This window comes from Pomacea canaliculata, linkage group LG4 (assembly GCF_003073045.1).
Source record: "Pomacea canaliculata isolate SZHN2017 linkage group LG4, ASM307304v1, whole genome shotgun sequence".
NCBI lineage: Eukaryota > Metazoa > Mollusca > Gastropoda > Architaenioglossa > Ampullariidae > Pomacea > Pomacea canaliculata.
Genome location: NC_037593.1, coordinates 21,482,922 through 21,585,634, shown reverse-complemented (window position 1 = coordinate 21,585,634; position 102,713 = coordinate 21,482,922). Strand labels below are relative to the sequence as shown.

Here is a 102,713-nt window from a genome sequence, read left to right as displayed (position 1 = left end):
GATGAGCAGGCGGGACAAGAGGTCAAAAGCGGGACTGTCCCGCCTAATGCGGGACGTCTGGTCACCTTAGTCTTGAGTATACTATATATGCTTAGCCTAATTTAATTTAGAGTACGATCGAAATATCTAAAATATCGATCCGTATCTATCACCCGGTTTGCTTAGATCAGCGCATATCTCCACGCTCCACTTCCTTCAGTTTAATCTGCTCAGCTCCACTTCCCTCTGTTCAATGTGATGGATCCAGATATCATAATCCTGAGCAAGATCCATCGAGTACGTGTACCGAAAAATGTCCAAAACTTATATACAGTCAAATCTCCCTACTATGCCACCTACCGGGACCGAGCAAAAGTGGCATATAGTAGGGAGAGTGGCATAGTAGAGAGTGTTCGTAAAAACGGCTTTATTTGCTCAAGTTACCCGTCAGTCCAAAGCAGGGGTGGGCAATTAATTTTCCCAAGGGACCGCATGAGACATTGGGATGGTTTTAGAGGGCCGGACTAATATAGTTAACTCAGTTTTTACCCAATACTGTATATATAGTATATATTACTGGCGGGCGGCCGGTCAGAGACAGGAGTCCTTTGCCCAGGTCTGGTCCAAAGCTCTCAAGAATCGTCGGCTTCGCTAGCTGTCTCCTCTCATTCTCCCCTCACCTCTTCATCCTCCACCCCTCCAACCACATCCGCGCACCTGAATCCTGTCGCTAGTCGACTCCCTCACACCTTCCCTCTGTCACGTGACTGTCACCCGGCTAGCGACCACCCCCCCCCCCAGGGATGGGAGTAGCTGTAGCCTAGCTACAGCTACTGTAGCCGCTACAAATTTGTAGCTTGTAGCTTAGCCGGCTACAAATTTAAAAAAAGTAGCTTTTAGCCGTAGCTACATTTTAGAAAGTAGCTGTAGCTTGGCTACAGGTTGGCTACTTTCACGACTGTAGCACTCTAGTAGTGTACAAAGTATAATGTCTTTGGGTTGTAGATTTGCATCTATATTCCAGAATGTTCAGCACGGCAGCAATGTAAAAGGTAGAATGTCTTTGTGCGAGGGAGGAAATGATGTTCAACAATGTAGCAATGTTCAAAGTAAAAATGTCTTGTCTTTGCGCGAGGGAGGAAATGATGTTCAACAATGTAGCGATGTTCAAAAATGTCTTTATTGCGACGAAATAGAATGTCTGTGCTAGAATGTTCGAGGGGAGGGAGAATAAATAACAGGACTGACAGTGGTGTGGGACCTGATGCATGCGGGAAAAGTGCTGATTCATAAGAGGGCGAAAATAGTTTTGCTGATGCATGCGGGAAAAGTGCTGATGCTTGCGGGAAAAAGTGCTGATTCATAAGAGGGCGAAAATAGTTTTGCTGATGCATGCGGGAAAAGTGCTGATGCTTGCGGGAAAAAGTGCTGATTCATAAGAGGGCGAAAATAGTTTTGCTGATGCATGCGGGAAAAGTGCTGATGCTTGCGAAAAATGCTGATGTATGTGAGATCAAGGTTCGCCACTGCCAGAAATATCGACTGGCGTCGGATTAAAACCATCTAGAACCACGACAGTGTTGTGTTTGGTGTTGTGGAGAGACTGGGGAAGAATCACATCTAACCCTGCTACACGAAGATGGACGTACCCATCAATTTCCAGCCTTATTTGAAATTTTTTACATTTTGCGAAGCCACAAAATGTGGCTATAGTTTCAAATGCAAGAATGGGTGCACGAAAAAGTACTCAACGAACAAGACGTCGGCGTTTAATTTGAGAACGCACTTGCAGGTAAGTTCGTTGAGATTTTCATCGATCTTCATTCTTCATGTTCTTGCTTGTCTGCTTAGAGGAGTGTACATGTTGTAAAGATTGTGGAAAGGTAAGGGGTTGCGTCAACGTGATTACCGCAGGGGCGTCGACTGATCAAACTGCTGTCTTTACCATTTCTGTACTATCTATTTAGTCTTTGTCATAAAGTGTGTGTGTGTGTTTTTTGGTTTGTTTGTATGAAAAGAGCATGGAGGACGTTTGAACAGTATGGTGGCTGGAAGGATTTTATATTTAATGCTAGTAATTTAATATGACAATTAGCTTGGTAGAAACTTGCTGTGATTGTGAATGGACTTCTAAAATTTTGTTTCATTTTCATGTGTTTTATTTTAGAGGAAACATCCACTGCTTGCCAGGCAGTTGACTCAAGACTTGGAAACGTCACGAAAGCGGAAAAGGGAAGACGACGACCAACCCTCTGTCTCGAAGCTCTTCAAAGTGGAACACAAGAGTACCGTCAGCAAAGCAGACGTCAATTCCGCCGTCCTTGATTACCTGTTGGAATGCAACCTGTCCTTCTTCATGCTGGAGAACGAGAAGTTTTCAAAGTTCGTGTCCAGACTCACTGGCCAGGAAACCCAGTTAATGAGCAGGAAAACGGCGAACAGAATGTTGGAGGTAAGTTTTACTATTTTTTTTCTTCCTTTTTTGTTTGTTTTACTAGTTTTATTTTAAGTAGGGTGATGTATCCACAATTAATGTCTTTTGTTCTTGGTCACAGAACTCAAATTTCATCTGCTAAAATTGCATTGTGCATTGTGTTTTCAGGAAAGATGGCTGAGCTGAAGAAGAAATTATCGGTGAACTGGAGAATGTGGAGCATGTATGCATCACTGCAGATTGCTGGACTGCTCATCGAAGGCAAGTTTTTTTATATTTTTTAATTCAATGTTTAATTTCAGTTGGTATTTGTTTTTCATCTATAAAGAATATTTTGATGCCAATGTAAATTAGGGTTAAGTTTTAATGTTACTTTTCCTTTTTGTGTTTCAGGTCATTCTTGGGAGTTACCTGCCATTTTTTGGAAGGCTATGAAAGAAATCCTTTGCATTGGCCTGCAAAAGAGTGAAAGGTTCGCACACCCATGATGTCCTAGCCACGCAGCTCAACTCCATCCTGAGAGAGTACAAGATCCAGAACAAAGTTGTTCGCATTGTGACGGACAACGCATCAAACTTCGTGAAAGCTTTCAGGTGTGTACATGTATTATGATGATTATGTACGTTACTGTACTGCTGTATATATCTAGGATGAGCAAGCAGGCTGTGGGCGAGGTACTTCCAATGTGAAGATTCTTATGTTACCACTTTATTTTTTTTTAAAAACAAAAGTAGTTTGTTCTATGTGGCCAAATGCACTTCAGATTATTTAATGATTTCCGTTGCATTTTGTTTTCCAGGGTGTTTGGTCAGGATCAGTCACCAGAAGACTCAGACAGTGATGAGGAAGAGGAGAACATCACTTCTGTGGAGTTCCTGCCAGGGGAATCAACATCTGTTGTACTGCCCCCTCACCAGCGTTGTGCGGCCCACACGCTTAACCTGGTCGCAAGCAAGGACAGTGAGGCTGCCCTTCAGGACGGTGCATTCCGAACTGCCAGCAGATCCCTGTTTGCAAAAGCTCAAGCTGTCTGGAATAAGCAGTCCAGAGTTGTGTCTGCTGCAGGTAATTCATTTGTTTACTTACAAAATTGTTTCACTTCCCCCTCCACCTCCCACCCACCCCAGTCTTTTTTAGAATTAATTTTGTATGTTTTGAGTGTGTGTGTTTGTAATGTGTGTTTATTTATTTTTTTTTTTTATATGTCCAACAGAGAGCATTCAAGAGGCTACGGGACGGCAGATGATCATTCCAAACCAAACCCGCTGGAATTCTACGTATGATGCCGTCCAATGCCTTCAAGACCTCACGGCTGAGCAGCTGACCAAGTTAGCAGATGCCTTGGCCTCCCAAGGTTTACCCCCAGAGACCAGCTCTTCATGAAAGAGTTTGTTATGGTAAGTTTTTTTATGTATTATTGCAAAATTTTTCCTTGAGCTAAGCTATACTATTTTTCAAATTATTCCCCTTGGTTCAGGTTAGATGTCAACACACACAGGTATGTGGTTGCTTCCCTTTTTTCCCTTTGAAAATGGGGTTCAACATTTGGCTGTTATTTGTTTGTTGCAGGTGATGGGGCCTCTTGCCAGATGCCTCAACTACTTGCAGGGCGAGAAGTGCGTGGGCTTGGGACACTCCTGCCTCAGCTCAACACCCTCAAGATCCGCATCGAGCAACAGAAGTCCAAGCTAGAAATCTGTGGTCCCCTGGCTACTGCTGTCCTGAATGGGTTGGAGACCAGATTTGCTGATGCCTATAAGGACCAAGACACCCTGCTTGCAACTGTGTCGAACCCAAGGTGAGGGAGAGTTTTCGTTATTTCAATGTATTTTTTCTTCATTTATAAGCTACTCTGTGTCACTGTTCTTTTGAGAATGAGAAGAATGTGAAGCGCTTAGAGCTCAGATTAAACGAGAATAAGCGCTATACAAATATCCGTAAATAAATTAAAAAATAAACTTTTGGGGGGGGGGAGGGGGATGTTGATTAAAAAAAAAAACCAACATAATATTCACTGTCACTGGTCTTTTGACACTTGCGTACAAATCAAAATAAGTACATAAAAACCAGTACATTTTAGAAAATTAATTAAAAAACAATAAGAAAAAAATTTTAACCAAATTAAACAAAGCATTAATTATTGTGCATATTATTGTTTCAGCTGCAAGTTGATGTGGACTGGGGACAAACCCTGCGTGAGAAATGCAGATCCCTCTTGACTGCAGAGGCAGCATTGATGGACACGCCAGTCCAATCCCCAACCAAGTGCACAGACGAACAGGCAGACTTCATCATTTATGAAGAAGTTACCGGCACCCCTGAGACAACTACCTTCCTGATGTCTGGATTGTCGCAGAATGTCAGTGAACTGGACAAATATCCCACGGTCAAACAAATTTATTTGCGCACCAACACCGTCTTGCCAAGCAGTGCTGCGGTTGAGAGATTGTTCAGTCTGGCAGGACTTATCATGACAAAGCTGCGCACTAGGGTGACAGACAGCAACTTCGAGCCAAAGTTCTGGTCAAATTCAATTCTATGAAGGACTAAAAGAATGTAGATTTGTTTTAAGGTTACCGGTACACTCCAAAAATTAAAATCCATATTTTAAATATCTTTAAGGGTTTTTAAATATAGAGTAACAAAATAACATAAATATAGCACTTTAAAACTGTTTTGAGTACCTAAAGTGAAAATTGTGACTTTAATCAACGTTTTTGTTTCAAAACGTACAAGCATTTTAAAAACAAATTTACACAATACCATAAGTCATATACCAAAGGTTTTGGATTTTTTGTAAACTAGAGGCACTGATAAGAAAACTGATGCATAAGCCGTTTTGATATCTCAAGATTTCTAGGAGATATAAAAATCAGACATGGTACCCCCCGACTCAGTGTGAATGTGGCAATTAAATATTTAGAAAAAATATTTAGAAAAATGTTAATTTTATTAAAAGTAATGTTTATACCATATTCTCAAATGCATCACTTTGTAGCTTATGCATTTCTAAACAAAATTGCAAAATTTTACTGCTGTAGCACAAGCCAATCTTGAGAAATATGTTTTTTATAGTTTAGGACTGGATGTCAAAAACGACAAACAGAAATTCAAGCTTAAAGATTTAAAATAAATATATCTTGTATCAGATCATTTTTGAAAAATATATATTCAGTGTTTATATGCTACATTTGACATCCTACTATATAATTAAAGTCTATTCTAGTATGCCCAGGACTATACTTTTCACCCTATCAGCTTTTGGAAACATTAGTTTGTGTTCTTTTCTTTGTTTTCAGTGTCAGTGTTAGAAAAAATGCCTTATGATCTGCTTGCCTAAATTAGATTAAGCAGTGTTTTACTTATATTCCATGCAAACTCATTTATTTCAATGGTCTGTTGTTCATTGTCACAGTATTGATAAGAGGTTGACATTTTTCATCACCACATAACCTAACTTATTGAAAATTCCACCAGGTACCTGATACTTAAGCATCTGTTTAGTTTTCATTTCTAAGTAATAGGGAACAAATAGTTATAGAAAACAATGTTTATCGGAAAACTTATATAATTTCTTTTGTCACTAAAACAGGATGAGGAAAAAGATCCAGAAATGTTTAATATAATCGTAAAATATGTGTACTTATTGTGTGAAAAAGGCCGGAGAGGAAGGGGGCAAGGAATGAATGAAAGCATTTATGGATTCACTAAATAAAATTGTCGGTATATCGCAGTTCTCCGTTCATTATTATAATAAAAACTTTGTAAAGCAAGTAATATAGTGTTTAGTGTGTATGTTTGATGTTTGTGCATATTGCTACAGCTAACTTGTTATAACATCACTCTTTTAAAAGTAGCCAAAAGAAGCCAAAAGAAGCTGGCTACATTTTAAAAGTAGCCCAAAGTAGCTGGCTACTTTTTGGAAAATTGTAGCTGTAGTGTAGCCGGCTACATTTTGAAGAAAAGTAGCTGTAGCCTAGCCGGCTACAAATTAAAAGTAGCTTGCCCATCCCTGCCCCCCCCCCCCACATTGCCAGCCTCCACCCTCCCTGTGTGCGTGCTATGTTCCATCCACCTAACTGCGATGTCCCACACTACCGTACAGTTTAGTAATCGAGCACTGCGCGGAATTTTACAACTTGTGTCTTGTAACAGCCACAAAAAAAGTGGCATAGTAGGGAGAGTAGGGGTGGCATAGTAATTTTTTTTTTACATTGAATTTATAGTCGGGACCGAGCAAAAGTGGCATAATACCGAGAGTGGCATAGTAGAGGGGTGGCATAGTAGGGAGATTTGACTGTATGTCGCGTGACCGCTACGAAGCCAGTCGAACTTCAACTGAGCGCAGACCATATACAGAAATCACAAAGACAAAATTCACGTAACAAATCACAACTAATTTATTAGCTACAAAAATAATACTGATAGGAATAAAAAATCAAACATTCCAAACTCTCACATGAACAAATATACATCAGCGCGAGCAATCAAAAAAAAAAAAAAAAAAATTAAAATAAGACAAAACAGTTGCCCTGTGCACAGGCTAATCTCAGTCACCGTATATACAATACATCACCCGTATGCACTGCGGGGTGACAGTTTAATTAGAAGTCCGTTGAAGGTGTCCACAGACAGCAGCCCGCCCTCTGGCCTTGCTTGCCGCTCTAACGACGTATCCCCACCCCTCTGTCTTCTCGTCCAGATGCGATGATGTGGGCCGGCCGCTGGCCACGAAAACTCTTGCTCGAAGGTTCCTGCTATAGGTATTCAGTCGAAGGCCTTTCCGCACACTGGTGCAGCAGGGTCGCGAGTTCACGCGCCGACGAGATGATGATGAGGGTGCAGGGTGGACGCTCGACACGATGACGGACAGCAATGCGAACAAAGGATGTGAAGACACGGTGATACGAAGGAAGAGCGAAAAACGACAACAGGAGGAAGAGTGAAGAAGAACGAAAAATAAGCCTAGCTGTAGATAAAACAATTCTTACAATCAATAGGCGTGTCCTGAAACTGCTCAATTTCTAAAACAATATTTTCACACCGATACATATATCTGACCATCGGACTATTCATGAGATTCGCTCAAATTCTAATGTTAATCTTACACAAATCCATACAACGGGAAACGAGTACGCGCTACAAGCGTCGCGACCCGGCAATCACGAATGTTAACCTAACAAGGTCTTGCATGCAAGCATCTGAATATGGCTTTGAACATAAAAAGATTCTTTCACATGCACTTCCATGTCGTCGGCAAAGTCTAGGTCTTCTAAGTTCGTGGAGAGTGTCCATCTTATGCCCCTTGGTTCATCTTCCGTTGTGCGACGCATTACCCAGTCAATGACAAGGTTGAAGAGCAGGGCAGACATCACGCAGCCTTGTCTCACTCCGGTCCCGACCTCAAAGTAGATGTCACTGTTTCCAACACAGCTGTCACACACCCACCGACACATGCAGGAGAAGACGACCCGCCTGAACACCTTTGCGCAGCAGGTCGGACTGCACATCAGCCGGACAAAGACAGAAGTGATGACCCTGAACACCACCAATACAACACCGATCAGCACAGAGGGAGAAGGCCTGCCGATGGTTGAAAGCTTCACCTACTTGGGCAGCGTGGTCAAGCAAGATGGAGGAGCAGGCCGTGACATCCAGAGCAGACTGAGCAAAGCCAGGGGCATCTTCTGTAGCCTAAGCAATATCTGGAAGTCGACACAGTACAGCATCAATACCAAGCTGAGACTTTACCAGAGTCTGGTCATGTCCACTCTTCTGTATGGCTCGGAATGCTGGCGAACGACTGACAGCGGCCTCAACAAACTGTCAGTCTTCCACACCAAAAGCCTGCGAAGAATCCTGGGCATCTTCTGGCCAAGGACAATCTCCAACGAGGAACTGCTTGCCCAGTGTGGGCAAGAGAGCATGTCCACCATCCTGATGAAGAAGCGATGGCGCTGGATTGGTCACGTCCTCCGAGGCGGGAGCAACTCCATCATAAAAACTGCCTTACACTGGACCCCAGAAGGAAAACGCAAGCGAGGCCGGCCCAAGAACACCTGGCGACGAACTGTGGAGGCAGAGATAAAGACCCTAAACCACAGCTGGGGTACTGTGGGGAAGTTAGCCCAGGATAGACAAAAGTGGAGGACCTTTGTCGCTGCCCTACGTGCCGACCGGCATAATGGGCAGTAACTAACTAACATGCACTTCCACCGCCACCCAAAAGCCCCTTACAGACTAGAATGGTGTGGAACCCGAAAGAATGGATCTCTACTCACCCAAAACGGCTTGTGGCAGATCGGTCGACACAAATGAACAACTCTGACTGTCAGAGCCACGGTCTAGCACCGTCTGTTAGTGGATGACGACTGCCCATGACGTCAAAGAAGGAAAAAGTAAATTGACGCGTCAAAGAAGCTGTGCGCGCGCGCAAGACGTAAGACGATGAGGGGGCAAAAGCGTGAAGAAAACACCTAACGATGGGCCAGCTCAGTATGGGAGGCATACAAGGATGACAGCACAATCGCTGACACGCGACAATATATACTTCAAACATATATATATATGGCTCTCAAAGGTGTCACTATATATGTGTATGTGGGAGAGTGCACACGTTGTACAGTTTGATGTGAGAAAGAGCTCACGGTTAAGTCCTTGACTTAAGTGAACATGAATGAATACAACGTATCATCCTTGGCAGTGAACAATACTGCATTTCCGCCACTATATATATATAGAGTTGATTTCGACCATTTGCTGACCGATCACCAGTGCTACAATATAATACAACTATAATCTATTAATATAATTATAATAATTAATCCGCAAGGTAATAACCTAGCTAACCATGCAGCCACCTAGCAAAGTCATCTAGAATCACATCAATGCAAGCACTCTGTAGAACTGCTACCAAAAGAACAGGCTGGCGTCAGACCAGGTATAGGAGCACAATTAAAAAGAATATTCAACTTTAGTATTCTGATTTAAAAAAAAAATCAACTTCATGGACTTTTGAGAGATACATTTAGATCCCAGATATCTTTCTTCAGCTATTATTGGTAATTTTGGCATATTCTGATTTAGATTGTTTTAAATCAGGATATGCCAAAATTCCTAAAATATCAATAATATCAAATACAGTACATCAAAATAACCCTATAAATGCCAAACAAGTGGATTAATAATAATTGTTTTGCAATAATTACATACATAAGAAGCAGCAAAAAAGTGCACAAAAAAATGCAAAATGTTACAAAAACAAACATGATTTGTCGTTTACTGACGTTTATTGAAGTAGAAATGTCAGCGAAAATAAGGATAAAAAGCAATTAATGTAATTAAAAAAATAATTTAAAATATACAAAAATTTGTAAAGCATTGTCTCATTGATACGCATTTAAATGCATAAAAATGTTTCCTCATGACATGTTAATGCAACATTCGATATTTGATTATTAGTTGTAACATGTATCCATTGACAAAACCATTAAAATTAAGTTGCAGTTTCCTTAACACTTTCCCCCTTTTCTTCCAATATATATATGCTACTATAGGTGTATATATAAGCTGCAGTACGAAAGCTGGCCGGATTTCCAAAACTGTGTTCACTAATAGTTTTTATCCCATCGAGACTGATCCCAGGAAGAATAAAGGTCAAAATCAAGAAACTTCAGAAAGCAAAATCTATAGTACACACACGTACATGCACGTATAGTACATTTATGAACAAATACAAACTTAAAGTGGATAAATCGCATTAGTCGCATGCTTACATTTTCTTCTTTATACTGTCCTAAAATTAACGGAAAATAATGCTGTCATGTTGAGGGGTTTATCAAATTGTCATGATTACTACATAAATAGTTAAAATAAGTGTTCCGTTTTTGTACTGAGATGCAGACGACAATTTTGGTCAGCAGCAGCTGAAATCAATGTGTTCTCTGCTGTGATTCGTCAATTTTAGCCTTAAGCGCATCCTCGCCCGCCATCTTGAATGGCCAGACTACAGTAAAAACGTCGCCATCCCTGCACTTCCTGTCGGGTGTGACTGAGGGAGAAAAATACTTTCTTGTTCATTTAGAGCTGATGAAGCCAAATGATATGACAGACGTTTCCGAACTTATTCGAGAAACATGGGAGGATTTCAAGTCGCCAACAACATCGACGTTTGCGTCAAAGATGGGCCACTGTCGAAACACGATCACATATTTAGAGGAGGTGAGCAAACAAAATAAGTTGACTAGACGAGCTAAGTAAGTAAGAATTTGGAGATACTATTATAACTAACATTTAAGTTTATTTTGGAAACGCTTATTCATTTATTAGTTGTGATTATTCATAAATAGGACGAAGGATGACTCGATCTAGCACTAAATTAGGGACCCTGTTACCATGCGGATGTGTTGTTGGTCGCAAAAGTCGTCTGCTGCGGTGTCATACAACATGGTATAGCAAGATCATTATAGCGATCACAATTAAAATTCAACAAACAATGCTGATAGTAGGCTTTTTCAGATTTGAAATAATACAACATTAAAGGCTTATGCGCCGACTAAATGAATACTTGTTGACCGTGGGCATATTTTGTTCGTGCCTGTGTTACTTGTGTTCGTCGCTTAAAACACTTGAAGCACTCGCGTACAACACACATTCCTCTGATAATGGAAGCTGCTAATTAAGTTACAGTCATCACCAAAGAGAGGGAGAGAGTTCGGCATAATTAAATTACATGCACACATATGTATGCTTGTATGTGTGACATACACTAGAGAGATTGACATGCACATGTAGTAATGGTAAAGTAGGGTTCCAATCTTTAAAAGTAGAGAACAGCATATATCAAAGGTGCACATTATCTTTACATCGCTTAAGTGATTAAAAGAAAGGGGACTAACCAAATTCCGTCAAATTGAGTCAGGGCAGTAGTCAGATTGACACATGATTAAATTGTCTGATGCTCAAATTGACTGATGACTTAAAAAATATGTCAGTAATGTTGTTATCTATCATATTTCTGATTATTCCTGACAACTGTAATTTGTCTTTGATAATTTTTTAAAACTTTATTTTGTCATACTTTTGATCATGCTCTCAAAGTATGTAACATTACATCAGGAATTTTTAAAAAGCTGTAAGTAATTGTTTTCAGCATTGCATTGTAGAAGTCACTAATTCCTACAGCAACCATTTTGTTTAAAGTAGTACACACATTTTTTTCCCCAAGGTAATTGCAACCATTCACTGTTATAATTTCAGTACTGTCCACAGGTGATACCTGACACTAGAAACATGCATTACTGCAGGCTATTTATGGGCATATCTTAAGAAAATTGATGAGGAGTTATGGAAAATGCAAAGGGGAAAAGAGGAGGATATGGGAACTTGGTTTGGTGTCTTGGTTTGATGCAGAATGTAAAAGGAAATGCCCACATGCATAATATAATAGTTTCATTAGCAGTTATATTACTTAAACCAGTTATGTGAATGTCAATTTAAAAAAAAATGTTTTTTATAGTTTTTTTTTAACTTGCTGGCTCCTTCTTTTTTAATCACTCTCCTACTCAGTGTGTCCTTGTCTCTTTCTCTATTCCCTTATATTACATAAGCTTCATTAGAGCATATAAAGGACAACAGTTGAGGACAAATGGATGGAGTGCTTTATTGTAGTTGCTTGTTGTCATAATTTATTTTGGCATAGATTTATCTCTAGTTATAAAACAGCAAGTCAGCTTTTATACTTTTTTTTATCGACCAAGACTTTAAGCTCTTAATGATTGGATTTTAGAGTTTTGTTCACTGAGTTATGCAGTAAAATCTGAAAGCTCCTTACAAATTTTCTTCTCATTCAGCTGACTAGCATCAGGGGCTTCTTATAGGCTTCACAGATACTGTGATAAAATGATTTTCTTACTAAATGATTTACTTACATTAATGAATATATATATATATATATTTTACTAGTGTATTTAACTGTATTATTTTTGTGAATAATGTTTTAAAATATATTTAGTTCTTATTTTGCACAATATATTAAGATCTTTCAAAAATTGCTGGGCAAAATATTCAGCAAAAGTGGCACTTGTTGAGTGCAACAAAGTACTACTAAGTAGGCATTTTCACCTTCACTCTCATTCATAAAGTGCTTGCTTTTTACAAGCCTATAGAGATCTTAGACTTTCTATATTTGTTTTTTTTCAACCCTCACTCTCTTTGTTATTGTTACATCTTGTGTGGATCAGTTTTCTCTGTATTTCCCAATTTCTCCATTTATGGAGGTAACTCAGTGATATTCAGGTTTGGAAGCATACTTTTTGTATTCTTTAAGTTAATTATTTTCTAGCACTAGAACGACAGTTACAATTATTTCATCAAGAAATAAGACACAAGGGACTGTGCACTTACATTAGTGACATCTTCACAACCACAGTTAAAGTGTGTTTGAAGGAGTTGTGAGAATGTGGTGTCAGAGGCAATTTTCCCATTAGTATAGCTTTAGAGGAAATCAGGAGAAGACATAAAATAAGTTAAATTGTTAAGCATAGTCACAATGGAGCTGATTAGTAAAGGGACATGTGTCTGAGCTGCTAATACTGCTATTGGAGCCAGTAATGCATTGGGAAACACAGGGCTTATAGGGAACCATTACATCCGGATCTCTGGCTGAGTACATCTTCCTGTTACATGACCCCATTAGGTTTTCAGCAGGCAATATAATTGCTGGTGCCTTAATGGAAGTAGGTTTTTATAATGTGGTAGTATGTTAGTATCTATATGGCAATGACAAATAAACCATGTAAGGAACAAGGTGTTCTTGCAACATGAATTCCACACAGATTTTATATTTAACTAAACGTTTATGAGCTCAAATATAAATAATAAGCACCATCCATACTACAGAGACCCCCTATCATATAGTGTCTTATATATATATATGTGTTTTTTTTCTTTGTATTATCAAGACCTCATAGTGTCATCTACCTGATGCAAGCAAGTAAACAGTCTGTAGCTTTAACTGCTTGCTCCACAAAACAGTGTTATAAAAGCTTGTGCAGATACCAACATTGTAATGGGAATTCTGTCTTGTTTTTCAATTATAGCATTTTATATTTTATGGTTCTGAATAAAAGATAAGAATACAACATTATTGGTGGTTACTAAATAAGAAAATGGAGTAGAGCAAATAATTGTGGACATACTATGCTGTATAGATACTTGTTTGCTTTTATGCATCTTTCTTTGATACTTCATGAATGATAGTATTAGATAAGGGTGAATTACTGTAATTTGCAATTTCTAACATTTCTTCAGACCCTCGATATGGACCGCAGTGGCCTAACAAAAATGAAAAAATCAGTGAAGGCACTCTACAACACTGGAAACAGTAAGTTGTGCTGCTACTTAAGAATAATTTTCGAACATTTTTCTTGAAGTGATTTTTTGTATACATCACTGTGACTATGATTGAAGATGGCAAAGGATTTTGCAAATCCTGTCAAACATGAGCATCTGACTGTTGTCAGAAGAATAAACTTTTCTTTCAAGCCACAGTAAGTTTTGTGGTTAATTTAATTTGCCATACAGGTATTCAACAAAGTTAAGGCTATAGCCTTTTGAAGCCAGTCCTCTAACCACTCATCTGGCCATTTTCCCCTTTAATTTGTTAAATTTAACCAGAAAACTACTGTGAATATAGGAATTTATACTTTTACTGCTAAGAAAAGTATATAACAAAGGAGTTGATGACTTTTACATTGCAATGAAGTTATAATGACTTATATTTGGAGTAATAGCACATGTGCACTTCAAAGTACTCTACACCCAGAGAGGTTTATTTTTATATGAAGAGAAAGGAGAAGAATGAATGCCACTTCCTTTTTCTAATTTTTTTTCTTTTTGTCTCATTCACCCCTTTTGCAGTTTTGAATATGGGTGTGTGTGTGTGTGTGTAAAAAATGAGAGAGTATGTGGAAGAGATGATGGTTTCAGTGATTCCTACTTTTGAACCGTACTACTTAGACTATATTTTAAAATTAGAGTTATAAAATCAAAATCTTTTACAAAATAAATTACCAGATTTTTGTTGTGTGTAGTGCATGTTAACAACGACATGTTGCTGGCAGAAAATTTGGAGAGGCTTGGAACACTGGCAAAATCTCGTGAACAAGAGGCAGAGCTAAGTATGCAAAAGTCACACTTTGTTGTTTACCATTAAGGAAGAAATTTACATCAGCATGTTTGCACTTCGGCCATGTATTTTTCATCATTACTTATGTGCTTGGTACTGACCATTGTTTTTTCTTTCTAATCTTTTGTCAAAAACTGAAAGTTATGTATTTTAAAGAAATTATTTAAATAAATAAATCATTATTTATATTATTGAAGTTTTTGACTGCTAAGAGCTATTTATGAAATGCTTTTGCCAAATGTTCAGATGTCTAATGAAAGGCCCGACAGGACATTTTTTTTTTTTTATAAATTTTGATTTCAAAACTTAGTTTTGAAAATAAGGCCAAACATCAATCTCTGAACATAAAAGTTCTTCAGGAAGACAAAGTATAGACATAAGCCTGTAAAACATCAACATAATGCATCAAAACATTAACATAGCATTGATGAAACCAACTGATGAATCGTTAAATCATTGTATGACTTATGTGCAGAAAGAAAACCACATAGTGAACTCTTGTTTTATGCAAGATTTAATTGTATAAGACTAAGCATAATTTTTTGGTCATGATTTAATAATAAATGATGGCCACCTTATTTTTATCACATTGTTTACCCTTTGTATGTTTTGCTTTGTTCTGATAACAGAAAACACATGGAAATAAAATTATCCGCTTTGCAGCAACCTGAATGCACCAAATTAAAACAACAGCTTCCACACCAGTTTACCTGCTTGCACATATATATATAAAAATGCTCAGAATTAAAACATATTAGTAATAATACATGCATGGTACATCCTGCAAACAAACTCACAGGCATCAAAAGAAGTAATCGAGTCAAGATTTAATCTCTAGCTCTTGTATATTGTCTAAATGACTAGATGTAGCATCTCTTTATAGGACTGGTTTCTTTGGTAGTTGACTTGGTGGAAAATACGATAAATGAAATTCAGTGTACAGATGTTTGACCTTGAGTACATTTTTTGGTATAACATGCATTAAATTAAAAAATTAACTTTATTTTTAAATGATTACAAGATAATATAATTGGCAGCTAAAGTAAGTTGGCGGATAGGGGGTAGGGGTGGCTGAATAAGGTATTGCTTGTGGGACATTGTACAGTTGATTAGATCATGGGAGGATTGAAGGGCGTGTTTAATTGCTGGACAAATGATTAGTTGGCAGGACTGCCTATTGCACATTGTTTAAAGTCAAAATCATGTTTAAATAATTCGTCTGTTTTGTCATTTTAGTTAACAATGCTGTACTGTCAGAAAAGGAGAGAATGAACATGTTTTTCTCCTGCAGGCCAGGCGTTTATGAAGTTCTCACATGTAACGAAAGAATTGGCATCACTCATGAAAAGCCTGGTGAGAAGTGAATTGTTTTTGTGTGGGGAAATAGAGGACTGTGAGAGAAGTTAAAGTAATGCATATATTTACATGCTTATTATTATTTCCTTTGGTAGTTGGTGTTTACAAATATATTTTACATCTTTCATTGCTTTAATAACCTAGTGCAGTAAAAAACTAATAGTGTAAAATAATATGCTATGCTATTGAAGGAATACTTTTAAAAAATCGCTTTTGTCCTCTTTATTTTTGTTATCTTACACATGTTCTTTTTTTTTTTGCTGTTGGGCTTGTCTGCTTGTAACGTCATTATTTTTATTACGGGTAGTCTAGTTAATCCATCAATCAGCCATTTTATTTTGGTATCATAATTCATATGATGTGTCTTTACATCTGTAAAGTTTTCTTTTTATGTGTTTCTTTCATTTTACATCCAGTTCAGTTTTTTGAATATGTGTGATAATTAGTAAAAATATTTGTTTTGTTACCTTTTGGCATCAAGAAATCACTATTAGAAGATCAATGACATCATTTTACTGTCTCCAGCAGTATGTCTCTGAAATCATACTTTGAGTTACTCATTAGATTCTGCAATGGCAGATAATCTACTTATCCTGTGAGAGTGGTGTTAGTTGTCCATAAAATATCTGTTAGAAACATAGTTTTATTGTCAATGAGCCTTTTGTATCTTGAATCATCATGTGCATTCCAGTTGGATGGCTTGAACAACATGGTGCTGTTCCCATTGGATTCATTGGTGAAAGGGGACCTCAAAGGTGCCAAAGGAGATCTCAAAAAACCTTTTGACAAGGCATGGAAGGACTACGAGACAAAATTGTATGTTAAAATTCAACATATGAAAAAAAATCACAAAAGAAAAAAAAAAACCAGTATAAATTTTTTCCTTTGTCGCATTCTTTCAGCAGAATAGATTGTTTTTTTTTTAAATTGAAGATAATGTTAGACATGGTAGCCAGCTATTGTTATCTGTTTCAGTTCCAAAATTGAGAAAGAAAAGAAACAACAAGCAGAAAAAGCAGGAATGATAAGGACTGAAGTTTCAGGAGCAGAGGTATTACAGAACGTTGTGATGTGCATTAAACATACTGTTAGCACTAACAGATCTTTTAAAAACTAGATTTGAGTATTAATTTTAATCAATTTTTTTCATTATATTTGTGATATTTAATTTGTATATGCTATATTCTGAATGGGTGTAATATTAAATTGAGGAGAAAAGGAATTGCAGGGATTAGTGCTAGTTATTAATGTGTGGGGCAGTTTCAGAACTTGGTCAGAGTAGGAAACTGCCATTGTTAAAAACAGAAGGCAAGGATGTTAAAGATAAGTGGAGCCTGTAACAATGACCAAGGAAGGTGCTTCATTGCTAAGCTTTACATGTCATATTGAAGTACAAAATGTATTGCATAGGTGTTAATGTTATCTGATCTCACAGACAGTCAAAAATGTCATGTACATCACAGCTTTACTATCCTTGCAAATTAAAATTTTCAGCTTTAAAATAAAGAAAATGTAAATGTCAACCGGTGTGGCCTGTTTTGTCTGAAATAACCAAATATATCATTAATTTACTGAAAACAATATGTGACAACTTAAAAAAAAGATATATCATACTACTATATCATTAGCAGCTACAATATCAACGGTAGCAAATGATATTTTCTTTGTTACGGTATTTAGATCAGCAGACACCTCAAGGAGCAATAAAGTGATAATTACAGCTCTTGATTGTATATTATGTTTTGAGTTTTCCCCTTTTTGCTGGCATGGGCTACAAGATTACTATAATGTATTGCTTTTGTTGTTTATAGCCTTGCCACAACCATTCATCCAGAATTGTTGATGCCCTGACAACTATTTCCATTTGCTCATGTTTTGCAGATCTTGTGAAAAAATTTAGTTTTTGATTTTTTAGGGGGAGAAGATGAGATGGGTGAAGTAGTGCAGGGTATGTGGAATCGCTTGCGTTTGTAATGAGTCACACTGCAAGCATTTAAGTTAGGTGTTTTGGTACATTTCTTGCATATATGCTCTTTGTAACAGCTAGATTCTTCGTCTTTTTTTCATTTTTTGGCCCTGCATTCTTTATGATTCAGTGATATTTCAATTTTTTTTTTTATTTTTGACTTGCTGTTTGTCATTGTATTAAATTATATTTCACTGTAAGGGACAGTCATTTTTTTTTCAAAACAATAATTACTAATTTTTCAAATAGATTGCAGATGAAATGGAAAAAGAGAGAAAGATTTTTCAACTTCAGATGTGCGAGGTAAGTGACTTTATCTGATGATTAGCCATAGAAGTGTCACTTCGTCAATTTTTGCTTTTAGGGTACATGATTTAGTCATCCTAATATATGATGTTTTTTCACCAGTGGTGTTAGTAGCATGAGTGGTAGTCTAGGACTTGTGAGTATTCAAAGAAAAGTCGAACATGGATAATTTCCCTCATCCTTAGAATGAATTACATATATGTAAATTTGAATGTCAGAGCTAATGTCAATCCTGTCGCTCTTTCTGCAATCAGTTTTATGCATATTTTTCTAATAATCATCAGCTTTGTAAGCAGCAAGCAGTAACATTACATTTATAAGATTAGTGTAATATTAGTGTTATCATGTCATTTACCTCTGTAACTCATTTTCGATCAACAAAAGTATGATATTTTTTAACCTAAACTTAATAAAGTAATACATTATCTTAGTTTGTTCGTATTTCCTGTGAGAAAAAAAGCTTCTTCATATTCATTACATGAGTAAATAATTAAAAAAGCATATATGCACATTTGTGTGATTGCAGTACTTGATCAAAATTAATGAGATTCGGACGAAAAAAGGGTCAGATTTGCTTCAGTGCCTGGCAGAATACTATAATGCACAGGCCCAGTAAGTAAAATAGATTCAGCACAAGATTGTGTGTTTAAGTGTGTGCATACGTGGTGAATAGGTTTATGAAAATGACTGGATATGTGTGTGCTAAATATAGATTTGTATTTGTGTGTGGGGTGGATATTGAAACATAAAAGAGGATGTGGGTGGATGGGCTTGTAAAGGAGACTGTAACTGTGTGCATGCATGCATTCATTTGTGCACATTCAAGTAAACATTTGCTTATTATTATTTATCTCTGACCACAGGAATTTTCTGCTCACATACACCATTTAAATTATTTTATTGCTTTATCATTTAAATTTTGTTTCTTTCTGTCATCTTATTTAGAAACACCATGCTGTGCCATACATGTTTATTTTATTTTCAGTTTTTTTAAAGATGGCTTGAAGACTCTTGACCACTTTCGTGGTTTTGTAGAGGGTTTGTTTGGACAACTGATCAAGATCAAACAAAAGCAAGAAAGTGAGCGAAAACAGCTCATTGAGCTTCGTGATGCTCTAAAAGGTTCAATGTCTTCATATAAAGAAGTAAGAAGAACTTTTTTTGTAACTTGATTTAAAAATGAATTTCTGATTTAACAATTCTTTTAGCAAGTGTTTTAAATGATGTAATCACTTTTTCTACGGCATAGTGAACACGGTAGTGTGAGTTCTTTCTTGCAAATTGATAGCTTCTTTAAATCTCTATAACAGATGTATCTTGATAAACAGGTGTCAGTGTGTACATTTAAACACTGGCTTCTTTTCTTCTGCTTTAACCTGTTGCTTTTGAAAATCAGTGTCATGGAGACTAATATACATTTGGCAGGACAGTTTATGACAAAAGAATAACCTTTTTTCCTTAGGCAAGTTAGAGTTTACAGAACTCCATTAATATGCTGCTTTTTCTTTTTTTTTTTATAAAAAAAAGGGTTTTTGCTTTCGAAGGTCTACTATTTTACAAATATAAGAAATGGAAAAAGAGTTGGTTGAAAAACACGTGCATCAGGGCTGAAAACTTGCTGTTATTAACAGTATTTTATTATTTCTTCCAATTCCAGCAGAGTAACATGTCATTTTCTGTTTCTCAAGCATGCATTTCCATAGACTCTCTGGAGGAGGATGGGTACTAACAATTATATTTTGTCATGTCTTTATTGGTCTTCTGTCTTGTATTCATGTCATTTATATCTTTTGGGAAGATTAATTTCTGTTGATTGCACAGGTCTTTTGTTGTTCTGTCATTTTCTCATTGGACAAAGGACACAAAATGACACACCTATCATTTTCATGCATGCATTATATGTGAAGTGTATGTGCATGGTACATGAGTACATGACCTTGTATTGTGAAGATGTGCAGGTGTGTTTTGGCATGTATTTATGTGTATATGTCTGTGTCCCTGCTATGTTAATGTGCATGTGTGAGATAGATTTAGCTGATGAGAAATCATTCATGTTTTAAACTGTTGTGACTGAAATTTATTCACAAAAGGATATTTTAATCGTTTATCACTATGCTAGAAGTCTTTTCTTATATATTTTGGATTACTTGTCATCTGCCAGTCAGCAGATACATATGTCATCTCATTATACAATTGATTAAGATATTGTTTAACTTTTGACACACACTGTTACGGGAATGTAAATCAATCCATGGGCACAGGCAGCACAGTAGTGGGGGCTTGCCTGATGAGCAGTAGTCATTCCTATAATGCACTTTACGAGACTGCATAATAAATTTTTCAGAGAGCATTAGTATGGTGTTAGATAATGCATCATTTGATAAAGAAAAACAGAACAAATAAAAAATGTTTCTAATGTAAAAAGGACTCATTCAGCTTTATAAAATATTTGACTTCTCATTGTATACTTTTTAAAAAAATTTCTCTTAATGTGCATGATGCCCCTCTCTTGTTTCTCACCACAGGCTGACTTTTTAACCCTTGTGTCAAGCATTATTCATGTATTGATTAAATTTTTCATTCATCCCATATTTCATTTTGCCATTAAAAAATTTTCTTTTTGTATCTACGTAATGCAAGGAGTGCAAATGTGGTAGAATCCAGAAAATGCTTTGGCAGGGGGAACATCAATCATCACCTTATTTTCAGCACAATCATCTTGTGTTTATATTACCATTTTATGTACCATTATAAACATAGTGAAACACAATAGAAATTGATAAATAAGACAGTTCCTGCTGCTAATAATCCAAGATAAAGGTCATATTATTTAAAAAACATACTTGAAAAATGTTAACAATTTTTTAAAATGTCTTTATTAATTAAATTGATATGGCTTTGGGGTATACATTACATTTATCTCTTGCATGCACAACAACTTGAGGTATGTCATTAGTAAATTTAATAACAATTCACTAGATCATTCAGGTCCTAGAAACTTAGGTCAGAAAATTATCCACTTTTAATGTATTATCTAAAAGGTTTTGTTACATTGATGGACAGGATTAATCATAATGGAAAAGTGATGTGCATATGCATTTTAAAAATGTGTCTTTTGTGCTGAGGATTTTTTATTGGACACAATGGGCTCCTGAGTATGCACATTTAATGACTTTTGTATTTGGAAGAATAATTTATTTGGGGGTTAGGGCTAGGTTCTCCATTGGTTTGTTCTTAGTGGAAAAAGAGGAATCATAAACACATATCTTTTATCAAAAAGTTGGGATAGCTTGAATTCAGAATTAGGTGGTTTGCGTTATATTTTAAAAATTTGTTCAGGATTATGTCTTAGTATAGTAAATGTTTGAGTTATTTTCTCTAAGAAGTAAAGTGTAATTATTAGGCATTTTCTTACAGGCTTGGGCTAGGTAGACATTTGAAATTTTCATATTCAGATTCTGTCAGGCCTGTAATTTTTATCAGATTTTTATCATACTAGACCCATGTTTACTTTTCACCTTTAGAGTTTAAAAAAATCTTTGGTATGGTTTTATATCACTGATTGTGATAAAGGCCTTTTGGGATAGTCATGCGTAAAAGTTTCACTTTTGAAAGGCATAGAATTAGATATTTTCAAATGCAGTAGTGTAAAATCAGACTTTTTGATGTAGAGTTTTCATAGATATCAGTTTAGGATTATTGAAAGATATTTTGTATATCTTTCTAGATGCCAAGATATGTAAGTGCTACATGTAGTAAATCTTTAAGCTTTAAGGACTTGATTTTTTTTTTTTAATTCATTAGCCTGTCCATACTAACTCCATGCCAGCTGGCTACAGTCTACACCAACTTCAAGGCAACAAAGCTCATGGCAATGAAAAGAAGGGATTTCTTCTAAAAAAGAGTGAAGGTCGTATGCGGCGAACATGGCAGAGACGCAGATGTGTTATTGTTGAGGGATCTATGCTTATTTATCATCAGGATGTAAGTCCGTCTTTTTCCAATCTTTATCTTTCTTGATAGCTATTAAAGTATTCTATCCTGCATCAATACAATAATTTTACACTGCAGATAATGAAAAAAACTAAAGTGACGTTATAATTTAATAATTATTCTTACAGACTGCTGCACTTTTTAGTATGTTTTTTTTCATAAATGCAACACTGCAGGGATATTCATTTTATTAAATTAAACCATTGCTTAATGAGGAATTAGTCCAACCTACAAGTATCACTTACAGCAGTTAGGGTTTTGACATTTTCAGCATATATCTGGAAACAGTGATTACAAGCATATTGTTGTATGCTGGAATGCAATGTAAAGAAATTTTTGTAACTGTCAGTGACATATCTCTGCAATAGAAATCACATGGCCAGTAGTTATACATCATACTTTCCACAGTTCTCTGTATATTTTATTCTGCAACATCATTATCAATTTGACAATGGACACCACATGTTTCAGTGCGAGGTGCACCATTCTCTTCTCATCAATACACAGTGGAGCAGATGTATTCTTTCGCACACATGAAGATAACTATCTGCATTGGTCCTAAATTTTACTGCATAGCTTTGTCTTGTCTAACTCATATTAATAGCTACCCACAAATTAAATTCTTTTGATTAACCATTTTCTAATTTTCCAAACTGAATATTCATTCTCTTCCAGTAGGTTGCAGTGACTCCAAACTAAACTTCAGTCTCAATTTCACAAACATTAAATACCACCACACAGAAGTGTAATTCCTCATGAATCACTTTAGAAAATATTTAAATGTATACTTCTGCAAACAGTATCTTTTTCTGAAAAATGTTGATACCTTAGATGAAAAAAAAAGCGTCTTGTGCCGACACTGGTTGATTCATGATTCTATCGTGAATTGCAATCCACAATGTCTTCTTTTGGGGATCATTGAGTTCTTTTCACTTATATTCTAATTATTTTGTGCTCTGCATTGTTACTTTGTTACTTTCAGTTTAAACATCTGTGGGGAAATGACAGATACTTAAACACTTACATTCCAAATGTCTTAACTCAGGGATTATTATGATATCCATCAGGCATGCCTTCACTATTTATAGTTATTCATGTTTTCACAATTCTGTCATTTATCACATTCACACACAATTAATGACAGTGACTTCATGTAAGTAGTTTAGGGAAATTCTGTTACAGCCTTTATTTTTGTGATGTCAAGGCATCCCTAGTCATGTGTGGGTTCACTTTGACTCAGATGATGTTGCTGCATTGTTGTTGCTCAGAAAAAAGTATTTAAGTATCAAAGTAATGATATTAAATATTATTAATATTAAAGTAGCAGTATTTTTCTGTACATGTTGTTCCCTTCTGGTGAAAGACAGATGTGTTGTATTTGTACACCTCTGTATCTCAATACATTCTCTCAGTTCAGACAGTAATCAATTTTTTCCTAACATGACTTAGGTACAGTCTAGATCTGGTGATGCCTTGTGGGTTATTCAGTACCAGCTTGCTTACATGAGTACATTGCTGCTGGCACATGCACTAGACAATGAATCTTCACTGCACTAACAGGTCCCAGTCTCCTATATCTCAGATAGGTTAGAGTGAGAAATACATGATAGTGGCTTTTCCAATCATGAAGAATAAAATGACTCTTCAGGCTGGCCTTAGTACCATACCTGCCATCACTCTTAGCAGTAGTCTTGGATCCTTGGCAACCACATGGCAATAGGTTAAACAGTCCCAACAATTTGTCATCATTGACTTGATTCTTCTTGCACCCTTACATGTGTGTCCATACACTGAACTCTACACAAGGATTCTAGATTTCACATTTTGCTTTCCATTATATCCTAATCTCTAGGTCGATGGAAAAAGGTGTTTGTCCAACTTGTAAGCTGTATTGGACATTGTCTTGATTGTGCTAAGAAAATAAAATAAAGATTTAAATGAGTGGAAAATTTGAAAAGCTTGATATTCTAAGATTTTGATCATTACAACTGCTCACCACAGGAAAGCAAAGACCCAGTAAAGCTTAATCTTCTCACGTGCCAAGTAAAGGTAAGACACTGGAAATTTAATTTTGTTTTAATCAGAAAATAGCAATCTGATTTTGACTTGGGCTTTCTCTGAATGTATACTCCTTGGCTTCTCGGTAAAGTACTTTAAACAATATAATATTTATTAGTTCATTATTCTGAAATGAGTGCTGACTTACAAATCTGTATATGCTCACTGAAAGAGTAGAATTTCTCTCTTTTTTTTTTCACACACACACACACAATGTTGTTTATTGGTTCATAAACTATCATTAGTAGGCATAATGTAGATATGTAGTAAATTTATAAAATTCCTTATACATTATGTGGTCTTTAGGTGACCTCACAACATGATATCTAAACATTTATTCACTGTATATCCTAGTTAACCTTGTAAACATAGCATAAAACAAGTCAAGAAATGTCTCCCTTTTTTACGTTAGTAAATGAGATATTGTAATTAATTGAAGTTCAAGAAAAATATTTGGATGTTATTTGTGAGCTTTGGTTTTTTTTTTTTTCAGTTAGTTCCTGATGAGCCAGGAAAGAAATGCTTTGATCTTGTATCATCATCAAGTAAGATGTTACTCTATATTGTAGAGGGATTAGTAGGAAAGAAGCTCACATTATTTTTGATTGGACATACATCCTCAAGCTAAAATATTCTCCAAATATGCAACACTTATATTATCAAATCAAGCCAGTTGTTTTTGCTAAGCACATTGGCTAGTTATGTACATTTCTATATGCTGTTGATGCAGTTTTCAAGCATGCAAGTGATGTGAATAGGCTACCTGACATTGTAAATAAAAAAGAATTCTGTTCTGCACAAGCAAAAAAGTCACCATTTCTTGAAAAGATTTTATTTACAGAGACAAAGAAAATTTAAAGGGTTTAAATCTAAAGTGGTAATTAGAAACTGGATTATCAATCCTTTTTTGAACCGTAACTGTGTACTTCACACATAGAGCCTAGTGTTAGAATTAAAAGTTTGGAAGAATTGTAGTGTTGACCAGTGGTTCTCAAAGTATTTCAGACTGCCGACCACTTTACTAAAGTTAAAAATACAGCAGACCACACAGGCCTACTGTATCACTCTGTACCATGAATCAGTGGCGTAGGAAGATGTTCGGCGTTGGGGGGGCAAACTCCCTGTTGACAGTAAACGGCGTTCGCAATCGCACATTACGTAAAAAAGGATGGGGGGGGGGTACTGCACGCACGCACGTACACAGTGGTAGCATCACAACACGCTGCTTTATTGTTAAAAGGCAAAGCAGCATTAAATAAGAAAAAAAAATACCAAATTAAAGAATGACTCCCCGGCTACCAAACATTATACCCAAAAAAGAAAACACCAAACCCCCGTGACAGCAACGATCAACATTCCAGCTCTGCACATATACACCAGCGCGCACACACCTATGCACACATGCGCGCATGCACAGGCAGTCACACTCGGTCACACACCGTACACGTCTGCATACTGGGCAGGGTAGCCAAAAACATAAAGATTTGTACTCCCAGAGACGGCACAGGTCTCTCCGCCCCGCCGTCTTCCAGTCCACATATACCTGTGTGGCAGGTTTCTATAGCTTCAAGAAACTTCCAGAACCTTTCCCTACCCACAGGGCCCAGCGTCCGCGAGATAATACACGTCACAAAGAGGCACAGCCTACCCCATCCACCAAAGAGAACCCATCCACCCCCAAGATACCATAATTACCATAAACTGGCCAGACCACCGTGGCCAGGGGACGAAACTAGGGTGGGAATGGCCTCAGGGCCATCCCTTCCTCGCTACCCGACGGTGCTGAGCCAGCGATGCGACACGTTCTATGGCCATCTACCAAAACACGGACACATATATACAAACCAAACAGTATAACACAGATAACTTATGTTGAGTACCAGCCACAGTCGTTGATGATAAAAGAGTGCCCTTGTGTAGTTTTAGAAATGTTACTTATGCACTTCCCCTGAGTCGTAGATAGCAATAATACCAGTCTCTCTGTCTCTAAAGAAAACTACCAATATAGGACTCGGAGTCTTTGCCTTCCTCATGCTTCGCTAGCTTTTCACAAAGGGTTCCTGTCTGATTGGCAAGACTCACTGGGGTATTGCTATGCAACTAATTCGTTACTGGCATTCTGTGTTCCCGATGGCCAGTGCGGCCCCTTCGGTTGTAAGCGATAGCAGATAATTTTAGGGTGACAGCGAGTGGGTGGGGATGTTTGATGTTGGTCAAACGAAAAACCGCCAAAGAAAAGGCGTCGCATTATGGGGGAGGGAGGAGGAGACCAACTCGATTACCGATGTACTGTCCGGCTGCTTTCTTCGCTCAGGCTTCAACACAGCCTGCAATTAGCATGGCAAACAATACCAACGGACTGTCCCGATCTGATCGTCAGAGGTGCTAGAGCCTCCACTTGCCTCAGGGCCCGCTTTTGTGACGGTGATGACCGTCTCCTCTCTACGTTCCCCTACCTTTCTTTGGTTCTTTGCTCTTTGTGAGGAATTACGTCTCAAATATTGGAGGGGCAAAAGGATATTCCTGCCCCCCCTGTATTTTCCTTGGGGGGGCGGCTGCCCCCGCTGCCCCCCTGGTTCCTACGCCACTGTGAATTTCAAATTTAAATTGCCTCATTTGTTTCATTACAATTCAAAACTAAATGTACTTTTGTGACAGTAGTATAGTAATAAGTGTACATAAAATTTACATACTTTAAAGAACACACATAAAAATTAAAAATAGGGAAGTGCACTGCGTTACTAAGGGTAATGGATGATGCGGTTAAAAGACGCTATGCTCGAGCTGTTACATAAAGACTTAGTTGGTAATAGAGTTTTTTATGAGAACGATAAAATTAAAACTCGTGTGAATTCAATACTGGACTAATTAGCGTATCTGGTGATTTGAACATCACTTTGCTGACATATGACTGTCAGACACGGACCACATGACTTATGTGTGTGGCCCATACATTTTGAGAATCACTGGTGTAGAGTGTATGAAACAGTAGCTTTATTAACATCTTTTAATATTTCATAATACATGCTTTCTTTGTTTTTCAGATAATCGAACATATCATTTCCAAGCTGATGATGCTAAGGAAATGGAAGAGTATGTACTAAAATAATTAGCAACAAATTAAACTATAATGCATTCTTTCTTCTTTGGAAAGCCTTAAATAAACATTTAACAAAGAGACAAATATTTTACGTCTGGCATGTAGGTGTTTTACCACGTGTATCTTTGTATATGAAACACAACTGATATAATCGCAAACATCATGTATATTATGGTAAACCCTATTTTAACTCGTACTTAATCACTGTAGGAAGAAAAAGTGGCTTAAGACACTTTAATAAGCAAAATTTTTAACAATATAGACCTTAGTTTAAATGCATTATGTTTAGACGTTAAAGTTTAACAGCTTGTAATAAAGAGCAATCAGCTTTAACGATCACAACCACTCAATTTTCAGTTGATTTAGTATAGTTATAAAATTATCAGTACTTCAGCATCTTTTCAGAATTTTCGGTAAGACATTAACCATATCCTTGTTAAATAAAAGAATTTTCCTCATGGTAAAAATTTGCTGATGAAATGGTACCACTGGAACATTCATTCACCTTTAAAAACTCTTAACATGTATGAATCAATTATAAATTGCTGCTTAAGCAGTTTAAAAAGTTAAATATAGAGAATGACAAAGTGTGTTGATGGTGTTCAGCATTAAGTGAGCAATAAAAGTATGCATTCTGTTTATTCTTAGCGTTTGTTGACTGTGAGGTCGAGAAGGGATACAATTTTAAATGAAAGTCAAATCATTTTTTTGCTTCACAATTTTTTTCAGAGCATTTGCATTTTTATCAAAGTACTTTTTCCAGATTTCTTCCCAATCCAACACTTTTCCTTCTTTATATTGTTTTGAGCAGCTGTACTTACCATCTGATGCAAATACTATTAATATGCAGACTAAACCAATAAAACTTAATATTATTATTATTGTTCAGGATTCAATTAAGGATTAAAAATAATAATCTGTTAATTAATGATGGTTTTTACTGTTTTTACCATAAGTATTTTAAAAGCTTTTAGACTGTCAGAATGTCGGAAAAGGTTCCTGTAAGATTTGACTTTTGCTTCTTCTCCTCCCTCCACAGATGGATATCAGTTTTGAACAATGCTAAAGAAGAAGTTTTATTAAAGGCATTCCGTGACAGCAGTGAATCTCACACAGTCAACCAAAGTGTACGGGAATTGACATCATCCATTGTTGACCGTGTCCGCAAGCTACCGGGAAATAAGTACTGCTGTGACTGCAATGCATCTGGTAGGAGGCAGGGAGATGCATTTGTCAAACCTGTAAATGACAGATGTTTGTTCAAAATAAGCAGGGTTTGAAGATAACAAGTTATATTTTATGTACAAGTTTATCTGCTGTATAATACTAGCAGAGTACTCCATGTTGCCTGAATAATGTCCCTTCACCTGACAGTCTGTCTGTGCTCAGTGCACTCATGGTCAAGGCCAAAAGACAGCAGAAGTGAGGGGATGGAACCACATGATTTCCCATTACGAAATTCATTCCCAAGAATGCACAGATCTCTTGCGCATCTATTTGGAAAGGAATTCTCTTCTGCTACATGTACTTTGCTCATCAAATCAGAAAAATCACAGGATTTTTGAAATATCTCAAAGGCATTGGATTCTTCATTTCGGCTATTGTTGCATCTTTTTCTAAAACATGAAGGATAAAGGTGCAATATAAAAGTTGGTTCTCTTATGGCCTGTAGGGATTTATATGTCCCATAGTAAAAAAATCAAATAATTTATGAAAACCAGCACAACAATCATGAAACAAAAATATTAATACACTACTTTAGTGACATCCCCCAGAAAAACCTGTGGCAGTTTATCCGCTTGACACATTGTTTTGTAAAAAAAGAAAAAAGAAATCAAATTTCACTTTTGCAGGTGGCCTTCAGATAGAAAATTCCCCTCAATCTAACAAACTAATTCATATATATTGAAACCAGCCTTATTTATATAAAGTCAGTGACATACTAAATGGTTTGATACAACTTTGGCTGCGCAATGTTGTTTTAATTGCATTTGGAGTCCATTTAAAAGTATGGGACAAATATCTATTGGTCCTCAAAGGGTTAACAGCAGGTAAACTGTATTTTACATTCTTTATTGGAATGCAGAAATGCATGTGAAACTTTACTTGTTTCTGCAAGGGTGTCAAGATGACATTACATTAATACAAAAAAGTAAATGTTAAAAGAAAAAAAATTGCTAGTTTATTGCTAGAAAAGGGTAGAAATAAATAACAGAAGGCAAAATCATTCTTTGTAATCATCTAAATGTTTTGGTGTAAATGCTTATTTTTGGCCAGTAATAATCAGACTATTGAACTATCACTGATCGTGATGGCTTTTGGTATCATCCTGAGACAGTATTTATAAAACAGCCGTAAGTCATCATTTAAGTCTAAAGTTTCTAATTTCATCCAGAACAAAATCAAAACTAGGAACTCCATGGATGTTGCTTTAACCCTTGGATTATGGTTATAAATCATCGCAAAGATGCCCTATGGTAAAGTAAAATAAAGCAATATCTGCAAGGTCTGGACACCATAAATATAGGCCCCAGGCAAAAGCCATCACTGTTGATGACAAAAAATGATAAGGAGGCAAGGTATTTTTCCATGATTTCTCCATTTACTCACCAGAAACAACTTGCCCTCACTTCATGAATATGACCCTTGCATTAGTTCCTTCACATATAATTTGATTTAATCTGTTGGTCTGATGTGGGTTTGACAGATTTGCCTATAATGGACATTTGTAACATTTTCTCAGATCCTGAATGGTTGTCAACAAACCTTGGAGTGATGATTTGTCTTGAATGTTGTGGCATTCACAGAGAACTTGGTGTTCATATCTCTCGCACACAGAGTGTTGTAATTGATGCACTGGGAACGTCACAACTCTTGGTTTGTATAAGAAATAGATCCTTTAATTGAAAGCCACATAATGGCTAAAATGGTTTGTCCAGCTTTATGAAGTCCTTGAATTTATAGCCTTTTTTCATTATGTTCTGCATTTCACCTAGTTTTATTACATATTTTCTTGGTAATATTTGGGCATTCTACTGGTATTGTTGCCTGTCATGATATTTTATAAAGTGTTTTTTCCATTTCTTATTTCAACATATTACCATATTGCCACCCTATTTCCTCAAGGTGTAACAAGGACTAAAGTTATTATGGGAGTATAATTTTGTTACAGCTGGCAAGAGTTGTTGGAAATTCTTCTTTTAATGACATTATGGAAGCTACACTTGACCACAGAAATAAGCCTAACCCTACCAGCCCCATGTAAGTGCTTATTGTCATTCCCTACAACTTTTAGAAAATTAGAAACCACAAAATAAGCAGTAATGGTTTGAGTCACTTTTTAAAAATTCCTTTCACCAGTTTTATTTTTGTAATTACTTTGTTAAGATATTATCAACAATTTGTATTTTATTAATGTATTGTGCTGCTTGTATGCTATCAGGGAGGAGCGCCGAGATTTCATTCGAGCCAAGTATGAACAGCACAAGTATGCAATTTTAACTTGTACGGATAAGGAGGACCTTAAGCAAGATTTGAAGCAAGCAGTCCTGTCTAAAGACTTATTAGCTCTTCTTCAAGTCTATGCAGAAGGGCTTGACCTGGGTACCAGTCTTCCTGATACAGTGAGACCATAATGTTACTATATGCTATATTTGGACAGATTGAAATCATTGAATAAGCACTAAAGCCAGCATTTCATTTTTTTAATTTTTTTTGTTTGTTTGTTTGTTTGTTTGTTTGTTGTACCTTACATTTACTCACCTGAACCTAAGTTGATTTAGCAGACCAGTATACGTAGAATGTGTTCATCACTTATGATTTTTTGTTTTAACTTTAATTTCTTTGCTGGCACCTGCCCTGATGATTTCTCTGAACTGCTTTTCCCTTACCTCCCAGCTAGACAACTCCGCTCCTCGTCTGATGATGTTACTCTCAGCTCTTGTTCTTGTTATTTGGTTCCTCTTTGTGTTTTCTGTATTTGATTTTATTCTTCGTTTAGTACGGTTGTTGATTCTTTTATAGTTTATATGTTACTTGTTTTCCTGTCCATGTTTTGTTCTTGTTCTTAAGCACTAAGAGCATGCTCCTTAGGATTATGAGTATGAGCTTTACGAATTTTGCATTTATTAGTAGTATTATTATTTTGTCAGATATCCTGCAGTTCATTTGTGATTTTTTTTTTCAGTCATTACAATAAAATCAATGGGGTAAATTTCAAAATCCTAAATGATTTTATCTTAGGTATTATATTTAGGCTTTGGCAAATGCTTGGTGTAGTGGAGTTGTAGGCTGCTTTGCCACTATAATGCTTACCACTATGACAAAAGCAATTGTTGGGAGTAAGACCTTATGGAAAAAACAAGCATATGAAGGCATCAGTTTGTGCTTAACCACTTTCTGTTTATTTCACTTTGAAATTTTGATGGTGCATGCTTTAATACATCATTTAGTAAATTATGAACAGTTATGCTTGCCCCCACACCCACCATAGGACTGGTTATCAGGGAGAACAATTGGATAGATGCAGCAGCTGACAAGGTTTACTATTGGTCTGGAGTAAGCCTAGTTCAAGAGCTAGTTTTCCTCTGTCACCTTGGACTTAAGGATGGTCTTAGACATGTTGTGTCAAGTCACATGGCTGAACCAGACCAGCTTACACCACTTCATTGTTGCAAGAGAAGATTCCAGGTTGCCCGCTAGGGGACCTTATGAAGTCATTGGTTTTGCATTCCATGTAGAAGAATCCAACCACGTCTTCAGGCCTTGTTCTCAGGTGCCCATATTTTCTGTATCAGCAAACAGCATCCATGTCTCCCATCTGTACAACAGGATTGGAACTTAAAGGGAATTTAACAGTTTGTACTTGATAGTAAACCTGATGGTATTGCTGTGCCATATCTTGTCCAGCCTAGCCATTGCTGCTGCCACTGTTGCAGTCTTGATGTAGATGTCTGCCATTGAGCTTTCATATTCAAAAGTGGTGGCTCTCCAAGTACTTCAAGCTGTAGATCTCAAGCTGTACACTGTTCAAATTGATCTCTGATTTCCTGTTGTCATTAACAATAACTTAGTCTTGTCAGTGCTGGTCTTCATTCCAAATGCATTCTCTGTCAGTTTGCTGATGAGATCTTGTATTTCACTTTTGGTATGAATAGAAATGAATGAATAAGTGAATAGAAATATCATTTTTGAATCACAGTAAAGATCAGTTTTGCAAGCATATTTTTCCTTTCCTAGGAGGGTGCTGAGACAGCCCTTCATCTTGCCATATTAGAGGATGATGGTACCTCTCTTCCCCTTGTGGATTTTCTTATCCAGAACAGTTCAATGTGAGTCAGTTACTAGCAGGTTTTTTTTTTATTTTTTAGCTGAGCAGGCTTTGAATCTGATCATGACTGAAAAATGTTATTTTAAGATGTTTAATGTTTAAGACAGTGTTATGGTGAGCTTGGTCAATTCATTGTAACTTTGCTGCAGGGATTTACATATGAACTAAAAAATAAAATATTATGAAAACAGCAAAATTGTCAATAAAGCATAAAAAAGCTAGGGTTTTTTCCTTTACATCAGTTGAAAGTAACTCTAGAGAATTGATTTGTTTTCTGAATGCAACATTTCCTTCTGTTACACAAATAAAGTAGCTTCTTTTATTCATGACTGAAAAAAGGACTAAGAGCTTGGTATTAAAGTTATCCACACAAAGAAATTTAATTTTTGACCTATAATAGCTACAATTTCAATGAAAGAGTGGGAAAGAAGTTCTGAACTCCAAAATGATCTGTTGATGCTTTTTGTAATACAGTTAGAGGCCAAATACGATTTTTGCTAGAAATTCTAATGAAGATGTTTGAATATGACATGTGCTTAGTTTTAGAGATTGCCAACTTTTTTCAAAGCAAAAAACAAAAATATTAATAAGACAGTGTTTGCAGCTCTGAATGCATCTGTCATAAAAGATTTGCTCAAAATTGACTACTTTCCTGAATAGAGGGAGCTTAGACAAAAAGACCCAAGATGGAGATACAGCGCTTCACCTTTGTGCCCATTACAACAAGACAGAATGCATGAAGCTTCTGCTGAGAACAAGACCTGATCTTGCAAACATTCAGAACAAATGTGGAAAGACTCCTCTTGAGATTGCCATGGAATGCAATCACCAGTTGTGTGCAGAGCTTGTGAGTAGAAACAAAGATAATCATGTGAGGGGTGGTCTTGGATGCAGTTCAGGGGAAAAAATTTTGTGTACGGGTATCTTTTTATGTGATCAAAAGATGTCACTAAATGGAAAAGTTTAAGCTATGATATAACAAAAATGGACTTCTGTTGTGTTGAAATTTCTTTTATAATATAAATCTCTTTTCATTTTCCATCATAAAATCTATCACGAAAGCTGAGGTTTTTTTGGGCTATAATTTTTACTTAATCCTTTGGCTGTAATAATAATAATAAACTTGATTTGTATAGTGTTTACACATACTTATCTGCACATACTTTTTATTTTGCTCGATATTAATGAATTATTATTGAAGAACAGATGAAGATTGTAATAGTACAAGAAGTCTTTTTTTCTTAGATCAAAAGTCATTATTGTTTGGTGTTGCATATTAATTATGTTTGCATTTTCTTTTCTTCTTTGAGTGTGACAGACAACATGACTATAGGAGTTTTACTACCATTTACATAGTTGGCTGTATCATTCCCTCCTTGCCTAGCAATGGATGCTAGGTAAGAGGAAGGACTTTGCTAACTTAGCCTGTGAGTTGCCCTGAGAACTGCTGGTCCTTTTATAAGGCCCTACCACCAGCTGACTGCCAGTTTTTCTTCTACAGCTGTTTGTGCAGCTGGATGCATTGCTGTCACATTTGATGTGTAGTTTCAGTACAGTTTCTGTCTACGCTCAGGTTTTTGGTTTTACAAAGATTTTGTTGTTGAGTTTGAGAGCGAGAAGTGCTTACACTTAAAGATGAGTTTGCATTAGGGTGTAGCAGTGGTCGTGACCTGGGATATATGGGGGAAAGAGAGGAAATGGTTGAGAAAGTAAATGAGTTTGAGTCGATATGTAAGGCGGGTTGCTGTTCAGTGGTACAGTGGATTACCTCTTGGGAGAAAACTGGTAGGGCCAAAGGGTGCTCAGGGGAAGTAATTGGCAAGGTTAGCATTGCCATTTCTCTGCTAGTTTAAGGTGACCAGACGTCCCGCATTTGGCTGGACAGTCCGCTTTTGACCTCGAATATCGAATGTGTCCCGGTTGTCTTTAAAAATCACTTTTTTCGGCGTTTTTTGACGTGAAATCATCGGCACGTGTCCGCTTTCGCCCCGAAACGTCTGTCACCTTACTAGTTGCTACTCCTATGTCATCTGATAAGGCTCAAAGAAAGACAAATTTACTTAAAAATTTCATTTCTTTTTGTGTCTTCATAGTAGTGACATAATACATGTCACCTCTCTTATATGATTTCCTTTTGATCAAAATGTAAAGGTCATGTGAACTTTAGGAGCATACTGTGTTCTAAAGACTCTATTAGTACTAATTAATTCCTCATCTCAAAATTGCTAAAATAAAAGTGTGTCTTACAAATGAAGTAAAGAAAATGTAAGCTGTCAAATCTACAAGCATAGGCATCATTGTTGTGGTGTTGCTAAATGCAGACAACATCAGCTTTAATTACTTCCGCAACTAATGTGTATATTTTGTCCATTGCTGAGAAGACAATATTTGTAGTAAACTACCCAATACTCAGTCACATATGATTGACACTATTGCAAAACCTAAAGGGTATTAGGTACTTGTGATGGACAGACTCTTTAGTTAAAGCCTTACCTACACTCTTGACTACTCCATCACTCACACCAACATATACCTGTGAGTGACACACTTTCACTGTATTACTAATGAGCGACTTGAGCCCCTCAGTGCACACTCCCAATAAATGAACACAATGCAATTTGGTGAAAACAAATAAAAAAGGAGAATGTCAAGAGTTTACACAAATCATTAACATAAACAATATAAGAAATGTAAATATGAATGTAAGTTTCCTGTCTTGGCTAGTTATTGAGGGTATCCCATTAATCCTATCTTCCAACCACTAATCCAGGTATCTAGTGAGTCATAAGAACCCAATCATTAACTATGCACACATCATACTCCACACTCATTTATGTATACATCCGCATGCTATGCACGCCACTTAGCCTTGTCTTTTCCACGTGGAATAGAATGGTCTTAGATGGTGTGGCACACAATTGTTCTTTGTTGTTTTGAACAATTGTCCTTGCTACAAGGAGGGCCCTCCAGTTGTGATGCAGAAGAGATAGTGGTCTACTGACCATTGATCTTCCTTGTCTGGAACCTTGCACCACAACACAAAAAGTGATAACACAATACTTGGGTGGGGTAATGAGATGAATTACAGTAGCTTCAAGGCCCTAATCTTAAATTTATAAATGAACAGTGCAAAATGAGGAGGTTTTTTACATCTTGGTGTTTGCAGCAGATTGTTGGAAGATGTCATTAGCTGACTTTTTTACCTTTGGCCTTTCCTTAAGATTCACCTGGTTCTCAGCACAATGCATCTCCAGCTGTGGGATATGGGATTGTACCAGGATTTCTTGGACCTCTGGGTCAACATTTTCAACATTGGGCTGTCTTATTCCCATGTTCCTTTGTGTCCAGTACAGAGTTTCTTATACATTTCTGAACTTTTTATGTGTTTACAATAATGGCTTCCAAGCTATAACAGACTGTGTCCTTTCTCACAAACTGTTACTACATGTAGCTGTATAATGGAGGGTGAAAAGTGAAAACTGATTAAGAATAAGAATGTGTAATTATAATGCGCAGCATCACAACCAAGATAGATCACACTCTCTGTGCAGACCAGTAATGATAAGTGAAAGATAATAGGCAGAAATTACTGCAAGGGAGTTAAGAATAGTAATTCAGAGATACTACTTTGTGAATAAATATGTTATTAAATCTTATGTGGCTAATAGCATCAGCAGCTGGAAGCTCGGGGCACAATATAGTTCTCTTTTCTCACACTTGGACATGCTTTTGTGCTGTGTGCTGATCACATCTACAAAATGCAAACTTTACAAATTGATTGAATATAGGATGCTGAAATTTACAGAGTTTATTTTGCAACTATTGATATTTGTAAAAAAGGTGCAAGTAAAAAGGTATGGTCTTTAACATGCATGTTATGGAACATGCGTTTATCTAGTCTGGTATACCAATTGGATTCAGATGGGACCAGATGCTTTGCATACTTAAGGTGGAATGTACTTGTCATGTCAAATGTTTATTCAGGTGGACTGTGCTTGTCATATGTCATGTCTTGTTTATTAACGCAGTGTGCTCCACATGCATATGTAGTTTTCTTTTTTAAAGCTCTAGAGGTAAGTAGATTATTAAGTGTTTGAAGTGGTTCGTGTTTTGTTTGTTTACACTTATGAATCATTTATTAAGAAGCAGTGTTAAAAAATGAGATTTTAGGCGTTAAAAGAAAGAGAATAGATTATAGGGACAGTCAGTATGTATATCTTAGTAACTACCTTACATGGGGAATCAGCCTTCTAATGAACCAAATTGTCTCTTGAAAAACAGCTTAGGAGTGCAATGGCAGGAAAGAAGGATTTATTTGTCCACGTCAACATAGACTGGGATCTTGTGTCTGTAAGTATCTTTTAGATACCAATGTTTTATTGTGACATAAAATACTCTTATTTTTATGCATATTACATGTTCATTATTTTTCCAGTATGTAGATTTTTGAAGCACAGTCCTGGTTGTTTCTTTTTTTTTGATTGTGTCCAACAAAAACTTCGATTCTGTGAAATCTTGATGTTTTGTTGTAAGCTTATAATTTTCTTTTCTCATTTTTCACAGGAGGAAAGAATATATGACTACAATGATCTCAGTGATGATGAGCTTGAAGTGAGTTTTCTAGTATTTGGGTGTCTGCTCACCTATGTTTATGATTTTTTTTATAAAGAGGCTATTCTAGGCTGTACCCTTGTGGGAAGAGTCAGCATGATTATGTTCCTGCAAAAAAAAAAATACCATAACCAACATGCATTTGAACATGCGATGCAACACTTCAAAAGTAACTTTTTACACTGGTTCGAAAACCGACCATCTAAAATCAGTGCCAATGATTGGATAGTTTTCAAACTTATCAAGTGTTATCCACATAACCAGCTTCAAATTTCATGTTACACTAACAGCATGTATATTATACATAGGAAAGATATAAAATCTGTCAGGATCACTTCAAGACTATGTAAGCAATTACAAATAGGATAGTGAAGAACATTTCAATGATAAGATTCAGCCTCTGAATCAGTTGGGACAGATGTAAAGTGTGTAAACATTAGCTAACAACAGCAGTGAGACAGACAAGAAAATTAATAGGTTTACAAATTTAGAATGCTCAGATCAGATTAGTGATGAAGAAAGATAAGTTATCAATGAAAGACAAAAATATAAATGCTATTAATCTTTAGTTCTTGTTGATAAATATGGTATTTTGGACTGTATTCTGTGGTATATGATATATATATCAGAAAAAGAAGTGAAAATGTCTTCCCTGTTTAAAGAAACCCCTTTTGGTTGAGAGGATTAAACCCTTTATTCTGAAATACTAAAATAATCTTTGAAATAATAAGACAGTAGTTTGTTTTTATGTCGATTTAGTAAAATTAACAAATCACCATTTTTATGATTTTTGAAAAAATTGTGGTGAAAAAAGTAAAAATCTGTATTGTACATGTTTTTGTACATTTTTAATGATGCCTAATATTCTTATATGTATTTAATTAAATGTGTTTCTTGAAGCAGAACAATAAATGCTGAGTAAAAATTTGGTTTAGGGTGTTTAGGATTAGAGTAAAAATTTGATAAATATTACATAACTTAAATATTTTGTTTAGTATGCTCATATTTGTTTGTATATGTGGTTGGGCTTGTGAGCTAAAGAAAAATTTCTGTCTTGGACTTCCTCGGACAGAAAGTAAAGTTTGATTTGATTTTAAAATGCTTTTCAGGGCACACCTGATAAAGCAAGGTCAAGATCACGACCCTCAAGCCTCATTGTCATACCCCCTACAGAATCTCCTGCGCATGTTCAGAAAACAGGTAGTAGAGAAGGAGAGCGCTTAGATGACAATGTGCGATTGCCTCCACAACCTCCTCCCATCACCAGCAAACCAAAAAGTGAGTGTTTTAATATCTATTATGTAAGACTAACTGTTTTGCTAATCTTCATAAACATCCATGCATGTACACACACTGATACATATGCATATCCATTAGTGTCTCCATTCATGCTCACTGTTTCATATGCCATGGTCCACCACATAATCTGAATGGCTCTTGGACTGCATGTCATGTGTGCTAATTGTCATTAGTTTCATAACAACTTTTGTTATCTTTGAAGCTCATGTACAAGTCATTGGTGCAGATGTTTTTGAGTCTATAAAAAATCTGTATGTGTAAATTATGTTCAGCTGGAAATAACTGGCCCTAATTTTGTACAGATCTAAGGGGCTGTGTGCATGTGTCTATGGTCTCACTTATGATGGATATTGTGTGTACCAAATGCCATAGTGACACTTGTTATTTTGTTACCTTGCTGTATGAAGTGTTCAACCACTCCTCTGCTCTTTGTTGTAGAGCACATATCCGTAGGTAGTAAATTCCGACACAGTAGTAACAAGCTGAACAAAACAGGTGAGTTTTTCCCCTTTGCACCTTGATTACTGTTCCCTTCTGCCCATTTGCATCCATGATAACAAATACCCATTCTGCAGAGAGTGACCAGCACAATTCTGAAAGTAAATATACTCAGCACTAAAGGTTCTACATTCGTAGAGCAGTCTGTTGTCAGGATATGTGAGGAATGTACCTTTGCTGTACATGTCAGAACAGGAATGCCTTTTTAGTAGCTAGAATCACTTCCAGTCTTTTCATTCTTATTTTGCATTTACCCTTGCCTACTGTGTTGCCTAGAAGCTTTTCCTTGGTTAATCGTTCTTACTTTCTTATGAGAAACAAGTCTTTGACATAATTAATGGTGTACCACATCTGTTTTGGATATGATTTGCATGTCAGACCTTGAATCCTGTCCCTGTTTGTGGATGTCTGTATCTGAATTCTGATATAAGGTCAGAAGACAAAGATAACTTATTTTTCGTTTTCCCAACCTTTCCACTACTATTCCTACAATCTAATGTCAGGGTACTTGAGTTGTTGGGAAACTGAATCATTTGTGCTGCACTCTGACACTTCGTACCAGCACCTACACCATTCTTGCTTTGTCTGCTGTTGTTGATTCTAGAGAAAGTTTCAAAGATGCATTGCTGGTGTGTAGTATGCTGTGCATAACATTTTGACATTCACTATTGTGAACTCTGCAATCTTTTGTGTACCTTTTTTTTTTTCTTTCTAATATTATTGGAACATGTCCATTAGTAAACATTTCCTTAGCTTTCCTTTGTGCCATCAAAGTTCAGCATGATGTAGATGTGTATTGCATGATGATAGGTCATTTGTATATCTCAGGCATACTGTTTTCTCTGTCATTTTCCTGAGTATGATGTCATACTTGAATGCAGGTTATGTTTTGCATGTTATTCCTTTTACTCAAATGCTTAATGCAACGTTTTTTTCTGTCATGTTACTGTCATTAATCTATAACTGATTAAAATATACTGTATGGTTTTGATTTCGTCTGTTTCATTGGCATTGGAAGTAAGTCACAGTTTTTTGTAAACACTGTTTGTCTTTTACATTATATATTCTAACAGTGCTGCAATGTAATGTGAGGAATCAGTGTCAGATTATTGTTCCCTTTTTCAAACAGCTGTATCATGTACGATGCGATTTAACAGCGTAAGTCCATCTCTATGCGCTATGTAATATATAATGCTTACCCATCATTTTATTTTCACTTGTGCAACATTCTTATAAACAGGCAGTTTGGGGAATTTATATTAAAGAAACGTTACTGAAGTTGAAATGCTAAAGCTATTAATGGAAATACTTAACTGTGAGTAGTAATGTTCATCAGCTTGATAACTGCACATGCACATAATAGTGAAAGTTACCCATGAAAATTGTATTTGTGCGCGTGTGTGTGTGCATGCAGACAATTATGCAGTGCCCATCCTGTGTTGCTGTGGAATATATGATCATTTGAAATAATTATTTTCCAAATTAAAAAAAATTTTTAGATACCAACAATTTTTTAATTTGTTTTCAAAATTGTATATTGTTTTTCTCCTTTAAATATCAAATTTGAGCTACTCTGTCATCTGTGACATTGGTTTACAAGAGGATTCTAAGGATTGTCTATGAAAAGTAGCAATCTGGCTTGAACACAATTTATGAGTACAGTATTTTTGTCTGTGAGCAATTTTTAGGAAATGATTATACACCACCTTGCACGTACACACCAAATTGCCAAGTAGCCATTAAAAGGTTAGCATATGGTATAATGGGAAATACTCCAGTTCATCTGTGTTTTCTGATCCTTACAATACATGCTTGATCTTTTAAGTCTGTGTAATGAAGAACAGGATAGGTATTTGGCTGAAAATGCAAAAGTTAAAGCATTCATCATGTCTTTCTTAGCATGGTAAGGAACTAGGGAACTCATGATCAATTTGTTGTTCATGAGTTGATCTCTGCTTGAAGCAGAACATTTCAAAAGTGATTTTTAAAATTTTTTTCCCACAGTATGAAAAATCACCACCACAACATCCTAACTTTCCTCAAAACAAAATCTTTGCTTGCAAGACTGATGTTAGCTATTTTAATTTCACAAAGTAGGAAAGGCATTATTTTTGTAAGCCGGCAAGTAAAGAGTCCTTTCTTAAGTGATGGTAATGTCTTATGTTTACATTGCCATTTCTTATTAGCACTTTTCTTTTTTTTTTTTTTCTTTAAAAAATTCAAGATAACTTCTTAACTGGTAAGTGACACTTTAGGCCTTCTGTAAAAGTGTTCTACGTTTTCATTGACTTTTTTGTTACAGAATGCTGATGCACTCAGTATGCTTCTTGTATGTGTTCAGTCCTACAATCTTTAATGTACTGAACAGACCTAAACTATTTGTTGTGCTCGTGTAGCTTGACTTATTGAAGACGTTAGGTTGTGCTTTGTGATTGTTAAGGATTGTCTTCAAATTGGTAACTTTTTTTGATTAGAATAATAAAGACATGCTTAGGATCATATTCTTTCTTTTAGTGTACACAGATAAGTATCTACCTATGTTTCTTTTAGTGCACACAGATAATTATCTATCTGCATTTCTTTTCAAAAAGCTTATTTTTTAATATTCTAAATCATTATCTGGCAGCTTACAGGTAGCCAAAACATCCTTAAACACAAAAAAGATTAAGCACATTTGTTTTGACATATTTCTTTTATTACTGTGAAAAGAATTTATCAGTTTTACAGGATTTTTTAATCTATTCTGTCACTAAATATTGTGTTTGTGTGAATTTCGGAAGATTCAGGTGTAGAATGTTTAAGTAAGAAACCTGTGCAGGATAGCCCAATACAGGTAGTCCTCGGGTTACGATTATCTCGAGTTACGTTGTTTCGTGGTTATGACGCTTTATACGAAGCTCATTCCGACTTATGAGGTTTAGCGTCATAAGTCGAACTGTACATCCGTGCACCTCATTCCATGTGCGAGGGAAGTCATAGAGTGACTTATGTTTATTGATAATTATGTAGGGTACTGTGTTAGGATAGGTGCTTGGATAGGCTAAGTGTTAGCAGTACAGTGTACTGTACTGTTATTATGGTACAGTACTGTATGAACGTATGATCTGACTTACGTCGAAATTTGGTTTACGACGCCGCGTAAGAACGGATCAACGTCGTAAGTCGAGGACTACCTGTATATACTTTTGACAAAAAAAGCACCAAAATTTAGATTAGCATTTTCAAAACTTCCTACATTTGCATTGGTATTTAGGATGTATAATAAATTTTTATGATTTGCATGATATTTGTTACTGCTGCAGAACTTTGAATCGGCTTCATGATAATTGAAACTAAAGTTATTTTTATAATGTAATATTTAGAAAGTATACTAGCTCTTTTTTTTTTTTATACAAAATTGATTTAATACATTGTATAATCAGAAGGAAGATCATCACCATCCAAATGCTATGCACCAACAAATGCAGCAGATGAAGAGGAAAAAGAAGACCTACATTTTCTTGCAGTCTCTGCTTGACTGCACACCAAGAAGAGATCTGAAGATCATTATGGGAGACCTAAATGCCGAAATGGGAGAGGATAACACCAACAGGGAACTCATCATGGGAAGACATGGCTTCAGCAGCTGCAATGAAAACAGGGAGCTCTTCACAGACTTCTGTGCTTTCAATGATCAGGTCATAGGTGGCACTGTGTTCCCACACAAAAATATACACAAGACAACTTGGACTTCCCCTGATGGCTAGATGGAAAACTAGAATGACCATATAATAGTTGCTTGAAAGTTGAGAAAGAGTCTCCAAGATGTCCAAGTGAGAAGAGGTGCAGATGTTGCTTCATACCACCAGCTTCTAGTAGCAGTCTTTAAGATTAAGCTGGTCCTTCATTAATCCAGCAGGCAGACCACACTACAAGTTTAATACTCAGTACCTCAAGAACAAGGAAACAAGGGAAATTTATAACTAAAATCAAGAATAAGTATGAAGTGCTTTCAGGACTGACAGAAGAATCAGTGGAAGAACATTTGGAAGACAACCTGTACAGATGTTCTAGGGAAGAGGGAAAGAAAACACAAGGAATGGATGACGCCAGAGAGCTGGGCAAAAATTGAATGCAGAAGGGGATTAAAACAGAAGCTCAGCTAGTGTCAAGATCAACAAGAGAAGGAAGATCTCAGAGCTGAATATTGGGAAGCCAACCGCTAAGTGAAGAGGTCTGTCAGGGAGGACAAGAGACACTTCACCCGTGAACTGACACAGGAAGCAGAATAGCAGCTATACAAGGAAACATGAAGCGACTACATAAAACAACACAATTTGTCAAGCAGGAGCATTAACCCAAACAAGCCGGTGAAAGACAAGGATGGCAAGACCATAACAAACAATGCAAGACAAAGAGACCGCTTGATAGAACACTTTGAAGAGATCCTGAATTGACCTCGTCCACCATCTTTACCTAACATACCAACAACTGAACAACTTCATGTCAACACCAGCCCTCCCACTAAGACAAAAATCATCAAAAAGCATGAAAAGTGGCAAAGCAGCAGGCCCAGATGGCATACCCCTAGAAGCACTAAAGCAGACCCAGAAACAAAAGCAAAAATTTTACAGCCCCTCCAACACAAGATCTGGGAACAATAGCTAGTACCAACAGACTGGAAGCTAGGCCACCTGGTCAAGTTACTAAAGAAAGGAGACCTCTCCCAGTGGAACAATTGGTGGGGATCATGCTGCTGTCCATCACCAGCTAAGTCCTGACAGGGGTTATACCAGAGAGATTGAAGAAGGCACTAGACAAGAGACTTAAACTAGAACAAGCAGGGTTTCGCTAGGATAGGTCATGCACTAACTACATTGCCATCCTCCATATCATCATTGAGCAATCTATTGACTGGCAATCCTCCCTTTATATAACTTATGTGGACCTTGAGAAGGCTTTTGACAGTGTAAACAGGAACATCATCTGGAGGCTGATGATCCACTATGGTATTCCGCCTAAGCTCATAAACATTATCCAGGGGTTGTATAAAGTTATCCTGCCGAGTTATTCACAATGGCAAACTCACTAAACCTTTTGTAATGAAGACTTACAATGGGTTGCTTACTATCACCGCAATCTCTCTGATGGTCTTAGCCTAGATTAGATTAACAGCAAGCTCCAGACCTTTACCAACTGATTCCTACGCCATATTCTGGGAATAAGATGGTGTGAAAAGATCTCCAACAGCAGCCTGTGGAAAAGAACCTACTAGAATGCCACTAGCCAAGACATTAAAAAGCGCAAATGGGGCTGGATATTCACACCTTCACAAACCAGCTAACATCATTGCAAGACAGGCACTTGGCTGGAACCCTCAGGGGAAGAGGAGAGACCGAATGAGACTTAGAAAAGAACAGTAGAGTGAGACAAAGGACATTGGAACCACATAGGCCCAACTGAGGAGGGCTGCCCAAAACTAGGTCCGCTGGGGAGACATTGAAGGAGTAACAAAGAATAAACTAAACTCTTGCACAGACACAGAGGGACAAAGGTTGCATGATGGCTATATTTAATTTAAATTTATTTTTATTTCAAAGTGCCCTTGTTCAACTAGAAGCACATGCTGTTACAGAGAATAGACATGAAAAAAGAGAGCAACTTCGTTTGGATGCAAGATATTCATTAGTATGGTATATGTATAGCTTTTATCCTCAGTCTAAGTATGCTTGGTACATGGACAGTGTGAAGTCTTCTCTTTTTTGTCTTCATTCTTGATTTTTTATTTTTCTGTCATCTCATTCTCTGTGTAAATCAGCTGAAGTAAGTAATTTTATTCTTACTAAATTTATATTTTAATGAATGTTTTAATAATTTATCTCTTTTGTGAATCACTGAATTGTGTGCTGTTTGTGTAATTTTATTGTCCTCTTAAATACTTTATACAGCCACCTTGTTCTATTGTGAATTTCTCACAGAGCTTGCCCAACTAATTCTTCAGTAACTCAGTAGGGTATTATTTTAAATAAATTTTCTTAATTTAACTTTAGTTTAAAAAAAAAATTATTTTTTGTCTTAAACTTGAGAGCAATAAACTTTAAAAAAAATTTGTATTTGTAAGTGATAATATGTTTATTGTAGCATATGAAAGTTTTGCATTTTGTGTGGTCCTACTATTGTCCTGCTTATATTCTTTAGTACAAAATATATATATGTTTATTGCTTGTTGTTTAGCAGATTTTGCTTTCACTTTTTCAAATAGGTCACTTTGAGCAGGGATAATTAAAGTGTGAAAACACTTATCATATTCCTTATAATTTTTAGATTTCCCTAAGTAAAGAAAAATTTAATTTTGTCTCTTTAATATTTTAGTTATAGTTAAGTGGCTAAAATCCAGTTTTGTTGTAAAAATCTTTTAGTTGACTTTTTTTCCCCCTTATTGTTGAAAAAATAAGTACATATCTATAAAAATGGAGTAACATAAACATTTCATGTGAGTGAACTTTTGGAATTCACATTCAGGAAAGAATGCCTAGCATCAGTTTCAGGACCAACCAATTTACAAACTTATGCACCATCAAGGAGACCAAGTTCAAATCACAAAACAACATACCCACAAAGTTATCATTGATTTTTGTTTTGTTTTTTGTTATTTTGCAAAAGCAAGATGACATTTTCAGACTTAGTATAAATCTCAGCATCCTTTCTTTACAAGAATGAGCCTGTATGTTTAACTGAACAGATGGCATTCACAGGTGACAGAGTATTCCAGTTTGCATGTGTTCTGTGTTTTCAGCATTGTACAGTATTTGTTTTCTGCTTTCAAAGTCAGCTTACAGGTGACAGGGCAGGTGAACGGTTTTGTGTGAAAAAATAGAGCTTGCGGAAAAATGAAGAATCAATAAGTTAAAAAAAAAATTAAAGATATATTTTGCGAGATAGTCAACAATAGCAGTGACGCTGCACTTCTTTCACACTTTGGTACATGGTCATTATTCATTGATCTATTTACTATCACACTTTATGCTTTGATTATTCATCTTTTTAAGATTCTTTTAGCCATTTGTATTCATACTCATCCATAAGAGTATAAATATTCTGTAGGATTCATTAATTAGATATACTAGGAAAGTTTTGGCATGAATTAAGTTTTAAATGTAACTTTTGTGTAAAGGGACATGTGCATGTTTGCTAAGGTGAAGCTTTTGGCATGTGATGTTCATTTTTAAAACAAATTAAAAAATTTTTTGGCATGATTAAGCATTTATAAATTTTGTCTTTTCAGTTCCAGGATTCAATGCCCCAACAAATACATCTTGGGTGGGCCAAAATGGTAGAAATAGTCCTGTCCAGACAGGCAGCCTAAGTACTGTAGTACCGACAACTGCTGGCACTACAGTTGGTAGTGGACTACTTAACCTTACAGCAGGAGTCAAATGTCAGGAATCAGGTGCACCACCTTTACCTGCAAAACCCACCCTTCCACCTTTACCTCCACGAGGGAAAAAACCTCCCCCTCCACCACCGCCACCTCCTCCTCCTACAACTGTGCTTGCAGGTGGTCAGGGGCATGTCAGGAATAAATCTGAACCAGATGCTTCACATCTTATGCACAAGAGGACAGGATCTGAACCCCCACCACGCCCTAGCCTAACAGAGTTCCGAAACACCATAAGCATCATGCCTACAGGTAGACCATATCATGCATTTGTAAAGAAGTTTATAGTGTTTTTCATGTTCTTATTTCACGGCTATTTGTAATGACTGTTAAAGATAATGCATTTCAGTTACCAAATTCTTATCATACTCTGCTTCCTTAGATGCTTATTTTGTCAATGATATAAACTTGTGAACTAATGAGACACTATCTGCATTTGTCACTACCCCTATCCCATTCTAGGCAGTTTCAATATGGAAAAGAAATTTAAAGAAGTTTCTTTTTATAAGCATAAGGTGATTCTATTGTTTTCTTATAACTTTAAATTCATATGAATTGAGCTTAAATGAACAGATCCAAAAGTATCCTGGCAAAAAAAAAAAAATGAAAAAAATCTTCTGCCTATCAGTAAACACTGGTTAAAATATTAATAAATGTAAATGATTTGTACATTGTTGTAGATTTCTCTAAACATTTACAATGAAATATATTTTGCAGGTTTCTACAGGTTTTACTATTTACATTTAAGATTTGGTTTCATTTAACGCTAAGAACACAGCTGAATACTGACATTAAACCCTATTAATCTAACAAAAAGTGGCTTAGGAATTATCTGTTGATTGATTAGAAAATAATAATGATAATAAATGCATGATTTGCATAATGTATACTGATAAGGAGCATGCTTTTAGCACTTGAGACAAGTAGGAGACATGGGCAAAGGAATGGAAGGATGAGCAACAGTACTGGTGACTAATAAAAGACAAATATAGAAAATGCAAAGAGGAATCAGGTAACAAGAACTAAGAGTGTTGTGGTTCAGCAGAGGAAGACAAGAAGGGAAGCATAAAGGGAAATGAGGTGAAAAAAGAGCATTCTGTGGACTGTTGTTAGGAGTAATTTTCAAGGAAGAGATATGTTTTCAGTGCACATTTAAACAATTCAGTGGTGGTGTAGATGGCGGATAAGGAAGGGAGTTCCATTGTTTTGCTGCACTATGACTAAAAATTCTGTGACTTTATGTTGTTTTTTTGGTGACAGGAATAGTGAGGATACAGTCATCAGACGAAGAGCGTAGTTGTCTGGCTGGGATGTAGGGGAAGAGAAGTTCAGAGAAATAGTATCCAGGGAGACACTTATTCATTCACAGATTTGTTTTGGGCATAAACAATTCTTTGAAAATATCATAGGTTAGGTTGGTAGGGGTGCCGTTCGAGCATAAAGTTGTTGCCATTTTACTGCTGAAAAATTCCCCTTGCTCAACTAACAAATGGATACCTGATTTAGGGAAAATAAAAGGCAGCAGAAAGAGAGGATTGAAGTCAACCTTCACATGCTATATAGAACCAGGACACAACTTACAGTTCATTGCCCTTATAACTACTACGCCCCCCTGTTGGATCACCGCCTTGCCGCGGTCGGGGGGCTTGCGTGTCTCGATGACCCTAAGAGCTATGCCGACAGGAGCATCAGCTCCTAGCAGGGTCACCCAAGTCGGACAGGTCGAAGGGTAGAGACCAGACAAAGAGTGGTCCATGAGTGCTGAAGTCGGAGGTGGTGGGCCGCAAGGCGCACCCTGAAATAACCACACCACCACGCAACACAGCCTATGCCACTTGGAGAAAGTAATGACAGAAATGGTCAATTTCATATCAAGAGCTGGTCTCCAAGTGTGAAAGAGGCGAACGACAAAAAAAAAAAAAACTACTACGCTATGGAGCAATGATTTGATTTTTCTCTACCTGACAATTGAAATATGTTGACCATAATAAGCACCTGTTTGATTGATATATTGAATGTTATGTGAATGTTTATAGCATTTGATGTTTTACTGGTGTTTTGCATTGCCTCCTTTTTCTCAAACTAATTTTCCTTTTGCAGGCTCATTGGTTGGAATTGCAGACCAAGGGTAAGTCTTCTTATACCTAACATGTAATTTGTCCAGTACTTATTGACATCATATTGACATACAAATTCCATTTGAAAACAGATCCTCCTGGATCATCAGATGAGCAGCAGCAAAGGTTGTAGACCTGACAGTCCTGGGGAAGCATTTAATAAGAGTCATACCTAATTGGAAGAAGGGGAAATCACCAAGTGTAGCCATTGTCTCAGTTGAGCTACTCAAACAGTATGGAAAAAACAACTGGGAACTAAAAAAATAGGTCAAGGATTGGACACAATCATTAGTTGTGCTATTTCCCAAGAAAATAACCCTAGACAGAACCACAGAACCATCAGCTTAATGAACCAGCCAAGCAAAGTGATAAAAGTGTTTAAAGTAATCCTTGACTTCAGGGTCGCTTCTGAGGAAATGCTTGCAAAAGGGCATGCTGGGTTTAGAATAAACAAAAATTCTGCTGAACATATCTTAAACAACCATATCTTGATAAGAAAAAACACAACATTAGTGACATTTCCTAAACTTCATTGATCTTTAAGAGTTAAGCATAGTCTGACATGCAGAGCTGTGACTACATTGAATTTCAAGCCATAAAGCACTGTGCAGGAAGTCAAAATAGTGCAGCGTACATCATTAACTTCACAGAACAGTGGGTATTATATCTTGTTCATCCCACCCACCATCTTGGAGAGCATCCAAAAAGCTTCCTATGGCCAACACACTTTATTCATCATTGGTGAATCATATATGTTTTTTTCCAAAGAATGGATTGAAGACCAGTGCTGCAGCATAGAAGAAGGAATGACATTAGATAGCAGCAAACAAGAGCATGTCACCTATACCACATGTGCAACTTGGTATTACAGCAGACAGCAACAGTGAACTTCAGGACAAAAGACAGAGCAGATGCATACGGGATTGAAACTAGCATTGGTCCTTATTAACATCACTGGTGACCGCAGAGGAGAGGTCAAGTTGAACAGCTAGAAGAAGGCAGCAGTTTCAGTTGCCTGAGACCAACCTTTTCCGAAGGTGACAGCTCTATACATCAGGATTACAGCAGTGATGGCAGCAATAATCAGGCTGAGCAGGATGTGCTAGAGCAACAATATCAGATTTGCTGCCAACTACTAATTGCAATGTTACTTATCATCCCCATCCTGCTGTATGGATGTGAGACATGCTGACACATGAGAAAGAATGCAAGTATTTGAGATGCAAGTACCTGAGGAAACAACCTGGATTTGCTTCCTGGAAACGAAGACTCCTATCTACAGAAAATGGTCATCTCAATAGAGGTCTCACAAGTACGGCTGCTGGCAACAATATTTTAGGGCTGTTATAGTTGCCTTGCAACCAGTTCAGTCCCTAACTGATTCTTCAAAAGATGGTGAAACATCACAGTGAATTTTTGTGCACTACTACAGTCAGCACTATATTTTGTTAACATGTCAGCAACCTTAAACTTCATTTCATATTTAACTCAGGCTAGTCTTTAATATAAAGTCATAGTTGATATACATGAATTTTCATTTTGTTGAGACAGGAAAGGAACAGGAAGACCCTCCCTTGGCCGATCTACTTCTACACAAGGTAATATATATATACTTTATGGAAACCAGAAATGGGCAGAGGATAAAGTTTAAGTTATTCAAAATGTTAGGTTGAGTTAGGATTAGTGTAGGGATTAAGACTTTGAAAGTGCCATGTGATGGATCAGGATAAACAAGAGAGGTCTGCTAATTGTTTAGTGTTTGGCCATTTTTCAGCATTAAAAAAAATAAAAGAGTTGTGCTTTGTAGAATTTTGTGGGACAGAAGTGGTGATATGTGCAAACCAGAAACTATGCAAAGTGCTGCTTTGTAGCCAAAATAATTTGTGATTTTATAAGAACACATTTTTGAAACTAGGGATGCTGGAATCTGGGAACTGTCCCTAGTTTGTGTGCTTCATGGGTGTGTCCCATACAGGAAATATGTGTCTCAGTGTGCTTGCGCATGCACGTGCACACATGCTTGCGTTTGTGCCTTCTTCTATGACATTAATATTGCATCAGCAGAATTCTTATGTGGCAGAAATATGTAATTTCTTTTACTTTTAAACTTTTGTTTTTTTGTGTGTGTATATATATATACACACCCATAAGCTTTCTTTTTATTTGTTTGGCAGAGGAGAGACCAAGATCAGACTCACAGCCAGAAATTTCACATAGAGATCCTGTACCTTTACCAGCTTTGCGGGCTCGGGTGAGCATTTAGTACAGAATGACACTTTTCAGACTTGTTTATTGTTTCTGAGTCTCGTAGAAGTACAGTTACCATAAGAGTATCAGTGCAGTCATAGGCAGTGAAAGAATGGTAATGGCTGAAATAAAGATTACGTCCTATCTTTTCAGAAAAAGTTTGCACTCAGCACTGCAAATATTTCCCAAACATTGAGAAGGCAGATAGATTGATTTAAAAATATTTAAGGACTTTGCCTGTAAAAAAAGAAAGCAAATTGTTGTCTACAGTCAAATTTAATAGATATGAATAATAAACATTGACCTAATTACTTTTAGTACCTTCCTGTATATTAGTATTACCTGACTAGTCATGTTTAATATTTATTTCCTGCAACTTAATCACAGTGATCTTATGCTCATAACTGATTACATGTTTTCGCTGAAGATGGTATGGAATTAAGTATTGTACATTGTTAAAGCTATCTTGTCAGTTTGAATTGATTTTTATTGTCCAGCTTAAGCGAGGTCAGCATCGTCGATGTAGGGCATTGTATGACTGTGATGCCGACAATGATGATGAACTGACCTTCAGAGAAGGGGAGGTCATCGTTATCTTGGAGGAGGTGGAAGAGGAGTGGTGGGTGTGTATCAGAGAGTATAATCCATTGATGTGTGATGTAATGATATACACATCATTCTTGAGTTATGTCATCATAACTCTCTGTGAAGTGTGTACTTATCTACTTGTTTGCTTTAGCAACTTGTTTTTTTCTTTCAGTTAAAAATTCTTTGTTTATTCTGTCCTATTATACCTTACTTAATCTTTTACAAATGTTTCTACAGCTAGAAAATCTAATATGAATTTTTTATTGGCAATTTGGGTGCTTAATTGTTTCTCTTTAATTATAATTTGGAGTTACTAATAATAGAGAAAAAAATATCTGTATTTGTTTAATGCTTAGTTTCTTGTTGATAGATGTTTTATTTTGGACTGTATTGTGTTGTGTATCAAATATAAATAGATATCAGAAAAAGCTGTGAAAATGTGTTTGTTTCAGTGGGCCCCTTGTTTTGTTTTCAGGGCTCCTTTTTTCAATTTCAGAAATTCTAGAATTCTGGAGTTTAGTTAAAGCTATGACTATGCCTTTTTGGAGAGGCAAGCAGAACAATAAAAACATCTTATTTCTGGTTTTCAGGAAGGTGAGATAGAAAATAACCCGAAGAGACGTGGGCTTTTTCCAACAAGTTTTGTGGAAATGATGTCAGACTGACGATTACAGCATGCTGTGAGCGGTCACAAGGGTAATACTTATACTTGCTGGACAAAGTGTGCCAAGTTCACTGTCTCACAAATAACAGTTCTACATGTTGGACATTGTGTTGGAAGTACAACTTTATTTTCTAGTCGGAGTTTACCAGACTACAAAGCTCAAGTACACAACAATCAGTCAAAATGCTCATTTTCTCAGAAAGAGTGCTTGTGAAATATGTTGCTTTCAAATGCCTGTTGAGATTCTGCAATGTATAAACAAGAACGCCAAATGTCTAAGTTTATATAAGCAGGGTGGGGTTGATTCTATTTTGTTTTTTTGGAGTGAGATATTTGGAATGAAAAATGAAATGTGAAATGTTTGATTGCTATAATGTTTGAATTAAATTCCTAGTCTGAACTAAACGTGGATCAGAGACAGACCAAAACTCAGTAATCTTTCTTTAGGGAGTGGCTTGCAATTAAAACTGTTAAATTATATATTGTTTATGTTTTCCTTTTGAAAACATTGTTAACTAAAGTAGTGGCTTTATGACTCCATAAATGAATTGGTTCATTTCGCAAACATAGATTTCAGAAAGATTAAACATTCTTTAAAAAGTACCGTCCATGAACTCTTTTTCTGCTTCTTTTCTCTCTTGAGTCTCATTGCTGAAATTTTGGAAAAGAAGAGCTCCATATTTCACCATTGTGTCATATTAAACATCCAAAACAAATTCAAGCTTGTTGAGCAATAAAACATAGTACTTAGCAATCTGTATAACTGTGTTCAGAGGTCAGGCTGGTTCATTTTGGTCAATTTTAAGCCTGATTGTATGTCCATTTCTGAAGCACCATGTAATTTGGCTAGCATGAATGTCCGCTTATTGCTCTTGCTTTTTATACCAGTGTGTCAGATAAGCAAGATACAAGTAAACTTGGCCATGTCATTCCTCTCTGTCTGCCCATTTGTGCTTCTATTCAGTAAAAGTTGCCCGTGCTCTGCTTTAATTTCTTTGAAGGTAATTGTCCTGCCTATTACTCTGAACTTTTCTTTCTCTATGACCCATACAATACCCTTCCCACTTCATCTGATCACTGCCCCCTATCACTTCTGTCTCCAAAATAATAATGTATGGCTACTGGATTTTCCGCTGTGGTGCAGCAGAACAGTGGAACTTGTTTCCCATTGATATTTGGTACTTACCAACTATTGAGTCTTGTAAATGTGCATTAAGAAACATCTTTTCCATGGGCACTACTACTAAACACAATCCACTTCTTACCTATCCCCCCATCTCTCCACCCTTTTTTATCTCTTGATTAGTCTGTCCTATTAATATCCCTTTGTTGATTACCTCATAACTGTCTGTTTCTTTACTGTATTTTGTACTTCGTCCTCATCATTTCCCTTCTTTCTGTTCCATCGTACTACATATTAATCTAGTTTTTGTGTCAGGCACATGCACCTGAGTGTGATTCTGCTCTGTTTTATATTTATTATCATTATTAAATACTATATCCAGGTTGCTGAGAAGGAGAAATTTGCACAATGTATGTAATATTATTACATCCCATTTAATTTTCATTCACAACTTGGGTTACAAAAAGCCAAGCTTTATAAAACTGTTAAAGGTCGAGTTGATTCTTGTAGAAATGTAAAAAATATATATATATATCCTTTTCCCTTTAATATAATCTGTTCTGATAAGTGAAAGTTTGAGAATTAGAATTTCCGTCTGAATGAGCCACAATTTGAGGTCCTCTGTTTGCAGTTTGCAATAGTCATGTACATGCTTCACCCCACACCCCAAAAAAGTAAATGACAGATGGTGAAGCTGTGAAGTCATATCTGTTTTCACCATAATAACCGAGTAAACGTTTCAATTATATTTGTCAGAAAATCCATTGACTATAGGCAGACTTATTATCAGGAAGGACAATTTGGCTTCCATATTTAGTAAACATTTTCTTGTAATGTTGAAACTGAATGAAATTGTGAATCCAGAGGCGTAATCATATAGCATGTTATAATTAAAATAAAATTAAAATTTAGAATGAGAGTGAGTAAATCAGTCATTTTGTAACTCTAGATGGAGATAGTATTGTGGAATTATGTTGTTTTGTAGACCACATGATTTCTTCCAAACACATCTCAGCTGCTAGAAATTCTTTGAAAGACCAAAAAATGAAAGTACTTTGATAAAAGCTTTGTCATTTTGTCAATTACACGAATCAGTATACCGCACTGTGCTGTGATCCAAGCCTGACTGTAAATAAGTGCTAAGGAAGCATTTTCTGTATTTCATTATACACTTTTCAGACTCCAAAAGTAGGTATGTCTGAAATGTTTGCTGTTAAAGATTGCCATGATTGCATGATGCTGATATATCCTTGTTGTTTTGATGGCAGACTTTCAGCTCCTAGTACTGTTGCTATTGCTTTCTTGACAAGGACAAGTAGTCATGCTAAAAGACTATTTTAGTACTTAGTCAATAGCTTGTAATAAAATTACAGTTCATATGTATAAATGCAAAAGTTATTTGGCATTATGCAAGCATAAATTATATAAAATTATACCTAGAGCATGTATTCCCATGCTCAGTGCACATGTACATTCACACACACTCTTTTTCTCTCTCGAACGAGGTTCAAAGGCAGTGGGTTAGATCACTCAGTTACTGATATAGTCTCTTCAAAAGTAGTATGCTGTGTGCCTGTGTAACATATTACATTGTGCAGTCTGTGCCTACAGGGCATGACTACTTGTTTTCTAATTATTCAAGCAGTTAGTTGAAACCTCCAAGACTGATATAGGTATGCTTAGACTGGTAGGGATAAACTGACATTTTTCGAAAAATAGAGGTATTGTTCAGGGAAAATGCCTTTACAACTGCATGTGCATAGAATGCAGGAATGATTCATTGTTATTTGTTGTGCATGTAAAATGAATGAATGATTTTTCTTTTGTGTGCATGTAGATAATAGATTAAAACTGAGCAGCTTGCCTATATAAACTTTTTAAAATATGTAAATGATCATTATATTACATTGCTGTGAGTTATGGTGCAGCATAATGTATTCCATGCCACATCCCACAGATCTAATTCATATGCATAATACAATGTTTGCTTCCTATTCTATGAATGTCCAATGACTCAGGACCCCATATTCTTGGACCTCTACACCCATCCAGCCTTTTTGCAAAATATGGTTTGTCTGCAAAGTATCTTTTTTTTGTTTTTTGACAGTTTATCTTGCTACATCAAGAAGAATGCAGCAGTAAAAAAAAAGAAAAAAATTAGAATTGGTAAACTAATCTAAATTGCTATGTATGGGTGAAGTAGTCTGCAGTAATCATATTGATGAGGTGTTATGTAATGCATTTATTGAAGTCTTTCTGGACTCGAGTCTCATTGTTTCTCTTTTTATTACCCATGTTTAAAACAGTATCACTCCAAACTCTCCATCCTCTGACTTGCTTATGGGAAGAGAATTTGTAATAACACATAATACATCTTTATTGTCTATTTCTCTCCATAGCAAATCAAAACAATTTTTAGGGGGAAGAGAGGGCTCCCATAAGTAATAAACTAAAAAAACATTCCAGTGGAAGAAAGTATCTATATATTCCTCTTTACTGTATACTGTCTTTTCCAGGTATTTTTCTTTCATCTTTGTACCTTAGTATGTAGTGGGTACCATATAAAGGGTATATATTGACTGCATCGTGTAAAACAGGTTTCTGATACTTTGTGTGAAATCTGTATGGTTGAGAAATTTTTACATAGAGCATGCACATTATATTTTGTATTTGGGAATTTGCATACAGTGATACCTCGGTTCTCGAACATAATTCGTTCCGGGAGGACGGTCCGAGAAACAAATTGTTCGAGAACGAAGCACGAAACCCATAGGAAATAATGGAAACTGGATTATTCGTTCCAAGCCCAGAATGCATTTTACTGGCCTAATTTGTATATAATATGTAGAAAACATGAGTCTCAACAGAAATAAGAATAAAAGTGTATTTATTAAACAACAAAAAAAATAATGAAATGTATGTACAGTACAGTAAATTGTGTTTCATTTACTGTACCTGTACCAAACTTTATGGCAGGAGGAATGAATGTGGAGGGGGAGGGGGGGGGCTGGTTTTGTTTTGAAGGGGAGTCCTCTTCAATAAAACAGAGGGTAACTACTCTTCGGGTGTTCTGTTCTCTGTATCTTTTGCTGAGGAAAATCAGAATCTTGCTCTGCAGTTGCTTGTCTGATTTCTTTACGGAAGAATTTGCGATTGTTTGCTGTTTTTTCTCCTTTGCAAAATTTTGCGGAAAGTGGACATAACATTGTCATTAAAAATGTTAACTGATTGGCTACACTTTATCAGGGTGATGTTGTTCAATTTGCGATTTCTGCCCATTTTGCACACATTTCGTGACTCTCTCCACAAAAACGTCACTCTCTCTCTTCTCTGCACTCACACTGATGACGCAAGCAAGGCGCGCTGGGCAGAATGAAGCCATTCGACTCAACTCGCTCATCTCGGACGTTCGATGTTCGAGTTTATTTGTTCGGATTCCAAGACAAAATTTTCTCGAATTTCCTGGTCGAATACCGATTTGGTCGAAAGTCAAGGCGTTCGAGAACCGAGGTATCACTGTATTTGAAAAGTCCAGTGCTTGCTTTGGTTTGCACTTGTTTATTGTCAACAATTATTTATAGTTTCATTTATTTCACATTTGACTGTTATTCTTGTGCAATTGTATACCAATGATGTACTTTCTATGTTTTCCCTGGCTTCCACTATACACACTTTTCAGCAGTGGAGTTATATGTACTCCATAATAAACAAAAGCTTGTAACAAGACTAACAGACTCCTGGCATTGTATAATCATCTTTTCTTCTTTATGTTTCATGGGATGGTCGTTTTGGGGAGGGAGTGTAGTCTTTATTAACTGTATAGGAACTAAACTAATTTAGAGGTTTTCTTAAGTTTTTTAAAAAGTATTATATTTCTTGATATTGAAAAATCATATTGTGATTTAATTTTCCAAAATTTTACTGAGACACCTTAATGCCTTCACTTGCAAATTTTTCTGCTTTTTAATAAAGAGATTAGGTGTAATGTTCCTCTCTTGTAGCTTTCTTCAATATTTATATTGTAGTAAATAGTTAATAAAAGGTGATGCTGGGTATCTAGTGGTTAGTTCTCATAATAGCAGAAGGTCACTCACTTGAGTTCAGCTTACACGTGTGGCTGGAAAACCTCCATGCCTATCCAGCAGCTTCTTTGCAGCATTGTCAGCCACATAAAATGCCCTTCTGGACTTTATACTGTGGAACCCTTTACTTTTTATTTATTTTTTTTATGTGGAGGTTGGAGGTGAAAGTGGTATAGGCTCCTAACGTAGACTCTTGTTTTATTTTGTCAAAGAAATAGACTAAATGCTGTCACTTTTTACTTTTCAAAATATCCTGGTGTCTACTGGTTAAGCTTGAAGTCATTACTGTCTACGTATGAGTCTGCATCTAAAGACTTGAGCAGATTGTCTGCCTGCATTCTGGCATATCTTGTTTTGAAATAATACATTTCTAGAGTTGACCTTGTCTTATTCTGTGACACAAAGTGCATCTGTGTTTTTCTTTGAAGGTCTTCCTCTTGATCATCATCATCTTCTTTCTCTCCATCTTATCTTTTCATTCTTCTCCGTCTTTATTTAATTTTAAAATTTAAATGCAGTAGCTATAGAGACCAATGAAGTAAAATATTTTGTGTGAATCCATTTTGCATTTATTGTACATGTATCTTTTAATCATTATCTTAAAATATAGGGTTTAAAAATTGTTCATCTGATTGATTAATCGCAGATATGTGGCTTACTAATACCCAAAAGCAAGAAGAGTGTGTGGAAGTTGCATAATATGAACATTTTTCTCAATATCTTATACATGCTTAGGTCAGCAGTGGCTTTTCATATAACTTGCTATAAATTCAAGTGAAACTTGAAACAGTTCAAAATTAGTTTAACCCGTTATCAGTCAACTTTAATTTTAGAATTAATAACTTTAGCTATTAGTCAGATGGGATGGTTTTTGATACTCCTTCTATGTAAAACTTAAAACAGTGAAAAACCAACATTACATATCACAGATTTCAGTTAAAGATGCTTGCTGCAAAAGAAGGTAGAGTTGTTGAGAAATGATAGTTCAATGATATTTTTAATTAATATAAGCTTTGAGAACATTGTTTCATGAGTTAAAGTGATGTCATTTCTGTCATTGGTAATGAAACAAGAAACGCATGTACACCTTGCTTTGCCTCCTTAAATTGGTTTTCTTTGTTTTAGAGTTGCTCTTATTTGTAATCCCTGCCATGTTTCCTTTAGAGTCTGATTTTCATGGTTTGATATGAAATCACATTTCTGATGTAAGTGTGGAAACTGATATCACATCTGTTTAGGAAAAAGACATCACCAAAGCATATCATAGATTTCAGATTGCATTAAGATTCATATTAATTGATCCACAGTTCCTTTCTCAACTTGAAACTTCTTTTTACCTTGCTCACTGTAACGCATGTCATGTGGTATGGCCAACCTAACTGTGCAATGAATTTTTATGTAAGATAATTTGTATAAAGCTTTTCTATTTTAAGAGTTTTTTTTTTCTAAAACTTGAAAAATGCATAGGCATTATGTTTAACATTATGTAAAGATGTAGACAGCATGACAAAGTGTACATGCCAGATAAATGTAACAATCGTCATAGAAATTCTGGTCATTGACTGTCTTTAGCGGTCTGTTTCCAGTCCATCCAAATGCTTTTTATCATCTTTAATTTTTCTAGCATGGTTAACATTGGTTCATGTGTGGTGAACTTGCTTTCACCATTAGTGGATGGATGTTTAGAAAGATGCCACCGTCCGTTAAGGTTACTTAGTTCACAGGAGGGTAGAAGTTCACAGGAGGTTAAAAAGTAACAGTATCACCAGTACTTTTGTTGTTAGTAGTATTTGTACTTTCTGTAGCTGTCAGACTAGTGTTTTTATGTGAAAGTAATGATTCATCCATTATACATGACAGTATTATTGCATTTTTTTATCAAGTTAATTTTAAATAGAACCCATACAAAGTTCTGACCTATGTTACACACTGTGATGCACTTCTAGAATTCCTGGAGATGTTCACACCCATACAAAAATTGTCTGTTACCTATTTTGAAAAATATATGAATTGAATATTAGTTCTGTAAAACATTGGAGATGGTGTAACAAAATATGTACAAAGAACTAGATGTCATATCACACTATCTTGAACTGCTTTACATCCCTCTCTCTTCCACCCCCTCCCCTCACCTTCCTGACTTTTGTACCTTTTAAACACATTTTACCATGTACCTCTAAAACCCTTTATGCCTTCCTGAAAGGGACAAAATAAATGGTGAATCTTAACTAGAGATTACAACCAACATGATTTTTATTTGTCTTTATTAGACAAATTCAAAGCTTTTTTTTTTCTTGGTGGACAAAAAATTTAATCAGTGAGGCACTTTTTCAGAGGTAGAGGAGGGAAATAGAAATATCAAAATAAGCCAAAGCAGAGCCAGCTCTAGTCTTTCTTGGGGAGATATTTGTTTGGTATATGCCTGCTGTTGTTTTACAGAACTGAATTATGACTTAAAGTGCAAAATAGATTTCAACCTACATTCGAACAAAAGTAGATAATTTGGTTCTGGCTAGTTGCTGAAGGGAAGCAGCATCTGACAGGATTCTTGATTGTGTCCTTTACCGATCGTGTGAAGGTCTCTCCACGACTAGTTTATTCTCGGTCTTCCTTTTGGCATCATCATCTCTCAATAAGCCTCAAAGACTTCCTTATATGATTGATGAATGCTTGAATCTTGTTCAGATTTACATCTGCCCTTTATGGCAAAGCTCCTCTGGGATTTCAACAACCTGTTATCCCAGACTTAGTCAAATGCTTTCTTGAAAGTCAGTGAAGTTGTGAAGGAGACAATGCTGATACTGCAGATCTTTTTTTTATTTTGTGACACTTAAAAGATCTGCTCAGCTGTGCTTTTACTTGGTATAAAGCCAGCTTTTTCTTATCCAAGCAGCTCCTCATTTGGGGCTTTGATTACTTTGAGGATCTATTAGTGTTGCAAATCAGTTCTATATAGATAGTTCTATATTTCTGTCACTTTAAATATTCTTTTTGGGAAAACAACCAGTGACTGTTCCTATTCAGTGAACACTGCTTTATCCTTTCCATGCTCTGTCATTTGGGATGCCTGGGATGTCAGTGACTTTTCTTCCTTATAACTTTATGCACCTTCTTTGACCATTTTATATGGGATTGGAAGCTATATGACCTCTCCTGTTCATCTGGTTTTTCGGGAAGATGCTGGCATCTGGCTAAACCTGTTAATTGTTGAGGTCTTTACGGTATTCGGTCCATCCATTTATTTGGTGGTTTTTTTTTTCTTTTTGTTGTTTTTTACCACTATTACCTATACTGTAACACTACCCTTCGAGCCTGTCTTCCTTGGCTGCCTTCATCAGCCTGATCTCATTTTTGACGAGTCAGTCTCTACTTACTCATAGAGGTTTGCTTCTCTTTCAAAGCTTTTCATTTTTCACAAACCAAAGATATAATTGGTGATTCAAGGGTGGGTTTTTTCCTTTCTTGTCAGCTTCTCAAGCACTTGTTTTAGACTCTGATGGCAGCTAATGATCTGTGTTAAGCCTCATGACATTATTTTGGAAATCATGCATTGCCAGTCACTTCTGGGGCTGTATGAGTGTAGCTTACACAAAGATCCCCTGTACATCAACAGCTAGTGGCATTGGTGCTACTAATATTTTGGGGAAATCTACACCTGTGTGTGTGTGCATTGCCTTTGGCTAAATCTTGCTATCAACAAGAAGAGCTTAGTCATATCCTGAGATTCCATTTTAATAAGTCTGGGCCACAACTGAGCTAGTAGACTGCTGCAGAGTAAAAATGCATAATAGAGTTTTGAATCTCATGCTTCCTTATATCGCAGCAGAAAATATGATTGTATTGATAGAAATTTTGCACTTAGTAACTTTAATAGAAAGATTGTTCACCAAATTGATTTTTTTTCAGGATGCTGTTGCAGTATTTTGGGAAAAAGTAAATTTATGTTTTCCTAAATATTTTTTAACTGTTCAGAATGAGCATTTGTGTGTGGGCTTTGCTTGTTCTTGATCTTTGTCTTCCTCTCCATACCAAGAAATCAAAATCAAATAAAAATTCTGGCCTAGATTAGCCAGCAGGGATTTAAAAGAGACTGGTTTAGCAGCCCATGTTTTTTTTAAATATTTCTTTTAAGGGTAGATTGAATTATCATTTGTCTTCCTGAATTTGTCATATCCTCATTCCTGCTAGTTAAGTTCCATGTGATTTTCCATCACTTCAGCTTTTCTTTTAGCCTACATTTGCTTTACATTTTTTTCCTCATTGAGATAAGTTTTGAGGGTTAGATTTTTAACATCTGTATTCTGTACTCATTGATGGCTATATAGAAAAATCAGTTTCTTCCTACGAAGTGCTTGAAAATAATTTCTTTAAAAATAAAAGTTTTTAAAAAGTAAGTTTAAAGGAGCAATAGATTGTATATTTCTTAAGCTTTGCATGGTTGAGGCATGGTAACGGCTAGTAGATGTCTTAGACAGAGGGGCTGAATATTAAGGCATAATTGTTGTTCAGTAAATTAATAGCAGCTGTATGATGAAAGGGGTTCATACCAGTATAACTTTTTCTGGTTTGGGGAAGTTTTAATTTTCCTAAGCTGAAGTAAACACTTTGTTCACACACATGCTTTTGTACAAAACAAACCCACACCACCATTGTATAAAATGTTTACTTTCTATGCTTCATAAAAATGCGTTTAAATATGAGATCTGATCTGTAAAACTGTGAGTGTATGTAGATATATTCAAGTATTAATGGACATCTTTGTTTCCACACCATTTCTTTATCTCATCAAATCAGTGATTTTTTTTTTCTGTCAACTTATTTTTTCAGCTTTCTTATCCTTATTACTTTTGATTAATGGCCATAAAAAAACAACATAATTTATTATACTTGTTGCCTTATTATTTTGTTGATTTTATTTTCTACTGAAGGAGAGTTGAAATTACATGGTTTTTGAGTATTTAGGCCTGTTCCTGTTACCAGTTACTAACATGACTGATGGTGAAACTTCTTATCATATAACTGGCTTTATAGAATGTTTATTTTACCAGGCAACTATGTTTGGTAATGCTCAGAAAAATATCCTGTCTGTACTTGCACTGGGTAATCATGAGCCTTGTGGAGTACTGCATATTTGTGAACAATGTATTTCCATTAAAGGAATACTTGTTGCAAATACTCTTGCAATAAAGTATATCTCTAATGTTAGAGAATCTAAGCACTAAAAGCATATTTTAGCTGATAAGAGTTGCAATTTCAGGATGAAAATATTGGACTGAAATCTTGCCATGTCCTGAGTTATTTTTAGAATTCTTATATTGATTGCACACTTCTAAAAAGATGTTTTCATAAATCTGCACACATTTGTTTAATTATTGAAATAATGAGCAGACATCAACATTGTTCTTCTCTGATTTGGTTACAATTGTATCATGCTTCTTAAACAGTTCTTTTAGCAAAGACAGTTGAAAAAAAAAGAAAGTTAATGAGATTGTTTATGTGACATCATTAAGTTATGGCATAGCAAGGAAGCAATCTTGCCAACATGACGTTATAATAGGATATGTACATAAAAGAACGTTCTTGTGTATTTAACATGTGCTGCTTCTCTACAGGTGAAAGTGAAGCTTGTAACTTTTCTCATCCTCTGTCTGTCCTCCAGCCCCCATCCCACCATTCCTGTGTACAGAGATTCTCATCCAAATAAAACTGCCATCTTTTAATGCAACTGGTTTTGTTGTTTTGTTGGTGGGGGCAAGGGGGTGAGAAAGAGAGAGTTGGAAACTACAGTGCAGATTTATTGGCACATGAAAGAAATTTATAAAAATGTGTTGTCACAACTGTGCTTGCAAATTATATGGCATTTAGTAAAGCATAACCATGTTTCTTGAAAGAAACAAATCCCTGCACAACATGTCCACAGTGAAGCCTTGTTTACGAGGCTTACTACATCTTTGTTTTTAAAGCCAAAGATGACCACGCTCTAACCGCTCTACTGATTCCACAGGAGTGTTATAGATTGAATAAACTCCTCGACAGTCGATCCAGACTAATCATGTGGTTATAGATATTAGGAGAAAACTTGATGAACTAGGAGAAATATCTATTGTAACTAATATAGCTTATCATCAGTCAAGCACAAACCATAGTTCAAGCGCATGCACTGTGTTGATCGGACTAAGGGGTGGTGGAGGGAATCAGTGCCATGCTACAACTGAGCATCCTTCGTGATGGAACATACACATTGTATTGTATGCTTAAGAAAAAAACAACTGAATTTTGTTAAAGCTACTAATATTTACAAAGTAGGAGGAAAGAGAAGAGAAACTAGAGCTTCGCACCAATCAAATTGAAGTATTCTCAGGAAATAATATTCCGAACGTTTGATTTGTACGTGTAAACTGATATATCTTGTTGATAATGTTACTTGACAGTCAAATTTCTAATTAAATAAGTATTTCATTACAATATACAAGCTATCGTGTGACAGAAGGAAGAAATCTTTTCATAACTATGGAGATTAGTTTGCTTTTAAAATATGGCAAAATGCAGAACAAATGAGTTTTGTATGTAATTGTCGTACATAAACCTCAAAATACTAAGAAGCCATGTAGCAGTATTGCAATGTATTAGACTACCTAAGACTGACTGTATTTTACATTAAAAGAAATCAATAGATCGAATGTAATTAAGAGATTAAATTAATTGGAAAATTGAGTCATTTTACACTCTGTTCTGTGCCTGGTTTTTTTTCGTATACCTCTTCCTTCACCTTGGTTACTTTACTAGTTGACAAAAAGCTTTGAAATCATGTTGTGTTTAACCAAGTCTTGTATGTATAATGTAATATGTTTTAAAGGACTAGTGAAGTGCACATATTTTTTCTCATGACATGGAAACGCAATGCAAGATATTCCCCCAAATCTAGGTGAATCCTCCTTCCATTATTGAGATCTACAAGCATCATGATGCACAGAAAGAGGTCAGAATGGGGACATCACATTTGTACACAGATATGCCCAACTAAAATATGGTCCCAACTCTCCCATTGAGATGTTCTGAAGCCATGACAAGTAAAAGATCAAGTCTCTTAATTTTGGCAGCCGTTCTGGGCTTCCTTGTGCTCTGTTTGCTGGCGAAATGAAAAACAAGGCATCACGCAGTATAGGACAGGACAGAATGAGTGCTAGATTTGTTCTAGCTGGACTGCTGGAAATAGTTCTGGGATGTGTCCTGGTGACCTCCACTCATCAAGTACCAATCCCAACTGAGGATGCCCACATCATACACGGAAAAATGATTTCTGAAAGTGGTCTAAATGTGCCTTTCATTTAGCAATACTTGTAATTGTGCTTTTGTCAATATTAATAAATGTGCACTTGTAAATACAAAAAATAAAAATGAAATGCATACAGCTATGTATTTGCTGTCAGAACTATGGATAAGAAAATATTTCATGCACAAGTCATGTACAACAGTAAACCTGTTGAAATCGTTAACTCTTTCAGGTACCTGGGAACTATTTTTTGCCAGCTCAAATGGAATTTAGCATTGGTGAAAACTTCTTCGTAAGCTCAATAGCAGGGCATAGCATTGTACGCATTTTTGACTTCTGACTTACGCCGATTTCGAAGTAGCGTACGCGATCGCGCTCGCCTCGTCAGTAACATTTTGGCATACTCAAACGGTCAAACGGTCTATTCTTGCATTTTGTGTTACTTCCTTTGCGCGCCACACGTGTTGGCTTTAGTATACAAAAGAAGCTTGTGGTATTCGACCAAGATCTGACATGTACTGAGCTATTCAGCATAAGGGTTCCCGTTATTCGTGAATTGGGAATGGCTTGAAAAAGAAACAGTGTTACCGTGTAAAAGGATGCAAACTGATTTCAGCTAGTAAAGTGTCAAGGATAAAAGATGCTAACCAAGGAGTGAATGTTGTCAGCAGCCAGAAGTGGTGCAAAACGCTGACCAAGTATTGAACATTGTGACAGTTGTCGCAGACAAACCAAAGAAGCAAACAAAGCTGTCTTCATTCTTTAGTTTTGACAGTGCTAGAAAAAAAATGACAGTTTATTGACAGCCAGTTAATTGTCAAAGTTGCAGGAAAAGGGTGAAATTAATGCTTCAAAAACTGAAAATCTTTCAGCTGACCCCCAGTAGGGTTTTTTAAGTAATAGCTTTTTCTGCTAGTCAAGCAATCTTAGGCCGTTTGTATCAGTTGCTTATCGAGTCTTTTATCCTTTTCATTTGTATGCTGGTTTCGCAATCTCTGTCCATGATAGGAACAGTCTGAACAGTACTTGTCCACATCTGTTCTAAGATAATTGGTGTCGGACAGAGGGATTTAGCGTCTTTCTGTGATCAACAAACAGGAAAGCTTCATGTGTATTGTCTATACCTGACCATGTACTATCGAGAGAATTTGTATTATTAAGCTCAGGTAAGCGATATTCCATGCCAGTATGCAAAAGTAACAGACACCTGAAATCGTTTGTGCCATCTGCCGTCCAGTTGCTCAACCTCAGATGAAGTATCAGTGGTGTGTGTTGTAGATGCGCACATGATTATTCTTGATGCAAGCTGTTGTTTATAGTATACACATAAATTGCACTTCCTTTCATGTGCTAATGTACATCTTGAAGCTGAACTTGTTCTATTTTTACTTTTACTTTTAACTTACTGTAACTAGAGCACCTTCCCATGTTCAAATTGCCCACTAGGACCAATAAAGTTGATCATTGTCATCATTGTCTAGCCTTCCACTGAAGTCTTTAGGAGTTAGAAATACAAAAGTATAGAAATTTAGCATCTTTCTTCCTATTATTACTAGTAACAATAATAATGTCACACTATGGTGGATGTGTTTATAGTGAAATGATGTTGGCTTACTTTATGCATGTTCATAGTGTCATCTATTTGCTGACACTTATATTTCTTGCATGATAGACTGTCAGTTTGTAGTAGTTCATGTGCAGGGCACTGAGCTTGCATCCACACAGAAAAACAATATCGATAAATGCAGTTGTTTCAAACTGTTTGTTAAATAATTAAAACATGCATGCCTGTCACAATGGAAGCTCCATGCACAGAGTAATAATAATTTGTACAGTGCATTTCCCAGTGAGGAGGTGTGCTCAAAGTGCTGTACATGAAAGACTACAATTGAACTGATGGTCAACTATAATAGAAAAAGGCATGTGAGAGGAGAAAAAGTACTAAAACGGAGAATGTCAATAAAAGTGAAAAACAGCATGTTAAATTAAGATGAAGCATGGAGGGCCAGTTAAGAGAGAGTGAAAGAATGAGGGGTGGGAATTCATTGGTTAAGAGCTCAACGGATAGAAGAAATGGGTTTCTAAATCTGCTTTGAATGTTTGCAACAAACATATCTTTGAGAAAATAAAGCTGAATCTACTTTTTCTTCAAAGTTTAAAAAAAGCTTGATGGTGAACTTTCAGATGAACAAGTATATTTTCATCACAACAAATTTTTTTTACTAATCTCATTGGAAGAAAATCTGAATTTATTATCACATAAGTTAGAAACACTGTTCCCCCCCCCCCCAAATGTTAACCTTTACTCAAGAATTACTCAGCAGCTACAGACTTCCTTTTTGTTTCTGGTCCTTATACATTTCTGAAAGATCTCATTTGTACACAATGAACATTCTGTGCTGTCTAGTCTTCTCACAAATCTAACAGGCCATTCTGGTTAACTGTAACTAAAATTAAGGACAAAAGAACATAACAGTTAACAGTTGTAATTCAGGTTTTTGCCCCCATTCACAATATATGGAGTTGTTACTTTTATCTCTGAGGCACAGAAGAAACGACATTAAAGGTAAAGATATTACTTGAACCTAAGAAAAGTGAATATCAATCTGGATGACCTCACTGCTAAACTGGAAAAATGCCGTAGCAGTTGAGATGTTTAGATAAGCTATACAGTCTGGATAGTCTTTGATTTCATAGATGGATACAGTGAAAGATGGATACATTGAAAGATAAATGGATAAGAGTATATGACATTTTAAATGTTCTAATTGATGCTCTTTATCATTTGGTGTAACAGTCTATAATGTCTGAAAATAAGTCTTGTGGATAAAGCACTATAGACTGCCTTTTTTTTATATGGATTACAAAAAGAATAGATCTATGTACAAGCAAAATTTTAGCGACATTACTTTTGCCAGCTGTCTGCATTTGCTAGTTAGTAGTGTACATGCTTTCTAACTATATTTTACTTAAGTTCTTAGATTATTTTATCATGGAAAGTTAAATATTACGCAAGGAGGCAAATGTCTGCATTTTTTCACAGTTATGCAGGATAAATGACTTCTAACAGCTAACTGCCAGCATGATAAGAACATATCCTCTTGCCATATCTCTGCCAGCTTTCCAGTATCACTTCTACAATAAGCTAATCAGGCTTAAAGGAAACCAAATGACAAAACAGAACAACTTTAAGGACGTTTAACTATAACAATCAGTTTCAATAATATTAATCAAACTGATGAGATTTATCCATCTTAAAAAAAAACAAAAAAAAAACAAAAGTAAACATCTTTTCTGAACAGCTTCATTCCATTTGGTCCATCCAAATCATTCTACATGATTTACTAAAATTATTCTCCAATCATGCAGAAATTTGCTTTTGAACACTTCTCTTTCCTGCTTCAACAAATAACAGGTAAAAGGCAGCAATCAACACATTAAAGTGTTCCACAAGTGGCAAAGATATGACTGAAATGTTCTGTACACAAGACTATGAAGTAAATCAAACTGTTACTGTAACTTTTACTTCAAAAGCTGGGGTTTAATTTCTCCTTGAACTATAATTTACATTACACCATACCTTTATTCAGTTACCTACTTCGAAAAAACCACGATAGTATTTTCCACAGAATATAGACATGATTGCTGGATAGAGAATAAGTTCCCGCTGTGCACGACGCTGATTGTCTTCCTCTATGACAGCAATGCGTCTTGTCAGTTTTCCTATTTGCGTCTTCAGAGAAGTACCTTCATCTTCTTCATTATATAGGACAGAATCATGTGGTGATTTCCCAGGTATATATGACATAGATGCTCCACTGTAACAGAAACCCAGAGTTCTGATAGATATTGAAATTTAAACAGAAACTGAAATTGTCCATTAAGGTCTTAAAAAAAATTGTCTTGTCCTCTCTAGGTCTCAATAAATTTTTCCGAAACCCATTTGCTGTTAAAGTGTTGCATATAAGCACAAGTAAATCATAAAGCGGTCAGCCCTGTAAACAAGTATTACATCCAGAGAAAGTTATGGAGCAGAGATATAAACTCACAACACTTGATTCTGTTATGGTAGCTGGCCCTTTAACCCCTTGACCACCAGTTAACAAGTTTTTCCTGACCCGTACAGACTGCATTGTGCTCTTGATGTTCCACTCCTTTCCTATTTTTTTATTGCAATAAATTTTCACTTCAACTGCACAAATTGTCACTCAAACTTGATGTGATGTTAAAACACCCTCAACATTGGTAGTTCAGACACATCAAACCTGCAGATTAAAAAAAAAATGCATTTGTACCAGACACATACACAAAAAATGGTACCTGCTCTCTTCAGGCATATGATTTAACTAAATCTGTTGGATGCCAACAGAACAACATTATTTTTTAACTTACATGTGTTTACTGGAGTCAAATGAAACTACACTGGGGTGCTCAGTTTTCTCATCTGCCTCATCAACAACAGGGAAGCTTTGCTCAAGTGTGAGAACATGAGGGGGTGTGGCCAGCTCTACTATGTTGGAATGGTAACTTGGTATGTCACCATCAATTGGCAATTTGCGCAACCCTTCTCGTAGACCAATGTGTTGATTGTCACCTACACAAAAACATGTGGTTGTAAAACAAAATGGAGTAGACTTTTGAAATGACATTTATGCAAATTTTTAAAGTGCTTTTGCATGCTTTATTGCCTAGCAATGTTTCCAGGAACATTTAGAAATTATATGTACTAAGAAAGCGAAGGTTATATTTAAATATTATATGAGACTTCATTTTTTTCGGGGGGGTGGTGGTGGTGGACAGCCGAGTGCTTATGATACTAGCTTCCGAACTGAAAGCACACTGGTTTAATGCTCCATTTAGCACAGCAAACTTCTTCCAGTACACCCAGCTTTGGTACAAGACTCCACAGAGGGTTGGGAAAGGTAAGGCAGCGAGGGAGAGGAGATAGGAACCACCCTCATGTAAAGCTGGACCTGAGAAAAGTGAGGTCTCTAACACCTAACCCCCAAACAACCTGAAAAGGTTTTGGGGTGATCTTTACCTTTACCTTATACTTTTGTTGAAATAATGCTGCATGCAACTCTATGAACTCACCAGCAACAATGATTCTCTCTGGAACAGTCATCTGAGTAAGCTGCTTTTCCCTTAATAATGGGTCATAATAGCCATTGTTCACTCGAACTGCCATACCATCTCCGACAGATATTCTGTCTGGCACTTGCATTTTCTTGCTGAATATCAGAGATGTAGTCTGGGTCATATGACTTTGACTGTACATCAATGAAGTCTGATGGCAGGCTGTGCACATGGGCTCTCTGGACATAAAATGAATCTGCATCTATCTTAGTGAGAACATACTGGCAACATATTAGTAATGGTTTTATATATTTTTTTAAAAACTGTTACCAATATTTGCAAAGAATTATTTTTTCATGCTCATTGTCAATATGGGTGAATTGACGCATATTTGGGTTCACATTTTGCTTACATAAGTCTTTAATATAAGCAAAACAAAGTAAGCGACCTATGTTCGGGGTACTAATAATGCTTCCCTCTTAGTGGCAAAGACTATTTATAGTAAAGGAGTCATAATTCTTCATCAGTTTACGTCAAAAAATGCTTATAATTTTTAATCAATTTCTTCAGTCCTTTCAGTTTCTATAAGAGCATGAAGAAGAAGCTTTACTGCAAAGAATGCTTTTCGTTTGTAATAAAACGCTAAGTATTTTAACCGAAAGTTGAAACTGGCGAAACAGGTCACCTCTGTGATAGCATGGAAAATAACGAAACTATCTAAAAAGGGAAAATTGAAATGAGTACACACCTCCGATTCCCTTTCACCCATTTTTTAGTTACGGTAACACTTTTAACAAAATCTCAGAACTAACGTGCGCAACACCACAAAACTATATGTCAGCCTGCAGATGCATTATGTGCTCCACTGGTTGCCATTATTCATTAATAATTACGCTGTGCACATACTTTGATGACGTAGAACAACTGTTTCCGCTGCAGCAGACGACCACGAACCAGGCATTAACATTTATGTGGTTAAGCCAAAAATATTTACCATGGCCCCACGAGCAACGTGGCAACTAGAAAAATATGCTAGATATGTTGTTACTAAAAAAGGAACCACATCAGGAGAATGGAAGGTTTGCGAATAATGCCGGATTATGCTGGTGTTTTAATTTTCTCTCACTGTCTTTCCCGACCCACGGATTTGTCTTCATATTTTTCGTATGCTTTTACTTTATCGTGCGGTCAGGTTAAGCCATAATAAGAAAACAGTTTTATCAGGTAAGTTCATTTTATTTGGTAAGTACTATCTACCAACTGGGCGAACATCCATAAAATCCGAGATGCATTTAAAGCAAGCAAGCAAGCATTTCTGGACGATCGGCTCTCTTCATGGTGTACGTGACTCTCACGTCTTTTGTTCATCTTCAGTTTGCGTTAAGTTTTGGTTAGCATACTTTTATTGCTGGTACTGCACGCTTAATCTGCCGTATTAGTAGATCTCTTGAAGTAATGATCGGAAACCTCATCAATTATATTTAATAATACTAATAATTTAATTTAATAATATCTCTATTCCACTGCATTCTAATTGTAATGACTTTTATATATATATCTTGAAAACAGAGCACACCTCCCATTTAAATTGCCCATTGGGACAAATAAAGTTGGTTATTGGTTGGTTAAATAAATGTGCTTTTTTATTTTTATTATTTTTGTTTAAGATGGCTGTAGGTCTATTATTTGTGAGAAGCAGTGATCGAAAGTCTTTATTGGGCTTCTTCAGAGATTGTTCTAGAATGTCAAAACGAGACCATTTCGTCAGTTTCACAGTTTTTATTTCTATATATTAGATGTATAGGAGAATACAGTGGAAACAATCTCAAAAACAAATTCTTACGTGCTGTAAACGTTTAATTATGAACAGGCTTTACACACACAGAGGAAACTCGTTTTTCGACACGCAGCAGTAAAGCAAATGTTTGCATTAGTTTCTTATGCCAGTCAAGCATCTTCAATAAAGTACAATCTAAAGAGCTAAAAGCAGAAAAAAGTAAGAAAGAAGTCCCAAAACAGAAGATCGAACTACGTGCACAGTGGTCGCAAGGCAAAATACAGATCATTGTCACTGTTGGTGATGTGGTATATGCACGAAACTTTTCTTCCAGCAATAAGTGCTTCCAAAAAAGTCATTGAAGTCACTGGTCCTTTTTTTTATTCAAGGTTCAATTACCAGATGGTCGTATCTTGCGACGGAATTTAAAGGTATGGTACGTAAAGGCTGTAATGGTGCTGATAAGGTTGTGGCGTGCTGTGTGACGTCAGCGAGGGAGAGGCAGTGCCGGTCATTGTTAAGATTTGAATTCAAGTGATCGGTGGTGGGTCGTTAGCTGGGTTAATGATGTGTATTAGTGATGACAGTCAAGATGGCTATGAGCAATGTTCAACCATTTCATTGCATCAGTTCACACTGGGGTCGAGTTGACGTCATCGGAGGACGAAAGAGTCCCGTGTAATTTCTCTTATTAAACACAACATCCTATAAAACATTCAACTTTTTTCAGTGAACAGACACGAAAATAGACGAGATTTAAACTGATCCTACTCTTTTCGAAATTCTAAGCAGTTTTATTTTGTCTTTACAATCCCTTTAAATCAGCTTCGCACACGCTGGACTAATAAAGAACTATCCTTTTCTTGTTTCTGAAAACCTGCCTTCCATTTGACGAGCCCTTATTGTGATACATCCACCACTGTCTTTTCAAGAGCCAGCACGTCTGGAGACCAACCCTTTGAGACATTTACAGTCCAATGCCCAGTCACTCCAGCTCGTCCTACTACCCTCACTTATTTTAAGCCATTCGAAATGGACAGTTGTCACAGCAGATCGAGAGTCTCCCGTTCTTTCCAGGTGTTTCCCTGAAACGTCGGGCGGTCCGGTGGAGCAACGGTTAGCGCCTGTCACCAATACAGTGAGGGTTGGCTGCCCTGGGTTCAGCTCTCGTCTCGGGCACGCTGTTCTTTCTCTGCATATGGCATTTGTTTACAGGGCTGGCTGCCCGGCCGTGACATAGCCTTAGTTGCTGGCTTAGCGTAAAACACCGATTCCCCATCCCCCTGAAACGTTGGACAATGCTGCTAGACAGCGTCCTAGTTCCTCGATCAGAGTCCCAGCCAATTTTACAAATATCTTAGCACTTGCTTTGTTGGACCGCTCAAAAAGAACAAGCAAGTCACCAGACAGACTGAACGTTAAATTTGGTTGATATTTCAGTATTTAATTTTTTAGTGTTTATCATTTTTCCTTTACGCCTTTAAAAAAAGTTAAAAACAATGTCAATAAACATTCTAGTGTTATTCATTTCGATCATGTCAAGATTTTTTGTTCAAATCATGAATTTTAAGTATTTTAATTTTACTGCCTGTGACGACCAAATTGCATGTTGTAATACTGACGGACAGCACTGAATGTTGCAGTACTACAGTGACAAGCCATGCCAGCGCCTGGTGATGACTCTTACGGACACCGAGCATCTGGTTATTTGCCACGGATCCTGCATTCTGGTGAAGACTACATTCCTGCTTCTTTCCTTTATTCATTCTGTTGAGCTATTTATTAACACATTCACCATTTGCAAACATGCATATAAACAGTGATACAAGCAAAGATAAGACAGGCAGCTAGCTATATTCCTAATTATGTGCTGGGTGATACTGTCGACAGGAAAGCCATTCCTTAGTGACCGCGCGAGCGTGGATGCGAGGTCTAAGCAAGACTGATAGCCTCCTCCTTATGTATAAATACAAGGTAAATAGAACAGACTTGGCATTTAATTATTACTTTTCCTTTTTTCTACTCCTTTCGTCTGGAGCAGCAGCACGTGTCTAGTGCATTGTTTGTCAGCGCACTGACGTATACAATCAAATCTTTGCATCTAACTATATTGTAATACAAAAATTCATAAAGTGTGTGTGTAATATACACGTATAATAATATATATACTTTATGTTTTTTTAAACAATAAAATCTACATCCAAGTGTTATTTATCTTCACCCCGACACCCGGTCGAAACGACAGACATTACAAGTAAAACTCGTGCTTGCGGAAATTCCATGAAGACGTCGACCATATGACAGTAGATTAGTGTCTGAAGTGTCCAAGACCAGGGAGACATGATCGAAGAGACTGATATACGGAAGGATAGACAATACTCAGTTGAAATTTAAAAAAAAACCATGTGTTTGCACCCCTAGGATGGTACAAGAAGATTTCGAGTGAAATTCTGTCGCAGTAGATTGCAGACAGGAAGCAGTGTGTGCGCAGAGGCTGCAGACACTTTGTCCAAGTTCTTTCCTGTGAAGGTTACCGAGGAGCAGGTCATGGTTAGATGTCGATAAGTGTTTCCTCTTGTGTTAGCTTTTTCTCCACTTTCAGAAGTTAACTTGTTGACCACACTTAACTGAGCTATCAGCTGAAAATATAGCAGGCGTATCGAATGAAGGGTTTTAAGTTTCTATCAAGATAAGTTGCATTCACAAATTCTGCGATCAGGGCAAGCTATTTTAATTTTTCTAATTACGCTTAACACATTTTAATTTCTGTCAGGCTGGCGACATGTCAGATTTAACATGAATAACTGAAATTAACCACTTGCATAAAGTGGGCTTTTAGCTTGAAACCATATGGAGTCCTAATCAATCTCTAAATAGACTGACATGCAAGAAATGTTGACTGAATCAAACTGTTTCCGCATTTGTTTAAACGACAGCAATCAGCTGACAAGAATCAAGTGAGAGGACAACCTGCTGCAGTTTTATCAGGAGAGGTAACTCTGGGAGTATTAGCTGAGGTAAGCATTTAGGGGGCAGCTGAATAAGTATGTTTTGGTATTTTAATGTCTGCAGTGAGCAGGAAGTACCAATATAACAAAAACTCAGGTCTCGGAGATTTCTTCGGATTATTGCAACTGTCGATCGCATTAGTAAGTTTGTCGCAGAACAAAGATGACACTTTAACTGCTTTGTGGTCGTGATCCTACGGTTAGGGAGAAGCAATAACAAACGTTGACAACAAACTCCTGTTTCAGACGCTTCTTTCTGGCAAAAACAACGAAGTGCTATCTGCTGCCTACAAAGGCTCATCCTAAAGCAAGTGAAATCGTTGGGATGCAAATGGTGCCTGATGACGTCGTATCACGTTACTTATGCCTGTTCTTAGCCGACCCATCATTCCCAGCGCTGGTGGAGCAGGTGGAAAAACAATTACAAACAATAATCAACGACAGCCGAGAGTAAAGAAACATGCACGGAAGCCGTTGCTTCACTCCGTCTTTAGGGCAAATGTGAACTGTTGATTGTTAAGAATATAAACAATCGAACTGAAGCCATGGGGTGCAGGTGGGTGGGAGGATGCAGTAGGGCACGCAGCTCAGCTTGTCTCTGCTCAGCAACTATGTGTTGGACCGTGCGTGTTACATGCGGTGAGTACAAACAGATCAACACTCCGCATCATGCAGACACGGAGAAGTTTGATAAAACATCCCGCGTTATCTAAAGATTGAAAAGCAGACAGGTATATTATTTGAACACTCGCAATATGTAGTCACAGAGAAAGGTAAATGTGAACACAGCAACTCTCTCCACGGACATCCTCACCCTCAACTACACTCAAAACTTTGCATAACATGCTTTCACCACTAATGTACGATTTGCACAGCGATTCGGCAGATCTGTTGTAATCTTGATGCAGTCTGCACTGCCTGACTTTATGGTTGAGAATACTATGTCATTACAAAATTAGACACATCTCAGGCTGAGATGACTTGTGTAAGTTGTGTCTAATTTTGTAGTGACATAGTTACGGGCATCAGGAGGGATACAATCTCAGAAGAATCACTGAGGCTTATTATTATTATTGTTGTTGTTGTTGTTATTATTATTATTATTGCAAGTTCTGTGCTCTCAAGAGAGTATTCTAAGAATGTAGAAGTGGGTCTGTGAAAGTAAGCATGATTACAGGCGTGACCATGTGTTGTAAAGGCTTTGTGTCTTGTCGCATTTCCATTCAACGTACAGACTGACAAGCTTGGACCATTTCCCTTAGTCCAATATACGGGCTAGTGAAAGTGGCGAAGACACGCGAAATGTGCGCAGTAGTGATTTACCTCGGAGGTGGTATTGCCTGGTGGTCTTCAATGCTATTGACCCTTTGGCTTACATCTGTTGTTGAAGAAACCCTTCGTCTATGAACGTCATGGCCTTGGGTGGTTTAGTAGGCATCTGCATATGTACATTGCAACATTAAATAAAGCCACAAGCTGTAGCGATTTCATATACATCTGAAATCAGGAAGATGTTGATGATAAAAGCACCACACTTTATTTCTAGAAGGCACTGATTTTCCTTACAGGTAACGATTGCGACAGCGAACATGTTGAGATGCTTATTGCTGTGGAATTGCGATGCCTTTAATAAAGTCTTCGTTTTACTAGTGACTGTACCTTAATGAAGTCTTACTAGTGCCAGTGAGTTAAAATGCATTATTTAATTTGACTTTAGTTTGTATCCAGTGCAAGAATAACTGATATTTTGATTACTTCAAGCATGAAGTACTTGCAGTTGAACCGCACTCCATGCCCTTAACACCAAATTGTAAATTGTCACAGTGTTTACTAACATTTGTTTCCTTGAAATTGTCACACAATGCAGCTTTAAATTAAACAGACACGATTGTAGAAACAGACTGTTGTTGTCTTTGATAGACGCAGAAATCCATGGGTTTTTAAATCGAGATGTCGTTATCGGTTTAAACCTTTGTCCCGATTTCTCGCCACTCGCCGTTGCTGCTGTGGAGAGTGTTTGTCAAAGCAGCACCACACACAACAGTTGCTTACAGGGACAAGTATTCTGTCCATATACATATATCCCACATCCACACAACGTCCATCATGCTGGCTCCTGCACCAGACCATCGATGCTCATCGCGGTGGGGGTCGAGGAGGAGGCTGAGGAGGAGGTGGAGATGATGGTTTAATCGCTGCAAGAGAATAACGGCAACAGTTACAAACAGAGTCTGAAAAGTCTTGTCATATGGGGGTGTGGGGAATCGATGTTTTACGCCGAGCCAGCAACTGTTAAGGCAGCCGGCCCTGTATGTCCTATCGGGGAAGGAACCGAACTTTACGCACTGTATGACCAAGCATACATGATGGGATTTATACAATTTTTCAAGTTAGTCATATTAATGATGACAAGTGAGTTTTACTATACTCCATGATATACTTGATCAAAATGTAATATTTTAAATGCCATGTGCTTGCTAGTCAATCGTATATTGTCTGTGAGCAGAGACTGGGGAAGGACAGCATGTGCTGACAGTGCCATAGGGTCCGCCCGACATTCCTATGTAACGCTTGTTCTCAAGATAACTGTCTCTTAACATTCTGGTCGTGTGATATTAGAGGTCGCTTTGTTCTCATGAGCTGTACCTGCCTCGTATCTCTCGTTGCCTTTTTCTTCCCCAAACCTCTATGACCCATTTAACCCCTGAGTCAACATGGGAGCCGGAGAGAAGTATGCCGCGCCCACCCAGCTAGCGTGAGCTCCTCCACCTCCGACACCCGTGCTCTAGCCACTCGGCTATCCCTTTTCCCACTAAAACCAGTGAAAATAACCTTATTACTTTGGGTCTTGGCCACGACGCTTGAGTAAGTTTTCTTTCCGTTAGAAAACGCTTCTGGCTGCGGAAACGTCGCTTCAGAATGAAACTGGAACCGTGCTTCAAAATCTGAAACAAGATGGTGATAATATAATATAATGCTGAAAATGACAAAATAATGGATACTGAAAGTAACAACGACGACGACGACAACAACAACAACAACAACAACAACAACAACAACAACAACAACAACAACAACAACAAAATAAAATAATGGGTCTCCATAGCAGACGTGCGTACATATGCATCTAATCAGTAAGTGTGAAGCTGTTTTGCGTTGTGAATCTCATGTGGTGTATGCACGATCACGTGTGAACACGACAGGCATCACTCGTACACTCAAATCTTGATAGTTTTCGAGTCTGATTCATTATATGTAATTCATTGTATACCCTGTTGTAATTACCTTTCCTGTAGACTGCCTCAGGATTTGTTAATTGTAAAATCTCTGTCAATTACTGTAATATAAGCTTCAGAAGGTGAAAGTGTAGCCGATTACAGGGGCGCTAATTGTCCATATGTAGAAAAAGTGACGGAAAAGAAAGATAGATAGATATAGCCATAAGAAAAACAAATATTTAAAATACAGATCCCGACACAGTGTAGCTATCACAGTGGGCCACGTTTAGCGATGTTAAAGAAGATAAAAGCTGCTGCTGATGACTCCAAGTCATGCAGAGGACAGGTTCAGTTCACACAGCAGGCGTCCAGTCTGTCCCACCAGCAGCAACTTACCATCGATGCTTGTAGTGGATAAAGAAGACACTCTGCGCGGCGGCTCTGGAGGATGTTCAGGGGTGGAGCTCTTTCTTCTGTTGCCGGTTGGGGGCAGTCTGGGAAGTTCCGGCATGACGTTTGGTCTGGGAGGCAGGGGCGGAGGTGGCGCAGCAGAACCGACATTCATTGTGAGATGAGTATTTTCTCTAACTGCACATCAGACAACAGTAATACATAGTCTAACCACGGAGGTGTATAGGTGGAGTGCTGTCTGCCGAGACCAACCCTTAGCTTCTTGCAAAGTTCTCCGCTGTTAGTCTCGGCGAGCCTAAACAATGAATGTGACTAAACCGGAAGCTTGTACACACCTGCCTTGTCTTAGTAGTTAACTGGAAAAAATCGTCAGCCGGCAGTCCAGTAATATAAGTTCGTGATCTAACTAAACGACAGACAGCAGCAATACACGATCTGTCTACACGACAGACAGCAATAGTACACGTTCTAACTACACGACGGATAACAGAAACACACAGCCCACTGAGGTATCTCCAAACAACAGATTTAAAAGCAAACTATTTCTGATATTGGTTTTTCTATACAGTAGATGATGTAACATCACTATGCTTTCCTCCATGTAGAGTATAGTTAACATACAACTTTGCAGTGTGCTGTCTCATTCAGTACTGACAAACTAAAACACAGTTTTGATATTTTTACACACACAGCAATAACGCAAAACCTGTTATTGTTTTGGGTGTCTTGCTAAATATTTCGGTCAACAACTCCTGCATAATTACAAGATAATCAGTAGTTTGACAGGATACTTATGTGATGTAGTTTTCACTGATACTGTGATGTGATATTTAAGACAAGGAAATGAACTACAGGAATGCGAGAGATTCCGAGGATGTGAAAACAGATGTTCTTCTAGAAACAAATGTTGGCGGGAAAAAAGAGCATGAGTCAAAAAAAAAAAAAAAGGAAAAAGGTTATGGGTGGGGGAGGAAAGAAAGAGAAGACGGAGACAAAACAGAAAGTGATATATTATCGAGGATCTAAATGCGATATTAGGACCAGAAATATCCCAGAAATTAATAAACAAGTAATGTCTTCCCATACCCATCTAGGCATGTGTCGGATGTCACGAGCTGAGCTTTCTCCTCAGCCATTCCAAACTTACAATGAGCATAAGCCGGCAGGCAACAGATATGCAGACGCAGGGAAAAAAATGAAACGCTATCTCGATATATGACAAGATGTCTAAAAGAGATTTCTGACAAATGTTCTGTTCATATGTCATACCTTGACTTTAACAAGTTATCTGTGCAAGACACAAGCAGGCAGTTTTAGTGTAGGACATGCGTGGGAAACTGTCGCCGTTGCGCGGTTGCTAGCCGTTCAGTCTGCACGAACTCCATCTTGAATGTGCCACTGGCCGGTGAAAGCGGATTTTAGCGAAATGGTTTCACATCCTTTTCCAGTCAGTGGCTAGAGGTGACAATAATGGCCGAGTGAGCTATCTATAGATGTGTCGTGAAAAGTTGGCGTGCTTTCACGACCCCATAATACAAACACACAGCTTGCCTAAGCTAGTCGAACAGCTTTTCTTACGCCACGTTACCTTTCCCCGGTATTGTCCCTCGCTAGATGTGCAAACTGTCATGGAGCCGTCCTCTTGCAGGTCTTGCATTGAAAGTGTGCATTTTCCCCTTCGCATTCTAGCAAAAATCCGATATAGCTTTGAAAAGGAACGTCGGCTCAGATATTTGGCAACTGTTATTATTATTGTTATGATTTGTACGAATCGCTGTCAGTTTGCCTTTCGTGTCCATAAACTTAGAGAAAGTCTGTAAGCTCTCGAAGATTTTCCCATGAAACACACAGTTTCTTACTCATAACACAGGAAATAGAAACAAGTTCATCCTCTTCAGTTTTTGTCATCGTTGTATGCCGTAAATATAGACAAGCAGCACAACTTACACATGGGAAATTAAGCTCACTGGATTAGAAGGAAATTAATTAGGCGAAGTTTTTTAGAAAACTACTATTGGAGATTGCAGTACTCATGCAGGTACAACCACTGAAGGTCAGCCAGACGGAGGCAACTGGCCAAACTGTAAAATTGAGAACTGAGCGATACACAATCCGGCCACAATGACGTCAGATGACGAGAGAAAATACTTCCACTGACCTCCATCAGTTGAAAAGAACGTGCAAAATTGACCTCTCGTCTGGCAAGGTTAACAGTCATAACGCATCTCATATGTGGCGACGTGTGTGTGGCGGGTGGCGGTTGAAAACTAATATCAACATTTTTCGGTTCAGTCGTCGCTAAATTTGGCAGGAACAGCCCTAGCTGCATACCAGTGTTTTATTATCCCAGTCCCACATTAAACGACAGGAAACAGTATCTGCGTTGCAGTGCTTTATTCTTCCTTTCCTACATTTAAATGCAGGCGATAGCAGCTATATGTTTAATTTTTTATTTTGCTGCATTTACAGACAGCATAGATGTGTTCTCAGGCCATACACTCTACACATTCCCCATCTATTGTCCCTCCTGTACTACATGAACCAACCACTATCACCACTATCACCATCACTAATTCCCGAATTCTTGCTGATAGGGATTGTTCCTGTGGTATGTAGCTGTGGGCGACACTCCGAGACACAACAGAGTTGGCCATGTGCACTTTGTTATAATACAGTCATATCAATACTGCAGTCTACCTGTGGTGCTCATCTGTGCAAAACAGTGCTGTACAAACTGAACGGTCGATGACAACCCACAGAAGCAGCCAACTCTAATTGCAAATCGTCCAACTTGTTAATAAAGACAAACTATACAAACTGCTGAGGATCTGTATCCAAAGCTGCTCTTACACTCTACAGTCATTCAAGACCGACACATCGCGTGTTGAGTCCAATGGCTGCCAAGAACATGTAAGAACAAGTCTAATTAAACTGTTTTATCATCAGCATAGCCAGCTCGGTACGATGGTCACGCTTGCTTGGCTGGCGACAACACAAAAGACAAAACAAAGGAGTCACTATTGAACTGATTATATACTGCAATGGCAGAGGTAGTATGTAGACCTAGTGCTACCAGCTATGTAACTGTTTCTAGGCCGAGTAAGTACAATCTGACCTCGATAAGTCGACCTCCCCTAAGTCGACCTTCCCTAAGTATAAAACCTCCCTATATCGCTCTATATCGAATTAATTGTTAGTTCCCGGCCAAGTACTCGCGCCTATTACGCCATTTTCCCATAACTCGAAAACTCCGTAAGTCGAATTTTTGTTCGGTTCCTTTGAGTTCGACTTATCGAGGTCCGACTGTAGAATACGTCAGTCACCATAAACAAAACCTCTTCATTCGGTGTTTTTTTTTTTAAAAAAAAATACTCTACTTAGAAGATTTCGTTCTGCTTTTCTCAAAGAGATTGTAGACAGCATCGACAAAAATCAGATATCTATAACAATCTTGTGTCCACTACAATCCCCTACTATTTCAGTCCCTACCTCCCCCTCCCACTCTGGTTGATTCCTCTCACATTTGACTGCGCTGTGGATGACTTCATTAACAAAACTTGCAAGGGTCAAGTGCCACTATTCCAGGGTCATTCCTGCACCGGAAATACTGCGGAACTTCCGGGTAATTTCCTGTTCGCACACATGCCAAGTCAGGGCCATCAAAAGCCTGCGGGGCCCCGGGGGAGACGACTTTTTCGGGCCCCGTGCATTAATCATTAATTGTAATCGATTATCTTCTGTCCAGTATGTAACAGTTTGCTTACAAGTTATAATTCCACTGGCAGTAACGTAGTTTAGTGACGTAACATAGCAAACGATAGGAAAGATCTACAAGACTGCACGAAATGAACATTTGAGAACTGTGTTCACATGAGTAAATGAGGCAAAAGGACATAATCAAGCACCGAACTTGCCGCACCTTTTCTAAAGAAATAAATAATCCCCAGATTGGAAAGAGGCTTGCTATGTCACCAGCGCACGTGACAACCCGACAGATTATTGAAGAAACAAAAATTAAAGACAATACAAGGTTTATATTGCATGTGTGATGTCACAGTCGTCACATATTTGGGTACAATTATTAGAGGTAGCAGTAACTTCAGTAGTGGTCAAACCTAAACTTTGCAGCATTCTTTGAACTCTAGCTTTTATCCCCTCATGCTGCCATTTTTGTTTTTTTTTTTTTGTTTGTTTCTTCTTTTCTGCACAAACCTTGTGATGGTACATGAGTCAGGGCCAAGCTTTTGTGATAAGTGCAAAAGGTAGGAGGAAATTAAAGTATCTTCAAAGAGGAAGGAGGGATATTTAGGAGTTGTTTAAAGTAAAACTCCGCCCTCCAGGCCTCAGCCAGACCAAGAAAATAAAGGAGGATTGACTGACATCAGGTAAATTTTCCAAACGGGTCAGAAGGCCGGTATTGCATTATTTGCATATCACCCAGCAGAAGAAGGCCGATACTGTGCATCGGAGAATTTATCACCCTTCACCCACTCCACCCTGACACCGCCATCAAAAATATATAAGCCTCACTGTTTGCAATACAGCAGTTTTAAAATGTTCTTGTAATCATTTTTTGTATTTTGTTGGCTGCGGTATTAGTGCATTGCTGGTGCTCATATGGTATCATGCTGCTTTCTTCATAAGAAGTTTCTATGTACATGAGTGTAGTCGTGTGTCTGATGATAGGAGTGGGTGAAGAAAACGTTTCACCGTGTCTTTGTAACTAAATACGAAAACAAAACCTCAAAAACATTTTTGACACTTCTCACTTACAGGCTGAGGTACCAGGGATGCCCCCCGCCTCCATCTGTTCACAGAGTTGTCCACACATCGGTCACATACCGTCCTCTTCACTGTCAACTCGGAACTGCGTGCAGCCCCAACCTCCACAGTGGAAGATAAACCCAGGTATCTCTACTTCTAGAACATACTTCTTGTCGGACAGCGACTTTCGGACACAAAGAGCATACAGCGTGACCTCGCTAGCCCTGACCACACCTCTCAGTCCCACTACCCTGCTGGCCCACCCCACTATTGCACCCGGCTTGCATTGCAGGCATGAAACTTGACTTTTCTATATGTAATCCTTTGCTATTCTTTTCGCAGACGTTTGTTGAAAAGAAAAAGAAAAAGAAAAAGAAAACAAAATTACTGAGCCAGGCCGGGCCCCTTCCACAGCCCTAGCCCCTCTGAGTTTCAGTGTAGGCGTGAGGGAGGGGTGATATTGATGTTTACACATCGTGACCGAGAACAGATCTGAATTCCGGACACTCGAGTCCGTGCTGGTGACAAGCGCGTGATCGCTGCGCCACCTGGCCGCCCTTGATTTTGGTTGATATCCTTGCAAATCAGTTCTTACCGAAATAAAGACCGGTTATCAAGCTCCACTACAAGACGTGCAACAAACAGTGATGCTGATTATGGACTCCCTTCCTCGTTTGACATAGGTGTCGCTCTGCGTGTGTCATGGATAATAACGTCGTCAGAAGCACTTTGCTGACGACTGATAACGACTATCCCGTTGTCATCAACTCACCATAGTGCTGGTGGTCCGACTGCCTAATGAACCAGCGGCCATCCTACTCTGCAGGACATTTTGTACAGCGTTGAAATAACGAACACCGATCGAGTGAATTCAAAATCAGAAACTCATTTAAATGAAATGTTAGTGAGCCGACTTTTGTCTTTGTAACATTTGAGTCGTTGACGAGTGAATAGTGAGTGTGTCTCTCCGTGCTGCTTGTCGGCATAGACCTGCACTGGATGACAGTGAGGCCACTTGACAGCATGAGGAGGGCTCTAACACCACTCTACAGGGCGAGGAAGAGGACAATGAAGCAGCTTAGTCTGCGCACTTAACCTATAAGGTCAAGGCCTGCTCCTCATGCACAGTGTGTCATGTCAGCCAAGTGTTGGCACAGCAAGGCAGTGGCAGTGCCACATCCAAGCGTGCTGTCCTGCGTGGTTGTCAGCCAGCTGTCACGATAAGAAAGGCCCTGCCAGATGGTAAACATGGTGTCATATGCTTCTATCAGCAAGTGTCGGGGGGCAAGACACTGTGGGAGGACACGTGCTTGTCAGCTAACAGACAAACAAACGCACTGTCACGTGCAGGGTGTGCTGCAGGCGCTGGCTGTATTGTGTGGATGATGACCACGAACGATGGAGGATCAGATATTAGAGTACAGAGTTTGAATGCTCAGGCTATTACACAAAGATTTAGACAAAACGTTCCTGTAATGTCAATATGTTCGAAAGTCCTGTGTTTTCACAAATCAGTTTACTTGGACTAATACTATTTCTATCCTTATTCTTCCATCTTTCTGTCTTTCACACACACACACAAACCACACAAAAGCCCATACTCGTACAGATGTTAAGTGTATTTATGCAAGTAGGGAGGCACACCTACTCTCCAAGTTTGCGAAAGTAACAGTCTACCGTTTGTACACTGCACTGTCAGTACACTATATATACATTGTAAGTACACTGCACTGTCAGTACAGTACACGACACTGTCAGTACACTACACTGTCAGTACACTACACTATAAGTACACTATACACTGTCAGTACATTCGCTGTCAGTACACCACACTATCAGTACACTATACAATGTCAGTATAATACACTGTCAGTACACTGCACTGTCATACACTACACTGTCAGTACACTATACACTGTCAGTACACTGCACTGTCAGTACACTACACTGTCAGTACATTCACTGTCAGTACACTACACTATAAGTACACTATACACTGTCAGTACATTCGCTGTCAGTACACCACACTATCAGTACACTATACAATGTCAGTATAATACACTGTCAGTACACTGCACTGTCATACACTACACTGTCAGTACACTATACACTGTCAGTACACTACACTGTCAGTACATTCACTGTCAGTACACTACACTATAAGTACACTATACACTGTCAGTACATTCGCTGTCAGTACACCACACTATCAGTACACTATACAATGTCAGTATAATACACTGTCAGTACACTGCACTGTCATACACTACACTGTCTGTACACTATACACTGTCAGTACACTGCACTGTCAGTACACTACACTGTCAGTACAATACACTGTCAGTACACCACACTGTCAGTACACTGTCAGTACACCACACTGTCAGTACACTGTAAGTACACTACACTGTCAGTACACTGCTTTAGTTCAATAGCAAGTGATCGAAGGTCACTAAAATGTTGCCACCTTGCCTAACCAATAAATCTGGATTATTCTTTCCACTGACTTTATCTTACTTAAAGTTTAAAATATCAAAAGAATATATAACAACTTACGTCATTCCACACCAAAGAAAAACTGCACTACCTACTTGCTGTGGTAGGTATAGGCATTGCGTCCTCTCTCTACTCCCGACCTCCAAGTGTTAGCGTGAGTACAATGCGAGCAACACCGAGAGTATCCACCTCTGTGTTATCCACATGACGTCATTCATTGATATCCACAGTGGCTACTACATGGAGAGTGGAACGACCACTGGGGTGAGAAACTGTGACCTCTCAGACTGGGTCACTAAGGTCACGCTCTCGTGGCGTCAGCAGACGACTGGCTGCGAGCCGAGTACCCGACTCGTGGCGGGTAAGAAACGTCTAACGGCGCGGGGCGTCAGTGGAGAAGGAAGAGACGGTGCGCCTGCCTCTAATCCACGCACTCACTCGTGACGTCGCCACCCGCGTAGGCGAGTTGACAGACGAGGTCGCAACGATAGGATTTCCTTCCTGGTTCTCACTGGGCGCTGTGAGTGAGTGAGGTGGGGAGGGGAGGGGCCGGTACTTAACTGACTCACTTTACATACCATGAAGATTTGAACGATTGGCTGACTGGTGCGAGGGTGAGGTTATCCTGCAGTCTGTAAAGCAGCCTTCGTGTACAAAATTCTGCCAGTAAAATACAAAACCCGAAACAGGCGTCCAAAAAATTGAATAGCTTGGACAGGGCGTGCGAGAGATTAAATGTGTCCTTATCTGATATACGCTGACACCATGAAAACACGGCGTTGATGAAAGTTTGAGGAAGGAAGATGAAACAAACAGTAGGTTTGGCATGGTGATAACAGGAAAATTGAAGTGGCTTTGGCTGAGCTGATGGAGTGCATACTGAGGACTGGTAATGACTGACGCACTTACACACGAACACAATACACAGACCTTGTCATGACCACAGGAATAATTGCCAATTGTTAAACTGCCATGGACAGCATCGAGACTGAATCAGTTGCTCTTATTATTAGCATAAGAAAATCACTTTTTTTCGACAGTAGGTGCATACAGACGGAAAGAAGAAGAATGAAGACACAAGGAAATGTTAGCAAAAAAATGCACACAATTGTCCTCGTTGTCCTCAACGTTGGTGATGAACATTCGTCTGTCTGTGTCCATTGTGGGAATGGGTACAGCACTGCATCGTTGACTACAGACTTGCTGTACGCTATGTACAGTACAACATTGTCTATTGCATGTCTATTGACATCAATCATTTCACCGAGGAACCAACATCTATCATTTACGTTGACAGACAAGGGGGAAATTATCATGAATGCAGCAGGGAGAGGAGGGCAAAGTCTTTATGTTGATGAAATGAGGAAAACAAACATGCACTTACAGGACGGCGGGACTTGTACACAAAAAGGAGGCAGTTAGAGAGAGGGGAGATAGACTTGTCTTGGTAAATACGTATTTTATCCTCCTCCTCCTCCTCCTCCTCCTCATCATCATCATCATCAAAATGTGTTCTATGACTATGGATGGCGATTATGTTGTACGTGCTCATTTTTGCCTATAATGATAGATGTCCCCTTCTGACGAATGCTCCATGGTGATGATGACGACGACTACGATGACAAAGGGTTTAGTTCTTCAGGCTTTACCTTTACCAAGATTATTTTTGGCTAGTGGGGGGAGGGGTGCACTTTGCACAAGAAACCACCACTTAACGACTCAGAGTACAGTAATTTGTGGAACATGTCACCTGAAACACGTCACCTAATGTGACGAATTGCATCCCGTGAGATATGGGCGGATTTGAACCCCCATCCCCAGTAGGCATTGTTTTTGCATCCTGCTGTTTGTAGCAGTAGTTCAGATACAAGCTTTTAAGCATGTATAGAAGAAAAGCTGTATACCACTCGAGTGGCAAAGAATGCATAGAGATGAGCTGTACAAGTGGCAAGAAAAGAGAGCGCTGCGCACCGTGGACTCAACAGAAAATGTATACTAAAGCAAGACAATGTAGGCTGGATGACAAGATTTAGTGCACACTGGAGAACAAGACAATTTATATTGGAGGCCAAGATGGTGTACATGTATATTGGATGACAAGACTTAATATAGGCTGGAGGACAAGACAGTGCACATTGGAGAACAAGACAGTGCATACTGGAGGCCAAGACGGTGTATATTGGAGGACAAAACAGTATATATTGAAGGACAAGACTTACTGAAGACTGAAGACTTACTCAAGACACTGTTTATGTGAGGACAAGACAATGTAGACTGGAGAACAAGACTTAATATAGGCTGGAGGACAAGACTTAGTGCACATTGGAGAACAAGACTTAATTTAGACGGGAGGACAAGACTTAGTGTGCACTGGGTTCTAAACTATAGAACACATTCTACAGGAGTGTAGATTCCTACAGGAATTCAGGTAGGAGGTCTGGCCGTCGCCGATGCCCCTCGACACCAAGCTGTACGGACATATAGACACATCTCAGACAACTACCAGTTTTATCTCGAAAGCTGGCTTCCAAGTGTGACACAAGTAAACAGCCGTAGCCACATCAACACCCGGTAAAGAGCTTGGACACCCCCTACATTCTACTCTCCGCCTTTGCTGGGCTGACAGGTGCAACTGATTCCAGGATGACATGCCAGGCAGTAAACGCATGGCTCGTTCATTCTGTTCCCTGTAGTGCTTTTGTGTATGTGTACATTCCCGTGGAAGAAACAAATCTTAATATAACTCTTAAGCATGTAAGCAAAGCAGAATAAAATACAATGTCATAGTGGAAAGCCTAAGTGCAATGGTGACATAGCGGAGTTTTCTAAGATGTCGATCACATCAGTCACATCCGGAGAATTTCTCGGTAAGATCACAGAGCTATGACCCCAACAGCTTTACCAGCGAGAGATGAGTCTACTAGAGTTGCTCTCTCTATGGAGAGATTTACTGGTGTGCATCAGTTCCTCCTTACACTTGTCAGTTCCTTGGACAGTTGATATGTTTCTGTATGTGTGACTGTGTGTGTTATATAGCTAGAGAGAAATTGAGAAGAAAGAGAAGGGGGAGGAGACGATACCTGGGGACAGTTTTGACATGCGCACAAGGCTGACCGCTGCATCTGACTGCCCCTGACTTCCGTGTGTCCCGGGGTCAGAGAGGACAGGCTGGGACTTGCGGCGGATGGCCCAGGCTGTGAAGGCGGCGAACTGCGCTAAACGGGAAGTGTGGTCAGTCTGCATGCTGTGTGTCCTTCAGCCCTCACCTGCAAAATGATGATACAAGAAACTAAAGCCTCATCATATACACTACGACACACACGCACGCACAGGGATGTACACACGAGAACACGAGACACACAGACAGACGCACGTAGAAATGCGGCACACGTGTGGTCAGTGACTGGTCAGTGCGGTCAGCATTTCTAGTTCTTCCGTTTGATGAGGTGAGGCGATGAGAAGACCAGTGGATGTGCCAGCGTATAACTTAGTAGGAAAGGACAGCAATGAATCGTTTAGGGTTAATTAAGTCAGATCAGAAGAACAGGACTGCACGCAGAAGGGCAGAGAACGGGTTAGTTTTAACTGTTAACTATATGAAGGATATTTTGAATGGAGCAGCGAGTAAAGATGTTAACGAATGGATGTGAGAATATCATGCATGCGATGTGACAGGCAACGTTCTTTGATGTGACAGTCAGTGTCTCTTGAGGTGACACTGTCATTTGAGAATGCAATGTGGAAAATTTTTTTTTAGAAGAGATTCCTAAACTGTTTCTGTCTCTATGACCGGTGCTAATGAAGGTCAGTCAAGTGCCAGGTCATCAGGACAACAAGTCACGTCACTCTCCATAGCGACGTGGAGTCACATTCGTAACCATAGCGACATGTCCCACATTTTTACAATGATGATGACAATAATGATTAGAGACATAGTATATTCGAAGCGATATGGAGAAGGAGCAATTAAGTAATGAAGGCACCAGAAAAATGTTCAATGTGGCCAGTTAATTTGTTTCCATATTGCTTGATACAATATGTTATGTCTGCTCTTGTTACTTGGCGACAATTACAGCCTCATATGAAGGTAATTATAAAGACTCACGGGATTGTTCGTTCTTGTTTTCTGATGATGACACAGGCCAGGTAGCTGATTGTTTTGACAGCAACAATCTCTGGGGTCTGAAGTTTAGTCGAGTTTGTCATTGGCTGCACTCATTTACAGGGGCAAGCGCCCCACCTGTCCTCTGTTGCAACTCTCAGGTCATGATGAAGCAGGCACCTGTTGTCAGCATGGGCCATGGGTAGCTATCCTGATGACACTTGTGACACAGGGGGCCGGCCACTTTACCCCACAACTAATATTCAGCCTTAGGAAGATACCTAGACGACTGTTATTTATACTTCCTACAGCAGGAAAGGACACAACAACAGGGAAATACGGAGGATGAGAGAGCTTTTCTCTATCATGGGGAAGTGACCACAGGAGACGCGTGGTGTTAGCCTTGTAGTCCAGCTGTGAATCCACACGTCAGGCCGTGTTGCCAGGTCTTAGCACTCTCCAGTCACACAAAGCCAGGTGTATACAGAGCACGATCACTTGCAAGTGTTTTAACGACTGTACGGTGTTGTCAGCCTGTTGCTTGTCAGTGTGGAGCGAGGCTAGCTTGTGATCAGCACAGGTACGTACATACGTCACGCCGCAGGTGCATCATCGATCAGCAGATGACAGTTATTGCTGCTGTCATGTGGCCCAACTTCCCCACATCCTCGCCAGTAAAGGGTAAGGGGAGATGGCGGACCAGAGTCCGTGTCAGGATCATGGAGGCTGAATGATCTGCAGCAGGATTTACAGTCCCTGCTAGACTCAAGATCTGTTCTTGTTCTGTGCATTTTCTAGTTTGTGTGTTTCTCATTTGGAAGAGAAATTCGTACTTAATTCATTTATTAATTGTTATTTTCAGTTCACTTGCCCTGTCGCCACTAGGCTAAAAGATCAAAAATCAAGTTTGTGAGCATGAGAGAATCGTGAGCAAACATGGCGGCCAGTTCCAGACCACGACGAGGGAGACAACACCGTCATGAACGTCAGGGGAAAGTTAGAGTTGCTTCCCGTAGTTTTCACCAGTAGATGTACCCGTTCAGTCAAAGCTATGGACTTCTCTGGGCGCCGTAGATATCAACCGGACGTCGCGGGTGCAGCTGACAACCTCTTTAGACATCTTGACAAATCTCTTATTTTTAAATGGCTAGATAATGTGTACAGCGATGAAACGATTTGGTTGAACCCTTCATAAAAGTTTAGTTTGCCGACGAAAGAATTTGTTGGCATTTCACAAATCCGGAACACTCCTACTTGATTGTCGACACACCCACAGGCCTGACAAGAGAGAGAGAGTCCGGGTCTGGTGTACCAGTGCCCGCGGCTGGGAAGAGGGCCTGGCCCTGGTCAGCGGATTTTTTCCTTCGTCTTTTCCTTTTAAAGAAAGGTTGTGTAACATTCCTCACTCTGGGGATGTTTTCTGTGGAGCATGGTACAAGTCTGATCTTTCAATGTCATGTTACCTCATTTACTAACCACTCGGGTGTAAACAACTCTATGTTCAAGCAGTGATGTAGATCCTAGTATACTTGTCCTAATGTGTGCAGTCTATGTTACCTTACTGAATGAAATGTAGATTTTGACAATCGAATTGTCAGCATATTATTACACACTGGGAAGCTTATTTAAGATTACAATTATACGGGGTCCGAGAGTCGTCTGTCCTGGGGCCCGTGCTCTCGGCGGCCTGCACACCCACTATCCGGTTAGAAACGCACAGCCCGCCTGTCAAAGAGACAAATGATATTGAAATTCTCAATACTTACTTTATGAAAACGTATCAAACGAAATCATTCTACCCAGCTTTTCTACCTACATGAAGTTCCGTGGTCCGCATTTTTTACGGCGGATAACTGAACGTTTTAACAGGATAAAAATAAAAACATTTAGAAAGTATGTGAACCTTTCAGCCAAATTGTGATTACTTCAGGATGTCACGACATTGCAGCTATTATAAAAGCTATTTATATCTTTTCATAATCACACCAGTTATATCCTCTCTCTCTTTCTCACCCGAACACATATGTACAAATACTGGTGTGTGTGTGTGTACATAGACATACACACTCATGTATATAACTGTATAACTGTATAATTACATATAACTGTAAGAAAACCACTAAAAAGATCCAACTTCAAAGGCGCAGCTATCAGTATCCTACAATCATGACACACATATAAAGACAGGACAGTAATGTAGCCTCTTCACGTGGAGGGGATAGAAACTACCCAGTGACGTATTAATGTCAGTCTGAGGGAAAGCTGGATTGACTGTCGTGTATCAAAGTGAATAGAGATCGATGGCAATCTGTCATCAATGTCATATTCATCACCAAGTTCACAAAAGGTGATCATTGTCAAGTGGCTGAAAGTGCTGGGTGAGACATACATGGTTAGCGCGACACCACCGCCGCACACCGCCAGGCGGCGCACACACCTGTAAGGAGTGTTCGCCAGGTGTGCAGGTACATATCACTCACAAGACTTGTGGTCCACACCGTCCAGTAGATACCTGATACCTCTATACTCGGAGCCTCAAAAGGGAGAGATTGACAAATGTGGCTTTGTGTGCACCAGGTTAGCAGCACAGATGGTTATTTCACGCTTCTCTACTGAAGCACAAAATACTCATTCACTTGGTCTTTATGTGTGGCAGCCATAATGGTCCAAGGCCTAAGCAGTGCAAACAAAATCTCCAGACGTAAAGGCAAAACGTTCGCAATTTGCTTTTGTTCGTATCTTTAATATGGAGGGTTAGAATAGTAACAAGATTATTTTATTGAAGTGTGAGACGACTGCAAGTTACGGGGATACCTGACGACACTATCACTCTTCTGACGATACAAGCAACATGTAGCTAAATAAATAAATAAGTGAATACCATTACAACACTATCAGTTACATGTAGATGCAGCATCAAATGTAACTTGTAGTGTCGTGTGCTCGTGACATCATTAAATTCATCAATGGTATTATATTGTTATCAAATGTTACTTGTGACACCAAGTCCTCCTAGTTTACTGTTCATATCAAATGTTACTTGTAATGACATGGGCTCATAACAAAACGACATTACAAAGTATTGCACTGAAGGTGGACATGCTTGAACATCAACAACTGCACTGGCGTCGTCAAGAGGCGATGTCCTTCAGTCAAACCATCTTCGCTCAGATAATGTCCAACATCCACACAACGTGGCATTCACCTGCCGCTTATTTGTCTTTAAATGATATCCTGATGTTCACTTGACGTTTACCTGTCCTTCATTTGATGCTCACCTGCCATAATCAGACTTGTCAGTGAAGTAGCCTGCTAATCCGAACACAGACTTGTCTTAAAATCAGTAAATCGGTATTAACCCCAGTGTGTCTTTCTCCAGTTCTATTCACCCTCCTAACCAGCCATCCAGCCAGCCTGACAGACCAGACATTTGTTTCCAAGATGCTTTTGCCTTTATTGACTTGGTTTTATTTTCAGTTACATCAAGTATTTATATCGCAATAAATTATGAAGTAAAATCCCACTAAAACGGGTTTCTGAGTGTCGCAAGCACAAACTCTACAGTCTAGAACACAGAAATGTATGCGAGATGTTTGTATGGGATAAAGCATGCAGAGGAGTATTCATGCGATAGTAAGTCAGACCGCCATACAGGCATTCTGTGATCGCACAAGACATGGAGGCGAAGGGAGGGAAGGCGATCGTCGGCAAACAGTAAACAGAAGTTTGCGCCACCAAACGTAAGTAACCGCCGGGTTATTTGTTGGCGAGGACAGAGGTCAGCGGGCAGGCAAGTCGTCATTCACATCATGCTAATGGCGGGGCGCGTGAAGCCCCGGTCTTTGTGTCGGCCTTCCAGTCGGCCTGCCACTCGGGGTCTTGCCTCATACACAGACCTGAGCTTCTGACGAGTCTAGAGACTTTCGCTTTCCAACACTCACAACGGCTGGCACTGGGGGAAGAAAAGGAACGAAACCTCCGACTGAAAAACTGTGGCCTTCAGTTCAGTCTTTAGGAGGGAGAAGTCTTGAGGAGCTTTGACACCCCACTGACACCACCGCCACCTCAGCGCCATCTAGCTCAGGATTAATGAAGTCATCCACCCTGCATGACACTCACAATGTTATTTCTCCACTAACAGAAGCAGGATATGTGTAAGGGACAGGACAGCAAGCCAGACAGGAGCAGGTGACAATCTCACGAGACAGCAGCATCAACACGTCCAGCCAGACCCACGTAGTCACGTGACTGTTTGTCGCCAAGATGCTGTTGCTGGTGTCTCTCTTGCTGGGATTTGCACTTCAAACGGTGAGTAGAGCACAGACAAGATGGCTTCCTGTGTCACTGAGTATAAAACTAACGAAGCAGCCACATCACTAGCTGGTTGAGTGAAAGACTACACCTGTTGTCAGGTAAGATTGGTGCAGGAGTTGTTGCTAGGATGTCGACACAGGAGTAATGAGCCCTCCACCCGATACGTCATCGACACTCCTCTCACTTCAACCTGTTGTACCGTTGGTGTTTGTTGTTGTTGTTGTTGCTGTTGTTTGACAATGACAATGACCAACTTTATTAGTCCCAATGGGCAAATTAAACATGGGAATTCGTTTTTTGTTTGTTTGTTTGTTGACTGTCGATTTATTGTTGATTGGCGGCAGTTATTCTGTACTTGAAATAGTAGTCACTTTTGGTGCCGTTGTTTTTAGGAATCATTAATTATCTGTGGTGACTAGATAGTATGTGTTACTAGTTATTTGTGGTGACTAGGTGATAATATTTATGTGTTACTGGTCACCTGTAGGCACTAGATGGTCTGTGACGTTCGTTATCTGTGGTCACTGGATGGTATCTGTTGTTAATCGCCTGCGATAACTGTTCATTTGTAAGGGGCTTCATTTAGAAAAATAAAAGGTATTTATATTCCTCGAAGAAGGTGGCTCTAGTTTTTTACACACAGTTGCCTTACTTGTTGTTACACAGATTGATATCAGAGTTTGAAGGCGTTCTATAGCAGTTATTGGCTCATTTTGATTCTGTACATTGACTCGATTTTGTCATTTCTGTTTAATATTTATCAATAAACATGTAACAGCTAGTTTTCTTAAAAATTCAAGAACATTATTTTTAGACAGACATGTAAAAATAATCCCGGAGGTGTAAATAAATGCTTTCCAGTGTGCTATCACTGTTATTGGAGTGCGGGAATATATCCAGCACTCGCTATCTCCCTGTTTGAGTAGCAAACATTCAGTTATGAAGTCAAGTACCCATTCCTAACAGGGTATCGAACCGGCACTCACTTGGGTTCGAACGCAAGTACTCTGAGTCTAACCACTCGCCCGGTCACGACCACTATCACTTTTCAAGATCGGTAAAGATTGCTTGTAGCATGTTTGTTATTAGTGATAATATAAAAGTAACCACAAAATGTAACGTAACAAAACATTTTACAGGCAGGAACATAGCAAGCGCAGAAAGTAAGAAAAACCGTCAAAGCAGTTTGTTAGTGGCAATAACGGTCAGTGATAGTATGGAGTGAACTAACTAGTCACTAAAGTAACCAATATTACGGACTGTACTGGCTAGTGACGACAGTAACTGAGAGTGTACAATGTGATGTACATCAAAGACATGTGATGTCACCAGCACGGGGCAGCACCGGTCATCTCGGGGCAGGTCGGCCAGGCGACATTGAAACGAGACCAACCTTCTGACTGGCGTCTGTACGAACTGGACGTGAACGACCCCGACAACGACACCTTCACGTGCAGCGTCGTCGATGTGACTCCGTCGACCAACATCTTCGAGGTGACGACACGACCAGAGGATAATGGTATGTCCACCAGCGCCTGGCAGGGGGCTCAGCCTCTTCCCAAAGTTGTGATGTAGTGCATAGCGACACCACCCACACTCAAACCATCAGTTCTATCGTTCATATGTCCAGAGATGATAAAATCATCGATTGTGTAATCAAAAGACAAACCGTTAGATAAGGGGAAATGTTAAATAAGGGGAACGCAGTAAAAAAGCCACTGAGCCAAGAGTAAATGATAGTCCGCCAGTCTTCAGCCTCTTTCTCAGCTAAAACATCAACCCACACCTCAAACGTCGAAACCAAGGCATGTGGAAAAGTATTTAACAAAGCTGTGATTTTAAAGAAGCACTTACAACAAAGTATTTATCAAGATCCTGTGCTATTACATAAGTACATGTAGCAAAGTATTCAGCAAGATGGCGGCTCTGTGTAGGGGTGTACTGGCTCTACTTCATCAACCATGGAGCGGGCAGTGTGACAGGAGACAGTTACAGCCTGGACATCACGTGTACTGATAATGGCACAGACACATCCAACATCTTACAGGTCAGAGTGGACATCATCAACAACTCGCCTCCCACACTCAATGCTAGCAACTCAGGTAAACATATCACACCACCATCGTGGTCATCTACTTCCACTACAATAATTTAAATTTCATAATGTCATTGATGTATACAATATGTATATCTATATGTATATTTATGCATATTTATAGTTACAGCTGTAATCTTTATGTGTGTATAAATGTATTGTGAAGCATTGGGGGAGTAGAGAGGTAAGAATTAATCAAAAGCACTGTAGTAGAAAAAAATGTCGTTTATGTTTTTGTCTGACAGAACATGTACAGGTGAATATTTCCACAACCCATCTACCTCGCTCTGTCCTATATGTGATCGGATATCAAGACCCGGATAATGACCTGGTGACCTGTACAGCATCACCTCCTACCGGCTTTTCTGTTACAGGTTACTGGTCTTGTTATAATGGTTATTTGTGAATTAGGGTTAGTGTGCTTGTGTGCGTGTTTTGCTCCTTGATGGTACAAGTATAATGAGCAGACGAGCAGAAAAAAAGACACGACAGAAGAATAAAAAGAAAGATAATTTAATGTGAATACACTTTCTGAAAACTAGTTCTGATTAATCCATACACCAATTACCTGGACAACATCAGTTAGCTGTAATCTGTAGCCGGGTGCAGAAGGAACTGCGTGTTTGCTATAGTCAACGTGGAGAGGTCACAAAGGACTACTCAGTGTGACGTCATGTGTCACGTGACATCGTGCTGATAACAAAATGACAGGTAAAGCACACCTGAAACTCCACGTCTGTGACTCTCACTTCCGCCACGTGACTTCTCTCTGGACGCGGTGACTGATGCACGACTGGAGCAGCTCACGATGGCCTCTGACCAACAGGCCGCCATCTTAGCTGACGTCACATACAGCGATGTTTGTCTCAGTGACAGCAGAACTGGACACGTAGATGACGTTAGATAAAGAACGATGCTTGTCGTCAATGACTATACGATCGAAGAAACTCGAAGACATTTCTACAATACTCTGAGAAAACAGAAATCTTAATAACAATAGTATAATAAAATCATAAAATAAACTGAAAAACTAAAATCTGAAAAAACTTAAATAACGAGACAGTCCATTGATGTACAGTCCCTTTTTTTCAGCGGACTGCGTCATTCAGAACGAGGTTGACCTGCGCTCAGTCACCGCCTCATCAGTTAGTATAACGGTCAGCGTGTCAGATGGTGTGAACGCCGCTGTGACCGCCCGGGTCACGCTCAGCTTTACAAGTCAGTTCACTGTTCACTTGTTTGTATCAAGCGATCAATTAAATATTATTAAACAATATCCATCACTGCGGTGAGCGAGTGTGAGCAATGTGTACAGGTGTCTGTCAGCAGCGTGTCTGCGAGGACATATGAGTGGTTGCTGGTTACTGTAATGCTAATGTAGCCGTGTTTTAGCAGTTGATGAAAACAAAGATGAAAACAAATTGAACTGTACAATTTTCGCCAGACGACAACCAGGCGCCCAGAGTTACCTTCCCGTCCGACCTCGTGACTGCTAACGAGAACGTGATGGGTGGCGCCACGTTGTTCACCGTCAGCGTCACTGACGACACCTCCACCCCTAGTGTCAGATGTGGTATCTCTCCTGCAGCGGACTCCTCCTACTTTGTCGTCACAGTCACCCGTATGTTGAAAACTCTGATTTGGTATTTGCTGACATCCATCCAAGTCTCGACTTTCCTACTTTAGCACCTTTCTCGTAAGCAGGGCCGCCGAGAGCCAGCCCGGGCCCTGGGACAGACCTCTCCGGGCCCCTTGTACTTGTAATCGTAAATTATTTCCCAGTATATAATGTATAAAAAAAAACAAACCCACTGACCAAGACCGGGCCCCCTTGACAGCCGCGGGCCCGGGTACACCAGACCCCCCTGTCCCCCCCTCTCGTCAGGCCTGCTCGTAAGAGCAGGTATCTTATTTACCAAGTGCAGCTCTGCAACTGTTACCTGACGACAGGAGAATAACTTTTTTTTTTTGCTTTTATTGCCACCCACCAAAAATTTGAAACATACCCGACACAGAGATTTCGTCACGGTGCGCAGTCAGCTATATTTCATTTTAGAAATGAACATGCACAATTCATGTTTATTATTTACTGGAAAGTTGCAGCCGCGGACACGCACTTAACATCTTATGTTTTCTGAAAAGTTCCAGCTGTCAGCATCAAGCTAGCGAGCGGCAAACAGTTCGACTACGAGACAGGCACGACAACCTTTATAATCACGTGCTCGGCTGACGACGGTTATCGCCAAACAACAGCTTCTACCACGCTGCTTATTATGGACGTCAACGAAGCCCCCTACTTCCGCTCTGTTCCGGTTCAGGTTACAGTGAGTGAAGGGCCGGTGAGAAACATTTTACATCGAGGGTAGTGGAAAGTTGGAAGACATAGAACGAAGAAACTAGAGACGTTAAAGAGATGAGGTTCAAGTTCTGCTGTTACTAACGCACCGTGTGACCTGTGCAGGTGGGGACCGTGTCTGTGCTGCCAGCCTACAGCGCCGTGGATCCTGACAGCAACTCGCTGACGTACACCATTGTGGCAGGGGGAACCTACTCTAACCTCTTCTCTATCAGGACGTCAGACGGAACACTTACCAACCAGCAACCGTTAGAACGAGACAACGGCGCGACCAACCCAGTCATTAAGGTTTGTCCTCCCAGCCGTCGGGACACACATCACACACTTCCCGTGTCCTCGGACACACATTTCCACACAGCAGCATCCCAGACAACTGGCGAGGGTCTTTAGATGACAAAGACATGGGTCTGAGGACATCAGAGTCATTACATGACACACGAGTACTTCAGCCTTTACAGGATAATCATCATCAATCATCCGTCATCTACATTCGTCTCAATCATTCATCACCATTATTCACATTAATCGTTAACCACCATCACTAGCACTAAGTCGTCCACCCGCTCGTCTATCCACCATCAGCACCACAAACATTCATCCCCCATCCATCATCCTTATCAGCATTCATCATCCATCCATCACCAACTTCATCACCAGTCATCATCATCTCCATCATCACCACCCACCTCTATCCATCCATCATCGCCCTTCATTATATCCATCCTCGTAACGTTCAGTGTACCATGTAAAAACTTCCCTATGTCTTAATTCTTTCTTTCTTTCTTTCTTTAAGTGAGATGGTCACTAATAATTATTTGAGATTTTCTGAGATTAATTAATATTTATGTTTAGTTAATCCCAGAAATGAGAGTCACATGACAACGCCGCTAATACCGGCAACTTGATTTCCTTGCTTTCATCGAGAGAGCGGCAAGTGTAATGAGGATGATTTTCTCTCTCCTGTCTTCAGGTGATGGTCACTGACCCCGGTGGACTGAGTGCCACTTCTGACGTAACTATTTACCTGACCGACATCAACGACAACCCGCCTGCGTTTAACCAAACATCATACGATTTCAAGGTGAGAATTAGTTTTCTGACGTCATCGATAAGTAGGTGGGCGATGGAGAGAATGTCGTTGAACGTGACTCAACAGATGACGTCAACGATAAGAAGAAGGATCAACCATGGCCACTGACCTCGTGGCTGCAAGAACACGTGGACATCGTGAGTAGCCTACAGAGGACACGTCACTACACCGGTAATGAGGCCAACATTAATGTCGAGAGTGTGATCGACGACTGTCACGACTGGCGACATCGCCTACCTGGCTTGTGCCTGCAGCGAGTGTGTTAATGTGTGGTCGTGTGAACGTGTGTGTGTATGTGTATTGTATGTGTGAGAGAGCGTGTATATGTTGATGATGATGATGATGATGTAGTTTTATAGCGCGCCAGTATCCGCATCACAAAGATGCGCTCAATGCGCGGTGATCCCAGCAGCCACCAAACTGCAGGTCAAATGAAAACTTCAAAAAAGTTTAAACAAGTGAGTCTTCAGATTTTTCTTGAAAGATCCAATACTATCAGACTCCTTGGTCGAGAGGGAAGCGAGTTCCACAAAAAGCGGGGCTACATTGGAGAAGGATCTGAAACCCGCAGTCTTCTTATTAGCATTCCCTGACTGAACACTCGGTCGTTCAAGTCTGAAGTGTGCTGCTGAACGAAGGTTCCGCTGGGGTTGGTAACAGCGAATGAGTTCTTGCAGATAGGCAGGCCAAGGTCGTGAAGACAGCCATAGGTTAAGGTAACAATTTTATGCTCAATTCGCTTCTCCACAGGAAGCCAATGTAGGTCACGAAGTACAGGAGTTAATATGGTCAGTTGTTTTCTTTCCTGCCACTATCCTCGCAGCCGTATTTTGCACTCGCTGTAGCCTCGACAACTCGCTCTTTGAAATCCCCCAGAGGCAGCTGTTGGCATAGTCTAATGTAGAACCGATGAGGGACACAGCAACTGCATTTGCAGTCTTCTTATTAAGACTGGTCGGAGTCGTCCAAGAGTGCGGATATGGAAATAACATGCCTTGACTACAGAACTGACATGATCACATAGTTAGAAGATTGTCAACATAGAGTCCAAGGTTCCGTACGGAGCTGGAGAGAGGAATTCTAGCTTGACCCACTTGGATGGAGTCTAGAGAGGACTTTACTAAGGCTAAGCTTGGAACCACATAGCATCGCCTCTGTCTTCTCATCATTAAGCTTGAGTTTATTCCTCAGCATCCCATGACTTGACCTCTAAGCAACAATCTTCTACAGCACAAACTGCCTCACGCACCGACTCACTGTCAGTACTAAATGAAAAAGAGAGTCAGTGTCATCTGCAAACAATCTTACGGTTCACATTATGCTTCTCAATGAGAGGACCAAGCTGAGATGTGTAAATAGAAAATAGAACCGGGCCCAAAACAGAGCCCTGCGGGACACCGCACAGCAGTGGAACTGTCACTGAAGAAGCTTGATTGACCATCACCCTTTGTGTGCGATCACTGAGGTAGGAATGGAACCACTGCAAGGCGGAACCACCAATGCCCACCTCCATTTGGAGACGAGTCAGTAGAGTGGAGTGATCAATGACATCGAAGGCCGCACTCAGATCAAGGAGGACCACAAGAGTCACTTTCCCTGCATCCTGCATATGTGAATGTTAGTGTGTACATGTGTACGTGTGTGAGAGGATATGTGTGCGCGTGTGTATTGTGTGGGTGAGAGAGAGAGAGAGCGTATTTATGTGTGTACCTGTGAATGTGTGCATGTGAGTATATGTGTGCGCGTGCGTATTGTGTGCGTGAGAGAATTAATTAACCTTAAGAGAATTAACCCTAACCTTAACCCTGTAATTATAATGATTGTACTGATTGGGGCTGGGGCTGCTGTACGTGTGTGTCCCCTGTTTAACACCTGTACTCACTGTCCTGACAGGTCGGCCTGTCCTCAGCCAAGGGTGACCTGGTGGGCGCGATTGGTGTCACGGACCCTGACGCCGGCAGCAACGCTCGTACAGACCTCGTTATGACGTCAGACAGTCCCTCCGGGTAAGGGAGGCTACTTTCAACAGTTTAGCGCTATAGGCTGTGTTCTGCGCCGCAGGACAAAGGCAACTACTGATCCCCTCCCCTAAAAAAGTGAACCATTTCTCGACAAAAATATTGGAATAATTATTTAGGCTTTAAAACCATTTTTAAACTCAATTGTTGGCTGCATGTCTGCTCGCGATTGCAAATCTGCTGAGTCGTGAGAAGCCCACGACAGTCATTACTGGTAATGTGTCAACCTAGCTTTATTGTTTACAATTTCAGTTACGAAGATAACACCTTACTTCTGACAGTGTCAGACAGCACACAGTCCAACTGACACACCACCAGACAACGCTCTTGTCTGAATTATTGAAGTCGATCGCAGTAGTCATACAAGGGGCAGCATCATACATTAGAGTTATGCCTCTTTGCTCCACTCACAGATCTACGTTTCTTTTCTTCTTTTTTCGTAGATCTGTGTCACACTTTGTGTTTACTGTTTGAGCTGTGTTTCTGTATACTCCGCTTGCTGTCTTCTGGATTATTCTTCTCTGGCTGCGTCACGTCACTTCTTTTCTCAGGACCAAATAATCGAGTAGCGGTCTCCTGCCACATCTACGCCATCTTGCCGCGTGTGTCAGCAACATAGATTGACTCTTTAATAATTTCTCTCCAATTACATCATGATGTTTTTAGATTCTTGAAGCAACTGTTCTGCCACTCATCATTGTGAGAGCCAGAATCGACAGTTATGTTGTGTGCAGTGTCTCTGTCGCCGTTGGAACATGTGTTACCTGTGGGAGTCTTGGGAGAGGTACAGAGGTCTGGAGTCTAGTGCGTGCTGTCACTGCTCATATACACATGTCACACATATACACATGTCACACATATATACACATACACATATACACATGTCGCACATATACACATATACAATCAGGGCCGTGCTTAGGGGCAGGCGGACGAGGCATCTGCCTAGGGCCCCGCGCTTTTGATTGATATGGTAACTAGGCATATGGAAGTGTAGTCAGCCGTGGCGTGAGGGCCCCGCACATGCCCTTTGCCTCGGGCCCCGCGGGGGCTAAGAACGGGCCTGTATACAATACGTCTGCCGGGTTCTCAACACATCTCTTTTCAAATTCTCAAATTCGTCTTTTCCCGCTCGCAGTCTACCAGTCCTTTCCTATACCCAGCCCCTGGCATGCTTCATGAGCAGACTTTTCAGTCTTGTGTGTCTGTTGTTGTGTCTCCAGACCGTTGCTTGCTAATGTGTTTTGGTCTGTATCAGTTTATATATATCTATCTATGTTGTATCTGTATGAATGTGGGCGTTTAGTGTTGTGTATTCCGAATGTATTTGTAAAGGCATTGAGTCTGATGTACAGTAAGAA

The 102,713-nt window shown here is 38.6% G+C and overlaps 5 protein-coding genes across 9 annotated transcripts; 3 read left to right on the top strand and 2 right to left on the bottom strand.

Moving 5' to 3' along the window:
- Positions 1-10,376: 10,376 nt before the first annotated feature.
- On the top strand, positions 10,377-55,957 carry LOC112560976 (arf-GAP with SH3 domain, ANK repeat and PH domain-containing protein 2-like). Of its 3 annotated transcripts, XM_025233065.1 has the most exons (30): positions 10,377-10,633; positions 13,724-13,796; positions 14,506-14,592; positions 15,892-15,953; positions 16,648-16,772; positions 16,932-17,007; positions 18,172-18,225; positions 18,755-18,840; positions 19,214-19,373; positions 22,033-22,212; positions 24,223-24,270; positions 24,773-24,824; positions 27,324-27,372; positions 28,419-28,588; positions 30,123-30,256; positions 30,552-30,640; positions 30,822-31,002; positions 32,618-32,709; positions 33,369-33,555; positions 36,990-37,058; positions 37,272-37,319; positions 38,429-38,597; positions 39,057-39,113; positions 41,341-41,355; positions 46,381-46,785; positions 48,634-48,661; positions 50,202-50,248; positions 50,825-50,901; positions 51,395-51,520; positions 52,076-55,957. In XM_025233065.1, exons 1-30 carry the CDS (start codon positions 10,502-10,504, stop codon positions 52,148-52,150), a joined length of 3,153 nt encoding a protein of 1,050 aa, XP_025088850.1. In that variant the 5' UTR covers positions 10,377-10,501; the 3' UTR covers positions 52,151-55,957. The 3 variants fall into 3 exon arrangements, with proteins under 3 accessions (XP_025088850.1, XP_025088851.1, XP_025088852.1); XM_025233066.1 differs by lacking the exon at positions 41,341-41,355 and having other exon boundaries at positions 10,378-10,633; XM_025233067.1 differs by lacking the exons at positions 39,057-39,113; positions 41,341-41,355 and having other exon boundaries at positions 10,378-10,633.
- Positions 55,958-66,375: 10,418 nt separating this feature from the next.
- On the bottom strand, positions 66,376-70,472 carry LOC112561670 (mitochondrial fission factor-like). Its single transcript, XM_025234275.1, is given in 5 exon segments — positions 66,376-68,445; positions 69,020-69,221; positions 69,722-69,860; positions 69,862-69,942; positions 70,452-70,472. Coding segments are annotated over 5 exon segments (675 nt in total). The 3' UTR covers positions 66,376-68,213.
- A 161-nt stretch (positions 70,473-70,633) lies between these two features.
- LOC112562101 (meiotic recombination protein REC114-like) lies at positions 70,634-75,274 on the top strand. 2 transcript variants are annotated; one of them, XM_025235106.1, is made up of 6 exons: positions 70,634-70,782; positions 73,124-73,210; positions 73,371-73,454; positions 73,902-74,030; positions 74,417-74,497; positions 74,735-75,274. In XM_025235106.1, the coding sequence occupies exons 1-6, from the start codon at positions 70,699-70,701 to the stop codon at positions 74,792-74,794; spliced, it is 525 nt and encodes a 174-aa protein (XP_025090891.1). In that variant the 5' UTR covers positions 70,634-70,698; the 3' UTR covers positions 74,795-75,274. The 2 variants fall into 2 exon arrangements, with proteins under 2 accessions (XP_025090891.1, XP_025090892.1); XM_025235107.1 differs by lacking the exon at positions 73,902-74,030.
- A 724-nt stretch (positions 75,275-75,998) lies between these two features.
- On the bottom strand, positions 75,999-90,025 carry LOC112562102 (WAS/WASL-interacting protein family member 2-like). 2 transcript variants are annotated; one of them, XM_025235108.1, is made up of 5 exons: positions 89,483-90,025; positions 88,458-88,643; positions 78,103-78,294; positions 77,329-77,433; positions 75,999-76,683 (listed from the first exon to the last, which is right to left on the bottom strand). In XM_025235108.1, the coding sequence occupies exons 2-5, from the start codon at positions 88,618-88,620 to the stop codon at positions 76,625-76,627; spliced, it is 519 nt and encodes a 172-aa protein (XP_025090893.1). In that variant the 5' UTR covers positions 88,621-88,643; positions 89,483-90,025; the 3' UTR covers positions 75,999-76,624. The 2 variants fall into 2 exon arrangements, with proteins under 2 accessions (XP_025090893.1, XP_025090894.1); XM_025235109.1 differs by lacking the exons at positions 88,458-88,643; positions 89,483-90,025 and adding an exon at positions 85,473-86,046.
- Positions 90,026-93,152: 3,127 nt separating this feature from the next.
- LOC112562368 (protocadherin Fat 4-like) lies at positions 93,153-101,393 on the top strand. Its single transcript, XM_025235609.1, has 10 exons — positions 93,153-93,787; positions 95,126-95,312; positions 95,728-95,895; positions 96,134-96,262; positions 96,981-97,106; positions 97,333-97,509; positions 98,031-98,227; positions 98,350-98,532; positions 99,215-99,325; positions 101,228-101,393. Exons 1-10 carry the CDS (start codon positions 93,743-93,745, stop codon positions 101,342-101,344), a joined length of 1,440 nt encoding a protein of 479 aa, XP_025091394.1. The 5' UTR covers positions 93,153-93,742; the 3' UTR covers positions 101,345-101,393.
- The last annotated feature ends 1,320 nt before the right edge of the window (positions 101,394-102,713 follow it).

Excerpts from the sequence above, each read along its gene's own strand:
- LOC112560976 (XM_025233065.1), top strand. The coding sequence starts at position 10,502 with ATGAAGCCAAATGATATGACAGACGTTTCCGAACTTATTCGAGAAACA. Across the intron at positions 24,271-24,772 it reads TTCTCACGTGCCAAGTAAAG|TTAGTTCCTGATGAGCCAGG; the intron begins GTAAGACACTGG and ends TTTTTTTTTCAG. Across the intron at positions 51,521-52,075 it reads AGGTGGAAGAGGAGTGGTGG|GAAGGTGAGATAGAAAATAA; the intron begins GTGTGTATCAGA and ends TCTGGTTTTCAG.
- LOC112562368 (XM_025235609.1), top strand. The coding sequence starts at position 93,743 with ATGCTGTTGCTGGTGTCTCTCTTGCTGGGATTTGCACTTCAAACG. Across the intron at positions 93,788-95,125 it reads TGGGATTTGCACTTCAAACG|CACGGGGCAGCACCGGTCAT; the intron begins GTGAGTAGAGCA and ends TGATGTCACCAG. Across the intron at positions 98,533-99,214 it reads CGACCAACCCAGTCATTAAG|GTGATGGTCACTGACCCCGG; the intron begins GTTTGTCCTCCC and ends TCCTGTCTTCAG.
- LOC112562102 (XM_025235108.1), bottom strand. The coding sequence starts at position 88,620 with ATGCAGACTGACCACACTTCCCGTTTAGCGCAGTTCGCCGCCTTCACA. Across the intron at positions 78,295-88,457 it reads CATGTCAAAACTGTCCCCAG|TTAGAGAAAATACTCATCTC; the intron begins GTATCGTCTCCT and ends TCTGATGTGCAG. Across the intron at positions 76,684-77,328 it reads CGTCGTGGCCAAGACCCAAA|CGATTAAACCATCATCTCCA; the intron begins GTAATAAGGTTA and ends ATTCTCTTGCAG.
- LOC112562101 (XM_025235106.1), top strand. The coding sequence starts at position 70,699 with ATGGCCCCACGAGCAACGTGGCAACTAGAAAAATATGCTAGATATGTT. Across the intron at positions 70,783-73,123 it reads CCACATCAGGAGAATGGAAG|TACTACAGTGACAAGCCATG; the intron begins GTTTGCGAATAA and ends TGAATGTTGCAG. Across the intron at positions 73,455-73,901 it reads TCCTTATGTATAAATACAAG|GATGGTACAAGAAGATTTCG; the intron begins GTAAATAGAACA and ends TTGCACCCCTAG.